Source organism: Pterocles gutturalis, unplaced genomic scaffold (assembly GCF_000699245.1).
Source record: "Pterocles gutturalis isolate BGI_N339 unplaced genomic scaffold, ASM69924v1 scaffold20085, whole genome shotgun sequence".
Taxonomy (NCBI): domain Eukaryota; kingdom Metazoa; phylum Chordata; class Aves; order Pterocliformes; family Pteroclidae; genus Pterocles; species Pterocles gutturalis.
In genome coordinates this window covers 117,385-239,457 of record NW_010141671.1, presented here as the reverse complement: position 1 = coordinate 239,457, position 122,073 = coordinate 117,385, and the positions used below count along the sequence as shown (strand labels likewise).

General features: G+C 45.0%; 1 protein-coding gene across 1 annotated transcript; it reads left to right on the top strand.

Annotated features, from left to right (window-relative positions):
* The first annotated feature begins 23,088 nt into the window (after window positions 1–23,088).
* BRINP1 (bone morphogenetic protein/retinoic acid inducible neural-specific 1) lies at window positions 23,089–82,539 on the top strand. Its single transcript, XM_010084110.1, has 7 exons — window positions 23,089–23,306; window positions 55,278–55,468; window positions 60,382–60,551; window positions 61,850–61,955; window positions 68,712–68,948; window positions 74,332–74,554; window positions 81,315–82,539. The coding sequence occupies exons 1-7, from the start codon at window positions 23,089–23,091 to the stop codon at window positions 82,453–82,455; spliced, it is 2,286 nt and encodes a 761-aa protein (XP_010082412.1). The 3' UTR covers window positions 82,456–82,539.
* The last annotated feature ends 39,534 nt before the right edge of the window (window positions 82,540–122,073 follow it).

Sequence of the window (122,073 nt, the reverse complement as noted above, 5' to 3'; positions counted from 1 at the left end):
AAGAGTGAATAGCTTTTGCTAGACACGCACTGTTGTTGTTGACTGTTTATTTTGATGACAGAAATGCTGGGCAGAGGTAGAAACTCAGGTGCCAGGAGCACGAGCATGGCTTTCAAGCTCTAGAACAGATTCTCTCTGTGTGTTAGCAGTGGGCACTGTTCGATGGAGTATTGCCATCGCAGTGACATCTTTCCTCCCAGGGGTTCACTAATTACAACCAAGCCAGCTCTGGGCTGACACAGAACAAGCAATGACACAAAAGCTTGCAAACCAAGCTACGAGAGGTTCTCACACAGAACAAGCAATGACACAAAAGCTTGCAAACCAAGCTATGAGAGGTTCTCACGCATAAGAGAAGCTCCAGAAAAAAACAATTTTCTCCAATTTCCAACAAGGCTTTTTGTTGGAAATGAAAACAGAGTATAGGAGCAGAAGGAGCTCTCACACTCCCATCCATTCCTCCGTACTGCCCCATTTCCAGCAGAGTAGCTCTGGTTCTTGCAAATGACACAAAAGCTTGCAAACCAAGCTATGAGAGGTTCTCACGCATAAGAGAAGCTCCAGAAAAAAACAATTTTCTCCAATTTCCAACAAGGCTTTTTGTTGGAAATGAAAACAGAGTATAGGAGCAGAAGGAGCTCTCACACTCCCATCCATTCCTCCGTACTGCCCCATTTCCAGCAGAGTAGCTCTGGTTCTTGCAGTCCCTTCATGCTTGGGACCTGTCTCATGGCTATCCTGATAGAAAGTGTGCTCTTTCACCTGGTGTTTGTACAAGATAAAGCCTGGAGCCTTACAATAGGTCTTACTGTAGCTTGGGCTTTTATATCTATGCATATTGCAGCTGAAATACACTGTACAGTGAGTCCCTGTGATAAGTCTGGAACCACTTGTTGTAAATCATCCCAGCCTGTCGAAGCCAGGGGAATTAACTGGCTTCACGGTGAATGAGGATCTCTTTCTTAAGGTTTGATTTAGAGCGTGATTTAGAACCTGGCCTGTGCTCTAGACTCTGCTGCGTCCATCACGATTTTGGAAGCGGTTTTGGCCAGAAGTCCTGAGTCGGCACAACCGATCCCATTTAGCCATCTCTTTACCCTGCCGAAGCTGCGTACGAGGTTGTCAGATACATTGCTAACACTGGAGACCTTTGTGGTAATTTATCCTCGCAGGATGCTGCCTTGCTAAGCGGGGTGGATGATGGGGAGGGCGAGGTTTAAAACCATTGCCTTGTGCAGGCACTGCCTTCCAGGTGTGGCTGCCAGGACTAGAAGAATAAATAAAAAATTTGTTCAATAGTTCAGAGCAATAATTAGAAAAATACAAAAGAACTAAAACTAATGAAGGAAGGATGGAAGGAAATGAACTGTGAACTTAGGGAGGAGGCTGACGGTTCATGGCAGGCAGGAGAATCAGGACGATCAAGTGGGGAATTTTTATCTGGACTTCTGGGATCAGTGGAACGGACAGGACTGTGGCAGGCTATGAGTGCTGGAGCAGCCTGGCTGCGGTCAGCAGGTACAGATGGTGAGCAGGTAAGCGAAGCCCTTGGACATATGCTGGGGTACATATGTGGCTGTGAGTCCCTCCTGGCTCAGACCACCTTCTTGCCTAGAATATGAGGATGCTAGAATTATTCCAGACGTTTCTCGCACTGCTCTGTGCTCAGGGAGATTTGCAGTCAGAATCAAAGGTATGTTTTGAGGGAGCAGGGAAAGCTTAGGAGGTACAAGGTGAGGCTGAGGAATGCTTGAGAAATGCTGAAAAAACCAAAGGAAAGAACTGACAAAGACAGTATGATGTTGGTGCTAAAATTGTGAACAGAGATAAAAAAGCAGCAACAAGGATACATGTAACGTAGCCTTAAGACCAGCAGCTATTTCTAGAATTGCTTATGTCATGTCGTCCAAATTCAGAGTTGCTTCTGCAAAACAACTCCAGGCTTCACTGTTTTATGCCTGAGAATGCTGATAATGTGTTTATCTGCCATTTCCACTCTCCTAAAAGAGAACTATAAAGTATTTGAAAATGATGGTGGGTTGTTGTTCCATATTTTAGGCCAACAAGTAGCTTTTATCTGGTTGATTAGATTTATCTGCCAGTTAGGATTCTCCCACAATATTTATATGGTGCTGGCTTAAAGTAACCTAATAGCAGTAATTTGAGTTCTTATAAGTATTTTGATAAAAAATCTTTTTGTGCATTTAGAGATACACGGGTATCAATCCTCTTATTTGCTTCTTGGGGGAGAAGAGTTAATGATAAATATAGTGATTGGAACTGGATGTGTTGCTCAAGGTATTTGCTAGTGACATGAAGGAAGGAGGGATATGTTTTGGTGATGGAGCTGGATCCAGGAAAAACTGGAAAGTGGTCTAACCAAAACAGTAGGATGCTGAAGGGATCAGAAAGACATGGATGAGTGCTGTCACTTCTGGGATAACCTTTCAGCTGTGTGGGGTCATGCGAAGTCAGCAGTTGTCTCAGGACTGTCATGTGCAGCATCACCAGAAAGTCCAGCTCTGGCGAGTATGGTCACTTCTTTACTGAGTCCTTTCATACTTTTAGTTTTCATAATGTTCTGCAGTAATGGAATTAGTTATGAGTTGTTGTGTCAAAAGTATTTTGTTTGGGATTTTTTAAAATCTGGTACTACATGATTTCCTTGGGCATCTCCAACTTTCTATAGGATGAGGAGGAGTGAATAACCATTTTTCACTGTCTGTCTCTGCCCTGTTTGTGACTGGACAGGCTTAATTCAGCCCCCTTGTCTGAACAGCATGCAGGACTCACCTCTGCAGGATGTATCATTGAGTGCTTAGGTATTGCTCAAGAAATATCAAATACAGCTTTACTTTCAAACACGTGCTCAAGTGCTGCTGATCCATTGCCATCAGGACGTGAAGGGTCTGATCCTGCAAACGGCATCACATAGACACATTTTTAATTACAGTCCCATGGACTTGATGAAACTTATTTCCAGGATCAAAGCCTAAGCAACAGCAAATACCTACACACGCTGAGTGCGGAATGAATCCTGTTTACAACCAGCTGGAGTTCGGATATTTGTTCCAAAATGCTGGTCAGGAAGGCAGAAGAAATATTCCCCGGGATATTATAAAGACGAACACATCATCAGAGGGAGAATCAATGGAGATTGATGGCAAATTAGATAGATACTTGAGACATTAAAAGGAAGGATGGAAAATAGAAGTGATATTATAATTGAACCATATTAATATATTTTAAATTGGTTTACAAATATTACCAAGTTAAATAAGGAAAGCCTGGAAATAATAGTTTGTTTAGTCTGGGAAAGCTAGGAGTAAGAAGGGACATTTGGGCTCCAGTACAAAAGTGTATGAAGGTTAGAATGAAAAGTGATCAGAAACATTTCAATGCTTTGATGCTACAAAAACAAGGAGACACATCAAAATTAAAGGGTGCAACTTTTAAAGCAAATTAAAAGGAAATAGTCCTTTCTTCAGTACATAGTGAAGCTACACAATTCCCTGCTGCAGGATGTCGCTGAGATGAAAGTCTAGATGGATTTGAAGTGTAAAAGGCTACGTAACTTTGTAGCAATTAATAGCCTTTGCAGCTCTGCAATCTAGGACAATGGTAATCAGATTTCGTGCTTCAAAGCAAAAGCTGACCATCTTCTGGGGTCAGGAAGGACATTTTCTGTCTGCATACAAAGAACATAATATGGATGGCCAGGTAAAATGCCTGGATATGGTTGATCCTGCTAGAAACTAAATCAGCAAGAGATTAGCAAATTGCTTCTGTGGGTGCTGGATTAAGGCATTATGAAAAGGTTTTCATCAATGCCAGACAGAATATCAATCCAACAATCTCTTCTTCTGTGTCAACTCCCACAAAAGTAATTTCACTGATTACAGTAGATATTGAAGTAGGACATAAAATGGGGGGTTATAAGCAGTGGAAATGACCCTGAGCTGCACGTTTGAGTTTCCTCCATCACCACTGTTATCTGTAGGATGGTGCAGAGCTCGGGGGAGCCTGGAGTCTCCCAGTGCTGGGTACTGGGCAGAGGTAACCTCCGTGCCCTCCAGGGCTTGCAGTCCAGACAGAGAACGTGGAAAAGAAATGGGAAATACCACCATGTAGCAGAAGGATGCAGCATGAGGCTTGAGGATCAGTTCAAATCCTACGAGAGCCAGTGGAGGCATTTCAGTGTGTGGGAACAGGAGCTCAGGCTTGGCCTTGATGGGTTTTGAAAGCAGTTGGTGGCAAGGTAATGGAATATTTTAGACAACAGAGCCTTAAATGTTGCAGTTGGTTATGCTGAACACTTGGAAAATCAGCCTCCAAGGTGCCTGTAAAATGTCAACTTAAAGAATTTGCCCAAGCTTATGTAGGAAGGGTGCGGCAAGATAAACGTGTGAGTGCCTCTGGAGATGTAATGGGACATGTCTGGCAGGAGTGACAGAGGGGAGGGCTTGGTTAAGGAGCCCGTGAGTGTCCCAACTCCTCTCCCCACGTTTTCTCTCCAGTGCCACAGCGTCATGCACCAGAGGGTCCCAAGCTGCCCCCCACCCAGACGAAGGTTCACCTCATCTGCCGTGTGCTGGGCACAATCCTGCATCCTGCCCACAGTCATCCACCATCACTGGGGCCGTGCTGGTGGGAGGAAGGAGGAACCTGCCTTTCTCCATACTCTTCCCCCATATCAGCCATTTTTCACCTGTTGCTGCAGTCAGACATTCGGGTGGAGAGAGGAGGGGCTGTTGTATCCAGACAGGGGTGTCCAGCTTCAGCAGGTGACACTTGCTGAGGTCACTTGTCCAGTGCTAAAAGCATCACAGGTGAGCAGAGAGGAGGCTGCTCTTCCATGGCCAGCTGCCCTGGGGCAAAGGTAATGAAACCGGGTTTCCTTCAGCAAGGTGGGAAGGATGAAATGCTGATGGCTGTGAGGAAGGAGTATACTCTACATGGAATAAAGCTCAGGGAGAGACGTGTGGGTGGGAGGGAGGGAGAGGAGACCTGGTGGATAGGAGCACGAAGGTCACTCCCAAGAAAATAATGTGAATGCTGAGACAAATCACCACATCGGGAGGAATGATTTCTTTGATTCCTGGATTGCAAACAAGAGAGAGATGTGATGGGCGGGTGCAAACCTACTGATGAGGTGTTGTGCAGATGTAATGATTACTGTGCTTATAGGCTTGGCTGGAAAGGGGAAGGATGGACGAGGGAGCTTTTGTTCTGCAAAATGCATGAGAAGGTTGCAGGCAAAAAAATAGCTGTGAGGTAGGATTGCAGTTTACCTGCATTATTGGGAGATTGATTTCTGATGAAAGGAGCAGAGAAGGGAGGGGAGTAAAATTTCATAGATGGCAAGAATGGGGATCAGAGCTTTAAAATGGCAGTTGTGAGTTAGTATTCGTGAAGGGTTGGTTCAAATATGACTGCAGAGACCAGCACTAGCTTCTGATTTCCAACCATCTGCATTTAAAAAAGAGGGAGAGGAAGAGACCAACAGACTGGCCTCAGTGAAATTCTGTTGGATTTCCCCAGGGAATCAGAATTGTCCCTGCATTTCAAGTACCTGGAAGGCTTAAAGCACTGCCAAGGCTGAAAGGTGAGGTGAGGGTTGAAAAGGAGAAGGGCTGGTAGGAACAGGCAGATTGTAGACTAGGCTGGATAATTCAGGGATCTGTAATAAAACCACATGGTGATGGATAGTGAATAAAAGACTATGGGTATATTATGGTTTACGGAGCACAGGACAGATGTGTCTCTAAGGAGCCTGTGATGAGGAGTGGAAGGCAGCAGCGGACGTGGAGAAGCGGCTGTTCTGGGATGCAGCAGCACTGTGTGAATAAAGCAGCACCGGAGCAGGATAGTTCCATCCTGATGCTCTCACCGATGTGTTATATATGACCTTGGGCAGGTCTCTTAGGCTGATTTCATTCAGAAGAGCTTTTTAAATGCATGTATTTCCATGCAGAGGAGCTGAATTCCTTACAGGCAGCGCTGTGGTTCTGAGCCCTCCAGCTCATGCAGTGGGTGTGAACCACTCAGGGAACTCAGCTCCAAGTTTGGTAGGAGGAGAAATCTGCATTATTTCAAGAATTCAGCAACCTGTGTCCTCAGGAAATGTAGTTCCCCTGAACACTGATATTCAGCAGTACTGAGTCTTTACATTGCCAGTGCTGGGCGAGCAGCACTAGTTTGCATCTAACTCCCCTCCACCCCAGCAAAACACCTCGATGTTTACAAGTCTGGCGTGAATTAATTTCTCTTCTTATAGCCTAAGACCACTAATGAAGTTGGCCTTTTACTGGAATATATATGGGCAGAATATGCTAATTGTATCCCGCTCCCTCCCTTGCACACATGGGACTGTACTGACACAACATGCACAATGAAGTGTGCAAGCGGGCATATGCACACCTGCACACACACATGCTCATTGTACTTTAAGAAGCCCAAATAAAGACTGCTGGTTCAGTGCAGCGTATTAGTCTTTTTACCAACTTCAGCATTTGCAGTAAATAGCAATTAATGATAAAGCTGCTTACATTAACAAGAAGAGCAAAAGAGGCTGATAAGTCCTTCCTGCCAGTGGATTCTCCCGCAGAGCTTCTCATTACTTTGTTTTCAAGTTTGAAGATAGAAATTTTGTCCATGGCATTTTTTTTTTTCCCCCTTACTGCTACTCCTCCAATGGAGCTCTTCTGTGGAGCCTTGCAACTGGTGAAGTACCGTCCCCAAACCCTTCCTGTCTCAGACAACAGGGACACTCTGATGCTGAGGCTGTGACCATCCCCTGGGTGCCATGAGAGAGGTGGGCAGAAGGGCTGGGGACAGACACATGCTCAGCTGCCCTTGCACAGCCTCACTGCTTGTCTGCAGACCTCCATCAATAAGATTTGGAGCTGGGGAAAAAGAAATCAACGGGAGAGCTGAGATACACTCTGTTTTTTATTTTTGTGTGTAATTTTAAAATTCCAGACTCTTGAAAGGTTGTGAGGGCTGGTTTCCAGCTCAATAATGCAGTATTTTTGCAGGATGCTCAGGATGAGTACTGCCGCATGTGCAGAGTGTTGGAGTGTGTGGTGTCTTCTGGGACAGTGCTGAGGGGCTGCAGAAGGTGACAATCAGCCTTTGGGGGGTTTGTGCTTGCTTGTATTTCCCACAACTGATGTTAACAAAGAAAAATATGCCCAGAACTGGGTTTCTTCTTGGTGGAAGCTTGTTTCCTCCTGAAGAATCCCCAAAAGCAAACTAATACAAATGCAGTGTCTATGGCTAAGTCCCCTGACAATGTAGAAACACCCAGAGATAGCTAGACGCCTAACTCCTGTATACGTGTGTGATTTTCTTTAAATCCACTGGATGCAGGAAGCTAAGCAGCTGATGTTTCCCTAAATACCCCTGAGACTGAGACTGTGGGTGGGTGGCTCTGAGCAGGGTCCTGTGCTTGAGAGATGTGACACAGAACCAGCTGGCAGACGATGCCCGAGGAGCAGGATCCCCAGCACAGGCTGTTCCCATCCCTGCGTGTCTGCGTCTCATTCAGAACACACTTTGGTGGTTTGAATCAGGGATGGCTGATTGCAGGCAGCTACGCTTTTTGTTTTTTGTTTTTTTTTTTCTTAATGTCAGATGCACTTGGACATCACGTATTCCAATTTTCTGCAGAGACCTTATGCCTATTTGGTTACGTGTTAGAAATAGTGATGCTTAAGCAAAAAGAAAGAATTCGGAGAAACAGAAGGTAAAAAAGGATGCTCTGACTGTCTTAACATAGAACAGCAGTAGGTGGCAATTTCTAATGGAAAAAGTAAATCCAGTCTAAGATTATTTCCTGAGAACTTTTCTCTCACTTTTGATATGAGGATTTGCTCATTTATTTTTCTGGAAATCTAATTATTTTTCTTTAAGTTCTCTGTTGAATGCAGGTTTAGACTAGAAGAGAGCAAAGGACTATGAAAATCATCAGCTTAAGAGACTCACAGAAACTCAGCGTTGCTGAGATCCCTTATGTTGCTATGAAGATCTGACAGTTATTGTAATTCCTAGTGGGGATAGGTGAATGACGATTTTTTTTTTGTCAGTTTGGTTCTGAAACACAAAATGAAAGGAAAAAATTACTTTTAGCCATTCAAGCATAATTGAGGTGGGGGGAAGAATGAAAAGGCTTTTTTTTTATATGCGAGACGAGAAGGAAAGGAGATGAGAAAATCACTTCAGAACTTTAAATTTTGCAGAAATATATAACTTTTTTTTCCATAACTGGATTATTTCACTTTCGTCTGGGTTTTTTTTCTTCATTTCCTTCCAGATCTGCTTTGTAAACATTTCAATATGAAGCATTCAAGTTAAGAAATAATGCAGTCAGGTACTTTGATTCTTTTAAATTTTCCCCATCCCATTTTTTGACAGTAACTATCTAATGGATTCAACCTGAATTAATAAACATTGTCAGTCAATCCCCAAGCACATGTTGGTGCCTAATTTTAGTATGTGTTAAAAGTAATGTCTCGCATCTCTAGTGCCTATGATTGCAGTTTTCTTTGTGCTACACGCAGTTAAAGACAATTCATACCTCAAACAACATATACTCCAAGGGGACAGAGAAGTGGGAGATAAAAGGAGAAAATAAAAAGATTTGTCTGAAGTCACAGAGTAAATCAGTAGCAGAAGCATATAGAGAAGCCTATGGTCTTGACTTCCCTTCCCCTGCTCTCTCACTAGGCTGCAGATTAATTATAAATCTCTTCTCACTCATTAGATTTTTCTCATACTACTTCTACTCCTGCACTTTCTCATTCACACCTTCAATTCTTTGTTACTCTTCCTTTAATTCGACTTTCCTTCCTCTCCACTTTTGCATGCTTTCCTCTTCTCTCCTCTTCTGCTCCTCCTGTAGAAGATGATTACTAACGAAGTGGCAAGTGTGAATAATGTGTCTGGGCTGTGCCTGCTGCGAGGGATAAAGAAGGAGCAAGGTGGGTGAAGGAGAAGCATGGCAAAGAGGGAGGGAAGGGAGAGATCTGAACTGATTTCAGACTCTGAAGGTGCGTAGAAAGGCAGAGAACCCAGTTGCAAGCTTGGAAACCCTCACTGCAATGGGAGTAGAGTCCAAAATTAATATCTAGGGAGAAGAGCATCAGGGTATCTGAAGGGTGGGACCTGTATCCTCAGGGATACAGCGTCAAAAGGAGAGCAAAGACTCACAGGAGTGGGAGATGCCTGGGCAAAGGGGAACCAGCAGATTTCTCCTCTGTGCTGTGCCAGGACCTCAGACCTGGGCATCTTGCACTTGGTTCATCTGGATGAGTTTGTGCACAGGGACTTCTAGTGCTGGAGCGGAATCAGCTGCAGATATGCACATGCAATCAGACAGGGGTTACGGGTGCGCTCTGTGCACTGGGCATTGCATGCTGGCAGGGATTAGAACATCATCTGCTCGGTACAATGCACATCACAGGGTCGGTACCTGAAGCCAGGATGCTGCTGGAACTCCTGCCGACTTCAAGTCCTGCAGAATAACAGTTTTGTCACTGGAGCCTCTGTTGTGTGGTTAATGGACAAATCTGGACAGAGAGTATGGATTTAGGGAAGAGAGGCATTTGAGGGTCAGGTAGGAGAAGCGGCTGAGAAGTTTGTACTTTGGGCTGATATCTATAGATCCCTGAGGAATCCAGACCAAGGACACAACAGCTGGTGGGGGATAAACTGCGTTGGTGCTGTGGGAAAGAAGGTGTTGCCTAGTCTGCAATCCAGGCAGGAGGAGAGAGAAAACGGAGATGTAAATTAGGAGGAAGCTTCCTTGAGCTGCTTTGGTCCAAGAATATTATACTAAGAATAAAATGTCTAAGAATAGCCATCTGTCACTGTAAATAGTCACATTAGACATGATAGATAAGTTCAGGCTATGTCTTCATGAGCGCAGTAGACTCTAAATACCCTTCTTTCTTTGGAAACTCCTTCCAAACACCTTTGATTTCACAGGGACAAGCCAGCTAGCTGTATTTCTGTTCTGCATTTGATTTACCACTCACAGAAAATTATTTAGCTAGCTAGCTATTTATTATCTAATTCCATGGCTGCAGTGGAAGGAAGTCTGTTTATTCCTTTTCCACAGCAGTGTCTCTTTCTCCAGCAGCTCTGACTAGCTGCTAGCTGCCCTGGGGAATGTCAAAGCAGAATTAATTAATCATGACCAGTGATGGAGGTGTTTTGCAGATTTGGATTTGGCCAGCTGATTGTGCAGGGGTCTTTCTGGGAGTCAGGCTGTTGAAGAAGCAAATGTGACACCTGCTCTGGATTGCTTTCAGACAGAGTCACTTTGGGAGGCTGCAGAAGCATGTAGGATCTGTCAAACACTGGGGAAAAATCTCACAGAAGTCAGCAGTGTGCACGCTGGTGGAGGGGACTGCTGGTTCCCTTTGGCAGGACACCATGCCAATGAAACTGTAAACTCCAGTTTAGCATGTCCTGTCCTGTTCCCAGCCTACAAAGGTGTGAATCTTTCAGCATCCACAAGAAAGTTTTGTGGGCATTCACTGTGAACGTCCCCTTTGGAGCAGGAGGAGTTGTGATGGCACCTGGCACGTGCCAAACTGGAATTCACCCCCTCAGCGTGCCCACGAGTGATGGCAACGCTGGCCAACTGCACAGGTTGTGCTGGAGCGGCAGTGTTTGCTTTACAAACAGCTCTGAATTCTTCCAGACCCTCTTCCCTGTCTTTGTAGAGCCTACGAGAGCATGTGCTGTTCTTCCTGGTCAATGATTTCCTCCTGGCAATGGAGAAAGGTCAAGTGTCCATGCCAATTCTTTTTGATCTGTCAGCAGCCTTCACATCCTCTGGCAATGAAGGGCGAATGAATTGCAGTGTCTGGCACGGATGGGCAATCTCTCCCTGCAGGAGCATTCCTCCTTTCTAAAGAGACTCCGCAGTGTGGCTTGGAATAATGAAGCATTTCCTCAAGGATTCTTCCAGGGGGTAATTCAGTGCTCGGTCGTACTGGTGCTGACAGAGGGATGGGGCTGTGATATTATGGATGTGCTGATGACAAGGGATAAGATCCACCTTCAAGTAAATAATCCACAGTTTTCAAAGTTTATCATCCTCAAACATCACCTTCTGCCTTCAGTTTGTTCCATTGTTGCCTAACACAGAAACAGATGGAGGCACTTTGCTCCTTTCCCACCCCAGAGATGAGGCCACACGTGCAGAGATGTTGGTGGGGATGGAGCTGTTTGAGTGGAGGGGAGGTGGAAACATCAGCCTTTAATGGAAGTCTCAGACTGCAGCAGTGTTCGCTGTTAGCAGGAAGCTGTAATCTCTAGTGACAGGCCAGCTGGAGCAGCCGTAGAGAACCCGGCGGATCTGCCTGCAGAGGTGCACTTCCACCAGCTGCGTGGGGCAATTCTGATTTCAAACCACAGCACGGGAGAGGGATGTCCCTTTGGGAGGAAAAACAGAAAAGCTCCCCACTACTTTAAAAAAACCTCCAAAGATTGGAGATGCTTCTCCTTTTTCTTCCCGTCGCCCAAAACACCGCGCTCACCCCTGCAAAGCCCAGGTGGTGCTGGGGACTAACCCCTCTCTCCGAGGGTGCCGGCAGCCCTGCGATGGCAAGGAGCAGCCCTTCCTCCCTGTTTAAACTTTCTTTTAGCCTGATGGAAGGGAGGAGAAGCAAAATTTGGGTGGTTGTGCATATCTATGCTCTGCCTCCTGCTCCATCCACCATCGCTCCCAGTTTTGTATCACAGCCCTGCCGTTGTGTAGATGGTTCTCTGTACGTACATTTAAAATGGGATCCGTGTCCTCGTGCCATTCAGCCCCACAAACAGGCGCTGGCAGCACGACAGCGTGCAGCCCTCAGTACCGAGACCCGCTGCCCTCAATCTCTTATCGAGCTGCAGCGAATGCATGGGAGCCGTTGGGGACATTCTTATCCATGAAATGAAGAATCAATCGAGTTCCCTCATTACAGGCTCAGCTCCGCCGTGCTCGCCTTGCCCTTGTTTTCAACCTGCTTTTACCACCACCTACGTGGACTTGATGGCACAAATTCGTGGGCAGCAATTCACAGAATCACAAAATGTTAGAGAGTGGAAGGGACCTCGAAAGATCATCTAGTCCAATCCTCCTGCCGGAGCAGGACACCTAGATCAGATCAGATTCCCCTCTGCTACGCGTGGAGGAGCAAAAATACGGCTTAAAAGAAAAAAAAAAATAGCAGGTAGACTTACAAGGAGGAGGTGGAATATATCTGTTAAAAGTATGTAAGTGGTTTGGAAGCCAAAGGCCCCAGGAGGTCAATGGTGTTCAGACTTCTAAGTCCTTGATGCTCGTGAAAACATTACACACAAATTTGACCCTGGCACAAATCTTCTTTTTTTTTTTTTTTTTTTTTTCTTAAAAAGCAGAAAACTTGGTTTTCTGGTGTGCAGAGGGGAGTAGAGCTGTGCTATGTAGTCCCTGAGTTAACAGAGCTGCTTGGAGAATGGACATCCTATTTCCTGGGGAAATTTTTGCCTTTTGATTTGTGGCTGTTTTTTGTTTTTTTTTTTTAACTTCCAGTTTGAATGAGAACCGTGTTCCCACAAAGCTATTGTGGCCTAAAAATTCAAAAGCAATAATAATTTGAGACCTTCAATATCTTCTTTTTCTGTGGTGCTGAGGCATTAAAATGCTATGGGGAAATATTTAGCTTTGTATAATAACACATACAATAAACAAAACAACATCAAGCATTTTATGCAATATCTAGTATATTTTGAACATATATCAATACAACACAGAATATGTAAAAATGTCAAAACAAATTAATTGAAACAACATGAAAATCATGTGTTTATCTCCTCAAAATCTCAGTGTAACTGAAATGAAGAGAGAAAGTCAAAATGATTTGTTTTGACACTTTAAACGTAAAAAAGTTTGTCAAAATTGACACGTTCCCATGCAACAGTTTGATTTCAAGAGAACTGCGTTTTCCTGCGAAAAAATTGTTCTGTCAAAATTTTTTGACCAGCTCTACTTACAGTCTATCTAAACAGAGAAGCATCACAGCCAAGACTCTCAAACGCTCCAGGTGGTCAGAAGATGGATTTAGCGCAGAGTAGAACAGTCTCAAAGAAGGAAATAAATAAAGCTCACAGCTAGAGGTGGCCTTAAACTTGGGTACCAAACTGCTTTCATGTTTGAGATGCTCAGACCTGAGTGGTTTCAGACTTTAATCCTAGCAAGGACTGAGTTCTTTCAGTTTTTAGCAAATCTGTGCTGCGGGAGCAGTGTGCTGATGGAAGAGGCTATTCGTGATGATGAGATGCCAGCGCAGATCCTGAATATCTTCTGGGATTTTTCTGTTCTTAGCATTGGTTGAGGTCTAGCTAATAACAGTCCTCTGTGTTTGACAGATTAGTACTGGTAAGGGTGACGTGGCTTTATTTTCCACACATCCTTCCGTCCCAGTGGCAATCCCAGGTTTAGGGAGTAGGCTGAAATGCAGCCCTGCAGGTAGCCTGGCTCTGGGATTCAGGGCTGGTGAGGATGGCTTTGGCCAGGAGTTCTCTCACTTTCATGATACACAGCTTTTAAATCTTCTCATTACATAAATGCAGTTTCAGGTTAATTTGACCTTCTAATTTAATATGCTCTTCCAAATTAAGAGTTAAAATGATATTTGATTATCTTTTTGCAATGAGATCCAACCCAAGGCTCATTGACTTCAATAGACCTTCCAGCAGAACCTGCGACTGCAGAGCCTGCGTTAGATGTATGCTCAGAGCAGGAGAGCTACGCTCAACGTTTCTGGCTCCTGCTGCAGAAGCTGCCAATAAAATGTTGTTGTTTGGGGCTGTCACACATTCTAGCTCACATTGCTAGCCCAGATTTAAGCTCCTGTGCACCAATGTGCATATAACTGCCCCTATATAGGGAGGCAGGGCAGCAGAAGGAGCCGAACCTGAGTATTTTCCGCCTCAGACCGGTGTCCGAAGCACGAAAGGGTCTAAGGTGGTGGGTGCAGGACCTGGTGTGGCTAACAGAGGGAAATTTTTGTGGCCACAGAAAGTTCTTTATCTGCTCAGTGTGACAAGAGAGGCAGATCTGCCTGTGGACAGAATTTGCAGCTGCCAACAGCTTGGGGTCCCTTTTCCTTCCCCTCTCCAGCTGCCCCCAGTTCCCTTGGCGTCACCCAGTGTGAATGGTGGCTGAGCTGGGTGCCCATGGGAAGCCTGAGTGAAATGGTGCTTTCCACCCTGGCAAGCAGGACTGCCATTATCCAAGCAGCAGGAGCTGTACCAGAAGAAGCGAAGGCCTGTGGATTTTAACCCTTTCTGCTCCTCCCATAAGGGCTGAGGAACTCCAAAGACACGGGTCAAGAGCTAATCTCCTTTCTGAAGGACAAGAAAAACCAGGAGATAAATCATTTGCAGGGATCAATAGGTAACCTCAGGTTCCTGGCATACCAAAATAATCAGTGTTAGCTTGCAATTCCCAGACCCTATGGAGAGGGATCGCTCCGTATGGCTGTGGGGGTCCGTGCCCAGGAGTGGACTTCAGAACAGCAAAAACATCGCAAAGAACGTCAGCTGTGGGGGAACAGTTGACCTTTTGGATTGAACGTTACATTATTGTTCTTCAGGGCTGCTTTGGTATTGATTTTTTTTTTTTCCTTCAGGCTCACTGCTTACAGGTCCAAATTGTTGCAGTGGAATATGTTAGAAAGGGAAGAATGGCGCAGAGAATGGAACAGGCATGAAAGCAAAAAACAGGGTTTCTGGACTCTGACACAGGCCTCTTAGTTTTCAGATTACTCTCTTTCTCAAATTCCCTGTAAATATTGTAGAGAATAGTATGATTTTTGCTCAATTTATTGTGTATGGTTTGCAGGTGTTTCTTGTTCCGAAATGCAAGAAAAGTATCAAATGAATTTGGAGATTTCCTTGTATGCATAAACTACAAAATCTATTTTGGCTCAGTCAAAACATACCGTTTAAGAAAACACTTCATTTTGATTTTTAATGTATATTACTCAACATGTAATAAAAAACAAAGCACAATCTTGAACCGATCCTTTCCAAGCAGAACACTCGACACATTCTGTTCCAAAGAAAAGCTGACTTTATCAAAATGCCTTTTTTTTTTCCCCCCCTTAAATCAACAAATTTCTACAAAGTGTTTTGCCTCTGATGAATTGGCATTTTTCTGACATTAAATGAGCAATCCAAAAAAATTCTAAGCAGCTCTGTGGCAAGTCTTAGCTAATTCTGGAATAGTAGCATGAAGTTGCGTAGGAAGGGTACTGCAAGGAGACGTAGCATTGAGCTGAGACTTAAGAGATTTGGGTTGAATTCCTGGAGCAGTTATAAAATGATCTGGGACAAGCCATTAATCCATCCCGTGTCTCAATTCCCATTCTACAGAATGGGAAAAATGGCATTTCCTGATCTCCTAAAGCTACTGCAAGGATAAAAACCTATTAACACTTATGAGATTACTGGACTTTGATATGAGGTGTATATATACTGAGGAAGACAGAAGGCAGAGCTGCATTTTTGTGTAACTTAGAATGAAATTATGGGGAAGTGGACTAGCTTGGACAATAATTTAATAATAGTAGGAATAATTTCAAGTTCAGGGCAGTGCTTAATAGAAATCACTGCTCACCACCCACCATATTTTTTTTTTAATAAGCAGCTCAGAAAAGTGCAATTTATCATTATTATTATCATCTATATTCGTTCTATCTCTGCACTTCATAAATGAGAGGAGTTCCTCACAAACATCTACAGAGCTAGCTCATTATCCAGCCTCCCTATTTATAACTCTCATTTATGACAATAGCTATCAAAATCTTGCCAACAGTAGGGCTGCTGGTGTGCTGACACCACTGCTCCGCAGCCCGCTGAGCGGTATTATCTCACTGTTCCCTTGCGTTCCCCCATCTGTCCCTGGCCATCTGGTGTCCTTGGTTTTCTAATTAGATTGTAAGCTTTTTGGGGCATGGACCACCTTTCTGGTTGCTGTTTGTACAGCACCTAGCACGGTCCCGTTCCAGTCTCACATTCAGCAGTACTGTCTTCAAAACGTGATACTTCACCACATATCTGCGTACACATGCAGATGATCCTTTTAATTCAGTTCTCAGTCTACTGAGCACTGTTCAATGGATCCTTTGTCTAAACAGACCTCTGAACCAAGTGTTTGTGGATCCTTCATTTCAGAGCCATGGCTTTGGCACCTTGGCTAGTAGATGTATGATGAGGACTAATGGAGTTTAATTCCCTCTGTCCAGCACCACATGATGTTGTGACTTGATGGAGCTTGCACGCCATGGTTCTTTGGTTTCAAGCCACCTCTCATCATAATAACACCAGTAGTTTATAATTAGCTGAAGTGTGGGGACAAACGAGCTTAAAACAGGTACCCAGTTGTTACCAGTGTGATTCTCGCCTCGCTGTAGGCAGGGAGTAATGAGAGTGTCTGCACAAAACCCGCTCCCTTTAGGCTGCTGGTTGAACTGCATTAATAACGGAGGATTTGGAGGGTGTTTTTGGTTCACTGAATATTCTGACAAGTTGTAAGCAAAGTGTTGACAAACTGAAAAGAAAAAGTCCTTTTCTCCTCTAAGTAGTTTGGGGTCAAAAAGAAATATTTTTGTCACTGTTCTCTCTTATGAGGCTGGAAAGACAAAAGGAGAAAAAGAAAAAGCTCTAGTGGTTTCAAACTGAGATTTGGAAATGTTTCCCCTTAGTACTCTCACAACCAAAACACTGACATCTCCCGATCATTATTGTTTTCAGCATGAACAGTTTGGCAAAAGTGAATTCGTGGACTGTGTTGGTATTTTTGGAGAGGTATTTCTCATCCTCTCTCCTTGCCTTTCCTCCTCCCCAAAAATATTTCAGCTGATGAATATCCCTTAGGTTTAACCACTCATGCATATTTTAAACAGAGATGGTTAAAGAATAAGTGCAAATTTAGACGCTGAGCAGTGCAGAATTGCCAAGGTTTGGGGAGGGTTTCATCCATCACTGCCTGAAATGGAGAAATCCCACTTCAAAAATAAATAGCTTTACAATCATTGGGGATTTTATGATGTTGCATTCCATAGTCGCACAGAAAGTTGGAGTGGCTGCTGAATTGCAGCTCTGGCTCTGACTCCAGTCAGGTATCAGCATCTGTAGCTAAAGCTATAAAGACTTGAAGTAGACAATTTTATTTTTTTTTTTACCTAGGGCTCAGGTTTATTCACAGGAGTTCATATGACTTAACAAACCCCGACAGACTGGTTTCCCCATCCCTTTCCATCTCCATTCCCTGTTTTCCCCTGGCCCTGACACAGAAAGACATCCTCAGCTTGGTTGGATCGCTGGCCAGCGTTTCCAAAGGACAGCTAAAGCTGCTTCACGGGCGGTAACTGCCTTCCAGCGCTTTCATGGCCATCTCTGCTTTGGGTTCTGGACATAAATGTTATTGCTCCGGTTGCACCCAGCGTCCTAACACGAGTTAACTCCTAAAGGTGTAGGGCAGTATTACCTGTCTGGCAGGAATAGGAATGTACAGTTAACTTAAAGCAGCGATAATTGAATAAAATCTAGAAGAGTGTCTCTTGTACTTAAAATTAAGGATACACTTAAGCGGTTTCCTGAAATGAGGTCAGACGTTCGACACTTTGCAGGGTCGAGCTCTAAACTAACATAAGCTGTTTCATCTCTCCCTTGACACTTCAGTCTTTTACTAATTTATCTGCATCCTAAAGCAGCGTATGAAGTTGCTGCGGAACAGAAGTGTTTCAGATACAAATAGCAATTGTTAGCCTCTTCCCTCTGGTAAATGGCAGCAGGCAGAAACCTCTCTCAACCTGCCAAGAACCAAATGTGGGACACAAGAAAGAATTATTGGTGCATGAAGCTTAAAGAGATAGGGGACTTATTTCTTTACTGCAAATAATGTGTTCAGTAATTTCTCTTTCCTGAGTCTGCATTTCTGATGGAAATAGTTTACAACAACGCACATGAGAAAACAGAAGGGATGTGTGCAAGATCAATTTGAATCTAATAGAAGGGGTAAATGAAAGGTGCAGAGGTCAGAAAAAGGTGAAAAATCCCAGGAGGCAGAGGAGGAGCGGAGTGTTCACAGCAAGCGATGGAGGGTCAGAGCTCCTGCATTCTGCCTTCCTGTTCATAGCAGCGATCTGGGGCTGCACAGCCTCCCCGGTATGAAACAGACCTTGCAGTATCACCTTGTGCAAAATCTATCATTCTGAGCTATCCCACTGCATAAAAATTACCTTTTAAGTGCCTAAGTAGACACCTAGTTCTATTCCTTTCTTCTTATTTCAAGAAACAATGAGAGTAACAGCACTTGCCTGCCTTATACTAGAGTGCTGAGAGCTTTAATTAATGTCTCTAATTCAATTTGAACTCCTTGGATAAAAGGCACTGCCTTGTGACAGCAAAGGTATTGCCTAAAATAGAATATAATTAACACACAGATATCAATCACGATGAAATTAAGTGTACATTCAAATACAACTTGCACTTTACAGAAAGTACTTGCCTATTTTTCCTCCAAGAATCCTGAAGACTCATAAGACAAGGAACATTTGATGTTCCAGGCTGAATTCAAATTAGAATAAGAGCACCTAACAAAATAAAAGGGGTTGTAACTGAAGTGCCCATTTGCGCTGATGGATGTGCCTTCATGACGGACAATGATGGAAACTGGCTGTAACATAACTCAGAATCAGTACATGGAACACTTTCTTCTCCCAGTATTTATTTACTATGAACCCTAGCTTGTGTCCAAGCTCACCCTCTGATCGTGTTTATTAACAGATGTAAGAATGGCGTGATCGTGTTTGTTGACATGAACCAGAAGGACCCAAATCATTGCATTTCTCCGTAGTTCTCCTGGGTGGAAATGGGCTTTGAACTTGGATGTTTTTAACTGTTGTGTTGCAAAGCTTGCCTAGCTTGTGTCCAAGCTCACCCTCTGATCGTGTTTATTAACAGATGTAAGAATGGCGTGATCGTGTTTGTTGACATGAACCAGAAGGACCCAAATCATTGCATTTCTCCGTAGTTCTCCTGGGTGGAAATGGGCTTTGTAGCTTGGATGTTTTTAACTGTTGTGTTACAAAGCTTGCTGACACCTTGAGATGGTTGTCATTCATTGCTTGTAGGACAGAAACAGCTGGTGAGCCACGTGGGCAGCAGGACAGCGCTTTGCTAGGTGCTATGTGCAGATGACGGCCTCTCCAACGAGTTCATGATCCAAGTAGTCCAACAAATACTATTGTATCTCCAAGCTGATAATTGGGAAGTGGGGAATAAAGATTGTAGAGGGTGTCTAGGGCAGAACTGAGCAGAGTGCTGGATTCCTGGATCAAAACCCAGTGTCTGACTCCCCCAAGCCTCCCCTTCAGTGCAGAGATTGCTTCTGTGCCAGATTTAACTTTTAGTCTGTCTTGAGTCTCCCACCCAAGGGCTATATACTTGGAGACATCATCTCCCTGCCCCTTTTCCCGTCTCCTTTGCTAAACCCCCAGAACATATCTTACATCAGTGGAGCCCCATAATGACCCACAACAAATTAATTTCAGATTCAAACTCGTTAGGAGTTAGATTGAATACACCGCACAATATCGCCTTAGACACAGAATAATCCCACTTTAGTAAGCTTTATAGCTTCCATGGGGACAGCCCCGTGGTGTGTATTAATCTTTAATGTGAAACTACATCTCTACAGCAGCTACAGGGGGGAAAAAGATACTACTAAAAAATTAAAGTTGATGGTGTGATAGTTATCTAGACCCAATTGTGCTCTGCAATCCTCCATCGCCTCTGGCACCATTCCCTGCTCTCAGCACTGATACAGCCACCTTCCAGGCTGGAGATGTGTCCGTTCCTTCCAGTGATCTCAAGGCATGTTCTCCCCATGTCCTAACCCTTGGTAAAGAGCCATCACAACTCTAATCATCCTGACTCTAGCCTTGACTTAAAAGAAAAGGAAGGGAGGATGAAGAGGTGCATGGGGGGGGATTAGTGACTGTCTCCTCCCTTTTATAGGCTGATATTTCCCCAATGTGTGATGCTCGCATGTGGGAGGACACACTGGGATTTCTCTGAAACTGGTTTCGTTTGGCTCTTCTCATATTTCAGTTCACACTTGCACTGTGCTGGGAACTGGAGGTGAGCTATCACTCCGCTTTGGTTTGAAAAAGCTCTCCTCCTCTCTTTGCAATAGAAATTATATAGAAAGTGAAATGTTTAAAGGGAAACTGATCTGGGCTGGCTGATGGAAGAATTAGTTATGGACGAGTTTGGACAATGTGTACAGAACAACTGATAGTTATCAGCAGCAAATCTGCATACCCATCTGATGGCAGATAAGCTGAGCTTGCAGCCACTCACTGTGATGGGGCAGCATTGTGGATCTGCAAAGAGCAGCAAGGCAGAGAAACAGCCTGGATGGAGAAGCAGGAGAAACAAATTCCTGAACTGGAATTTGGAAATGTTGAGTGTAGGATGTAGCTGGGGACATTTCCTAGTAATCAGCTCAGGTTCCTGACCCCTGTGAGTGGGAGTAGAGATGTACTGTAGGACACTTGGAAGATGCTCTGTTCCCTCAGTGTGGGGCTGGAAACTCCCCAGACCCCAGTGCTGTAAGGTAAAGCAGAACCAGTCCTTTCTGAGAGGTGAGGGACTAAAGCACTGAGAACTGCCACATTTATGGGTGAAGTAGGAATCAGCGGTGAAGGCTGATATTAAACATGTGCCTCCAGAACAGGAACAACCCCCTCAGTCAGGACCTGCAGGTACCATCACATTTAATAGCAGTAATATTCCATCCGCAATTGGAAAGAAGTTTACACATGCCTAACAGCAAAAGCAAACATTAACTTTGCCATACTTAATTTTTTTTCATTTCTTCATGTAATGCAACAGCTGACTGTCATTTTTAACCAACCTTACACAACTCCGTTTTGTCAAGTGCTGCTGAGCTTGCTGCAGCTCCATGAACACATGCCGTGCACACATGCACACTCCCACGCGCTCGGGCACACACACACACTCGCCACTCGTGCTCCCCGTCGCACTCTCGGGTTCCATCCACCCGCGCAGCAGACATGCACGCTCGCTGCTATGGGCTGCAGCTCTGCCATGCTCCTGGTGCAAGCTCCTGGAGCAGAGGAGACAGTCATGCCAGCCACAAATGCTGATGCCCTCTGGTCTGTGCTCTGCTGCTCACACCAGCCAAGGGCTCACGTTCACACGCAGTGCTGCAAACACGCGTGGCACCTCTAGCACACCTCGGTTTGGTGTCTCCTACGCTCTTAGCAAAACCTCTTCTCTCTGGGAATTACAGACTTTTCAGAGAGCTTATAGCAGACTCAGACTCAAACCAGAAGAGTTTCTGGTGATGTACAAATAAGCCTGACACTAAATCTCACTGTAGCAGAGCTCTGCATAGCCTAATTTCTCCTGCTTTAAAGAGTGCAGTCTCTCTGCACTATATTGCGCAAAAATAAGTGGGTATCACCTGTCCTGAGGATACCTTTTGGCCAGGTTTGTGCTCCCAGAGCAGGGGGGATGCAGCCTCAAGATCTCTCTGCCTGCATGGGCATGCCCACTGTGTTGGCACATCTTCCCCAAAACTCAGCAAGGCAGCCAGATGGACAGGAGGTGGGCAGGAGGAGGAACACGTCCTGTGTATGGGGAGGACTTTTTCAGAGCAGCATCAGCAATTCCCAGCACCAAGGAGCACAACCCAATGCGCTGGGCTGCCGTTGCCACTGGGTTGTGGTTGGGAAGCAGAAGGGGAGGGGGTCCGCACCAGGAATGGGGTGCCAGCTAAGTAAACCCCTCACCTTCCACCAAGGGTGGAAGCTTTGTTTGGAGAGGGGCATCACGCCAACAGCGCGACTGTGGGGGCGGATGATCTAATGGCTGAAACGCTGCAAATGGGAGTCAGGAGACCAGGGCTCTCTTCCAGCTGTATCCGTGGCTTGCTGCGTAACCTTTGGCAAGGCATCTCACCCCTCTGTTTCCCTTCCCACTCATCATATGTCTTGTCTGTTTAGCTGTTAAACACATCGGGGAGAGGAGCTGGCTCGGAGCGGGGCTGTCCGCAGCCATCGTTCGATGGGGGGGTGCAGCAGGAGAGACACTCTCCCATCACAGGAGTGACAGTGTGCCCTGCACCAGGTGGTGTGGAGCATCCCCTTAAGCTCCCCAGTAAATCTCCCATACTGAATATGCATGTTCAGTATGTCACCCTGCAGAGCCTTGATCTTGGGAAAAGCCTTGAGGTCCTGCTGCTATCAAAACAGGAGCAGACCCTGTCTCCCTCCCCCAGACACACACCTCCCAAACACCCAGGCAGGAAAGCAGGTTGAGGTGATTTTTATCTGTCAAATTTTGGCAGGATTTCATAGTCGTGTGTGTGTGTGTCTGTGTGTCCGCATGTGCTCGTCACAGAAGCCTGGGTAATTATTTTGTTTTATTTCTTTTTTTGGCAACGCTTTAAAGTAAGATCTGGGTCTTTATAGATTGCTCAGGTTGCATGGAGTATGGATTACAGATCATCAGAGAGACATGAAAGCAGAAGACACTTTTCTCTGGCACGGCATTAAAGGGACAATAGAGGGGTAATTGTAGCCTAGGGTGCGGCCACCTTCTGCTCCCAGCCTTCGCTCACGTCTGCAGCACTGCGGAGAACTTTGCGAGGGAAATGATGGAAAAGCTGGGGTGAGGATGTCTCAGGTTGGGACCTGGTTATTTCAAAGGTGATATATGCTCAGGATGTTAAAGGCACCACCTAAGTACATGAATAAAACACTGCTAAATACTGTAAGAGGTAACACAGGCAGTCTGTAGTCTTTTAGAATTTGATTTTTTCATGTCTGTTTTCACCCTGAGAGACGGTTGTCAAAGGATCAAAGCAATTCCCATATTTAAACTCTCTTTTTCTCCCTCCTCCCTCTCCCCCCTTCATTTCTCTCTCTCTTTCCTTCCTCCTCTCCCCTCTGTTTTTCAACAGGACTCCACAGAATGGAGCAAGAATGAGAGGAAAAAGGCAGACAGAAAAGCATGAACTGGAGGCTTGTTGAGTTCCTCTACCTCCTGTTTATATGGGACCATATACTAGTACAGCCCTCCCACCAGGACCCAGCTGCTACCAACCAACATGTCTCCAAGGAGTTTGATTGGCTTATTTCAGACAGGGGGCCTTTCCACCACTCGCGGAACTACTTATCCTTTGTGGAAAGACATCGTCAAGGATTTACAACCAGATATAAAATATACAGGTATGTTGGTTTCCTACAGCACCTGTAGCTTGGCTAAGTTGTTAGGTGGTGGGAACTCAGCCAGTTCCCATGGGCTCAAGGCTCAAAGTCAATGGGAGACGCATCACTGTCCCCGTTCCACCTGGAAACGCTTCTTTGGTTCTCCACGATGCTCAGCTGGCAACGCAAGTCGCTTCAAAGACTCAGCTGTAGTGCTTTGATAGTGAGATGAAGGCACGGCAGTACCATGGCGATGTGCACTGTATAGATCAAGATGGAAAGGGACCGAGGGTCTGGGTCTGCTTTGTTTGTGGGGACAGATAGGTTCACCGGCAGGTTCACAACCATGTTTATCAAATCCGTGTATCTATGGGCAGACCAAGCCTTGCTACCAAACCCATCCAGGTGAACTGCCAATAGTTGGAGGTTCACACGGGCAAGAACAGACATAGAGATGTCAAGACACACATCGGTACAGCAGCTCTCACGCTGCTGTGCATGAGCCGTAGCTGTGTATTGCCTACCACAGACCTTTGCAGTTTGTCTCTGCGTATGAGTTGCACTTGCCCCCGGAACTGTGATCTTGGTTTAAAAGTTTTCCAATTAAAAACCTACAGAGAATAGGCAGAATTTGGCTGTTCCTTTGCCTTCTAGGTTTTGAAGCCTTTGTTGTTGCCTGTTTCAAGCTCTTCTTGCCAGCTGTGCTATCCAGAAACACACTCTTCCTTTTCCATTTTAACATGAAAAGCTGGGGTGGTCAGATGAGCCTCCTGTTAAAGCAGCAAGCACTTTGCAGTGAAGGGGAATAAGCCAGCAAGTGTCGTGAGATTTGTGCTAAAACCTAGAGAGACTGCAAAACTCTTATAGACACGTGCACATTTACATAATTAAATAGTCCTGTTGTGGTTCAGAAAGATATTTGCAAACACAACCATGCAAACTAGTAGGTAGGAAAGTACTAGTGAGTAGCCTGCTGGCAACATAGACACAGATACACATACACGGTGACTGCGGGATGGGGGAGCAGGGAAACCACATGTGTGCAGGCAGCGTTCTCCCATGGGCAGGGAGCCAAAAGCACCTGCAGAGTCATAGTGACGTGCAAGACATCATCTATGTGTGGGGAAGAAAAATGAGTTGTGCCTGTTCCATGGCCCCCAGGGAGAGCAGCATCCCCTCCCCTCGCACCAGCCTGCAGGCTAACATGGGCTGAAGATGTTGTCCTGGCTTGTTGTCTTCATTCAAAACCGCCCAGGGGGGAAGACAGCCCCAAAAACTAGAAATTATGCTGCCACGCTTCCACTAAGGACATCTCACCATCTTTGCTTGCACAGAGGAGCAGAGCAAACATGCCTTTTTCCAAAAGACTTTCTTCCTGGTTGTGGATATCCCCAGCTCTCCTCCTGCCCTGCCTGACAGCACAGACTCTGATCGAGACTGCAGATCCTGCCCCACGCTATGCCCTTGGCAGCGGCTCTGCCCTTTGCTAAAGAGCTCTTCAGCCCTGAATGTTACCGCAGCAGGCTACAGGGGCTGTACGGGAGAGAAACGCATGCGATGTATGTGTTCAGACACATCCAAGAACTGTCACTGCAGGTCAGGCCAGAGATCCATCAAACCTGGGATCCTGTCTCTAAGAATCATGGAGAAACGGGCCTGGAAGGACCTTGAGAGGTCGTTTAATCCATGCCTCTTCCCCAAGGCAGGCTCAGACCTACCTGTGTCACATCTGACAGAGGTTTGTGGGCAACCCCTGCTGAAAGGTTTCCCATGACAGAGAATTCACACCCAGAGCAGGCAGCCTGTGCCACAGCTTTGCTGTCTCGGCTTTTATAGAGGAGATAAAATCTTGTTTGTATGTGAAGCCTGGGATTTCTAGTGTTACCTGCTGTGGGGTGAGGAACAAAGTCCGTTTTGGTTTGTAGGAGACTGGGAAGAATTTGAAGGCTTATCTCTGTTCAAGATGAACTTTAACCATGGGAAGCAGTTCTGTTTTTCTCCATTTCTGATGGATATTACCAAAGCACTTACGAAAGACACGGGTAGCAAGAGGAGGACACAATGTCCTCTCTTCCAACATGGGAGAGAGCGGGCAGCAGCATTCTGCATGCCCGGGGGTGTCTGAGAAGGGTCTTGCAGATGGTTTTGATGCTGGAGAAGTCATAATTCACAAAAGAAACAGGAGATGAGACAAAGTCCAGTGGAAGTAGTTAGGTAAAGAGTTCAGAGGGACATGGGAAGACTGCAAGGACACCTGGGGATGGCTCTCATGGCCAAATACCATGCACTGAGCTGGGGATGGAGCTGAGGGCTTGGGGAACTCCAGCCACGTGTGTCATGGTTTGAGCTGCTGGGAGCTGAGTGCTTTGAAACAGAATCTCTGGGACTATTGCTCCGACTACAGTCAGCTGAGGAGGAGGGAAAACCTCCTGTGCTTCAGCAGAGCAGATGGAGCCATTAGGTAGGAGGCTGGCTAGATGTTGGAGGGTTGTTTGTTTTTAATATCTGGCCCTGTTGGCAAAAGTGGGCACTTAAAAATTGGTCCAATGTGTTTTTTAAGTCAAAATCAGTCTAGCTATGGTGAATTAGCAGATCTGCAGCCAATTCTAGCAGTTAAGAGCTGGACTCTGAGCACCACACCCTCCAGAAGATATCACTCTCCTGAAACCCACAGGGGTAAAATCTCATTTTGTGGGCTCCTCAAATTGACTTCGAGAATCTGTAAAGCTGTTGGGATTTTGTCAACTGTTTAATTCCAACATAGAAGCCTCTTTCCTCCCAAATGATGTCTCTCAATTGCTCTTTGCACTAGACTAGCCCAAGGGAGGCACATATTCTACATTAAGGATATCACTCCTTTCCTTCTAAAAGCAGCTGATTTGGAGCATGGGAATTTTTTCCGTAGTCTTCTCTTTCAGTGTTCCTTTCCTCTCACACTTTTTTTTTGGTTGGCTGGTTTGTTCGTTGGCCCTCAGTCAGACAGTTCCTTGGGGCACTTGTGATTTTGTTGGATGAGGTTTGACCTAACCATCGCTCTCCTCCCAAGGCCAGTAGGAGCAGACCTCAAACCAGCCTCAGAACCGAGGATTTGGAGTGGATGTGAAATCAGGTGCGAGGACCTCACCCGTCCCTAATTGAAACGCTGTCGCCTGTTTAGCGGTGATTTCCCCAGTGTCTTGCTGTGCGGGAGCATGGACACAGCGCATTAGGACCGTGTCATTTACATCGAAAACCCACAGAGATAAAGCCGCTGTCAGTGCTACACAGCAGCAGAAGGCAGAATGCAGCATTTTCTCATTTCTTTACAGGTGACTTTAAAAAGGAAGCAGCACCAAACCAAACCATGCAACACTCCTCCTTCCATCACAGTCCTGAAGTCTGTTGGCAGCAGGCAAAGAGCCTGTTTTAGTTAGTGAGGCTATTTTATATGCTGCATAAGCAGAATTGCTGTCAAACGGCATAGCTGCCAATATCTTTTCATAGGATACTGGGATCCAGCTCTACCATCCCAGCACGGGAAAGCAGTTCGCTGTTACACTCTCCAAAGGCTCATCCCTTCCTTCTGTGCATTGTATTTTCACAGATTTTAGGTCTTTTTTCTCACAAAACTTGGACCACTGATTTTCCTCCTACATTCAGTCAAGGTTTGCATCTTGCATGGGATGTTAGTAGGAAGGCAAGCAAAGGGGGAGATGTTGTATACTAAATCACGGACAGTAGGGGTAGATACAATTGCATTAAGGAAGCACATTAATCTGCATTGATTCATACTAATAAGGCTGGTTTAGGGGGGCCTCTGGCAGGAAAATGCCGCTTTGATCATTATCTGTGCACTCTGATGCTAATGCAGATAGGATGGCAGATGCTGAGAGTGGTTTGTAGGATGTCTGAATATTCATTATCACTCTCCTTGTTGTTGTTCCGAGTCATGAGAGCCTTGGGTACTAGGTACCACATGAAGGCTGGAAACCAGCTGAAGCTCAGCTTGGCTTTGGGACTAGGGCACTGCTCAGACCAGAAAACATTCCTGTTACCGCAACACAGTAGTTAGCAGCTTCAGTCCACTCATTTGAAGTACACTGTTGTATTGTCCTTTTTTCTTCTCCCAGAAACTGATTATTTAGCTGTAAAGCAAAGCAAAAGAAGCAGCAGGCTGAACATTTGAATACACCATGCAAATAGCCAGGCAGAGGCACTGACATGGAGAGATTAGCTAATGATGCTGCTCAGTTGAAACAAGTTCTAGAAAAACAAACCTTTTCTAGAAAAAAAATGAGGCTTTGTAGTTTGATGTCAGAGGTGAGACACAGTAGGCAAAGAAGGAAGCAGTGAGCTGATGCCCCATCCCTGGCGGGGTTCAAGGCCAGGCTGGATGAGGCTTTGGGCAACCTGGGCTGGTGGGAGGGGTCCCTGCCCATGGCAGGGGGTGGCACTGGATGGGCTTTAAGGTCCCTTCCAACCCAAACCATTCTGTGATTCTGTGATCTTGTCCAGGCAGGTGGAGAGGCTCCCACGGCCAGTTTTCCTACAGCAAGGCAGGGATAGGTCCCAGTGCTTTGGTGAGAGGGACCCACAGTTAGGCTGGCAGAGAGGTAACGCAGGCAACATCTGTATTTTTGCCCCAGGCTCACGGTTTGGCTGTGGGTAGGCTCACTCTGTGCCTCGGTTCCCTCCCTGCTCCCCTGAGAATGGGAGATGACAGTGTTTGTCTGCTCAGCGTTGCTGGGCAGACTTAATTAAACGCTGCAAGACATTTGAACGTAAGGGAGGAGAGAAATATAAAGTGGATGATCACACGGGGCTGGAAGGGGAATGTGCATGTGCAAGGAGAAATGTGGGTTTTTCTCCATGTGTGGGAGTTCAATTCCATTTTCTGAAATGACAGGAGGGACAGGGAGATCTGGCTCTCTGTGTAAGAGAGCAGGGAAGCCCTGAGGTATAAAAGGAGATCTGCTCACCTTGCAACTTCTCCTGTAGCGGGACCATTGAGAAGCTGCCTAGTTTCATGAAATCTGCAAATAGAGAATACTTCAGAGACCTTTGCTGAGTCTGGTTAAAATGCACCAACAGATTCTAAACTTAGTGGGAGATGTGACAACAAACCAGCCAGTCCTGTCCCACCCCTCCACCTGCAGAGTGACAGGACAAACCTGATTGCTTAGGGACACTTGTCACAGTAAGGTCCCCGGGTAGATAGAAAGGAAATATAGCTCCTGGTACAGGAAAGGTTGTGGGTACCTATAAATTGGTTGGGATGGTACCCAGGGAAATAAATTATTATTTTTTTTTTCCTCAAAAAATTGTTTCGTCAGGAGGGCAGTGCAGATCTGAGACAAGTTAATGGGGAAGTAAGGGGTATCTCCATCCTTGGTGATTTTCAACACTTGGCTGGACAAAGCCCCATCCTATGTGCTCCAGAGCTGGAGATAGTCCTGCCTCAAGTGGGAGGCTGGCTTAGGGACCCCCAGGGTCCCATCTAACCCACATTTCTGTGATTTCCCTGTTTCTCTGATTCAGAGTGGACACTAAACTGGATGCTCATAAAGGGATTTGCACTACTGAACACGTTCAGCCGCAGTAGAGATTTTTATTTAGTCCTAGAAAACCCACAAATCTGAGCAGCTACGTGCTCTCTAAATGTGCCATTCCCTCGGCAAAGAGGAGGAGAATTATCATGAAGCAAGGGTCTTTGCTGTGCACGTAGCACAGGCTACAATTGACTTAGAAATGCATATGCTGTTCTCCTGCTTAAATTTTCCCTTAGAGGAAAAAAAATATTAAAAAAGGAAAAAAAAATATTTGGTGCCACAAAACTGTCTCACAAAACTTTTGAAGTTTTATGGCACCACAAATTAAAAATAATGAGCCAGATTCTCTGTGGCATAAATACGTGAAGCTGTTGATTTCAAGGAAAATTCACCTATTTATTGGCTGGAGAATGTGTCCCAGCATATCCAGCACTGCCCACTGCCACCTGACCTGCAGACGCAGCACCAGGTCTAGAAGGCTGCTTCCCCTGGGTGGCTGGCTGGGACCATTATGAGCTTTTATTTCTAAGCAAAAGCAGAATGCAGCTCCTACATCCAGGCACTGTACTTGGACAATCTGGCTAGTGAATATGAGGGGTTTATGACTGTTTTTAACAGCTTCTGTTACTGAAGTTTTGCTTTTTGTGACCAGACCTTCCAGGCAGGTTTCATGCAAATCCATGGCTTCCACACCTAAAGAACTGGTCTGGCAGAAAAGTAATCTTGCAATAAAAAAGAAAAAGAAAGAAAAAAGAAAAAAGAAGTTGATTTTCAACCAGATCACTTTTCCGATCTCGTTCATGCGTTCAGGTGATAGTGAAGGGGCAGGACTGTGTGGATAGAGGCAGAAAGGGGACTGGTGAGACTGCTGTTTTCAGCAGCAATGTGGATTAAAGTTGTACTAAAGTAGTTGTGAAAATACATGCTAAGTTTTGGCAGAGGCAAGATCTATTAGAGCTGCTGCCACAATTTTTTTCAGTCCATTCTTCTTCTCTCATCTCTCCACTCCTCATTGACTCCTTTTGCTGTCTCTCTACTGCATTGAATTGAATCTGCTGGTCACTAGAGCTGTACAAATAATTGATTTTGTGGTTCACTGGTTGTACAGAACAGAAATAACATTAAAATTGGGTTGATCTGAAATGGATGTTTGTTCAACTTTTCAGTATAATGAAAAAATCAAAACATTGTGTTTTAGGCTCAGTGAAAGTTTCAAGTTTTACTGTTTGTTTTCATTTCATTAATCCAGTGAAAAATATTTTTTTTTTCCATTTTTAAGGCATAAAAGTTCATCTCAAATCACAAAGTCAGCCAATACCACTTGAAAAATGTCAAAAGGGAAACATTTTGATTTGGAGTGTATTTTGTTTAGCTGTTTGCTCTTCAACTTGCTCATTCAATTTATGTTGAATTTGCAAGTAGTTTTTATGTTCTTGAAACAGGGAGGGGAAAATAAGAAAAAGACTGGCTGTCCTTATTGTTCACTCTGAGACTCTGAAATCTTAAAATTCCCCAGGGTTCAGCTTTGATTTCCCTTGGGTCCAGCTTTTAGCATCTTAGGCTAAAGAAAAAAAAATTAAAAAATTCCCCAGCACTGCTGGGCAAGGGAGGCCCAGCCAAGATGAGCAGCAGGATTGCAGCTTTGCTGGGGGAGGCTCAGGATTGTTCAAAACAAGGCTGGGTGCTGAGACCTGGGTGCTACTGACTGAGACAAACCGTACAACAGGAGTGCAGTCGTAGTTCCTCGCTCACGCACACAACCTGGCAAGTTTCCAGTCCTGTTCCAGTTGTCTGGATGCCTGAAGCATCCCAAAAAGCACCGTGAAGGTTCTCCTCAAAGAGCATTAAGGTGATGCTCCGCACGGGTACAAATTGATAGGCGCTGTTGGGCTTTTTAATCTGTGCTTTGCCTTTTTCAGCCGTGCTGAAGTTCTGCTGACAAGGTTTTCCTATTAGGTTTTTATGCTATCTGTTTAAAGGGGACATCAACTTTTATGTTTCCCAGTCAGAGGCGAGGCTTTTTTTAAGGGAGGCAACGCAGGAATTGAAGGACAGAGGGAGCTGAGATGAAAGGAGGCTCTTGCCTCTGTGTGGAATGAGCAATGGGAATCTGTACAGCATTGCCTGGCAAAAAAATATGAAATCTCCATAGTTTACATTATGCATGTAAACGAGTGATGTACATTGGTTTGTAATCAGTAAATGCCTTGTAAATAAATGTGTATAAACCAAAAATTTAAATCTATTTCCATAGTGCATGTAAACAATGAAGCCTTCTAGTGTTCTCTTCAATGTAAATGTTAATCTAAAAATGACATTACAAGTTTATGCAACTTTACAAGAAAGCCATGATTTAAATTCCTGTCTCACCAGCTCGAACACAGCAGCTTGGCAAACACAAGCCGTTCAGTGACGGGCGTAAACCAGCCAATTCCATCACGTCGCCTCTCCTTTAGCCACAACCTTCATTCTTCATGCAGTTCAGGGACCAGTGTTGTTACGTTCCCTGCATAATGGGTCTCCCTGCATATGGGAAGCTTTTAATATATTTGCATAAGCAGAAGAAAGGCAGGAGTGGGGGGTGGCAGGGAATGGCTCAGGCTGAGCTGTACAGAGCTTAGTCCTGGGATTGTTGGGCTCAGCAGAGATGGAGCTTGGCCCTCGCTGGAGCTGGAGGAGCAGCTGCTCTGGCTGCTTTTGGATTCAGATGGTGAGGGCTTGCGAACATTGCTGGCAGCTGCAGGGCTTGACAGAAGGCCACACCTCTTCTTCCCTTTGATATTCTGGAGAACAGAGGGCAAATGGAAGGATAAATGGCACCAGCCTTTGATATGCTCAGAGCTGCTCAGACATGGGAACAGAACATCTGGCCAACCTTTGGGGAAGGGCAGAACCTCATCTCAACGTGGCAGCACACACCGAGGCCGGAGGGAATGGCGCAGAAGCAATGCAGTAGATGAGTTGGTATTCTGATAGGGGGGTGCTTGTGGTTAGGATGCTCCAGTTCCTCTGGAGAAAAGCACGCAGGGGAGCTGGATGCCTGGAAAGGCGTATCACTAACTGGCTGCCCTGCCTGCTGGCCCGGGTAAGCTCTGAGCTGGATGGGCTGAGCGTTAGCACAGTCCTGCAGAGCTGCATGTTCCAGCACAAAAATCCCCTTTTGGAATCCAGAATGAAATATTTTATACCGTGCTCCCAATGAATCTCGGAAGCAGCACAAATATTTTTAGTCACTGAAGCTTTCTAAAGAGGTCTGCATCCTGCTGGTCTAGGAAGGGGCTGTCTACACAGCCCCCCCTGGGAGCTTCCTTGGCAGGGGGATCTTCTCCCCTCTGCATGAAGAGTGGAGGCTTTGCCCAGCAAGCCTCCCAAGCTGCTCCCCAGCATGCTGCAACAGCGGTGACTCTGCTCGTTCATCTCACGTTTCTTCAGACCAGCAGACTATGGTCCAGTGGCTTGAGAGCATATTTTAAAGGCTAACAAGCCAAAGAGAAGCCTTCACTCTTTCTTTCTTTTTTTTTTCTTTTTGTGAACAGATTCTTAATTCTGCTTTTAAATTGGGCAGATGCTTATTTCAGCAGAGAAGCTGTTACATTGAAAAAAAAAAAAGTCATCCTGTTAGATGCATGGAATAATTTTGTTCTGGCACCAGCAGCACTGGGAGATGGCATGACTGTGTCTATTATAGGGGTTCTTCTATTTCTGGATCCCTCTAATGTTTCCCTTGGGTTCCAGAAAGTTTTTTTTTTTTCCTTTCTTTTTTGCTGATTGCCACCCACCAGCCTCTGTAAATGGAACAAGATGTGTCCCACTGGGGCAGTTGGAGCCATCCGGGCTGGCTTCCCATTTTAAAATACTAAGCTCAGGTACAGAACCCAAGGACGCATCTGAAAAGAAACCCACGAATCAGTTTGCCTGCAGGAAGGAGAAGGGTTTGGGTCAGCCCTTTGTGCCAGGATCTCCTCTCCAGGCAGTGTGAAATCAAACAGACCTGTGCAGAGCCAGTGGGTCCTTCCAGTGCTGAAAGGGGGCTGTAGGAGAGATGGGGGGAATCTTTAACAGGGAGTGTAGCCATAGGACGAGGGGTAATGGTTTTCAGCTGAAAGAGGGGAGATTTAGGTGAGATATTAGGAGGAAGTGGTGAGGGTGACAGTGGTGAGGCAGTGGCCCAGGGTGCCCAGAGAAGCTGTGGATGCCCCATCCCTGGAGGGGTTCAAGGCCAGGCTGGATGAGGCTTTGAGCAACCTGGGCTGGTGGGAGGTGTCTCTGCCCATGGCTGGGGGTGGCACTGGATGGGCTTTATGGTCCCTCCCAACCCAAGCCATTCTGAGATTCTATGATTCCTCTGGGTGCTGCGGCACAGGAGCTGACCCAGTGAGCAGGTGGCTTGGTGCAGCCTCGGCTTCCCTGCAGAGAGCCGTGGGCAGGCGGTATCTGCTCTGCTCCTGGGGAAGGGGGTGGAGGCAGGATTTAGGCAGTGCCCTGCTGACAGGTCTGTGCTCTAGGGATGCAGTTCCCTGGTGACCAAGCCTGGTGGCTCTGTCCCTCAAGCGATCAGACCCGATGTCACACCCGCAGCACTTTGCAGTCTTCCACCACCGACACGGTCACCATGAGGCTGCGGTGAGGTTCCCTTCACCGGGGAGTAATTTTTGCTGGTGAAATACATCCCATCCGGTGAGAAATACCCAGGAGAGGGGTAGGGATGGGAGCTGCAGGAAACACCGAGTTGTCTGGGCTGCTCCTCCCTCCCTGCCAGACTCCTTGCAGCTACCTGCCTCTCAAACCAATCTGTTTCAACAGGACGGAGATCCTCCCCATCGTCCCCATACTCTGCAGCGTGGGAAAGCTCCGGCGCCTGCCCCGAAAGGCAAGCCCTGGGGTCCAGCACCGGCAGCTGTGCGCAGGGCCAGGCTGGGGATGGGATGCTCTCAAGTCTCTGCTATGCTGCTAAATCAAAGTCCCGCTGACAACACAGAGCACTAAACGCCTGCCTGGGGCTCTGCTCCTACAGTCATGTGATGACATCAGAATTGAAGCTTTAATTAAGAAACAAGAGTGGGGAGAGAGAGATGAGTTTCTAGCCCTTACGACTGCAAATGAAAGCTTGGAAACATGACCCGAGTGGAACCAACATCTGCTTTAATGTGCAGACGGCTCCCAGCAGAGGGGTAAGCAGCTGGGAGAAGAAGCCATTACATCCAATTCCCAATCAGGTCAGGCCTGCTCGAGCTTCTGCTTGCAATGAAAGCACTTGCTTGGAGAAAGAAGAGTTTCCATAAGAGCTGTGCTATGGCAAACTTACACCAACGCTCCCTCCCTTGCTGTGCGTGGCTCTCACGCTGCCTCTCAGGGCCAAACTTTACCCTAACACAGCCTCTGCTCCTGCACAGCCCTCGTTCAGAGCTGGCAAGAGCCAGCTGTGCCCCAGTGTTCATGCAGGCTGGATTGTGCCCATGGTGCGTAGCGCTTTTTAAGCAGCACCATGGAAATTCTCTGCTCTGGGATTATGGCAAGAGGTTTTTTTGCCTCCTGGAGTTCCTTAGCCCAATCTGAAGGGGCTCCTTGGCTATCCCTGTACGGCACGCAAGCCTTCAACACCTGCTGGCCTGAAACCCCATGCTGTGCTTTCTCCTACCCTCAGTTTTAGCAAGGGCAGGGAGCAACTAGACATTTTAGAGACCAGTTAAGGAGAAACCTCTGGACTCTCTCCATCTCCCAGTGACACACTTTGGCGAGGTTCACTGAAGAGGAACCTTATTTGATGGCTGTGCTCTCAGCCAGCACCCCAGGGGCTGGAGGCTCATATAAGCCTGATATTGCAGCAGCCTCTCTTTCCCATGAATGGGTATCACAAAAAGCCAGTGAAAGAGCTGTTGCTCTGTAACTTACAGCTGGGACCTGTCTCTGGGCTCTGGTTGAGTTAGTGATAGCTCTTACAATCATCTTGATCCCCCTGCTGACGTGGCTAGAGATCTTGTTGTTTCTGCAGTAGAAGTGCCCCTTTGCAAGCTGCAAGCAAAGGTTTCATGGACTGGCAGGGCTGCTGGAGCACAGGCTGGGTTTGGGCGCTGATTTCATTACTGACCATCGCCGGGCACTCAGGGGTTCAGCCTGGATGAGGATAAGGATGCAAACGCTGATCAGTGCAGGACACTGCGACCCACACCTTCCTGGAGCTGGAGGGAAGGATGAGGTGAAACCCAGCATTTTGTCGGGAGGACAGACGTGTTTTTATCATCCTTGTCCAACCTCATTTTGCTTTTCCTCCCTTTTCTTTCATACTCAGCAAAGGAGTATTTTCATTCCTTTCAGCAAAGGAAAACCTGCCTATTGAGTATTCAGCATTAAATATTTCAGTGTTAGCTTCCAGCTCTTGAGCAAAAACCCAGAAAGAACATTACTTTTCACTCCCCTCCAAATGTCTGGGGCTCTCCCTGGGGAGTGCAGGCGTGCAGCCTGGGTAAGGCTAATAAGAGCTTGGTACACAGGGAGAACTGCATGTTGCATGGTTAAGAGCAAGCAGGAGAGACAGGAATAAGAAAAGAAGTTTGTTAGCTTCATCTCTGGTTAAAGCTAAATGAATAGTCCCCACCAGACTAATATGTTCTCCTTGCATTTTGTCTGCCTTCCCCCTGTTTTCCTCTCCTTATCCTCTATTCATGCACAGACTGTGAAAGTCTCAGATTCCCCCCTCCCACCCATGAAAGACTCCCGACTGTTTCTTGGGAGTATTTGATATTTGACATCTGTGCCGCAGCGATGCAGCAGGCGAGTGTTGCCGACTCACATGATGAACCGTATCTCAAGCCTAGTTGGTGTCTCTTCAAAGCCCACACTTTTAAAGCCCTGTGATTATGTAAGAGTCTCAACTCAATTTTTAAAGTAAGTTTACAGCCCTCATAATTGCAGAGGAAAACTTGATAATGTGACTCCTACATACTCAGAAAGCAGAAGAAAAAAAAAAAAAGAAGAAAAAACCCTGAAGTTTATCAGATTTAAAAAGTCTCATGAATTTTAAAACCAATCTCTTAATTCTTTTTTGGAGCCTGACTCATGATTTTCAAACAGTTAGTAATATGGCTGTAGGGATTGTAAGGCTGGGTTGTTATCTTATTAGATAACTTACATAAAATATCCAAACCCGTGGAGACTCGGAGATTGAGTATTGCACTTCAGTACACAGCTGGAGAGAACAGTGCCTTTTCTTCTGTATGGATGCCGAGGATCTCCTCTTAATCCAGGTCTCTAGTCACTACTGCAGCATAAATATTTCCCAAAATTATATTAGTGCTAATCATATGAATGAGAATAGCCATAATATTGATCTTCATAATACTTGGGTTATTAAATTTGAGTTGGAAGGTTGTTTTGTGGGGCAATTCATAATAGCAAATCTCGTCAGCATGCATAAGCAGGGAGAGCAAGCCACAGAGCAATAGCATTGCAAGCCCAGGGAGAAATATATTCTAGAGTCTTCCATCCTGAGAGAAGATTACACACCGAACAGGCACATGTGAACAAGTTAGAAATGTCAGAACTGATGTTTTGCTAATTGTTTGACAATCTCAGATGAACTTAATTGATCTGAAAGGGGAGGAAAGCCTTCAGATGTTGAAACAACTTGTTCCGATGTTTCCAGGAGGTATATGCAACACCCAGGGGCACTTTATTCCTGGAATATTTGTGCACACACACAGACAGGGATGCTGGTGTGATGAGATGAAGGGGGATTGCCACTGTTACTGTTCAGTGGTGGGCTTGCCTCCCACGTATATCCTTACTCAGGCTGTCCACATTCGGTTCTGAAGAGGTGGAGGGGTAGCAGAGCACAACATGTGTGTAGCTGCTCACAGAGCCTTGCACGTGCCTCTGTGCAAACTAGAGCATTGGCGTTTGAGGTGCACGCAGATTTTGGAGGTGCTGAAGCATCTTGCATGGCTCATGGTGGATTAAAGGAAATCTGAGAATACTTTCCTGTGAAATGTCTCTATAACGGTGGACAGGAAAAGTCCAGTCTGCTCTTCTAGCATACAACAAAGGAGGAACCAAGAGTGTGGAAGAGGCTGAATGCTACTGTATAATAAGCTTACAGGATAATTGCAAACTTTATTTGGACTTAATTTTATTCTGCAGAAGAGTTATAAAAATAAGTTCATTGTTTTCATTCCTGGGGACTGAGATATTTGCATCATGTCTTTTTAAAAAAGGCAGTGCTTTATCTCCCCACCTGAACATACCATCTCCATCGGTGACTGTCTCCTGTACAATTGTGGATGAGCACCCAGAGGTAAAGACTTTCTATGCACGACTGCTGTCTGCTAGCTGGAATAGAAGTAGCTGAGCTCTCTCAGAGTCTGTGTGCCACTGGGGTGGGATTTTCCCTCGTAGTGGTGGGGATCATGCACTGAAAGGGGAGCAGACCTTGGGTAGATCTACAAGGATGGCAGAAGGCAAATGACAGGATGGCAAAGTCTTTGCATTTTAGGCATAATAAAACTGTCTCAGTAAGGTGGAAAAATATTTTCTTCAAAGTAAGGCTTTGTCAAAATGCTCTGTTTTGTTAGTCATATAGTGTTTCAGGCTGATGAATTGGATTCAACCTATTTTGAAGTCCTGGCCTCTCTGGTCACTATGGCAAAAGAGAGAGATCTAAGAAATGAGCTATTTGGACAAAATTGTGTCTAGTGAAAACATTACAAGCTGTTCCAGATTCTTCCAGCATGGAACAAAGCCAGATTCTGCGGCCCTGAGAGTAGCTACAAAAAGGAATAATCTCCTGGACAGCTCCAGCTGCAACTGAAGTCGGAGTTCTCCCAAACGGGAGCGATTTAAGCTTTGTCTGGAGACACAAAACTGAAGCCCTTACCAATTACAGATGAGTTATCATCAGGTGCCACAGGGACAGTGCAAAGGGACTGAGTAGTAAAGGATTAGCCAGTACACACAGAAATATTGAGCAACTCACTACTAACTCCTATTGTGCTCATGCCAGTGGAAATCCTTCTTAGAACGGCATATTTTATTCAATTTTTAAGAGCTCTCAATTTTTCATTTAGGAAAGGAAGTTGGAGCGGTGTCCAATCTGTAATCAATCAGTCCGCCTCTGCAGAGGAGCTCTGAGGAAGCGCTCGTGCTCTTTGGTCCTTTATCTTCTCTGTGAATTCACAGAAATCATATTTCTGAATGGGATTAAGAGCGAGGGAGAGGGAGAACTACAACCAGGGCAATCCTCAACTAAACCTTATAGACCACCGTCCTGTAGTAACCAGCCCTGCCGAAACCATCCCCAACCACAGCGCTTCTGTCTCCAGACAGCAGAAGCAGACAGTGTTTCAGATAAGCTTGGCCCAGACTTAAAGAAGGTATTTAAGCACTTTGTGTGGGTACTTAACCACCTAAGTACCAAATTCCTGTAGAATTCAGTGGGCATTATAAAATCAGGAGCTTTTGAACAGGCTCTGTCACAGTCTTAAATGAGGCTGTCCATAACATAAGCCATGGATTTATTATCCCTGGTAATAAATCACTAGAAATACACAACGATAAAAGGAGGAATAACAGACACAGCTCGCCCAGGGATCTCAAAGCTCTTTGCAACCATTACTCAGGGTTCCTCATGATAGCTGTGGAAAAGGCTGAGTTTTGTTTATTTGTTTCGAATGAATAAATTAATCATTAGTAAAATATTATGCAGTTCATCAAATATATTATTCACTAGCTATTTGTCAAAATAACAGCTCAGCCGTATATTATCAGAACTAAACATTTATAATGTGTGTATATCTAGTCATCAGATGATTTATTCAGGCTTTTGTGGAATGAATTAGTTATTGACCAGTTTAAATCACTGCTCCCTTGGGAGACAGAGACGTATTAGGTTCTGAGCTCTCGGTGAACTCGCACCATCTTTTTTGCTGCTTTGTTGTTCAGCACCTGGCACCACAGGCAGAGTCCTGAGTCTGGGTTTCCTTTTGAAACCTCAATAAAATTAGTTATAATTCTGCTTATCTATAGCCAATGCCAGGTCTGTCTCAGGTTGGAATATTTAACCACTGATTCCAGATCAAACTATGACCTGAATTGTCCATGTTCTCGTAGTACCAGTGCCTGAACCCAACACCAACGTGCTCGTCCCTTCTTAGATATCTCAACTGTTTAGGATCTCTCCACCTCCCAGTTGCAGGAAAAGAGGGTTTAGGAATCCCAGCTCACTGCTCCACGTGATAGATCACACAATTTCGGTAACGCTGGGAAAGCACAGAGGAGCCCTTTACCAGCTCCCCCCCAGCTCCCTCTCCCAGGCCAGCACGCTGGCCTCCTTCCAGAAGTGCCTCAGCAGAGTGGAGCTACGTGACCGACACTCACCAACTCCCCTTGTCATTCGTGACCAGCATCCCAGAAGGCTGCAACTTCTTCCATGCCTTTATTGGTGTCAAACATCACAGCCTCTCCCCTGGGTTTTATTAGGGAAGCTGATGCCAAATCACCCAGCTTCCTCCTACTCGATAAAAAATGTTTATAACCCAGTAAATTCTAACATATCAGCAGCTTGTTATGGAGGGAAAAGGTCACTGGGAGAGAAAGAAAAAAAAGAAAAAAAAAACGGTGGCCTTCCATCGGAAATTCTGGCTGGGTATATACGAAGGAGTCGGCGCCAGGAAAATATCTTTTGATATGATAAAGTCTCATAATAGAAAATGTTGCTGCAATACAGGCCTCGTTTCTTCAGATAAATATTTAATATAGATCACTAAAGATTAATCGAGTACAGAAAAGAGTCTCTCCTATGGTTGGTGTAAAGAAAACATCTTCTTGTTAATTTATTATGGAGCCTGAAATGAGAAAAATCCTATAGAGAGAAATGCAGGGTACGGTTTCCATAGAGAAGCAGCGCACCGCACCAGAATTTATTTAGTGTGTGGGCAGAGGCCTTCCCAGAACCAGCTGCACCGTGGCATTCGCGTGATAAAAAATCCCAATGTAGGAAGGAGCCTCACAGACTCCTCGTGTTTTGCTGATCTGACTCCTGCAGCTCCCAGCGTTTCCAGCAATGGTGAGACCATAGGACCCATGGGCTTCTGAGAACATGCTCCACCCTGGATGAAGACTGTACCGTGGCATGTGTGGCATCCCAAGCTGCTCCTCCAGGAAAGGGCACGGGGTCCTTCTGGAGTAAGAAGATGCAGGAAAGATGGGGAGGGACTATTTATCAGGGAGTGTAGTGACAGGACAAGGGATAACAGTTTTAAGCTGAAAGAGGGGAGATTGATATGATAGTTAGAAGAAATGTTGCCCTGTGCGGGGGGTGAGGCAGTGGCCCAGGTTGCCCAGAGAAGCTGTGGATGCCCCATCCCTGGAGGGGTTCAAGGCCAGGCTGGATGAGGCTTTGGGCATCCTGGGCTAGTGGGAGGTGTCCCTGCCCATGGCAGGGGGGGTGGAACTTGGTGATCTTTAAGGTCCCTCCCGACCCAAACCATTCTATGATTCTGTGATTCTACGATGCCCTGAGCTCACTGCAAGGAGGGGAGCCCCCAGTCTGACCCTGAAGGTTGCTTGCTTTAGCCAGAAGTCCCCATAAGCATCTCCCTGACAGTTTCTCCAAGGCATTGTGGCCATTTCACACTGTGCTTCTGGCTGTATTGGGCAGCAAAGGATCCAGGGTGCTGGTGCAAGGTTTTTGTCTCCCATGATGCTGGGACGTGTTTAGTCAGCTCCATCGTGATGGGTAAATGAGAGGACCCCTTTGCTTTCTGCAGCATCATCCACAGATACCATCTATCTCCCCAGCCATTTTGAGGCACTAAAGAGGACAGTTACAGAGAAGAGATCATAAATAGCAGCAGAGACAGTATGAGGGAGAAAATAAGAGAGTCACAGGCAAGGGAGGAGAGAAAAAAGATACAATTTCAGCTGAGACTGAAGTGGAACAAAGAGTCAATGAGAGGGAGAGATACCTGAAGGTTGTTCCAGATGGCCAGCCCCATTGACGTGAAGCCTCCTCTTGCACCACCAACATCCACAGCACGTGCACAACGTGGGACCACTTGCTCTTGGACGAGCAGTGGACGTGGGCAGGAGAATCCTGCAGTTCTGTCTGTGCTCAGGGATGGGGGAAAGAGAGGACCCCTTTCTGAAATGCATGTTTTGAAGACCAGAAAGAACTCTGGAGAGAGCGAGGCAGTAACATTTTCCCACCTCTTCAACAAGCCATGTCTGTTTATTTCTCCGGAGGTGATGTTTTCTTTCTTTTCCTACTTGACCTTTTCTTGTGGACACCTTTCCTGTTTTGGGAATATTTGTGTCAAGCAGTTGACAAAACGCTAGCCCACATGTTTAGTGCTCCCCAGGAGAAAGGCCAAGGGAAGGAAGGTTGGATGCCACCGGTCCGATCCCAGTCACACTGCTCTGTGCGTTGCTGGGAGGTATTCGGGAAAAGTAGCTGGGAGGAAGACGGGAAAAGCATGGTTAGAAAAGGATGGTTGCCTTTATTTTTGTGACATATGCAACTCAGAGTGTCTCTTTGCTGCCATGGCTAGCTGATCTCATAGGACATTTTTTTTGGCTCACCTGGAAGATGGTGGAAGGACAGAGAGGCTTTAGCATCTGTTGTCACAACCCAAGAAACATGGGACTAAAAGGACCCTCCAGGGTCACAGCTTCCCACCTCCTGCTCTGCCAGGCACAGTGTTTTGCAATTTGAAGAATTAGCATCCTGAACCTCTAGGACAGTTTGGGGGCTCTCTTTGCAGCCTGCATCTCCCAGGCTTCAGCTGCTCCAGAACCCAAGTAACAACTGAAAACCTAAATAATCATTCTCTCTGGTTCTGCCACAGGCTGTTGGACTTGATGTAGGTGAGACTGGATGGCAGGCACTAGCCTGGGGCTATCTGGAGGAAAGCCTAACAGATTTTTAATAGCAGCAGGGACAGTTGCAGTCATCTAACACAAAACTAATCTGTGTTTAGAACATTTATTTGTGGCGTGTGGCACAGATCTAGTCAGGAGAATTGCAACAGCTAAACTGCCCCGAGGATAACCTGAGGCTGATGAAGGGGCTCCTATTTTCATCTCCACAAATACTGTTCCTGCACTGCAGTTTGGCCCCTGTCACCTTGGCAGGGACTGGCAGCAGCCGTCCCCCTCTGACTCTGTCTGTCATGCTTCGTACTCCCGCCGCAGTGAGCCACAGATATAATCTATGGAACACAAACATGATTTTATAATAAGTTTTCTATGCAGCCAGGATAAAATGCCAAACAGAATCAGAAAACAATCAGTCAGTGAAACCCGGCGCTGCTGATGAGTGCGCTGCTTGTAACGGTTGGGTGCCCAGGAAGATTGAGGCTTTAAATACAGCCACCACCTGCCCTTCCGAACACGGAGATACGCGGGGCAAGGAGAGATGGGCAGGCAGAGGGACCAGGCTCAGGGAGGTGGGAATACCCGGTACATCTTCCGTTGGGAGTGAGTTAAAACAGGGGTGATATCAGACCTGCGAAAAGACACCTTAGCATGGAGTCACTGCCCCTTCTATCCGGTGATCAGCAAATTCGGCAGCAGCTGGGCTGTGCCAGTGACAGTACGTGGAGCGGGGACAACCAGGGCTGCTGCAGAGACGATGTTTGGGTGAGATAAAGGTGCACTGATTGCGGAGGCCTCTGGGTGATGCTCTTGCACAGGCCCGTGTAACCGATTCCTCCCACCGTCGGCAGTTTTAGGATGCCTCTTTCCCCCCCCATCAGGCTCGCAGCAGCCCCTGCCCTGAACAAGGTGAAGTTTTTACCCGAGGTTCTATGTCCCACCACCTGTAGGACCCCAAATCTGTACTGCTCAATGTGCCCAAATGAAAAGCAAAAGAGGGGAGGAGGAAAAAAAAAAAAAAAAAAAAAAAAAAAAAAGGCTGGGAAGCTTGAAGAGGGAATACAACTCCCGCAAAGAGCAGGAGAAAAAAGAAAATGTGAGCATGGAGGGGAGTGCTAAAAAGCACATCGCTGGGCTGAGCAGCAGCTCAGCTCATCTGGCAGCTTACCCCAGCCCAGGCAGGGCTGTACCTGGCCAATGGCAAGGAAGAGGTCTTTAACCTGTCCCCCTTCTTCCTGACACTTGCTCGGGCACTGGGAGTTGAGAGGTTTCTAGTCAGTAGCAGGAAACATTAGGACCAGCTCTTTACCAGACTGCGCAGATAATTTTTTTTTCCCTCGAGTATTTGTAAGAGTTGGGGGATTCAGATTAGCTTTTTTCCCGTCTTCTTTAAGTACTCGAGGCTTGAGTCATATTATTGTATAACTCTCAACTTCCATTTAAAAAACCAGAATAGGCGGTCTTTTAGGATTGCAAAGAAAAGCCAGAAAACACGAGGCTTTAAATCTCAAAACCCAGAAGGCATATAAAAAGCATTGCAGATATTGTTGTTTTGTTCAGTAGATAAATACATACATATGCATGTGCTTCAAGATGCTGGGGTCCGGTTCACTATTTCTGAGCAGAGGCTCAGATGAGCAATAGCACATAATCCTCTATTCAGCCACGTGCATGGGGTTAGCTAGCAGGGGAGCTGGTGCTTGTGCTGTGCCCAGTCTTCACCCCATGAAACAGCCACAGGTCTTCTCCTGATCTTTTCCGCAGCATCTGATCCCCTCAGACTGAGTTTCCAGTACCTTGCCTCAGAGAGATCCTGACTTTAACTTAGCACAAACAAAGCCTGTCATGAAAGAAAGCAGTGCAGGCAAAAGTGGAAGAACCAACCCTGTAGCAGCTCCCACCTAGACCCAGCAAAGGATTCCTGAGCCGTGATAAAAGCACAAAGCAAACACTTGCCAAGCCAAAATGAACATCTGAGACATAAGAGCCCTTACTAGAGAACAACCCCCTTCACCCTCTATTTGACTCCCTATTAAACTTTTAAAAAACACTAAAAATTTTTTAAAAACTCTTACCCCACCCCCCCCCCCCCCCCAAAAAAAAAAAAAGAAGAAAGAAACAAACAAGCAAAACACCAACCCTCCCCACACAGCTGAATTCTTTTTTCCCCCTAAACAGACCTTGAAGGGTGAGGCTATAAATCTTTGCAGCTGGCCTTACCCTGCTCTACAGCAGAGAGCCCTGTATTCAGAAAGGCGATGGTGCAGGGCTCAGCTCCAACCTTCTCTTCCAAACCCTGAATTTTGATGCTCAGAGACCTGCTGAGCCTTCAGGCTGCCTTTGCACGTGGGGCTGAAGGGTGCCTGTGCTGAAATTGAGAAGGTTTTTGCTCTTAACTTCTCCAAGACCTGAATGTGACCTGAGCATGAGTGGATTTTGCTTTGTAGCTGAACTAGGTGATTTGCACACACAGGTGTTTATGTGTCTCTGCGTGCATCCCAGGGCAGTTAGTGGTTTGCATGTACCACCCTTTCACTGAGCTCTCTCCCTCTACTGTGCTGCAGACTTTATGCCCACAGCATGGGTGTAACAACCCCTTTCAGCTGTTTTAGGTGTGCTTGAAGCTCAGGGAGCAAAGGAAGCACTCTGATGGTCCTTTTTATACTAAAACAGTCTTTTGTATCATCTGGCTACAGTATATTCATAAAATTGCAGGAATTCAGGCAGGCACAACCTCAAGTGATGGAAACTAGCATTGGAGGAGGCCCTGGATATCCTCCACCTTCTCTCCCAGTCCATCCGGCACATTCTTCTTTGTTGATTTGAACACAACAGTCAGCAATCGACAAAACCTCCCTGAAGGAAGTGGTTTGCATTTCATGAGATTGATTTCACAGCCTTTGGGGTCCTATTTGTGGAAGATAAATGCTCTGGGTGTGCGTTTGATGCCTCTCGCTATAGAATGGGTCCAACACCCTCCTTGTGGGGTGACTCCAGCTCACTCCACCTCCTGTTTACAAGCGCATGGCTCCTGTGTCTTCCCCAAAGGGGAATTTATGTTCAACGGTGGTTCTAAAGGACATGTACTGCTGCCCTTGCTTCTCTTCTCTGTGGCCAATGTGGGGTTGTGTTTGCATGTTGCCACTGCTGCATTTAGCCCTGCTAAGTGGGATGTGGGAAGCAGTGCACCCTGCCGAACCAAGCCCTGAGCAGGCAGTGCCATGACCCCCTCATCTGACAGTGTCAATGGTTGGACTTGATGTTCTTAAGGGTCTTTTCCAACCTAAATGATTCTATGATTCTGTCTACTTTGGTCCTTGCTGGTGAAGGGCTTTGTCCTGGCTCCAGGTCTGGGTTAATTTTGTTCATGGCTGTGCTGTGTGCTACATCTCTCTCTTGGAAAAGTTTGTTCATCTATTGCTGCCTTACCTTCTCTGTCTACAATGACAGATTTGTTTAAAAGTGCTTTGAGATCCATGCATCGGTCACGAATAACAGCTAAAGGAAACATGATTGGGAAATTGCTAAGCACATCCCTGAGTAACCAAGTGCCTCAAAGCTTCACAAACAGATCTCAGAAAACAAAGGCATTTGCCTTCACTAGTCTCTGCTCCTTGAATAGGACAGGACAAAAATAAAGCTTTTCCTTTGACGTGTTGCACAAAAAGCGTGGTTGTCTTTTTATTGCAGGCCACACTTCGCAGCATGCAAAAAGATTGCTTTTTTCAAGAGTTTGTGAATTTTTATTTTATTATAGTCTTTTTATTTCCTCCATCAAAACATGTCTGAGTTTGAAATGGCATGACTAGGAATGAAAATTAAATACATCAAAACTGATTTTTGTTAAAATGAGATTTTGGAGCAACCAGGGAATGTTCAAGGCTTTCTTACTGCTTGTGTTCGGTTTCTTTTTTTTTTTTTTTTTGTTAAAGAGGGATATAGCATGAGGAAATGGGTCACCTTTTTCCTAGAGAAAATTTCTTCAATTTTCCTATAATTCAGAAATGTCACAGGCTTTTTGGGACAATTTTTTTTTTAATTTTGAACAAAGCACAGAGGTGTCTGATTATGGACGGCTTGAATTTTGCTGCAGCTGTGTATTTGTAGCCCTTTACCCGTTGCCTTATGCCTTTTACTAGTCATTTCAGTAATCCTGGTTACCATCTGCATCCTATGCTGAGAGGGGATGGTCTCTGCATACAGCCACTTTTTTTGCTAATGGATGTCACCGTTGAAGCAACAAGCCTTGGCGAGTGACCTGAAAGAAACAGCACAGCTTGAAGACCAAGGGGATGTTGAGCCACATCCTGTGGCTGTGAGGAGGATCCCCTGTTTTCTCCTAAAGCAACAGAGAGGAAATAACGTCACAATACTACAGGAATAAAGTAGCAAGGATCAGCATGGGAGGGGAGGGTGGCTTTATTTTATGATGTCAAACCAGTTTTTGTTCACGTGCACTCTCATACCTCCTCCATGTACTCATGAATGCTTTCTGCAAGATTCCTTGCCATGGCATGGGTGATGAAGGATGCCAGTCCTCGTCACATCTCCTGGGTTATTCCGAGGGTGGTGGTCATGTGCTGGATCTGGCTGTGCCTTTAGGAGCAGACAGCGATTGCTCCCTCCGTCCTGTTGCATCTCCACAAGCCATGGTTTCCGTATGTCATCTCTACACAAGCCCAAGTAAATCTTCCTGCGGGGAGCCCCTGGTGCATGCCCTTCCATCTGAAGGATTTTCCCTGGCAGGGAGGGGTACAGACCCCCCTCACTTCACTTACCCTGGACAAAAGCCCCTCAACTGGCCTGCAGCAGAAGATCCCTGATGTAAACAGGTGGCTTTGCCAACTGGCTGTCTTCAGGCATCCGAGCCACCCACCAGCGCCCGCCTTATGTGATCACCGGTGTCTCCATCAGCTGAGAATGACTCAGGGACGAGTGAGTGGGCGAAGGGACAGCTTCCCCATCACCGTCTGCTCTTGCTGAGCCCACAAGCGTGGTGGCTGTGACCAGGTGGCTCTGCCAGGACAGCCTGGAGGACACAGCTGGGTGTAGGAGGCAGGAGGGTCTTTGTATTTAAACATAATTTTTTTTTTTTCCTCCTGACATGGTGAATTTGAGCCTTTGCCAAGTGAGTAGCACAACTGACCGGAGGGGGGTGATGACTCCATTTTCTAACAACAGTTCAAGTTTTGAAACATGGTTGCATGCTGCGCTGGAGAAAATTTTGTGCTTTTTGAGAAAAAGGGCAATCAAGGCTAAATTTCCAATACTTATTCTCCCAGTATTGACAAATGCTGTGCTTCAAGTTGCCAGGAGTGCAGTACCCAGGTTCCCTAGCCTGTAGCATGAGAAATTAAGGTTCAAGTCCACATTTTTCAGTTTTTTCATCTAAGTTAACTGTGAATCATGATAAGCAAAGAGCAAAGCTTGGGGCTGTGGTGTCACAGGCTGAGGTTATCAGCTTCCTACAGCTAGAATTAGGAAAAAAGGCCTGTGGTCCGCACACCTGTATCTTCAGGAAATGAAGTAAGTGCAATTTAATGAAATGACTTGTTCCAAACTATGTTCTTGTTACAGCCTTTGATTCAAGCTGTTGTGGTCATATGAGCACTGCCAGGAAATTGTCACCCTCTCTAGATAGTGAATTTTGGGGCAGGCCCAGCTTGCTGAAGGGCTCCGTGGGGTAAAGAGTGTTTGCTGTGACTTAGCAAGGGCCACTCTTCCCCTGGGTGTTTTATCTGCTCTCTAAATTAAAATCTGTCTATGTGTCTTCCATTCAAATGTGCTTTCAAAAGTAACAGATTCAAATATTTTTGCATACTTTCTAATGGGCTGATACATGCCATCAGCTCTCTGGTCAAGCAACATGTTTTGAGTGAACGAGAGTGCAAGAAGGCAATTGTAAGTGTGGAGTAGAGGAGCTAAAATTGTACTGATTATCCCAGATTTCCTCAAAACTATCCAAAATTCCTTCAATGACTCAGATGTTTCCATCTGTGCTTCAAAAGTGCTGTTCTTTGAAAGCATCTTCTTGACAGCTCCTTGACTTCCCAGGATCTTCTTGATCCTGAGTTCTGGGTCAAACTCATAGAAGCATAAATCCAGGAGACCATGCTACGAAAAATCAGTGTTGTTGTAATCATAACTGTAGAACTCAGAATGCCTGTTTCATAGACCAGTTTCTCTAGGCTACCTCGGGTATCTTAGTGGAGAATTGTTCTGGCTGCATCTCTTGTGATTTTACCATAATTCACAGTGAAGGAGTGGGTGTTCCTGTATTGTCCATTTCAGTGCTTGGAGCACAGGACCCTGAAGCCTGTTAGAATAGCTTTCTCAGTAGCTTAATAAACTGTGTCTGGTTTAGGTAAGCTTTCAGGAAGAAAACAGCAACAGAACAGAGCATTTCCTATTGTTGATAATGTTTGTTAAGCTGCAGCAGTGCTAACAGTGCTGGGAGCTCTTGTAGAGTTGTCACTCCGGCTTCTAGCAGCTAGTATCAAGCACTACGTAAATTGTAGTGGCTTAGAAGTGCCGTCAGCCCAATGCTGCAAACAGCTGAAATGGTGTTAACAGTAATGGGAACTACTTAGGAGCAAGTCTCCAGGGTGGACAAGGCTTAAGCAGGCTGGTGTTGGTAAGGGTAACTCTAGTGCCTGAGGTGTGTGCTGTTTACGATGAAATCTGCACAAAGAACATTAACAGGGAAAGTTGAGTGGAATAAAAGTCCCACAAGCAGTTTGCACTGTAACCTGCTGGGTGTGATGGAAAGGAATTGTAGCAGCTGACTTGGATGAAATATGGGAACAGATTGATGGATGACAGATGAAGGTAGGTGGTGAGTTGACTCCACTGAAGTGTAGAAGTTGCTATGTGTTAGCTGAGGATGCATAAACATGTGACTTGGAGGTGACCCCACTCAGTGGAAGGGGTGGTGACCTACCCTGCCGTGTTTGCTTGTGATTGTCTTATTGTAATGGTGGCTAGGTTTTGATTTGAAATCTGAGCTAAGGATCACAGCCATGTCCCAGCTATGATCAAATTTAGTAATAAGAAAACTTAAGTCAGGCCATTAGATTTGGTCATTATTAACTTGTATCTACCTATGTTGAATCACTCTACTTTGACTCTTTAGTAATAAATTTATTCCAGCTTCATCTTTTTTTAAACAAATCAATCTTTTCAGCACCCAACAATTGCGTGTTGCCTCCTGAGACCCAAGTATAGTCCCATCCTAACAGAGAGCACAAGACTCAGAGTCATGTCTATCTAATTGGTTTCTAGCTCAGTGCTGGAGCCATCTGTTTACCAAGACACTGTTGAAGTAACAAGAAATCTTCCTAACTTTGAAGTCATCTTCTTTCTTTTTGCTTCTTGCAAACTTCATGTAATTCTAGACCTATTATTTATCTCCCTCTCCTTCTACACCCCTCCCCCCCCCCCCCCCCCCCCCGGAACAATTTAATATTTTTAAGAAAAACGTCAGGGAAATGAAAACCAAACTGTTTGCAACAGGAAAATCCAACAAGCTGAAATGATTGCCCAGGAAGGGCGGAGCAGTTGAGGTTTCAGACACCTCAGCCAACACCAAGCACATGGCCAATGTATAGACCCAAAACAACAGAAGATTGTCCTGTGGAGACAGGTGAAGGAGTAAGCAGTCCAACAGCATGGTTTTATTTCTGAAATATGGTTCTGTTGAATGATCCAAACATTGATGGTGTTCTTGGGTTTGGTCCTATCCAGGTAAATGCCCCTATAGGAATAAAGCTGCTGCAGACAGCGCAGCATTTATCAATAGATCAATAGTCAATGTATTTATCTAATTCATTTACCAGCTGTCATACGTCAGCCTGTGTTTGCCTGGTGGTTATGCAAAGTGCTGACAGACTCTCAGATTATGTGATTTTTTTTTTATTTTCATATTTCTCTGGAATTAGATTTTTGGGGTTTTTTTTCTTTACTGCAGCAGAGCTTCATCCTCTGTCTAATTTGGAACTAGTTTGAATCTACAGACTGGGGTTTTCTTAAATAGATTAGGGGGGATGAGTGCCAAACCCTCACAGGAAACTAATTCTTGTCGGTCCTTTGAAAAGCTCAGCTTTGAAGACTGACTTCTTCATGCTGGCCTAGATAGAGGAGAGCCACAGTGCAGAGGAAGCTGCTAAAGGAATATTGTGCTGCTGAGCCTGGGGCTGTCTGGCATTTGGAGGGCACAGACTAGACATCAAACATCACTGACCCCACCACAGCCACAGATACCCTGTACAGACTCGCATTGAGCCAGATCTGGCTGTAAAAGATAAGCGTTAGAGTGCTGTTGTCATGCTGGTGTCCTGCCCCCGTGGCATTGTTTGTGGAGTGAAGGGCTCACGATGTTGTGGAAGAGCTGTCACCCTGAGGATGGGAGATAACTATTACTTTGTGCAGCCCATGACTGGGACAATGAGGCAGAGAAAAGGAAAGACAAAACAAACCCCAAACCAACAGCTCTGTGGTAGGAACGTCTGGGAGGATTCTGGAGGACTTTGGACCAAGTTTCTCATGATAACATGAAACTTGTTTTTTTTCCTGGAGTGTCCAAAAATACAGCTTAATGTTTGTGAGGTGCTTGGATGGAAACAAGGGGCAGAGGCGCGTCTAGGCAGATGCCATTGCGTATACACCAAAACCCAAGAAAGGAAGAAGGCTCTAGGAGATCTCTGTCTCTGACCAGGGATCCTACTGACATAAAGAGTCAATGTGTGCAACATGCCAGGGAGAGGACATCAAGCAATGTTTGTATCTTGCTATTATTGAAGAGGGTGTTGCCTTTGGAAGAGCTCTTGTCGCCCGTGGGAGCAGTTGATGGCTTTTGGTCTATGATCTATAAAAAAGATGAAGAACTGCTGAACAGAGAAGCTCGTTCCTTCTTGCCCAGTTCCCAGGGAGCATGGGGCTGGTCCTGTTTGAGGGTGCACTGGGAGTGGGGTGCACCAGCTGCTCTGCAGACCTTGCAGGCAATATATCCAGCAATGGGAGGCGTTGGGGTGTTCCAGTTAGCATGGCAGTTATAGGCTTTGTTCAGTGTCTTCCTGCTCTGCTTTTTTGCTTTTTTTTTTTTTTTTTCCCTTTTTCAAACAGACTGTCTCCATCGTTGTTTAATGCATTTAATTTCTTTTAGTTTCAAGCGCTGGCCCCTGAGGTCTGTACTGAACTTGTTTCTTCCTTTACATCCTTTGGTCTGCTTGGCCATTTGAAGATGGGGAATTTAATTTGCTCCGACGGCCTCTCTCTTTCAGACTCCTCTCCCTGGGTAGAGATGCTCGTGCCCTTGGACTCTCCTAGCCTCTCTGCTGGTACAGCAGGGGGTCTGGGTGATGTACCCATTCTGGTCTTTTGACTTTTCCTTCTTCTTCAGCATTTTTTCCTCCTTTCTTCTGTTTCCCTGGAGGGGTCACAGTGCTAATGAGCGCCGAGACATCCCTTGTGGCTCCCTCCGTCTCTGACATGCATGGCCTTGATGGCAAGCTCATTAATGCAAACTCTGAAGGGGCAAGTATTTTCTCAGATATTGCTGTATACAAATGAAATACATCCCCTTACTGTGACACGGAGGAAGGCCTGAAATGTGTATCTGCCTCCCTGAGGCAGTCCTTCACCCCTCTACTTCTTCTCACCTCTTTTTGCCCTTTAAACATTAGCACTTCCTACCCCTCCCAGCCATCAGGAGAGGGGGCTCTCCAGTGCTTTCACTGGGCATTAGAGAGCAGACTCCCTCCCTGACCTGGCAGGCATTTTCCTGCCCATGTTCCACATCAGCATGGGCTGTCTACACTGGCGAGACACTAGAGCACAAACAAGAGCCTCTCCCCCACTACACAGACATTAGGTCATAGTTCCTCCTTATCCCATCTCTGCATCAGGGAAACAGACTCTTCTTCCTCCCTGCTAAGAGGTTTAGCATCTTCCCCAAGCCCTTAAAAGCTTCCCCACGGACAGAAGTTCAGGCTCTCGCCAGGGATCTCCCCCGAGGGTCAGAAAACAGTGTTCTAATCCTGATTGTATCACGGGGTGCCATAATAATCCTGGTCAAGTCTTTGCACCTTTTTTACCTGGGAAATGAGCAAGCAATGCTGCAATATTTCTCTTTTGTGAAGTGCCTTGAGACCTGTTGAGACCTCACCTGTGCTTTCCAGGTAGTGGCACTGAGATACTGGTGTCACTGGTGGTCCTGAGAAGCAATGATCAGTGAAACAGCATCTGAGAACAATTGCTGTGAGCAAAGATTTCAGTGCCCTTTTACACAATCATCCATGAACCCAGGGCCTTGGTAGATCCTCCAAAGGTTCACAGATTCAAGGTTTCAGTGGTGACAGAAGGAAGAGTATGCTTACCTAGCCCAGTGCCATGGGCTCGGTTTTGGCCAACAGCAAGCAGCTGCTTCTGCACAAAATGCAATTAAGTTTAGCATTGAAAGCTAATAGAAAATCTGGTTTTGGAAGTGTTTCTTCACAGACTTCAGGAGTTACAGGTTGGAGCTATACTGTTCCCTGCAAATGCATCTTTTCTGGGTGTTTTTTTTTAGTCACCTCAATAATTCTAAGTGATTTCTTTAGCCATATCCATTAATGTTAAGTCTATTTTCCAAAATTGTACAATAGTCTTGGCCTCCGGTGCATTTTACAGCAGAGTTCTATAGGTTGCACGGAAGATTGCTAGTATTTAGAGGGTTGCTTTCAATGTAAAATATTCTGGAACTGGGGAAGCCAAGTTTAAAATGTATTTGTGGTCATTAATCAGGAAGCTTAACAATACCATATAATTTGCTTAACCAATCAACAGCACACAGAGAGGATACAGCCAAATACTATGCAAAACCTTAAAAAAAAGCTTGAAAAATGTCTCTAAGTAAATTCAAATAATGCATAAATTAGAGAGAATTGCAACTGGTTCATGGATATTCTATGAGCAGAAGATAAACATCTAAGTTAGTTGCATAAATTATTCAACATAAGTATTTGCTCAGCTTTTCTCATCAGCTATGAAAGGCACACATCCAAGCATTTGGAGAGTATAACAGAACTGGGCTTTCACCTTGGTGATGTGCCCTAGGAGTAGGAAGCCCCGGGGAAGGATGGCATGCATGGAACTGAGTGGACAAAGCCTCCTCCACTATGATATTGTAGGTGCAGGTTCTGCTAAAGTCTTGTCTACTGCACAAATGTGACTGGCACTGGCTCTTGGCAGCAGGCAAGGTTGAAGACATGGCAATGATTTCTTTTAAATTCCTCCTTTATGGAAGAGTCATGAGATTATGTTGGACCTGGTGTAAAAAATGAACCCACTTTCTTTTTGAACACTGTTTACCAAATTTTCATTCTCTATTGCCATCTTCCCCCATCTTTATTGTGCACTGCTTTCCAGTCCGTGGTACTAATTGTTTGCCCTGTCCATCTCCACACACTGACTGGAGATACTCCCGGGGTTTGGGTGTTGCTATATCAAGGGTCCTACGTGATCAGCTGCATGTTTCAACTCTATGGTCTTTGCTTTGGAATAGATAAATTGACAGTAACAAAAGCAAACACTGTCCTTTGTCAGGGAACATGAAGCATTCCCCCAGCCCCTTCTGGAACCGTGCTGGCTCTGGAGGGCTCTAGCCCCTCCTGACTTTATTGATAATGCTTGCAGGAAGCAGCAATCTGAGAGCAAAAGTGTGCTCGAGCTTTACAGGAAATAATAATTCTCTTTGGAGAGGAAGCACAGATGGCATTTTTCCTATGCTGGCTAGTTAGAAACGTGGGAATATCCAGTTTGTCAGAGAGAAGCTATTTGTCCTTTAAAGTTTTTATCTATCACTAAAATCAACTGTGGGACCCCCAAACATATCTCTTCCACAGCTACTAAGTACTGGACTTTTTCTCTGCTGTCCCAGAATAGTGTAAAAACCCAATATTCTACTCCATGCAGTGAATACATGGGCATTGGTCACGTACTCATTGTCTGCAGACATTTAAGAGACAATGGTCTGTGTTCTCTCCACTCCTTGTATTAAAATCCTGACGTATGGGTTTGGGTTTTTTTCTAGCATTTTGATAGAGGATTTTTTAGGAAAGACCAGTGGTTTTTGCAGTTTTCAACATCTGACACTAATGGCTCTTGGGATATGGGAAGAGGGGTGTTTTGTTTTGGCAGTTTTACTTGGCTTGTGTAAGCCTGGGAGATACAGAAGGGGCATTAGCTCAGGTGTAAGTAGACATTTTGAAGTAAAAAGTGGCATTTTGCTATTTTAATGAATGCAACTGCTGTTAGGCAGCCTGGGGTGTTGTGATGGGGTGCAATCAAAATAAATACATGCATAATTGCATTAAATAAAATAACCTAACACACATCAAGTGGACTGGGTGTAGACTCAACCTGGGGAATAAAAGATCTGGTTTGTGATCCTGGCTTGGCAACTGACTTACAGCATCTCCTAAATGTGCCTATATGTCAGGTTCTCTACCAGCAAAGTGGGTTTGCCAGTGCTGGTTGACACACATTGACAGTAAGTGCCAGGTATTGTCATTCCTATTATTTAAATTAAAATTTTGTCTTAAACCTGAGTTACAGGAATAACTGAATGAAAAGCGTCAGAAGTTTGTGTCTTTATTATCTTGGAGATAGATTAAGATGATGCAGATGTGTTGTAGGACAGTAGTTATAAATAGTATCTTTTCCTTTTAAGAAGGCCTTGCTCAATGTTTTTTAAAGGACATTAATAGGTTTCTCATTTTTTAGGTGCTCAGCTGGTGATGTATTTCAGAGGCCCAATATTTAGATTGCAAGCGTGCAAGGTTTTCTCTAGGCATTTCTCTCTGTGTCATTTCAAAATGGATACCTGCAATAAAGAGCTGCTTTTGCAAACATTAACTTTATTTTTTCCCAGTTGCTATCAGTTTAAAAGAAGGGATTTGAAAACCACTTTATAGGTTTTTAAGAAAGAAGAAAGAAAAACAAACAAAACGTTCATCTTCATCCTGGCCTCTGCTTATGTCTGAATTGATCCTTTTAGATGGTTTATCAAGCGTATTGTTTTTTCAAAACGATTTTTTGCTGTACTCTTGGTGTTGAAAGACTAAGATGTTTGGATAAAAGGTGTTTCCTTCAGCCTCGCTTTGCAAAAGCATGCCAGGAAGGCTTGTGGACATGGGGATATAGTAACGATCAAACTGATCTAGATCTACAGTCTGTCTAACTGATGAGCTCTTTTGCTGACAGAAAGCAGAATTTGCTGCTTTATGAAGGGGTTTAAGAGCTCCAAGTGTGTGAGGGTGAAAGGACAAGCTTGCTTTCTTTGTAGGGAGATGCAGCCCTCCGCCAGACATCTCTGGAGACTCAGACTGCTCATCAGCCCAGCCCCTGATCATCAGAGTGTGTTGTTACTGTGCAGTAACGTCTCACTTTTCCTCTTCTCCTCTTCCTCCCCTTCTGTCTAGCTTGTGGCCTCCCATGTGTACCCATGTGGGGGTGTCCAGCAGGATTGTCCCCTTCACCATCCCCCTTCCCTGCCCTCGGCGGCTCTCCCTGACCCTCTGGACTCAAAGCCTCACCCCTGTTGTGTTCCTGTGTTGTCACGTAGGGAGTTTGCCCGTTGGAAGGTGAGGAACACAGCCATCGAGCGGAGGGACCTGCTCCACAACCCACTGCCCCTGATGCCTGAGTTTCAGAGGAGCATCCGCCTCCTGGGCAGGAGACCCACCACGCAGCAGTTCATTGATACCATCATCAAAAAGTACGGCACCCACATCCTCATCTCTGCCACCCTGGGAGGTAGGTGGCAACCTGGGCTGTTTTCTTACGCGGGTGTCGGTGGTGGGGTGGTGAAAGCACTGGCCAGTACCTGCAAACCTTGGCCATGCTGTAGGGTGGCTGGTAGCTTAAGGCCAGGCTGCAGCTCCCCCAGCCAAAGCCTGTCCCATCCTCAGATGGTGTCAGAGGTTTATACACACAGCTGCTTGCTCAGCCTTACCCCTCCCTGGGAGGAGGGAGAGAATTAAAGGGGTGAAGGAAAAAAAGCCACTTGTGGGTTGAGAAAAGAACAATTTAATAGCTAAACTACAATAATATTGGAAATAATAATAATAATGATGATAATAGTAGTAATACATACAAAGGAGTGACACACAGTGGTACTGCTCACCACCCAATGACCAACTAACCCATGAGCATGCACTGCTGTTGGTGCTGCAGGAACACTTCAAGTACTGAGTACTGAAAGCAGGAGGGCTGAATATCATCAGGTCCTCTTGATATTTGCTGCCAATTGTTTTTACCCTTCTTTACCGTGTGCACTTCAATGCCCTTCTTCTGAGAACTACTATTTGTAAGCGAGGTTCTGCAGTGGTAAAAGTCTTAATTTCAGAACAGAGTTTGTTGCTTTTTCTTCTTCTAATATATCTGACCTCCAGCCTTGCCACATGGTGAAGCTGGTAGTGAACTTTGAGGAATTTCTGGCCATCTGTTTGTTCCCAAAGCATTCTGCAGGCACTGGGATGAGACGTAGATGAGATGAGATGTGTGCATATGATTCATGCACGAATCAGGTGATAGGTAAATTGGAGCGGTTCCACTGAAGTCAAATGGCCTCTCCTGTGGCAAATGTCCTTCAAAGCACCTTGGGCTGCTCTTCCAGTCCAGGCACTCAAACCATCCACACCATCAGCAAGAAATGTGAGAAATGTGAGAGAGCAGGCATCAGGCCTTAACAAAGCCTGCATAAACTTCTTTTTATTGAGGAAATCACTTTTCAGCTCCATATTTTACAGAGCCCAAGCCAGCCAAGTAAGCATCCAGTAAAGTGCTGAGAAATTTTTTTTATAGGTTTACTTTTCTTTCCATTGACACGACTTTTTCTTCTTGCCACTCAGATCTGTGGAAATTCAAAATAAGACCGACTTTTGATGGTAATATATATTTTTAATTTTGCCTGGGTGAGGTTGTGAATTATTCACAGGGGCTTGTTTCTTCTCCTGATTTTACAACACAACAATTTTAAATATGCAGAGGCTTGTAACGAGAACTGGTGTTGGAGAGGAGTGCTAAATGCTCCATCAGCCCAGAGCATGTGAGCAATGGGAGGGGAGAAAAGGATTTATCTTGGCAATGGCAGGCCCAGGGAAAATGCAGATGAAGCTGAGCATGCATTATGCAAGGAGGACACACTCTAATCACAGTCTGTGGGCTAAACAAGACCGCTGGGATATAAAACCAGACTTGTCCTGGCACCCTGGCTCTCACAAGACCTCAGAAAAGTTGCAGGAATTCTGCCTGGGGTTGCAGTGGTTTGTAAGGTAGCCTGATGTCTTATTAGGTTGCGAACGAGTGACAAACACACGGGAGATTGTTTTGCTTTTCAGTGCTGGCTGGTGGATGGACCCCAGGAGGCTGGCTGATGGATCAGAGCAGCCCCCCTGAATACAACAGCTATTTTCACACCTGGCCACTTGAGGAACATCTCTGATGCCCTTCAACCTACAGAGCAGCTGAGTGCCCCTGGAGCCTAATAAAAACCCAGCTCTGCTCCAGTTTAGTTCTGCCAGAGGGATTGGTGAAGGGTCATTTTGAGGGCATCCTTGCTCTGGGATGGAGCACACAAAGCTGCGAGCCAATTTGCAGGGAAAGCCCTGAAGGAAAGACAGCTTTGAACATAACATCTGCTTAATAAATGAGAAATTAAGACTTAATAACACAGCAAAAGTCTATTAACCTCTCTTGATCTAAGGGTTTGTTGTGGTTTAACTCCCATTGACAATAAGCCCCACACAGCCACTTGCTCACTCCTCCACCGGTGGGACGGGGGAGAGAATCAGAAGGGTAAAAGTGAGAAAACTCAGTGGTTGAGATAAAGACAGTTTAATAGGTAAAGCAAAAGCCATGCACACAAGCAAAGCAGGAGAATTCTTTTCCAGGTCTGCACACATGTACACAGAATAGGTTTCCAACAACATTATTTAGCACTGTTCAGTCCTAGGGACAGCATGTGCCGCTCCAGAGAAGCATCAATTATGTTGGGCTTTACTTCCTCCCCCTCCCAACGAAGGGGGTCCAAACACTTTAGGGAGGAATAATGACAGGTTTTGTGGGGAAATCACTGCTCTCCACTGTCCTGGAGCACAGGTTTCTCCTGCCTGATGTCTAGCTACTGTCTCAGCTGCTCATTGCCTGCTTTGTGTTGTCTGGGAACTGAAAGCTGGTGGTAGATCTCCTGGTGATCTGAAGCCAGTGTTATTGCTTGACACAATTCAGCCCACGCTTCCCAGTTCCTCTCTGTCCAAGGGATCTTCAGTTTCACTATTCCTCTACTAAGATGAACAGGTCTGAACTGGAAAAGTCCTGATTTTCACTCCTTAAGTCCTTTTGCCCCTTGGCTATTAAAAGAAGACATGATATTTTTCCAGAAAAGTAATTTTTTTCCCACTACTAGTGGAATTGAAGGAGAGTTGATACCTGGATCCTGCAGGTTTCTCCGAGAATCCTAGCGAAGGCGAGAATTATTCTAGGTCTTCCCTGTGAAATAGAGGCAAAGCTTCATTTACTGATGCTGCATCTCCATGCAGGTAAATACTTCCATTACGTGAGAGATAGAAAACTTTTGGCTCAAAACACAACAGTTTCATGCTGATCCAGCCTGGCTTCCCCCAAGCTTCTTGGCTAACTCCCATGCAGACATCCTTTCCGTGGCAAAGGAGTTGCCTCCTGAAAATTCCCAGTCTGACCTTCTTTCAAATCCCCCTGTAAAACTCACCTCAAAGATGAAACCTGAAAATACATTGACAGCAGACAGGCATCTGGTGTGCAGTGACCACTGTTTCTCACACTAATCACAATCATTTTATTAGCTGGTGCTTTGCTGGCCATTTGTTGTATACACCTGTGGGGTCTCATCAGATGTATGTGGGTCTTAAACCCTCTGGTCCAGGAACCGTCTCTCTGCTGTTTGTGTGGATAGAGCCTGATGGGACAGAGCCTTCATCCCTGCTGAGGTCTCCTCACACCGCTCAACATGTAACGATGTTAATGGTGACAAAGGAAATCAAAGCTCGTCATTTTCCAGGGAAAGTGTTTTTGTGAGAAGTAACAATGATGATACTGTTACTGCTCCAACTTTGATTGTGGTCAAAGGGTAGTATGTTATTTTTAACAAAATATTAAAAAGAGGAAGTTTTACATGCTGGGCTTCTCGACTTTGTTCCTGTGAAGCCAATTAAAAGTTTTCAACCGATCAATTTTTTTTTATGAAAAGTATGTTCTTTCCACCCAAAATTTCTATTTTTTTCCTCGTGAAGCCAAATGCTCAATCCTCAACGTATCAATTACTTGAAAAACTGAAATCCAATAAAAATAATCTGATTTTCAGCCAAATATTTTTTGTTTGTTTTCAGGCTTCCAGATAAAAGCTGGAAAATTTCCAGGGAAAGGAAGGGGGAGGGCTTACTGTGGGGTTTTCTGCATGTGTACAATAGAAGAAATTATTTGGACAAATCAGACTGTTTCAGCTAACACAAATTTTCAAGGAAAGTAAATGCTTGTTCTTTTTTTTTTTTTTTTTTTTTAAAAAAAAGGCAAAAATGCTGAAGAGCAAAATATTTCTTGGCCTGAAAAGTGATGTTGCGCTTTTTTGACCATGCTATCACTGCCAGAGGCAATGTATTCATCAGTGGTTCATTTATCAAATCAGAACAAGCACCGTTCTTCTCATTAAGAGAGCTATGCAGAAATTGCACATTCCTACCCTAGGTGTCTATTCTCTTCACTTATTAAAATCAGAACTTCAGATGTTAAGAATGCAGGATGGCTTCTACTCGTATAATGTTAGCCTTATGTTCAGAATGAACTGAATTTTAATCTGGCTCATACATCACAAATTGAACTTTTGGGTAAATATTTCTCATCTTCACGTCCTTTTCATATCGTTTATTCGATTCAGGTTTCTGCTAATGTTTAGGATGTTTGGTGCTATCAGGTCTTAACTGCTTCACTCCCAGGTTCTCTGATTACTGGCTCAAAATCACCTGTTGTCCCCTGCACAATACTTTTTGCTCTTCCTCTAAGTTCACTGAGTGAGACTCTAGGAGAGGAAAAAAAAATGCAGAAAGGATGGTTGGTTTAACTTAACATTCTCATTTGCTATATCCTCTGATTGCACTCCCTCACCCAGCCCCAGACCCTTATCCTTTTTCATGGTCACTGGAAGCTAAAGAGGTCCGACTAACATTTGTTTGTCCTCTGGACCCACCTACATCCTATTTGCAACTTAAATCATCATTTGTCCTTCCTGAAATCAGCTCAGAAAGAACTGCATAGAAGTTCTGCCTTCTCCGGTCACCTGTGCCTCGCTCTGAGGCACTGCCCACAGAGAAAAGGGTGCCTGGAGTGGGACAAATCCTCTGAGTCCTTCCCAACTGTTGTGGTGAAGCCATGCTGGCTAATAAATGTCCGAAGTGTTTTCTGCTCAATTCAGAGGAGCTGAGTGAGAAGAGTGGACCTGGCCTTTCTGGCTGAACAGAGGGGGCTCATATGTACCACCGGGGTTCTGGTACTGGTGAGGAAGGGTGGGCTCATTTGAGAGTGCTTTAAGTGCTGGGCTTTTCTTTCTTTAGGTACAACATGTGACTTCACGTTAAAATGGCCCTCTACAGCAGCTTCCTGGACCTTGCTGAAATCTCCTTTTCTTTCTGCTGCAGGAGAGGAGGCCTTGACCATGTACATGGACAAAAGCCGCCTCGACAGAAAGTCGGGAAACGCCACCCAGAGCGTTGAAGCATTGCACCAGCTCGCTTCCTCCTACTTTGTAGACCGTGATGGCACCATGAGGAGACTCCACGAGATCCAGATCTCTACTGGAGCAATCAAGGTACTGTATCTTGCCTTGGGAAGAGAAAGAAGATTACGTATCTATACCGGTACTGTAGGGACTTGGGACAGGACTTTGCTGGTCCAGTGTGATGTCTTTTTTTGGTTACAAGTTGTTTTGTTCCTGTACTGATTTCCCAGGGTAAAATTGTTCTCTTATGGACCTTACCAAAGAGTTTATTTCCCCAGGGCCAGTAATATCTGGAAGGAGGTGGGCATTCAGTTGATGGTTATGTAGGATAGGAGACTTCCACTATGTGTGGCAGTGACCTCTGGGAGAGAGGGAAGAGATAATCCAGATCAGCACAGGAGGCTGGAAGGGAAAGGCAGGTCTGTGAAATGGGCAACCCCAGAAGTATTTTCCTCTTGTGGGTGTAAGGCTGCTAAACATCTCTCAGATGAATTTCCTACAAGAAAAGGTGAAAAACTCAGTGTGGCATTACTGAGGCATCTGGAATGAAGCGGACTGAGAGACAGCTTGGGGGCTGCAGCAGGAAAGAAGGAGAGCTGCTCAGAGCACACAAAATAGGGAAAATGGCTCTGCAGACAAAGGCTGCCTTCTCTGAAAGCAATCATCCTATGCTGGGGAGGGATTTTATTGTTGCAGAGTTCACTCCAGGGAAGGTGATGTAGATGGAGTTGTCATTGTTAGCCATTTCTGAAAGGTTTCAGGTCTTGTTATTGTTCTGTGGTGTCTCATGGCTGAGTCTGTTCCCTCCTGGATGGGAAATCGAATTGAGATACTGCAACAGTGACAGCAGATAATCACCCTTTGTGAATTCAGGAAGGGCAGCTCTCCTCCATGGCTGGAAACCAACAGCAACCACCACAGCAACAGCTCTGCAGGTCATCTGTGCCTCCTTCTATCCTCAGCACAAGCACAGTGTGCACATATGCTGTGGGAGCACTAGGCACCATGGTGGGCTGGCAATCCATCTCTGCATCTTGCTTTCCAGTAAGAGAAGCCAGGGAATAATTCCTCTACTGGCTTCTGATGTTCTCCAATGGAGATCCTCTATGAGAAACATCAATCTGCAGGACCTCATTGCCAAGCCCAGAATAACAGGCAGTACCATAAAGAAAGCAGATACAGTTCACTCTGGTTTTTCAGCTTGTGAGTGTGCCAAGCATTAGCCGTGTCTATCCAGTGCGGGGCATGTTTTCCCAGTTAGGGAAGATGCATTTTGGATTGTATCAGCTGGTGTAAGGGGTCATTATATTACAAGGTCTGAACCTGCCTGGGGAAGATGTGATGCTGCAATCAAAGGGAACACTTTCTCTTTTCTACATCCTCCACAGGTAACAGAAACTCGGACTGGCCCCTTGGGCTGTAACAGCTACGACAATCTGGACTCTGTGAGTTCTGTCCTTCTGCAAAGCACTGAGAGCAAACTCCACCTGCAAGGTAGGGCAAGGGAATGGGGGAGATGGTCATACAGGGCATGGAGTGGGTGGATGAAATGAGAGACTGGTGGCCTTTTTTCTAGCCTTTTCCCTTCCTCTATTTGCTGTGATCATCTTCTTTGCTGTAATATCCCTGAAGCGGGACCAATGGCTTCTGGTGGCTTCGTGTGATGCTCAGCACAGCAGAGACAGGGCTTGACAGGGACTGAACTAAAGGCACGAGGAACTGCAGACTGGAAGACTGGACCCACGTAAAGTGTCTGGGTGCCCCCATCATTGAATTTTGATGGACTTCTGTGTATGATACATACATTGATGTAAATAAATGTGACCTTTTCTGTTAACATTGATGGGGCATTCTGTCCACGTCTCTGTGCCTCCCAAATTGCTGATTTGTGTAAGATTTGCAGATCAGCTTCTGGGACTCTCTAATGACCGTAATCTTTGGGAAAAGTCATAGAGGTTGTATTTGGATGCTAGAAGCCATGGCTTCAATCCCAGTTGAGAAACTAGCTCAGAAGTCAACAGATAAGAGGTAATGACTGAATTAATAAATAAATACATGCTGGTTAGCAAGAAGTCAACTTCAGTAGAAGGAGAAAATTCACTGGGCGTGTAATTTACTAGGGTTATTCCCAAGTTTTTGAGAATATAAGGAAATGTGGGATTTAATTGCTCATTTGCCCAGATGGTTTTATTTCTGGAAACCTTGTACTTGCACAAATTTTAATTTTTCAGATGAATGGGCTACATTACATCTTCCACTTTGAGTATAATTTGGCAAGGGCTGTTTTAATCTTGGTTTCACAGAAAGTGGGTTTCATTTACTGAGTCACGTTGCAGATATATTATTATTATTGTTGTTATTATTTGCCTTTAAAAATAATAGGCAGGTTGTTCTCACTATTCCGGTGATTATCCAAATCACTGAGTTCTGGTTCTTACCTAATTAACAATAAACAATTTGAGGCTTTTTATATACTGTGATGATGGCGGCTGGTAATGAAAACCCAAGGATGACACATCAGATAACTAGGTAAGCAGCTAAATAAGCAGACAGCTCGGTTTATAGGCAAAGTGCTAAGTAGGTAAATCGATAGATCTCCTGGTTATCTGATCCTGCGAGAGAAGAGAAAAAGCAAGATGCCTGGGAGGGGGAAAGAGGCGGAAGAAGAGGGAAAATTTAGGAGAGAGAAGGGCTGTAAGGTGGATGAGGCTGTGATTTCTGATGGGAGCAGACAGAGGACCTCAGGGGTCAGCCAGACATGGGTTTCATGGAGCTTTGTGGCATAACCCAGTGCAGAGAGAAGCCAGGGTCAAGCCAAGGGAGACAGGGAGGGAAGGGAGGAAGGGAAGAGTTCTTCCTAATAGGACAAAATGACCTTTAAAGCTACACCTCAGTGTTTTCTGCCAAATCTGGAGTGCGGTTCTTCGGATAATTACCCAGGATCCTTCCTCTGCTCTGAGAGGCCTCATTAGGAATTAGTCACAGGGCTGCAGGTAATGGATCGTGACCGAGTCTTCTCTGATCTGATTAGCAGCCGAGCATGAGCTGTTGACAGAAATCCATGTTACTACCTTCATGTCACTCCGGCTCCGAGGCTGGCTCAATAAAAGAGCAGCATCTTCGTGACAGGGAGAATGTCTGTTTCTGAACTCGCTTGCTGCCGCCCAGCCCTGAGAGTGGTGGTTTCAAAGACGTGCCCTAGAGGAAAGGCAATGGCCAGACCCAGAGCTAAGCTCCCTTCACGCCTGTGTGCAGGGTTCGGGAAGGTCAGCCAGCCTGGAGATCTGGGGGAGGACCTGGATGCCTGCGCAGTGCAGAGTGTCTGGTTCTGCACCTATGGTTGCACAGACAGAAAAGGATCATTAACTTACACACCAGCATCCATGTGGACCCAGCATGCACGTACATCTGTGTCAGATGCCTGCACTGGGGAAGACATACAGGTACATTTATCCCATAGCTTCGAAGGTTTCCCTTTTCTCTAGCACTACCTGGGGGCAGGTTCCCTGTCCTGTGCATGGGGAGGGCTGTGTGGTGACACAGTTTCCCCCTCATGGGACCGGGGGAATCCTGTTGTGGGAAAGGATCCCAAAGGTGACTGCACTTATTTGCACTTCATATCGTCCTGTCCCTGCCACCAGCACAAAACCGTCCCTTCACCTGCCTCCGCCTCCCATGTGGCTGATGCACAAGCTGCCTGGAAAAGGGGTAAACCAGAGCATGGGAGGGGAAGATGCTGACAGCTCTACAGCTGTCTGGTGGGAAACAGGAATTTGTGTTCCCTGGAAAAGCGTTCTAGGCTGAAATTTGAAAATTTGAGTGGAAAAAAAGCAACATTTTTAAAAGTTTTGGGAAATTAAAATTCCAGAGACACATCCTCCGGGACAGCGTGACAATATGTGTCAATATTGCAACATGGCACTCTTTCAATAAGGTAAAATCCTTCTGTGCTGTTCTAAACATTGCAAAATTAAACATGAAACATTGTGTATTAGGTAGCTTGTTACGTCAAATACAGTAATAGAATATTAAAATTTACATTACAATAATATTAAAGTCTTTGCCAAGATGGGCAGAACATTAATGACAACGCAAAACATTTCAGCTCTTCAGCGAACCAAAATGAGGAAGTATGAAAAATACATTTAGACCTTTCCCTGTCAAAAGTGCTTTTGGAGTCAACATGCTCTCACAAAATGCTTCAATGAAACTGCATTTTCAACAGAGAACTCTTCTGTGGAAAATGTTTCAAATAGCTCTAATTTAGAGCTAGGGAAATTTACCTCTTTTAATGCAGGAAGCCTTTTATATACAGTCCAAAGCCAAACATCTCTCTAATAGTTTTTCTAGGTGAATTAAGGACACGTTCCTGTGTCAGACATTTCATATTCTGCCTGTAGTTATCTAAGACAAACCTACACCGAATCTATGCTGCTCTTAATTTTTAAAGAGGAACTTCATTCTTTGCAGAGTGGCAGAATTCCTCCTTCTCATCAATAAGTTACCTTCAAAAATAAGACACTCTCCCTAACACTCGTCACCAGCAAACTTACCTCCTGCATGTGTTGTCAGCTACCGAGGCTGCTGTGGAGGGTGAACCCATTCCTTGCACAGCCTGGCTTCAGTTGAGGTGTTCACCCATGACAATGGCCAGTATCGCAGTCTTTAAGACCAGGTTGCCCCCCCTGCTTGGCTGCTAACATTAGGTTGCCTTATCAGTAGACAACACTGAAAGATTTAAAAAAAAAAAAAAAATTTGTGTTTGCAATATTCAGAGCAAATTCTTAGAGAATCAAACAGCATCTTGGGATGTTTTCTGAAGGCTGTGGCTGGCAGCAGGGCTTTCCCAGCTGGCACGGCCAGCTGCAAGCTGCTCTGTGGGGCTGCTGTGCTGTTTCAGTCCTCGGGACTTAAAGCTTTCCTGCTTTAAAGGTGGCAACAGAAGCACCCAGAGCAGTGGTCTCAACCAGTTTGGCCTTCTTACCATCTCATGTTTGTAAAGATTACCTTAAAAATTATTAATCACACCTGTGCTTTACTGACAGCCTCAACTCAATTTCAGCAATATTTAGTCACAGGGCATGGTACGGAACTACACAAGGATGATGGAGGAGGGTACCAGGACTGAGTGAGATGCTACTAGCTTAGTGCTTGTGAAATATTTTTATAAGATCTGGTCACAAGGATGCTCAATACAAAAGCCAAAAATATTTATATGAACTGCCCCTTGTCTGGGTATGATGTCAAATGTGTGGATATTTATACGTATGAATATATATACACACACGTATCTGTATGTCTCGAAGTACAAATGTGAAAGCAGACATAGTTGTATTTCAGTAGCCCTAAAACTCATTTTTCTTCCACAAGGAAATTCCTGGCAGGAAGATCTGAGTGACACATGATCCCTAGAGCATGTTTGCAGTTTTGAAGCTGGGGCTTTGCTTTTGGTGTATGCACACTCGCGTGTCGATGAGTAGCTGGATTTGTGTGTCACTTGTGTTCCTGGTCTAAGCACACATTTGAATACATGCTGCTTGTTAAATGCTACAATTAACTGCATGGATTCCAGCAGAACTGCTTACCTGATTAAAGTGAAGTGTTTATGTAAGTGTTTTGTTGAATTGGTGCTAAGTGTACAGGGAATCTGATTGCCTCTTAAACATGAGACTATTTCTTACAAGAGAAGCTTATCCTGGAAATGTGTTTTTAGAATCTGTGAGTTTTATGGACAAAAAGCAAGTACCCACATGAGGCACTCTGCAGGATGGGACCATGTTCTATTTTGGAGATTAGGGGGTACCCATGTTTCTGCATGTGCTGAGATACACAATTGACATCCCTTGCAATGGGAAGGGCTTTCTCTAAACTTTAGTTGCTTTTTTTTCACTCCTTTTCCTTCCAGAAAAAAAAAAATCTCCAAAGCCAGTATCATTTGTTGCTGGGACCAGAGAGCATGTCGGTGCTGTTATGCAAGTTAAAATTCAAAAAGAAAAATATGTTGAGCTGAAGAGCCTGTGGGCATTTGGGCCTCATATTCAAAGGCTGGAGGAGCAACCAGGGCAGGTTGCTCCTCCATGAAGCAAAGAGTGGAAAGATTTGTTCATGGGACTTGGACCATGAACAAACAGGGTCAATGCCCATCAAGAAACCCAGCTCCCCTCTCCTGGGAGCCTGCAGGCTTGGTGAGTGCAGCAGCCTTCAGGGGCTCCAGGCTTCTTTTGTAGTTCTCAGTTCTCCAACAGCTCTTCATTTTCTTTCCATCCTCAAAGGAAGTCTTGGAGCCAGGCAGGTGAGACCATCCCTAACGTCAGTGTGAAGGTCTGAAAAGGGACCATTTCTCTGTGGTGTTGCTTCAGATAAATTCCTAAAAGAGACTGAACTTCAGTCTTTCCTGAAGACAACAGGAAGAAAGCTGCTTATTGAGAAACATCTCAGGAACGACCAAAGGGACCTTACAGTGCTGATCCCCGTTAGACTAGTTGTGAGGAGCTCGCAGGGACGCTGCAGACTGTGCTCGGCTCTTTGTGTGTTCCCTCCCTTCCCTGCAACAGCACTGGGGAAAAGGCAGCAGGATCTATGCAGACACAGTGCCTCCAAATGCAGAGTCTGAAATCCTTCCCTGTGTGAGTGGCACTAATGTCTTCTCCAGCTGAAGGTTGCTCTGTGTCCATCCTGCCCAGCAGCTGCCGCTGCTCCACGCTCGGCTGCAAATTCGGTCAGACAAGGGGGCAGCTCATTGCCACCAGGCATGGTGCCCTGGTGATAGCAGGAGGGGAGAGGAGACAGGGTTCCTGTGCCTCCAACACCCTCCTGACACCCCCAGACGTGGTCTACCCAAGGGACATTGTCAAGGCTGAGGTGTCTCTGTGGAACCAAAAGCAAAAGGGTCCTGGGGGTCCCTGGGGCACTGGCCACCACTTTTCTCTTGTCTGAGGTGAACATGACCCATCACAGAGATGGGCCTGAACTCCTGAAAGGAGTCACAGCCCTTCCTGCCCTTCCTGGGTGCTCTCATCCTCTGAATTATTGTCTTATTTTCATTCCACTCCAATGAGCTGTCAGCTGCGGATATAGTAATTCAGTGCAACAGAAACACAAACAGATGGGTAATTGACCCGCGTGCCTTCATTACACTGGAGTTCAGTGCTGCTGTTCCAGCCATAAAATCCTTTATCTGCTGCTCTGCCATCCCCGAGCCTTTTACAAGGAAAGCGAAGCCGTCCAGGCTTCCCGTGAAACCCTCGCTCAGAGTTACTGTCGGCTCTGCCTCCTGCACCGCAGATGTTGACCGAGTCTGACAAGCAGGACTCACCAGGTAGAAAGAAACAGCTGTGAATCCTCAGGGACATCTGTAGGGAGCCCAGAGATGGGGCTGGAGAAGAAGAGGATGGAAAAACACGTATGCTGTACACCAGGCAAACACTTAAACCGTTATCGTGTCCTCTGGAACCTGAGCAAGCGCACACCTACGCTGCTGCCTGCACAGACGGATGGGCACGCAAGCACTCGCGATGGAGGAGGGGACATGGGGATAGATCTCTTGGCTAATGCAAATCTTCAGAGCACCGCTGAAATCATTGGCACTAAATCCATTTGCACTTTTATAGGATTTGGCAAGTTGCCTTCCTAGCAGGGAGCGAGCTGAAAAGGCTCAGGTACCCTGCTCCTGTATTTATCCTGCTGGAGCTGGGCACTTAACTCTGCAAGGGTCCCTTATAAATCCCCACTTGTATTATTTTCCTTTCTTCTGTTTTCCTTCCTTTTTTCTTTTCTCTTTCAGTGTGTGGTTTCCTTGCTTCTGTGGTACCAAACCTATTTAGTCTCTCTGAAAACAGGTCAGAACAGTACAATGCTCATCGCTTCTGAACTACCACTTGCTTGCAAAGTACAGAAAAAAATCCCACACCTGAGAACAGGGGGGCTTTGCATTCAGATGCTTTGTACTGGACTGGGATCCAGGACTGGGATGAAGGGGGTACGCTGGGTGTTGGGGAGGGGGAAGTTACTTGTCAGCCTTCTCTTGTAGAGCAGATGGGCTCTTCTCTCAGCTAACTCACTGCTTGCACTGGAGGCAATTTGTACCCCACCTTACTCACGACAGCTCCGAGAGAAACGTCCCAGCAGCTTTTAATTCCTCAGCATCACTTTCCTAAGCTGTTAATGAAACAGGTTTTGAAAAGATGAACAGGTACCTGAAATGACTGTTTATTTATTTTTTCATATCCGTGCCTCTTGTTTTTCTGCCAGGTCTCCAGATCATCTTCCCGCAGTATTTACAGGAGAAGTTTGTCCAATCTGCCTTGAGTTACATCATGTGCAATGGCGAGGGGGAGTACATCTGCCGGAACAGCCAGTGTGGCTGCCAGTGTGCCGAGGAGTTCCCGCAGTGCAACTGCCCCATCACCGACATCCAGATCATGGAGTACACGCTAGCCAACATGGCCAAGACCTGGACAGAAGCCTATAAAGATCTGGAGAATTCAGGTAACTGAGCAAAACACATTTTCTGATGGGTTTCTTTCAAACAATACATGTCAGACTATACTAGTTAAGAATCCTTTTTTTCCCTTAATATAACGTTCCATTTTGGATTAAGAAAAATAGAGGATATTGAACCCAAACCCATGATCTTAGTTTTGAGGGAGTGCCTTTTTTTTTCTCTACACACGTACAGACAAAATCACACACCACACGTAATTATATACATAAGGGGATATTTTCTGTGGAAGAGTTTGTTTGATTAAAAATCTGATTTTTCATACTAAACCAGCTCCAAATCTCTCTTTAATAGTTCTACAGAAAAATTTCCACAATATGAATGATGCAGAAATTGCTTTTCAGGTTTGCATGAACGATTTATTCTGCTTTGGTGAAAGGCAATTCACAGAGAGCGAGCACAGGCCAGATGACACCTCATTTGAGATAGAGAGGAGAAGGGAAAATGACTTCTCTCTCCTATAGTGCCGATGTCTGCTGGTGTGAACGTTTCTCTTCTCCCTTCCCTTTCTCCCAGTGTGACTCTGGGGCTGTCAGGGGAGTTTGTTCCACATTGATGCTGGCAACCCCCATAGTAGGTGTGCAACATCACTCTCAAGGGCTCAAGGTAGGAAGGAGCAATATTATCAGTGCAATCCCATCCTTTCCTTTAGCAAGTGTTCTGCCCACCCTGCAGCCACACAGGCACCAAGGAGAACTCAATCGAGAACTTCTTATCCCAGTGCTACCTCTCATCTCTTAGTGTTAACTGGTTATTTTCCAACACATTTTCTTTAAGGATTATTGTCATAACTGCCCAAGTCTCCATGTTAGGAAAGAAAGCTATTGGGATGGCAGCATCTAGGTCCATTCAAGGCATTGGAGAATTCTTCTTCAGAACTCTTCCCAGCAGCAGCTTCTTTCCTCAAGTTGAAAGTCACCTTAATCCATTTAATGGCTGAAACAAAGCAGCCTATGATGTTTCCTCAACGGGCTGTTGAGGACTGCTTCATCCTTCAATATGTGGATCGTGCTGGTGTGTCTGCTGTTGCACAGATTCCTATGTCCAACTCCCACTGCTCAGCAAAGTCAGAGCAGTCGTTAATGGCCAAGGCTGATATAGCCATCTTGACAAGAGTCCCCCGTATACTATGGGGAGGCACAAGGCTGGGGCAGTTCCAGACATAGGTCACTAGCAGAAGATGTCAGTGGCTTTCTAGGAGTTCCTCTAGATTCATGGATGGGGGTGGGTGCACCAGGGCAAACCTGAAATGTAGATTTCAGAACCTTCTGACAGCTCAGTACTACACAAATTGGGATTACCGGCAGTGCCTGCCAGCGCAGCTCTGCCACTAGTTAAGTATTACTAGTGGCTAGTTCTGGCATAGGGTCTTCATAAAAGTTATTGAAGAGCCACATGTTGGCCACCACTCATCAAACCCCTTTGCATACCCAGGGGATCTAACCCAGACGTTAAGAAGGTCAGAGCCCTCTAGAGAGAGAAGGATTGCCGTCCCACGGTGATTGTTTTACTGCTACATTCTGTACTTGTTGCACTTGATCTAAGCAAAGACAGTGGTAGACAATTATATTCAGTCTTCCTTCTCTCGAGACTTCAACAGGGGAAGGTGTTTTTTCATTTGCCATGTTAAAGTGTCACATTGCAGTGCAATTCTCTGCTATGCTGAAGCCATATTCCGTCCAGGGCTGGAGGTTTTCAGGGCTAGATGGAGTGATTAACTTTATGTTTAAAGCTGCTGCGTCTCATTCATCATTTTGTTGCATCATGCGTGAACTTATCCTTTGAGATGGAAGTTGCTATCACAAAAGAATGTAATATTAGTATTTTGCTTCTTTGTTTTAATAAATATTCCCAATAACTGCAGGATTGTCTTCATAATGAACAGCAGCAAAGAAATCTCTAATGACATCTGAAGGCTTTTCCAATAAAGTGGGCTGAAAGGCAGATGAGTGCTCTGAAAGCAAATGCCATTTGCACAGGAAGCTGCTGATAGCCTAGAAGATCTATATTCTGTTTCTGATCTGTGTTGGATTCCTATGTCAATTGGAAAAAAAATCATGCAGGGCACATCAAGAGCTGGTCTGATTTGGGATAGCATCTTCAAAGGCAAGGAGGCTGCAGGGAACTGATGCTGCTTTAAATCAGCTCAGGACATCTGTGTTAGTTCTGTGCTTCCTTGCTCATGTTTAATTTGAGAAAAATAACACTGTTTTATTCTTGGCATTTTTGTACATCTGGCCAAAAAATTCTGTGTCAGGACTGTGATTCTGGATTTTAAAACCGCCTTTTGATTAAAAGTCATGAGGAGGTTTTTTGCAGCACTATTGCTTTCTGATTAAAATGTGAAATTTTTTTTAACTGAAAAGACAAGCACTGGAAAATGAAAGTTTAATCTTTGAAAGAGATGTTTGATGTGGCCATGTCACTGTGATGCCACTATTCTTCTCCCAAGGCTGGACCCTCTGCCCCGTACCACCTGCGATGGATGATGAGTCACCGCCAGGGTACTGCCTGCAGGGACTGGGTGACTCTGCAGAAAGAGGGGCCATGCTGCACTATGAGAGAGGTAGTCCTAGCCTTCATCTGCATTTTCTATGCAGATAAATAAAATAAAAGCAAAAGCAAACAGCCTTAGTAGTGAATTGGAAATTCTCAGGGCTAAGAATAAACTGTTCCCAGAAAGGTACAAGGCTTAGCACGATGCAGCCATAGTCTTGGTTGGGGCCTCCAGGGATAGTTAGAAATAAATAGAAACAAATAATGAAGAAACTATTCTTCCTATTCTTTTTTGAAATAAATTTTTTTTCACCCCCTTTTTTTTAAAAAAAAAAACCCAACCCCATCCAGCTTTTATTTTGCTGGTTTGTTTTTCCCCTACCATCGCACTGCAGTATCAGAATGTGCGCACTGCACTGAAATTTCTCCCGTACCTGTCTCTATGAAAAATGTAGCACATTCATCATCGGAGGGAAAAGAGCTTGGTCTTTTGCACAAACAGGCTTTTGAGGAAATTGATTTATAAGGGGCGGGAAGCAAACGCAAGGCTTTTACTGCTGAAAGGTACCAGGAGTAATCAGCATGGTCAACAGAAGCAATTATAGATGATGATAGTTTCAGAGGACCACTGAACAGAAGAGAATAATTTTTGGGGAGGAGAAGGGCACTGAAAGCAGCACTACAAATAGAGTGAAAACTTGAGAGATGATTTTTAAAAAATGTCTCTCGGTTATCTTTGGGGAAGAAAGGAGACAAGCAGACATCCTGTGGATCTTGATAGTGCAATGATGATAATTATTTTTATTAGGTGCTCGGTTTCACCGTGTGATGAGTAGGACATAGAATAGATATTCTTTGTTAGGCAGTTAAGCGTGAACTGCAAGTTGCTGAATAATAGGAAATCTGTTATGCAAATATATATAAGGCTGGTAGAATAGGTTGTAAATTATCTGGTCTGATTTTCTTCAATAATTCTGTGGATTATTTATTTTTTTGAAAAGAGCAGCCTTTAAAAGCTTTCATTTTTTGCCTTTTTTTGGGGGGTGGCTATTGTCCTCTTTTTCTTCTGAGAATGGGATGAAGGAATTTAAAAAAAAAAAGATAGGAGAGGAAGAAAAATAATGTAGATAACTTACAGGAAAAGATGTCTCCATTTCTAGTTGGACACTTTGTGGGGTTTATGGCAGGGCTCTAGTCCATCTCCCTCTAGAAGCAGGGCTACCACCAGCACTAGGTCAGGCCAGCCATGGTTCTGTCTAGCAGAGTCTAAAATGAGAGATTCTTCTACATCTCTGGGTACCATGTTCCAGTGCTGCATTACCTCCAGGTGAAGAAGTTTTTCAATAAATCATTTGAACTTCTCAAGCTGTAAACTGACTATTGCTCCTTGTTATATCATCTGTCTCTAATAAGAAGAGTTTTTCCCCTTCGTATTTGTAAGTACATTCTAAGCAGTTGTAGGCTGTAATTAGATTGCCCCTTGGCCTCTTCTTCACTGGATTAAACAAGTGCAGCTCCCTCCACCTGACCTTGGAGGACTTGTGCTCCAATCCCTTGACCATCTCGGCAGCCCTCAGCTCTGCCCTCCCCAGTTTCTCAAAGCCTGTCTTTAACTGGGTGTCCCCAAAGCTGGGCACAGAAATGCAGATGCAGCCTCAGGAGAGCCAAGAAGAGGAGAATATTAACTCCTGGGTTTAGCCCAGTGTGCACTTTGTGATTTCCAGTGTGAACACAGTGTTGACCCACCTGCAGTATGGTGCCCACCACAATGCCCAGGACCTTTCTAGTGGCTGTTATTCATCTGGTTGTTTCCAAGCCTGTACGGACGCGTGGGGTTCTTCTATCCTGGTACAGAACTTTGTTCTTTATTGCACTTTATGGATTTTTGTTGGCCTGCTCCTCATGTTTCTCGAGGTCTCAGTGTGTCAAACATAGTTTTCTGGTATCAAAAATTGGGTTATTTTCTACTGAGAAAGTTGGAACCATCTGTTTTTTCCATAGGAGGATGTCCCAGCCTGGTAATCAGAGTCTAAGCAAGCTATACTTCTCAGTTAGGAACAAAGGGCTGGTCATAAACAGAAACAGTATCAGATTTTGTTTTATGATGAAAAAACTCAAACCCTACATAATGGTTTTTTCATTATCAAACAAAATCAAACGGAAATAAAATGATCACAAAACAACATTTAACAACATATATTTGGATCAATTAGATTTTTTCCTTTGGCTAAAATTAACACATTTTGTTCTGACTTTAGCCCTGCAAACTATTTTATTTTATTTTCATTGTTACATAAAGCAATTCATTTAACTTCATTTGAAGTTAAATGAGAAAAAAAAAGAATCACAATGCTCTTTTTAAAAAATGAGAAAGCAGGATATTTTAACACAATCCAAACCTTCCTCTGGGGACTTTTTTAAAGCTTTTTTTTCCTCTTTTTTAACAACACAACCAAAGTGATTTGACTTCAACAACAAACGGCATTTTAGGAGCAGACGAAAACCAATTTCAATGAGAACTCTTTAACTGACAATTATTACAACTCCCTGCTTTCTGTTCATAACCCCTAGACTATAATCCCATGCTCCAGGGAATTTGCTCTCTTTTTTTCTCTCTGTACACATTAACTGTGTCGTTTCACCCTAATACTCTCCACGTTTCATTTCCCATATGGGAGCAGCAACAGCCGTGGAACTAGTGGGCTTCCTGGGGCAGAATGACAGACCAGTGAGTTAATGGACATCACCTTCCTTTAGCAGAGCACTGATGGTCTCATACATCATCACTGTTTCTCCATCCCGCTAATGAAAAGCTTTGTAACTTTGTTAGAGTTCAGAAACCTCTGTATTTCTCCCCATTTTTCTGTGTTCCAGATGAGTTTAAATCCTTCATGAAAAGGCTACCTAGCAACCACTTCCTGACCATTGGGAGCATCCACCAGCACTGGGGGAATGACTGGGATCTGCAGAACCGCTACAAGCTGCTGCAGAGCTCCCTGGAAGCCCAGCGCCAGAAGATCCAGCGCACTGCCCGCAAACTCTTTGGCCTCAGTGTCCGATGTCGGCACAACCCTAACCACCAGCTGCCTAGAGAAAGGTACCTTCATCCTTCAGCGGGGAGGGATGTGGTGTGATGGGTGACTGGTGGAGCTGAGCCTGGGCTTGGACCTAAACCCAACAGCCTAAGTGTTTGGATACAGAGCATGTAGTGACAGGACAAGAGGTAATGGATTTAAACTGGAAGATGGCAGATTTAGATAAGATATTAGAAATAAATTTTTACTGTGAGGGTGGTGACAGGCTGGAACAGGTTGCCCAGAGAAGCTGTGGATGACCCATCCCTGGAGGGGTTCAAGGCCAGGCTGGATGAGGCTTTGAGCAACCTGGGCTGGTGGGAGGTGTCCCTGCCCATGGCAGGGGGATGGAACTCGATGATCTTTAAGGTCCCTTCCAACCCAAACCATTCTGGGATTCTATGACATGGAGGTTTGGAGGAACATGGTAAAGCCTGGGAGTGGGTTGAAATTTCTGGAGGTGTAAGTGCCTTTATCCCATACCTAAGCTTATTCATGTCACTTCTGTGTAGTCTTACCTACCCAAGTGAAGGGCACCCACTCACTCTGCAGTGTTCTGCAAGAATATTACAGGCTGACAGCAGACAACTAAGCAGACTAAGCGGCTTTTTAAGCAGTCTTGCATCATGTACCACAGACAAACTTTAAGTCTCCGTTTGCTGTTAAAGTGGACATATGGAGCACAAGATGCTTCAGCCCATTCTTGAGTTGTGCTTCTCAATGAATCTAGCCAGAGTGAACGAGAAGCTTTAGTTTCACTTGGAACAGATCACATCTCTTCTACAAAATTCAGAGTGAACCTGCAAACCTGCACTGACCAGAAATCTGGTGATGTTATTACAGATGGAGAGAGTAGACTTTCCATTACAGCTACAGCAACTATTGATGTCCAATAGTCACCCCTGCTGGCTTCTTTCAGCCCTGACCTACGGCTGAGTTTAGGTTAGCTTCCAATCATTTTTGGAGACTTGCATCTGTGGATTTTAATAAGCATTTCTTGATATTTCTTTCTATGTTGTCTGAAGTGAAGTAAAACTGAAAATATAGGAAAAAATGAGTCCCAGTGCTTTTTCTTCCATGCTTCTCTTGGAAGGGTCAGGCCAAGTTAATATTTGTAGAGAAACTGTAGAGAAACTGTTCGGTTTTTTTTTTCTCCTTCATTACCTAAATATTCAGTCTCAAGAGAAAATAAACTGATTGACGACTATCTTTTGTTATCACCCAGCCCAATGGCCACTAAACACTCTGAGTTTTCAATGCACCACTGTGCAGCTTGGGAAACTCTTCCAGGGTTTAACATCTCCTTAATTACCAAGAAATCTCATGTTTCTGGACAAAAACTTGATGGACTTACTGGAGATGAGGAGAAATATTTATTATGTTTAAGAGTTTTTGAAGAACTTCCTAAAAGTGGCCCATTCCTGCCAGCTGTCTGAGCTGCTATGAAGGAGCCAACTGGTGGAGAAGGCACCAGCATGGCCAGGCTTTTTTCTGAGTTGTGCCACAACAACAAAGTGAAGCAGCAGCAAGCACATATCCAGCCAACCGTGTTGCTGCAAAACATTCAGACAAATATGTCTTTAGCATTTCTCTTCTATTTTAAAAAGTCAGTCACGCAGAAAAGGAGCCTCCAACTACTAATACTATAAAATGTGGGGGAAGGAGGACGAAATGGATGATGGCAGCTGGGTTTTTAACTGACTGATGTGCTTGATTTGTTTAAGTCAACACCACCAGGCATATTATAATTTCTTTTCTTATTTGTCATTCTGCATTTGTAGCTAGGCAGGGGAGGGGCTCGGTAGACAGATATGTAGAGGAAGAGGTATGCATTTCATCACTCTTTTCACAGGGCTTGGAAATCCTCCGATTTTCTAATTGTTACTGTACAGAACGACAGACGCTTATCAAGCATTCCAGTGGAATGGAAAGGTTCTATTAAGAGCAAGCCTCTCTCTTTAATAGACATAATAGTAAACCGACATTATATATTCAAAAGCAATGTGAAAAGTAAATAGGACTGCTGCTGATTGTCCTCAGGGAAGGGAAGAGGTGGTGTTTCTGAAAGAAAGAGTGGGGATTTTGGCAACGAGGCTGATTCCCCATGACCTTTTGCAACAGCTAAGAAAGAAATATGTATATATATGTATTTGCTGTGCACCACTTTTACTGAAAAAAACACCTCTTTACGGACAAGTTTGTTGGTTTAAAAAAGAAACCAGTCCTTAGCTGTTAAAGCTTCAATGTTGAATGAGTACCTATAGTTGCATTTTAAAACTCTGGATGCAAAATAAAAATAACATCCAAAGGAGGTGGGGGGTTGGTACATGTTCTGGGCTCCAGCCAAATTGTCATTAGTTAAGAATACATCTCACAGCTGCTGAGAATAAAAATAGCATTTTTTTAATTCAATGTTCCATACAGAAAGCCCAAAAGTACCTCCACAGCAGCTAGTGCTGGTTGGAAAGTGAGGTGAGTTTGCAAAAGAAAACTTGTTAAATCTCTACCTTTTCTCTTGCAATTATTAAAAAAAAAAAAAAAAATCTGTGCTGCTGGATTGGGTTTTTGGTTGGGGTTTTTTGTGGTTTTTTGTTTGGTTCGATTTGTTTTTGTTGTGGTTTCAGTACAGTTTGGTTTTCTAATCATCTCAGACACCATCTATAACAAAGCTGCATCTTTGTCTCAAGGGACACTCATCAGCCCCTTCCCCTCCCCAGACCTGATTAATCCTGAAGGATGACAAGTCAGGAGGAAAGAAAATTATTCCTCACCTTTCTGTATAACTTGACCTCCGCTTCTGATCTGAAAGCCCAACACTGGCCTGCAAAACATATTTTTTTTTCTCATGACAGATAGGTTTTAAATAGTGAAACAGCTCTGCCTGATTACCTGGCTCCCAGTTCCCAGCATTGCCAGGGTCTGAATGGCCCCAGTGAACAACAGCGAGTAAACTCTGCAAAAAAAACCTCTCATCCCAGCCTTGCTTGGACGTCTTTTTTTTTTTATTATTGTCATTTTAATTTGGAATATAAGACATTAAAGTTGAATGTAAAACTGCTTGACAGTGACCTTCGAAGACATAGTTTTCCCTGTTTTAATTTCACATGCACTAGTACTTTATACTCCAGAAAAATATTCTTTTATATGATTATATAAATATTATTCAGATAAATATTATTCAGATCAACTGGCAGAGGTAGCAAACATGAGGCAAAATAACTTTTGCAGTGATATTAAGATGGCAAAAGATAAACTGATGACTTCTTAATGAAAGAGAAAATAATTTAAATGAATTTTCTGCTACTGGCTTCTAGCTTTTAGACAGTGGCTCTTTTCAGCATCCTTCTGCCCTGACATCTCTTGGTTGTACTCACATGAGCCTCAGCCATTACGGCTGTGCGTTTTGAGAAGTTACCTCCTGTCAGCTGAAGGGCTGGGACTGGTCCTGCGTATATTCTTATCCTGTCCCAGTTGCAAGACAAAAGGGGGTAATTTATGCCACTTTTCCTCTCTATCACACTTCCCATTGTAATGTTCCTAATCGATGCCCGGCTCTGCCCTGGATTCTGCGTTTTCATTTAATTACATCCGCTACTGCTGCCATCAGCAGATGGTGGGTAATCTTCCGTGGGTTGGTTTTTTTTTTGGTTCGACTTGTGTCTTTGCTGAATGCTAAAACATACACACACACACGAAAAAACCCCACACCTCTCTTTCTCCTGATGTCCTTCCATCCTTCCTCTACAAAACTGACCTGGGGAACAGGAAAATTACTAGTTTCTATCACAAGATACCAGCCGAGACTCCTCGTTTCGCTCTGCTGAGTGTTAGTATAAGAGAAGGATGTAAAGATAACTTTTTTTTTCCCTAAGACAGAACACACCTAAACCAGCCAGGATGTAGTCATCTGACCCTAATTTTTATTGTGACCCCTGCTGTATAGCCTGGTGCTCCTTGTCCCATCAGCTCAGTGGCACTATCAACATGTAAAACCTGTGTAAAGCATCAAGCCGGCACTGTGCACATAAGATGGGAATCCTGGGCATGCGCAAGTGGACGAGGAAACCAGGACAGTCATGGTCATTGCACAGAGCTGGAATTGAGATCTGTGTGTGGTAGTTGCTGAGCGTGTCTTTGGCTGTTGTTTGCATGTGCAGCTGTACGAGGCTATTGCCAGCTGTATGGAAGTGGTGCCTGCAAACAGGCACGCCTCTGACGGTGCCGAACACCTCACCAAACCCACCTCACAAACCACCTTTAGCCCTGTGAGCGACCATTACCACCTGCACTGGCAGCCCAGTCTGGCAAGAACCACCAAATGTGACCATAGAGCTGTGGAAATCGGGGAGATGCTGTCCTCGCCTCACATACAGGGGTAGGGATGCTGAGAGGGTATGTGATGGGGCTGGATGTTTATCATCTATCTGCTACCAGCCTGTGGCCTCAGCCCTTCATTTTCTGGGTACCACTGGCCTTCTCCCTGTCCTTGTCTTGGTAGAAATTACCAAGATTGGTAATTGGGAGATAGGGAAGCAGCTTGGGGCTGCAGGAGATACTCCCTTCAAAGCAACCTCCGATTTTCATCGTCATCAAGCCCAACCATGGGAAAGAGGCAGCAGGCAGGAACCTTCTGCTTCCCTTAAGCAATTCCCCAGCGAACCCAGGCAGCCAGTGTGTGTATATCGAAAGGCTGGTTTGGTTTTAGTTTGTCCTCCACTTGCTCATCATCCCTCAGCTTCCTGCTTAGGTTAGTGGTTAGAAGCAGAGAACTAAGCTCTCAAAGAGGTGCATGAAGGAATCAAGGTGAGCTCCCAGCACCTTAGGGAGATTGAAACCTGGAATCTGGGTGCCTTGCTAAATTCAAACACCTCTGGCTGGCTCTCGAAACAGGAACTGAAAGGCTTCAGATGGGGTGAAAAATACTAGTGCTAAAAAAGCAAGCAAAAATTCACCTATGAGCAGGAGGCAGGCTCAGTCCCCAGGGGATGGCTTTGAGACTGCTTGTTGCTGTCAGCAACATGTTTTGCAGTCACACTGTGCTATGCTGTTGCCTCCTCTCTGAAACAGAGCTGTCCTAGAAATCAGGAGGAGCCCCGTGCACTTTTTCTAGGGACCAAGGCTGTCACCTTCTCCCTGTACAGCAGGTATTTATAAAGGTCACTGCTGTGCTCCCGAGCTCCCCAGCCGACCTTGGCTTTTCCACTTGCAGGAGAGCTCCTGTTGGCTCTGAATAGGGGAAAGAGACCTTGGCAGCCCTGTAGCACAGGAGGATGTGAAAATTGTCTCTTCCCACATCTCAGACTTCAGAATTTTCCTGCCAACACACTTCCTTTTTCCACACTCCATCTCATTTTCTTTTCCTTTTGCTCAGTTTCTTCCTGCTTCTTTTCATTCCTGCCTGTCCTCCATCATTCAGTTGTGGCTGTTTTTTTCCCTTTTCTCTCTTCTCCATCCCTATTCCTCCTGCCCACTGCATTTCCCTCTCATTTTCCCTTTTACCTGCACGTTTTCCCCCTTCTTTCTTCCCCTACTCTCTGTGTCTGCTCCTTGATTATTTCTTTCCTTCCAGCACTTTCCTCTGTTTTATACTCTCATCCCTCCGCTCGCTCCCTCCCCCTAATCATCTTGCTGTTCTTTGCTGCTGTATCATTTAATGCCTTCTTTGATACAGCCTACAGCTTAATGATTATTCGGAGGTCAGGCGATGCAGGTGCCATGAATTTCACTAATCCAGCTCTGAGAGCCTCTGTCCATAATCACTCCTCCTGTTCTACAGGGACTGAATCCTAATTTGTCATTAGCCAGTCCTCTCACTGCAGCGCTAACCAAGAACTTTTTGCCCAGAGGAGACAATGAAGTATTCATTAGCTGGGGGGAAGGCGGAGGGGAGGCGGCTGAACGAGGCATTCTGCTGAAGGCTGCGGAGAAAGGAGTCGCTGTGCTATTTCCCTGGGCTTTGGGGAGGGGGGGGGAAGGGGGCAGCAAGGCAACACTGCAAGTTGGGTTATACGAAAAGCAAACGGGAGTTACGGTGTCGTGCATTAGGAGTCGTTCTAGGGCTGCGGGATGGGGAGGTGAGGATGCTGATATAGCAATAATGGGAGTGGTGGGGACTGGGAATGGGCAGTGTGGCTGCTCCATAGGGGACAGGCTGTTGAGGAGGTTAATTAGCAGCAGATTTTTTTAAAGGAGAAGCTGCTTTAGCAGCTTTGTCTCTATGCACACTGGTTTTTACTCTCTTTTCTGCTATTACTACGTTCTGCACCATAAGCAGAGGTTACTGCTAGCTTGGCTGCATCCCACTACAGGTCTGGTTTTGGAGAGTATGGGGGATTGCAAATGACAAGAAGAGGAGTTTTCTCCTGCTAGCCTAGGAGTCGTGGCCTGTGATATCTGATAGCACCTCAGCCTCTGGCACAGCTTTATCAGCTCCATTCCCATGGCTGAACCTTTTCCCTGTGGCACTGATGGGATCCTTGGCAGGAGACTGTGCCAGTCTCAGTTCTTAGAGCAGTGTGAAGAGAGAGACTTCAGTTGATCAAACCTAACTTAGAGCCATTTCTTGGAGGGCTTTTGTTCTCCACTGAAGGAGTAAACAGTAGGTGAAAGATTCAGCCTAGAAATAGACTGGAAGAGCTCCCGAATGCCACGGCAGGGCATCAATGTTCTTAGAGTGCTCTATATATAGATATATCCCAAAACCACTGTGTGTCCAGTAAGATGACAACACCAAGGACTCTGTGAAGCTCCACGATGTTAATGCTTTCTTCTTCCTACCTGCAGGACAATACAGGAATGGCTTACCCGTGTCCAGTCCCTGCTCTACTGCAATGAGAACGGGTTCTGGGGGACCTTTCTGGAAAGCCAGCGGAGCTGTGTCTGCCATGGTGGCACCAGCCTGTGCCAGCGCCCCATCCCCTGCATCATCGGGGGCAACAACAGCTGTGCCATGTGCAGCCTTGCCAACATCTCTCTCTGCGGCTCGTGCAACAAGGGCTATAAGCTTTACCGGGGTCGCTGTGAGCCTCAGAACGTAGACTCAGAGCGGAGTGAGCAGTTCATCAGCTTTGAGACAGACTTGGACTTCCAGGACCTAGAGTTGAAGTACCTGCTACAGAAAATGGACTCTCGCCTGTATGTGCACACCACCTTCATCAGCAACGAGATCCGCCTGGACACCTTCTTCGACCCCCGGTGGCGCAAACGCATGTCCCTCACCTTGAAGAGCAACAAGAACAGGATGGACTTCATCCACATGGTGATCGGGATCTCCATGCGAATCTGCCAGATGCGCAACAGCAGCCTGGACCCTATGTTCTTTGTCTACGTCAACCCCTTCAGTGGGAGTCACTCCGAGGGCTGGAACATGCCCTTTGGGGAGTACGGCTACCCGCGCTGGGAGAAAATCCGCCTCCAAAACAGCCAGTGCTACAACTGGACCCTGCTACTGGGAAACCGGTGGAAAACCTTTTTCGAGACCGTCCACATCTACCTACGCAGCCGGACTCGGCTGCCCTCCCTGCTGCGTAATGAGACTGGCCAAGGGCCCGTGGACCTTTCTGACCCCACCAAGCGTCAGTTCTACATCAAGATCTCGGATGTGCAGGTGTACGGCTACAGCCTGCGTTTTAACGCTGACTTACTGCGCAGCGCCGTGCAGCAGGTCAACCAGTCATACACGCAAGGTGGGCAGTTCTATTCTTCCTCCTCCGTTATGCTCTTGCTGCTGGATATTCGGGACCGAATCAATAGACTGGCGCCTCCCGTAGCCCCAGGGAAGCCCCAGCTGGATCTGTTCTCTTGTATGCTCAAGCACCGCCTGAAACTCACCAACAGCGAGATCATCCGCGTGAACCACGCTCTAGACCTTTACAACACCGAGATCCTCAAACAGTCGGACCAGATGACAGCCAAACTCTGCTAACCCGGACTTTTCAGTGGACATGTTGGTGATTGGTTGATCCTTTTGCTGTAAAAAAAATAAAAGAGAAAAGAAAAAAAAGAGAAAAAAGTAAAAAGAAAGCAAGAAAAGTGGGGGGAAAGTAAAGAAAGGGGGGAGAAACAAGATTTGTAAAATGTAATTAATATACAAAAGAGAAAAAAAAGAGGAAATTCTTCATTTGTTGAAAACTAAACCCGTTCTAGCAGCTGTATAAAACTGTCAGGCATGTTTGTTATTTCTATAATCCGTCATAAAAGGGTAACACCTTATTCTCTCTTGACCTTGGGGGTGTTGCTTGCTAGTCCTCGGGGCAGCAGAGTAAATAAAGGGAGGAGCAGAGAGAGGGGCAAACTTCTGTAATGAACTGTAAAGTTTTCTGCTATGCAGGTGCCAAGATAAGAGAAAAAAAAAAAAAAGCAAAGCAAAGCAAACAAACAAGAGTTATATGTAAATGTAGAACTGCCATTATTCCTATAGTGGGAGTAAATGGTTAAAGATAAAAGATATTTCTTCTGTTGAGATTTATGCCAGCTTTACGTTGAGTTATTCACGCAGCCTGTGCTGAGCTTTGCTGGAGGACAGAAGCTTAATGCCTCATGGGTGAGAAGCCACGTAAGAGGTGGAGGGTGGGTGCAGGTCTCAGGTGTTTTCACTCTGGGATTTCCATCTTGGGAGACTTCACCAGAGGCAGAGTCTCAGCACGTGCTGAAGGATGGGATATGTCAGGTCCCTTCTGCTGCTCTGGAGTTCAAGCTCTGCATCAGGCTGCTGCTGCCTTTGGTGCTGTCAGAGCTCAGCCCCCTGAGGACCAGCACCTGGACATCTTCAGAGTCACTCATCTTTAAGGTATTTCATCAGAGTTCCTAGAACAGAGAAAACCAAAATCATGCACCACTTTGATAAACCTAGACTTAAAAGCAAACCTGAGTTTGGCTTTTTGCCTCAGGTTCTGGGTTTTTCAGTAATGTTGGGAAGCCCTCCTCACCACAAAAACCAAAGCACAAGGCAAGAAAATACATTTCCAAGGAAACCTGGAGACACTGAAAGGTACACGTGTCATTTTTGTTCTTTGGGGAAGCAAAGATCCCTTTTACTTTCTTATGTTTCCATGGATGTGAATAATATCCTTGTTTCACTTACACTTTCTTTGTCCACAAAAAAAAATACAGAAAACAGATGAGAAAATTTTATTTAAAAATCTGCACAAGTATTAAAGGGAGGGGTGGAAGGGAAGAGCACAACAACCAAATCTACTAAGAAGTTTCAAGGATAAAGCAAAAGGGTTGAGTTAACAAAAAAAATAACTAGAATAACTAAAAGGTGGGTAAAAGTTTGTGGAGTGTGTGTTTGGATTTTTTTTTTTTTAATAATATATTGAGTGGAGTGTATGAATGTAGGATGGGCTGAGCTGGGTGATGAAGCCTGAACACACTGGGAGGTGAGAAATGGGGTGTTTCTCTTAATCTTACTGGTTTTTAGTTAAAGTTGATTGTGAGAAGGGTGTGAGAGTCTAGAATTGCTGCCCTCCTAAAAGAGAGAAATAAATCTCTGATCCTGCTGGCTTCTAGAGCTGGAGGAGTACCCTGGGGAAAAAAAGAGGTCTGAGCAGGAGGGACAGTCCTGATCTAAAGTCCAAGATTCATATCTGGATCGAGATTTAATGTGTTGATTCAATCGAGTTCAAAACAGTCTTGTAGAAACGTTGACCTTCTTCTTTGGAGCCTGGCTCAGGTTCTGAGAATAACATCAGTTCTTCTGGAAAGAGCTGAACGTGTTGCGGTGTTATTCATGTGACACCAGGGACTCAGACAAATATGTTTGGCTTCAGGTTTAGTTTAATTTGTGTGGTTTTGGTTGATGCTCATCCAAACTGAGAAGGAATTAGATACCTTAAGGAAAATATATGTTCACTGAACTCTCCTGTTGAGGGCATAAGAGAAACTGTCTGGATAGTTAGAATAAAACAGAAAGGAGTTCTAGTCACAAAAGCACACATCAGTCCCTATCAGTCTCCCAAAAGGTGGGGAAGTGCATGTTTAAGAAGAAGAGCTGGGTGAATTAAACAACAAAGATGTTTCTAGGGACATCCATCAATACCTGCTGGTAATAATTTTGTGTTTTCTCTAACTTGCATTGAGATCTCCTTCTATCTCTACTAGTCAGTCCATGCAAGAAGTTGCAATGGTGCCTACTTTTCCCAGTTTGTTCATTTGTTTGTTTTCATTTGGTTGGTCTTTGTGTAGTAGAGGTTTGTACTTACAGACCCCACCACTCAGAGAGGTTTCTTTATAGTTGTCACATTTCTGCGTCAGCTTTCTGATAAGAGGAAAATTCACCAGCAATAGTATGCATGGGAGCTAGCTTTAAGCAAATAGTAGAGAGCATTCATGGGAAATGAATGTCAAATTTGTAATTACGGGGGGAAATAATGTTCTTGACAGCTACATCCATCCAAGCAGGGAATAGAAATGTACTATTTAATTTACATGTATGACCCAAAGAGCTGACACTGCAAAGAGCTACAGTCATTGCTCAAAAATACTGAATACTGCTCATGAGCAACCTATAGCCTGAGATGCAGTCTATATTCAATGATGGGATCTGTTCATGACTGGGAATAATGAACGTGCTAACACAAAGTCAAATTAATTTGACAAATTGCTTTCCTACAAGACAAGTCTCCAGCTCTAGTGACTAGAAGCCAGAGAAGTTGCAATTACATCTCAGATCTCATGGGTAACTAGCAACACATTAGCTAAACCTTGCCCCGTGTTTGTGGGACTGTTAGAGATCAAATCAATTTATCTCCTGTATTTTTAATGATGCCTTGGGATCATCAGCCCCCTAGTTATACTGGGCTTCAGCAAGGATGGTAACACTGCAAACCTTAAAGAGGGCATTGGGAGCCAACAGAACTTGAAATCACTGCTCTCTGGCTCAGACCCAAGCAATGGTAGCACAGCAGTGGAGCTAAAGAGGTGCTGTCCAGCCCTAGCTAGCATTTCCGTCACGGCTGGGAACGGTGAAGCTGGAGTGTAGAAAACCAGTGTGAGGAGATGGAAGGCAGTTTGGCACAGATACGCCATCAGCCTATGAAACCTACCTTGGGAGCAGCTGACGGTGCAGCATGGCACCAGGGTATGACGGCACATCAGCACTGCGATCTGGAGAAATGTTGCAACACGGCTAGGTGAAATTTTGTGGTGGGATGAAGCCAACATTTCAAGAATAAATTCCCTTCAGGGTAGGGGAAAAAAGCTATCAGGCAGCTCAGACAATATATTGGGCTCAAAGTTTATGTCAGAGAGAAAAAGGAAAAACCAAAGCAAACAACCCAGTCAGATGTGGCCTGGCCCATGCTACACTCTGCTTTCGATGCTAGGAAAGGAATGTCTGCCACAAACAGGGCACATGCTCTGCTTCCACTGCCCAGTCCCATCAGCCCTTCCCCAGGTAAGGGGACAGCCTGTGACAGCCAGATCCAGAACAGGCTTGTTTCAGGGCGTTTGTTCTGCAGGCAATAGAAGATGGGGAGGCACCTCGCACACTTCTGTCTCAGTAAGAGAAAGCAGTTCAGATCCCCCTTGAGTGGCCACACCTGTGGTGTTAATGGGCCTTTGAGGAAACTGTGTTCAAGTCCTCCACTTGCTCAGACAAAGATGTTTTACAAGACAATGACTAGAAAGGAGGGTAACTAATAAAGGAGAATTAAGTGGGGGCCAGAGAATCCTTTCACCTGTAAAACTAAATTCACTAGACTGCATGATCAGGCGGTATTGTTATAGAGTTTAATGACAAAAAGGGACATCCATACTTTGAAATATGAGTAAACATTCTTGGACTGTATGAGAATGCAACTCCTCTTCCTTCCCATGTACAAGAAGGAGTCAGGAAGCCATCATAAGATTGTCCAGCTCAGCTGATACAGGGATGGTCCTACCAAATCACAGCAGACACTTGTCCCTTGCTGCAATTAAATTAGTGAATTTAGTGCGTGAAAGCCAGAGCTTCCAGACAACCCAGAGAAAAAAAGAAAAGGCAGATGCCAGGTGTCCCAAAGGCAAAGCATGGCAAAAAGCAGCAGGTGAAGCAGAATCTACCTGCTTCTTCCCTTCAAATGCAGGAGACTTCTGGGATCAGTTGTTTCAAGTCACATGAGGGAATGCACTGGGAGCTTACTATGAAATGTGCTTTTTTTGAGTTATTCAAATTTAGACTTACCAGCCGATGTGGCAGAAAGCAAAGGACGTCAGCAAGTCTTATTAATATGCTGATGCTACAGCTCCAGAAGTCTACAGAATGCCCATTTGGATCAGGGCTAAGAGCACAGCATGGAGTTGCCATGGAAACATGGTGAGGCCATTAATTAGCTATCACATGAAATCATCAGGAAGAATCTGGACCTCAGCAGCTTTGCCCTCCTCAGAGGCAAAGGGCAAAGCCCCAGTGACCCCTCCACAGCTCCAACAGCAGCAACGTCCTGGAGCAGCAATGGCTTGTTGGAGGCATGAGAAGTGGGTGGACAAATAAGGGGGAGGGGGATGACAAGGGCAGAAGGCAGGGACCTAAATAAAGGATGTAGACGATTTCCCCTCTTATTTCCCCCTTCCCAGGAAGCCTGTTTGCTGTTGCATAAAAGATCACAGCAGATCTGCTCCCCATCCCTGGAGGGGTTCAAGGCCAAGCTGGAGGAGGCTTTGAGCAACCCAAGAGGTGTCCCTGCCCATGGCAGGGGGTTGGAAGTAGACAATCTTTAAGGTCCCTTCCAACTCAAACCATTCTATGATTCTATGATTTTTGAGCTGATGGGACATATGCCAGTGACCTCAAAGAAAGCAAGGCCATGGTGAATTCAGTTAACAGAGTTAGGATCTTCCTAGGTGAGCTGCACCCAGGATGGGTGGATGCCAATGCTCCCTGGAGCCGTCTCTGGCCATGCTAAGCCAGGAATCCCTTTCTCCAAAGGGAAACATGGGCAAGCACGAGAGGCTTACTGGCCACTTGCCCAGTCTCCCTCCAGAGCCAGCATCCACCTCCAGCCCAGGCTGTGTGCATATGTTCCTGTGACAGCTGTGATGGACTTCAGCTGCCATGTACAGGATGTTCTTTTTAGCCCACTTGCTACAACACCGCTCAGGAAGGACATTTGGCAGATGGCATCTCCTGCACCAGGGTGTAGCAAGATCCCCAGCCTGGCTGCTCAGTTCCCAGTGCTGGAGGAGAAATGCTGAGTGGCAATCCAAACTGCATGTTCCCGTCTCCAGCTAAAGTGCTTTCCTTGATGAATCTGCTCCAGTGCTTATTGAAAGGAAAAAAAAAAAAATGGCACAAGGACTAGATGCTGCAGTTTCTTGTCTGAAAGCAGAGATGGAGGGTGGTCAGGGGTGTGTGTTACAGGAGAGACAGAAGGCAGACAAGGCATAAGGAGGTTACAAGGGAGAAAATTCCATGTTCTTTCTACCCTGGAAAGTTTGAAACAGTCCATTAGACCTTCTGGAGCCAGTCAGATTACAGACCTTGTCCAAGATAGTTTTTCTAATCCACGTATCAATTAACACCCTCTCACACTTTCTTTGTAACTCTTCCAATAATATTTTTTTCCATATTCCAAAACTACCTTCTCTCAATGTCATCAGGATTATTATTCTTCTGTGAATTAAATAAATATGGAAAACAGTGAAGACTGGAAGCTATCTAAAAACCTTGTTGGAAATTTCAGTTCTTCTGAATTTTCAACTGACAAAAGATGAGTGCTTTCTACAACTACATTGTTCAACCAAAAACAATTTTCCTTTTGTGTAATAAGGAAAAAAACCATTGTACCAGTCTATGCCCCTTGCATATGCAAAACAGACCTTCTCATGTACAAGGCTGTCCGTATGAATCCTGACCACAAGCAAGAGGTGAGCAGTGGTACTCCCCAGTCTACCAACAGTGCAGCTTCTCAGATAAATACAACAAAGATACCACCAGACGCTGTGGGAGCGGGTCTCATAAAGGGAGCATCTTTCCAGTCTGAGCTAGGTTTAGCAGAACACATGAAGTGGGATGTAGCTGTTGCAGATATTCTCATAAAATAATCAAAAGTTAATAATATATAATCAATTAGTTTTTCAGCAACACAGCCAGCTAAACATCTTAATGGCATTTAGCGCTATGAAAGACATCTACAGGAAGAGTCCCAGGTACCCCATTTTTTGTCCCTGTCTTTAGCATTTATCTGTACAGCAGTGCAGTCACTGGGTGGTTTCTGCTGGCCTCCAGTACTTGTTTTTCACACAAAGAGGAAATTTGACATTGTGTAGAGACCTAGAAAAAAACAGGCCATGGGTCCCTCCCCAGGAGATCTACAAAAGGTATTGCTGGAAAAAAATAATCACAGCAGCAGAACCTGTGGAGGAGTGAGATCTGGTTAGGTGACCCTGAACAGATACAGACAGGCACAGAAGAAATTGGATTACTGACCTCGCTGCTCAGGGAGGACTCCTTTCACTCCCCAAACCCATCCTGTCTCTCATCATCTCCTCTTTTCAGTGTTGTCTCAGTAATGAACAAAACCAGCCCATTAGATATTATATATAACACACAGCAGGTAAGTGCAGCTTAAAATAATATTTTAATGCCACCAAAAAAGTCAACCAAATTGAACTGAACAAAGAAGCAAAATGAAACAGGAAAAGCACACAGACTCATTCCATTTATTAGGAATGCTTTTGCCAGTGATAAATTGCTGTGAGGTGCCTTAGCTTTTAACAACACAATATCTTCCAGTAGAAAATGTCCAACTGAATTATTTTGACTAAAATTTTAAAGGAGGTCTAAAAAAGATAAATGTGAAGTCAAGATTTCCTGCTTGAAACCCGTGGGATGGATACTACTTTTTGAGTAGCTGAGCTAGCCCTGTTTTTAATGCTGTCGATCATGTTGTCTAGAACATATGTTTCTCTAAATAGGAAAACGAAGTTCAACTGGGATGATTTTCCAAGGTGCTCACAGATCTCCTCGAACAAGGTGTGCCAAGGGGAGCTGAAGGTCACGAGTTCTCAAAGATGCTGCCAGGAACAAAGGAAAGAGCACCTGGATTCTAGTGCTGCTAAATTGAAGTGAGGAAGCCGAGAGACTTGATGTGACATTATGAAGACAGAAACATGACTTACACCTCTTGCATTTCTATAAAGAGGTAAATATTTGGTTAGGTTTTGATACATCTATATTAGATATCTTTTAACTTATTAATAGATATCTATTGATTTATCTATTAATCTATATTTTGAGGTCTTGATTACAATCCAAATGCCATCGTGTTTGGTCATGGATATGCACAGAATTAATAGAACTTTGTCACTTAAACAGACATGACCAGTTTAGGGCTAGCCTCATTTCTATAGGTGGGAAAAGGAAGCCCATGATGGACAGAGACTGGCTTGCTATGGCAAAACCTGCACAGAACTGGGATCAGAGTCTGTCTTGAGTCTCAGTCTTAGGACTGAGAGGAGGCGAGAGGACAGGGCAAGGTTGGTTATTCCAGGTGTGCTTTTATTGCTACCGCCAGTTCGTGGTGTCTGAGCATCCCGGTCTCATGTGCTTTGACAGTGACCTTGAGAAAGATGTATAATGATGTGCTACAGGATGTGGATTTTATTTCAGACTTGTGACATCCCAAATGCTTAGGGTCAAGCCTGAAAGAACAACCTTTGCCTACTTTTGGTGCAAAGAGAAACCCTTAACAGAAATTTTCTAGAGATGAAGCAATCCTTACTTCAGTCTGTTTTCTGGGGCAGGCTTCCTGACACCATGCAGCATCTGCCTCTGCGTTGGGCTGTGGTGTTATTTAGGACTGAATCATGTTCTGCAATGTGATGACAGGATCATATTATACAAATGTCATGCATCTAACTACTGACATCTGGTTTTCAAACTTCCCTAAGACATTTAGACTCAGGGTTCTGTTAAGATTCATTCCAGAATGAGAAAGCAAAACCTGGATATTGGCTGGTTTGGATTTAGGCACTAATTCAGATCTTTTAGTGGTTTTATAAGCTACTCAATGCAGGGAGTTCACTCCTGACTTACTCCAGGGTACTTGGGAACTATCTCCATACTTTCAGTCTCTCTTGATATGAAAATCTAATCATGTTCATTGCTCAGAACCAACTCTGGTTGAAGACTAATGCAAAAAGGCTCAGCCTAAGCAAGCAGCTTGTTCGGGAAATGTAGATAAGAAACCCTCGCGGGCTGCTTTGAAAGTCAATAGACTTGGGTTTAGAAGGATTAGTGAAGGGCTCAGTTCTGCAAGGTGCTGAGCAGGATGGATTGCAATACTGAGTGTGTGTGTGTGCGGGCAGATGCATGAAAGTCAAGGGGACTTTTCAAAACCATATGAGTAAAGATCATGCCCATATATTTTTCTGGCTTGAATTCAGAGAGTTCTCAATAGCTGGTAATGCGTATTGAGCTCTGGGGGAATCCCACATCTCAGGGCTGTAAAGACCCAGGAGTCCCAAGATCAAAAAAACAACTTGCTGGCCTGAATTACATTTTTAATCTCAGTGGCTGGGTTGGGTTCAGCCAGCCGGTGCAGCTGTGATGCAGCTTTTAAAATCGAGATGAACACTTACGTTGCACCCTGGAGCAGCCAGTGAAATGCAAAATGTGTGTCCAAATGAACACCAATTGCACCACTTCTTAATGAGAATTAATATCTCTGCTGTAGCACTGGGGGACCTCAGTCACACACTGAGACCCCAGAGTGGCTGGTGTTTTACTGAAACACAAGACAAAGGAGATCTGGTTTGAAGAAGCTTCTCAGAAGAGCACCAATTAAGAGGAGGATGCACGGGGCACCAGCTGAAGTTCACACTGGGCTTTCAAGGGTCAGTCTCGTAAAGGTGGGCCAGACCTTCATCTGTTTTTAGGGTGGTTTTCTGCTGTCCTCCCTTCCCAGGAAATATTGAACAGGAGCCATTGCTTTTGCCACTCTGCATATATTCCCATTCACAAAGTGTTTTTTTACCTCTCTTTATAGGGTGAGCAGCATTTACTGCAGCTCAGCATTACTTGTGCATTTATTATAGGATTCAGTTAATGAAAATAAAGACCAGGAAATTTAGAACAAGAAATAGAATAAAAGCCTATTAAAAGATGGCATGGACATGAGAAACTTGTGCTCCAAAAAGTATTTGTTTAGAACAAGAAAGAGGGCAGAAGTGGATGTTAAGAGAATTGCCTATGGTCGTATAGTCGGTGGCAGAGGTTGATGTTAAGAGAGTTGCCCATGGTCACATAGTTGGTCAGTGGCAGAAGCAACGGAAGAAAAAAAAAATTATGTCTCTTGCAGCACTGCTCATCTGTGTCAGTGGTCTTCCAAGTCTGTACCTACAGCAGCAAGTGTAAACTTGGAAATTTAGGGTTTGCTGCTGGGGTGAAGGAAGCTAAGGAGCCAACTACATGTCTGCCATTCACCAGTTGTAGAATAGCTCATATTTCTCTGAAATACCAGGTATTGGCCAGAGGCAAAATATTAAACTCCAGGGTACCCAGTTGTTCTAATGGACCTGGCATATCCTACCTTTCTGCACTCTCCTGTAAAACAATAATGCCATTTCTCCCATCGTTATGCATCACCCATCAATCTGGCTCTTCATTAACAGCTCTGACCTGAATCTGTCACTTTCCAACAAACTCCTGTAGGATTCCAGGTTTACTGCCATATAACTGCTTTACTATACATGGAAGGCTGCAATAACCTTCTCTTTTTTTTAAGACTTAATATATACTTTTCTGACATCAGATAAGTACAAAATAAACCCCAGGCTTCACCCAAAATGCATTATGCAAAGCAATCTGTCGCTATAAAAGGCCTGAACCATGCAAGGCTCCCTGTACCAACTCCTCTCTGCTCCACCTTGGCTGCATAACAAGCAAGTCCTGTTGCAGCAACTGTTAATTCTTTAAAGCCTTGAGTCAAACCATCCTTTCTATGATTCAGCTGGTGCAAGAAACCCTTCCTCCCTAGAAATGCAGCTTTCTGGAACAGTGTTTTCATTCTGAGGAGAAAAGTTCTAAACTTCAATAGAAAGTGCCATTCTCAAAGTTCACGGTGAAAAACCACATCCCATCGCATTTCAGCTCAGGACAGCCTTCTTGAAGGGAAACTGATAAATGATTGAAAGAGGCAAGGGCTTCTCTGCTAGATTTTGATTACTTCATGCCAGATGAGACAGAACTGGCCAAATGTTAAAATGGAAATGAAGTGTTTCAATAATTTCCCATTAAAAATGTCGACAAAAGTGATATTTTGCTGAATTTGCATTTCTGTAAGAGAAAACTGTTCATCTGGGGAAAAAAAAATTGGTCAACTCTATCAGAAGAGCTAGTTATGGGAAGTGAAGTTCATCCCATCTGGGCTAATGGGGTGTGAAAAGTTGGCCTTGCTGAGTAGATGTAGACCTTTCTTACTGCTCCTGGGAGGCCTCGGAGGAAGGAGTCATCCCTGATTACACCGTCTCCTGTCTCTACAGCTGTGATGTGCTGATCCAGACAGGGCTGGGGTGGCGCAAGCCCAGGGGTTTGCTCCGTGTGCTTACATAGACTCACAGCACAGTTTGGGTTGGAAAGGACCTCAAAGACCATCGAGTTCCAGCCCCCTGCCATGGGCAGGGACACCTCCCACCAGCCCAGGTTGCTCAAAGCCTCATCCAGCCTGGCCTTGAACCCCTCCAGGGATGGGGCACCCACAGCTTTTCCGTCACACTTTTCATGGCTAATGCTCCACAGAGGAATCAGTTGTGATGGTAAGACACCACACAGCACCCAGATTGGCTCTTGCCCTTGTGTGGCTTCCCATCGCCCCAGAATATTATTTTATGTGTGTATTTTTTCACCTCAAATTGCCAGAGGTAGCAAAGGAGTTGTGTTGAAGCTCTGCTGGCATGACACAGAGAACATGGTGCTCGCTGAAGGACGTGCCTCAAGGATGGCTGGAATTGATGCAAAGACTGGTATTGATGTGGTATACACGTGGATGTCTAAAATAGACCTAGGAGCAAAATATTCTGTAAACTGTGCTAATGCTGGACTTACAGGGAACAAGGTGATTGCTCCAAAAGGAGTCAGCGATCGTGTGGGATGTGACTGCCCTGGCTTTAGGACCTTGGAGCAAGACAGTGGCACATACGGCCAAGTAGAAAAGAGTTTTTGCAAAACAGAAGGCAGAACTACAATGGCAATCTGCAATATTTTAAAGCACGACTTTACAAGTTAGAGCCCAACTTAAAAGCGAGAGAAGGTATTTTGAGTCATACATCTAAGCCATTGATAGTGGCAGGGCTTTACAGTGTGTGCTCTACAATCAGTGAACAAAAGCCCCGGATATTTCTGTTAATCAAAGCCCATCTTTTGAATTAGTTATTGTGTTTCTTTCCTCTTGTTGCAATCACTGGCCAGCACAAGCTGAACTACAGTGTTCTTTATTAACTAGCGCCGCTTGCTCCACCTTAATTAGTGCAGACCAGTGGAGTTCAGGTGAATGAGGTGAACATTAGATGCAATTTTATCATTGATGTTGAAAAGGCAACGAGACCTCAACTTTTCTCTGTAAGTACATGCCTTCCCTTTGTGAGATGATCAATAATGTTTCCACTGGAGGAGGTGGGCAAAGCACCTTTCAGAACTGATAATTGTGCAGGATCCAAATCTTTTCTAATAAAATCTTTCAAAACCTTTACAAAATTTCTACTGAAGTCCAGTGTTCCTGGGAGACCTATAATCATTGAGAGCAAAAGAGAGAAGAGATGAGAGTTATCAACCTGTTTCACACAAATAGGACCAATTCAAACAAGGGAGCTGAAAGACAGGGATATGGACAAGAGTGGAAAAAAATTTAAAAAAAAAAAAAAAGGATCAATATCTCTAAGAAAAAAAGATCATTTAATTTTATACAAACTATAAAGTGTACACACATTCTGTAATTTCCCAGAGGTCTCCTGGCTGATTCTATTTTCTTGTAAAACCCACATCTTTACACACAGCTCCTATCTTAGCAATACAAACTGTACATTCAGACTGCAGGACATCCCTGGAGATTTATTCCCTTGATGCTGCTCTTCCTCTTCTTTTTTATGTTTCAAAGTCAAATATTTATCATTTGGCATCTTCTGTATTTTGCTTTGATCCTCGAAAGAAAGCAAAATCCCTTCTCATTGCCCTCACCCTGGAAAACCATGACAGCACTCACTATCGTCTCCGATGGAGTGGCCAGGAAGGTACAGTAAGATGATCAGTTTGAGATAGGAGATAGGAAGATGGCTCCAAACCAGTTGTTTTCCCCAAACTGTAGTAATATGTCAACATATTGATGTGTTCAAAAGCTTGGCATCCAGGAGGTAAAAATACTAATTCAGCTTGAGAAAGAATCTCAGGCATCTTTTCTTACCTTTGAAAACATCTGTTTTAAATTCACAGCTTACACGTTATGGCACAGCCTGATTTATGCTACATTTCCTTGAAGATCTGGCCCTTTATAAGAAGAGGAGAGATCAAAAAAAAAAAAAAGGGGGGCTTTTGTCTGCAGTTAATGAGGAATGACTGCGGGAGGCATGCTCTAGGTTCATCCTGATCCAAAGGTGTTTTCCTTCACCGAAATTTGCCTGGACCATTGTCCAAACTGTGAAGGTGTTGATCCTGTCTCCTTGCTGACAAAATGTGACACAGATATTTGGTGAAATTGTGCGAGACAGTGTGCGAAAGGGGCCAAGAGTGAAATTAAAACCCCAGTGATGTCCCTCCTCCCAGCACAAACACACACAGACCCCTCAGGCAGCGCTGCCGGTTCTGCTGCCTCCAGCCTGGAGATCTGTTCACAGGGCTCTGATGGATGGGGCAGCGGTCCCCTGGCCACAGCCCTGTCCCCGGCCACCCGTGTGGCACCCCCGCAGTGATGTTTCAGCCAGCCCTTGGGGAAGCCAGGTTTCTTTTCACACCCGCTTGCCTGCAGAGAGGCTCGGATCTTCATCTCTTCCACTTAGTGCGGAGGTGAGAGGAGAGCAGTCAGAAGAACAGGATGAAAAACAAACCAAAGAGAGGTAAAAATCCCCACTTAGCAACCACTGAAAACCTCCTCAACTATCCATATGAGAGCCAGACTCTCTGAGGTACCCACAGCGATAGCAGTGAGGACAGGAGGTGGGAGAAAAGAGAAAAGAAAAGAAAGAAAAAAATCATTACACTTACTTAAAACTCACTTGAAAGAGGCAAGGGAACATGGGTCCGAGCCAGGCTGCAGCTCAGCTCCCGTTGCTGCTGCTGCGTTGAGCGGTGCTTATCGTTCTGTGTGGTTCAGGGAATCTTCAGGTGATTGCTCTAAAAATACCTTATCTGCAATGGTTAAAAATAATTTCTTCCTTCTTATTTACTGACCTCCCTCTTTACCTTTATGACCTCCCATTCCCACACATCTCCCAAGTATTTAAAAATAACAATCTGTCTTTCTTCCTGCCCAGCCTAATTTGATTAGTTTAGCTCTGTTTAATTGGGTGCACGTGGAAAACAAAGACCTAAAAGAGGAGCTTTGCCTTTTTTGTTTCGTGTGACACCAGGTTGGATCTCTCACAGGAATGAACAGCGCTCCTCACATGCTCTTCTTGAATATGTTCTGGATTATTTAAATTATGAACTGCTCCCTTTTGAGCTACTGCTTTGTTGTCCTGGTGGTCCGTTCTGAGGAAGAATTGCGCTCAGGGAAAAAGAAACACTCCAGATTGAGGGGAAAACTGTAGACAGAGCAGCAAACCACAATAGCTCGCATTGTCCATGGATTAACGGCTGTGTCTTATTCCAGTTCCAGCTTTTCCTCGCTGTGCCGTCTCTTGCTGTGTGTGTGAGCCAGCACTGCAAGGTGCTTGGGCAGCGTAGCTGGCCCGATGGCTTCTCGGACGTTGTTTAATTGTTGCCTCTCATGGTTTGAAGTGGGCATTTATTTCTTCATTTCGGATCTTCTGACAGCAAAAGGAAGCAATCTCAAACTCATCGAACTCTATAACACTGCCACTTCAGACTGGATTGCCTCTTTAAGGCACCAGATATTTTATTTAAACATTAACTTACACCGGGGAGAAGGCTGTGCTTGTGGGAGGCATGGAAGGAAAGGCTGTGCAGGACGGCTGTCCGGGTTTGATTTGGAAGGATGATTTAGAATTACATTGCTCATCCTCTGCTAGAGATGGGGTAATATTTAGGAAGCAATAGTAGCAAACGCAGGGGGAAAAAACGTCCAACAGAATGGATACAGATGCACATCATTTAATTTAGTACTTTCATACTCCTCATGCTCCTTCGTGATCGGGGACAAGGAGAACAGCAGCCACTTTGTGCTGCAAGCACAGCTTTTTACAAGGACTTTGCAGTACCTTCTGCCCTATTAACGCTTGCCGTATTCTACTCCCAAGCTTAATTATTCATCTTATACCCAAAAGCGCAGCAATGATTAAACTGAAGAGCAGTTAGGTGTTTTCAAATGGAAGCGATGCTGCAATGTTGGAGATGCGCATTTCAAGGGTATGAGTTTGTCCCTCTCTCCCTGCCCGGATCTCCTCTCCACTGAGCATTGCCTCGGTGTTCCTCCACTGCTCAATCTTTAAAGCACCTCTCTTTGTTTCCCTCTCTCCCCCTCCACAATTGTCTTTTAGCTCTCTCATGTCATTACCCTTCCTCTCTCTTGATTTGCCTCTGCAACTGAATTTTCTCTGTTTCTCTCTCTGCAGCCTTGGATGAAAGCCCATTGAAGACAACTGGAATTTTCTTACTGACTGTAGGAAGATATCGTTGAAAGGAGGAAACACTAAGGATAACGAAACTTAACCGCAGCTTTCTGCCTGTGGGTTGGGAATGGGTCAAGGTTCTTCTCTTTATGTTTCCAACAGGCTTTGGTTTATCTAGTGCCATGAAACTTAAGCCAACAATTTCAGCACCATTTTTGAAGGACAAAGCTGCGCAGATCCTGGGAGAAAGCGCAAAATGGTCCTTTGAAGGGGCCATCTCCAGAGAACTGAGCCTTCTCAGCTCGCTCAGAATTTTGAAAATAACTTGAGATAAATGCAGGTAACAGTTAAGATGGTTAATTTCTGCCACCCAAAAGTTAGGCTTGTAGTTGAAACTAGTCATTTAAGCCATAGAAAGAGAGACTGTTACCTTTGGAGGATGAGTCATCCCACCCACTTTAGACACTGTACATGGGAAGAGGTGACTCATTCTCTGGAGATGCCACTCGTTCTCTTCACGTCCTGTAGAGGAGGGCTAGATCACTGGCTTAGACATCTAAACTTTTACATGGCTACAACTGGGTAACACTGATCCTCACTTTGCTGAAGAAGACACAGCTAATACCATGCTTCACAACAAAGCACTGTGATGGACACTGAACCACTGTTGCTCTGTGATCCTGCAAGAGGAGCTGCAGGATGGACCTCCTGTCTTGTCCTAAAGAGGTCTGAACTAATTGCTGCCCATCGGTGGGTCAGCTCCTTAGCTGAATTCTCCTGGGAGACAGCAGGGACTCTTTCTGTGTTCCCCACTACTAAGTAGAGAGTGGGCACCCAGAGTCCAGCTTGATTTCAGAAACCTCTTCCCTCTCCTTTGCCTCTCCACTTGGACATTACACCCCAAGGGCTGTGCTGCCTTCCTTGCACTGAACTTCTCCTCCTTAGTCCCCTGATTCTATTTCGATATCTCTTAACAGGTGTGGCGTACTGTCCCTGGCACCACTAGGACATCCCAAGATCCTGGGGCAGGTGGGAGCTGAGGACAAGACCTGGTTTCATTGTCCAGCTGTACCTCCAGCTATGGCCGTGCTCGCTGTGTCGGGGTGGAAGTGCCCAGTCCAGCACTTCTGTGATTGTTGGAGCACAGCCAGTTCTCTGGTGAGACAGCATGAGAGCAGCATTCAGATTTTTCATTTCCAGAAAACTGCATGTTGGGAAAGAAGTTAGGACTTGATCTTGCTCATAGTAACTCCCTTGCATTTCTGTTGAGGGCTGCATCAGTACATTCATTTATAAAACTGACCTGAAGACAAATGCGCACAAGCTTTTCTTGCCTTCCCACCGCTATCTTGGAGGCAAGGCTCCAGTTTTTAACCATATGACACGGCGAGATAAGCCTTACAATAAAAAGCAAACAATGCAAGGCCAGCCCCGGGCCTCCGAGCCGTGATCTCCGTTTGTTCAGCATTTTCCCAGGAGGTTGTAGGAGATACCTGTGAATAAGGCTGAATGCAGAGAGTCAACTTCGCAGAAGCAAAGAGCACAGCATTCTGGGTTATTAAACCATTTGTCTTACAGCCCCGAGGAAAAGGAGTTTGCGACAGAAAGTCACAAATGGACTGAGTTTGCTTGTCTCGAGCCTGCTTCTCTCCATTTTGCTGCATTCCCAGCTTGGCACCGTTGTAGCATGAGCACCAACTTCTGGTGAGAAGAGAGCGAAGACTGAGAAATGCAGGAAAAAAAAAAAGGATGTGTCGGTAAAGCTATTTTTGAAACTGTCTCTGGCTCTTGTCTGCATTATCTCCAGATCTCCCCTCAACAGTGTATTTTCACTGTTCATGGTAGGTTGAGGGTTTTTTTCAACATAGTGTTATGGGATCATTGCAAATTCATCAAGAATTTACCTAAAAATTAACAAAACAAAAACAAAACCAGAGCTGATACTGTAAAAAAATTCACTCAGAGTAAACTGTGTTCTCTGTGACATAGTAATGTAATATGCTGTTAAATTCTTTCACTCAGGAGGGAATAAAGGATATCTGAGCATAAATGCATTATCCACAATCCACAATAGCACAGCCTATCCCCCTGTGGATAATGCTATTAGTGCTACATTTCAAATTAAAAAGCATATGCTCTTCTTCTTTCAAAAACAAGGGAGTGCTGCCCACTTCCTTCACTTGACTAACAACAAAAGCTTTTAAAGTGATAAAACAACATTCATTTGATAAAAACAACCATCTGCACCTGATTTAGCTAAGTGTTGGCATTTAAAGACAAATTGCTGGTTGGGGAAAAATTAAATACAAGCGTGAAGGTTGACTTGACGTGACCACAAATTGATATCTACCATCCCCACCAACACTAACCCTAATTTTGACACTAAATCCCGACCTTGAATAGCAAAACCTGACCAAGGGCTCTTTAAATCATTTTACTTACAATCCCTCAAATAAACATGTTCCCAAACTCACCCCCTCCCTTCTCAACCTATTAGTCTGTATTAGTTAAAGGGGGTTGCTTATTTTTTTTTTATATCTTCAGAATAATTTGGAAAGACACCAAGGTCTTAATGTACCAGATTTTCATAACGCAACGTGATATTAACAAACATCAAACTCCATCAATGATCTGTGCAGCAGGCATCCTTAAAGCATGTAATTAAGAGAACGCAAGATAACATCAGCCACAAAAAAGAAAGCGGAGGAGGGAACACAAACGCAGTTTTCTGAGGAGGCCGCATGGAGATCAGGACATAGCAGCAACACGGGAACAGTGCAAATGCTATTCTGATAGAGCGCTAAACTGGGATGAACAGGAGGTTGCACGGATCATCTTCAGAACAACGGCAACTAGCACAGCCAGAATGGAAAATAAATAGTCGAATATAGCAGTGTCCCTTTAGAAATGGTTATGCAGACTCCTATGAAAAACTCCTCAAGGGTTATAAACTTTCCTTAGAGGTTTTAAATCAATAAGGAATATAATGAAGGCAATAATGTTTTGCATCAGAAGATCTTATAGGCTTTGCAAAAAAGTATTTTGAATTCCCCACAAGTTACCGCCATTGCTTTAGTGCTTCTGCCATTCTGCTGGGCACCCCCAAAGGTGGATGTGCCCATGGGGGTGTGTGTGCTGGGGGCAGGAGGGGTGCTAACCAAACACACAATAGTGACAACAAATTCATCTCTATTATCGCTTTGCACTTTTGAGAATCACCCAGAGTCCCCCATCTGCTGGGCTATTTCTGCTCAACTTAGGAAGAGCAAAGTGGGGAAAAGTACCTTCTTTGCAAAATGTTCCCATAGGCTTTGAGAAGTGTCTGTGGCTGAGCACACCTCCTAATCTCTCTTCACTGCTATATGGCTGGATATTTTTGTGCTGGGAAGCGTGGCTGTGGATGTGTCTGCTGTTCCTTTTCCTAGCAGAGCTGAATACATCCATACACAACTGAACATGTATATTTAGCTCTTAAAAAAAAAAATAAAATCCCAGCATATCGTGATAACAAGTTGATTTCCCACCAGAAAGTTCCATCCATTCGAACAAAACTTTCTGCATTCCCCGACAGCCATAGGCAAGCCCAAATATGTATTATAAATAACATCAGAGAGTAGAGATTACAAAGCATATTTCAGATGCACAAGTTAAGTCCAGGCTAATAAAACCCCCTTTCCCTATTCACACCCCCCAGTGTCAGGCAGAAAAGTAAACCAATTTGTCACTGCTGCTGCCTGGTGCCAGGATAAAAGTGTGTGCTATTCCCATTCCTTTGCCAGAGGTCACTGGATGCAGTGGCTCAAAGACTGTCTGAAGGAAAACAAATGAGTGCAAGGATAATAAATTGCAAGGAAAAAGCTCTGTCGTGACTAGTAGGAAGGCAGGATGACATCTTTTGTGGGGGGAGAGCAGGAGACAAAAAAAACATGCAAGGTTCATCCAGCACAAGACTACTTTAATCGCTTTGTGAGGGGATGGCTGGTTTCAAGGGCAAATGGATAATACACGTTTCGCCAGGGCCGACAGCGAGATAGCGAGAATCTTTGAATGTACTGATACAGCAATTAAGCAAACCAGTGTCCTTGGGCAGCTGCTGAGGTTTCTTAAAAGTGGAGGTTTCGACAGCACTTCGAGTCTTTCCTCACTAGCATTGGGGATGCACAGAAAAGATGTTGCTGTGCCTGCTGGCAAGAGCAAGACATCCGTCTGGGAACATCATTCCCTACTCCACAGCTATGGTTTGGGGCCACAGAGTCCTGACCTGGTGTGTTTCCTATTCCAACCTGCCCCTTCCCAGGGGCAGATGGAGGGACCTCTAGATGCCGTTCCCATGTCAAATGGAGAGGTGCTTCTCAGTAATATGGGACAGTGAGAGAAACCATGAGCTCTTGTGCCCTTGAGCGGTTGCCCATAGGATCAATTGATGAAAAAAAAAAAAAAAAAAAAAAAAAAAGTGCAGCTGGGCTTGCTTTCCTGTGCAGCCAGGACAAATTCATTTTATGGGGTTACAAAACTAGATCCTTCTTTTGGTAGTCTTGAATGCACAGGGCTGGGTCCAGCACTGCCAGTTTACACCAGCAGTGCCTGCACAGCAGATCTCTGAAGACCTCTAGAGAAAGAACAGCACAACAGATGGAATTTTGGCTGACCACAGAAACTGGAAAAAAAAAGCCCTACAAAGCTGCAAGTCCTACAAAGCTTAACAGCTAGATCTACAGCCTGGTGTCAGCCTCCTGTCAGGAATGGACTGTGTACACAGTGAGACATCTGTTATCTGATGAGCAATGGGTTGCAAGAGGTTCATAAAGGGGTGAAACAAACCCTTGGTTCCCACTGGTCTCCCTAGCTCTGACATGTCCAGACGGGTACACCCACGCTGGGTCACTCTCCGTGAGCGGGGTCACCCAGAGGGAAGTTACATTGTGCCTGTGCACTGTGATGATTAACTTCTACCAAAGGTTTATTAGGCTAATTTGCCTTCTTTCTAATTTATTAGACTCATTTTGCCTTTCTGTGAGTTATCCTCCTACAACTGAGATCATTAATTCTTTGGATTTATTTGCCAAATATTTTTTCCTGGAATTATTTTTCAGTGTCATAACTGACTTGAATTGTAGGCTTCTGCAGGTTGTCTTTTTTGTTCTGTGGTTGTAGCCCATCTAGCACTTTGATTAGGGGCACACCGTCCCTCTGTGACACATATATAAATAGGCAGTACATTGTTAGTACCCTGCATCCCATGCTCACGTTGCGCTGGTTAGTTCTGACACAACCCAGAGTTCACATGCTGGGTATCTGTCCCCCCTATTTCATACACATTTCTCTATCAAAGCAGGTTGTCAGGGATAAAGCTTAGAAACAAAGTCAAGTTCCCTATAATATTCCCCAGTAGTCATTCCCAAGCATGGGAAAAGGAGGTCCAGCCACTGAGCAAACAAAAGCTGCATTAATTAGGCTGTGATTTCTGGAAAGTGTTTTGAGGTATTTTCTCATTGTTATTTTGTTCCCTTTTGTGGAAGGCCCGTGCCTTGTGACCCCACCTGACACTCTCACCACCATCCTTGCTCTTTCAAGATATCTTTTATTGCCAGACAAAGGGAAAAATATATATTTGAATGTGGCCAGCAGACAGGCCATTGCTAACATCTCCACAATAGAAAAAGACATTGCAGAATAAAGACATCGTTGGTATTATCAGGAAGCCAGGTGTGGGCAGAGAGGACTGAAGTGTTACACACATTACAAGGATTAAAGGTTGCCAAAGTTGACTTTGGCCACACTAGGGCAGATTCTCAGCTGGTGTAAATTAAAGTAGCTTCCATGAAAAAAAATAAACTATGGCTGTTGTATCTCAGGACTTCATTAAAGCTGAAGAACACGTGATGGAAAGAGATCTCAAAGGTCACTGCATCCAGTCCCCTGCTGTCCCAGGTAACTGCACCACATAATCCCACTCGCAAACTGATGAAGCTTCATCATAAAACTAGTCAGGCTGCTGTTTTTTTTCTATTCCAGAGCTTCCCTCCTCTGCTGGCTGCAAACCTCCTTCCAGCTTTCAAACAGAATGTATTAAACAGAATCCATTTGGCCTTGCTTTCTGAATGCACAGTTTTAATCCAGCTGGAGGAGGAAGCAGAGGATGGTGAGACTTCTCTGCATTTCTTTTGTCTCACAAATCTGGGATAACCTTACCCAGATGTAGGAAGCACATCGCATGGATGAAAGGTAGGGATCAGCTTTCAATCCAAACCTCTCCTTCTCGTGCATGGCACGCAGGGAACGTCACTGCAGCTGCTGAGTTCCTGCTATTTCATTTCATTTTTCTCGAAAGACCACCTTCTCCTAGGCAGAGCTGTTTCCTCATGGTGCGACTTACCCCAGGACAATTAACAACAAGGAGAAAATATCTATACCGGTGGTTTGTCCACAATCCCAGGTGAACCACAATGAAACAAGAGGCAGCTCGCTCAGAAGGGGTGCACAGGATCCCAAGGCCAAATGTGAACACAATTAAATCCCCTGAGCTTCACAGAGAGTAGAAAGACGGGTTGCTTCTGTTCCCTGGCCCCTGAATGTGTTAGAAGACTTTAACACGGAGAGCAGACTAGACCTTATCCACGCAGGTTCACCTAACTGTGATACTGCATATTGGGTGCACCACAATTCTGACCAGCTGGAAGCTGGGGGTAACACGTCATCATGAGTATGGCTGCGTCAGTAATGAACTGGAAAGGTGAGTCTGCACTGCTCTTCGGTCTTAGTACGCACCTACTGCTGGGGAGAGGCAAAACCCCTCAGTTTTAGCCCAACCTGATAGCAGGTTACAGCCAGGTCTATCAAGACATGTCCTGGGCTTGGATCCTCCTGAGCACGTTGTGGGTATGTTTAGTTAGGAAGGTTTCAAAGCCTGGTATACACACTATTCTTCTCTCTGCACAGAAATAAAACATTTTTGACTAGCATTTTCACCTTGCTGAATATGAAAAATATCAAAGGAGATATGCTTTATAAAAAAAAATATAATCAGCTCAACAAGAAAGATTTCTCAAGAGGGATGTGATCAGTTGAAGGGAGAATTCGCTTCTGGACTTCCATTTGTCTGCAAAAAATATACCATTGTTTTGGCTGGGCTTTTAGGACTAAAATGACAGTGATTAAGAGATTCATTTAGTAAGCTTACGTTCCTTCTTTCCAGGCACACTGTCCCTGGAGGAGTTAAATTGGAAATCCAAAGAGGTTCCTGACAATGGGGAGCTCAGAGGAGATGTGGAGAGCAGATTTCAGCAGTTTCCGAGGGTGGTGGGGAATGATTTCAAGGAAGGAAGCAGAAGGAGGTTGTAGTCTCTGCCCAGCCCTAGCTGGCTTCCAGCTCTCAAGAATGAGATGAGTCTGAATGACACGTATCAGGATACAGCTGTAGTGTCCTCTTACCAGGCCACCATCAATAGGGACAACCCAAAAGGCTGACACTCACATATGGAGTAAGAAAAGCCTCTAAAACACAGTCCCAGAGTGCTTATCCACAAACTGGACCCAGCAGCTCCAGGAGGAATAAGTACAAACTCTGCTATACTTCTTTCCTTGTTTTCCTCAGACTCATTTTCCAATTATTTTCTTTCTGTCTTCTCTCTTTTCTCCTCCTGTTCTTCTACCTTACTTTCCCAGCAGCTCCAGGAGGAATAAGTACAAACACACTTTTCCTTCTTTCCTTGTTTTCCTCAGACTCATTTTCCAATTATTTTCTTTCTGTCCTCTCTCTTTTCTCCTTTCTTCCCACAAACCTTTGCTCTTCCACCTCCCTCTCCTCCTCCTGCCCCTTGTTAACACCACCCTCTCCTCCTGTTCTTCTGCCTTACTTTTTTTCATCCTGATCTGTCATGGCAAATCCCATTCTCCTGCTATTCTCTTATTTTTATTCCTTTTTCTGGAGTCTGTTCCAGTCCTTCCCCCTCCTCTCTGCCTCTCACAGCTTTTTTGCTGCCTGGCTCCAGGGCTGTCCCACTCCCGGGCTCCAGGGAAGAGGACCGCAGCAGGACTCTGAGCCCTGGACACAAAGCGATGCTGCTCGCTTGTGCTCTCTGGGATCTCCGAAGAGTGTGGCCATTTGACAAGGACATGGGAGCACACCTGCCCCTAACAGGCTTTGAAAATTGGCTTCAGAAGCACAAAATGGGTCAATAAAAACAAGAAATTAAATTGATGTCAGAGGTTGTATATATATGACAATAAATAGCTTCATAGGCTTGAATTCCTCCCTCAGTTAGGAGGCTCCCAGCCAAGTATACAGGTGCTGCAGCAGATAGAAATGAGGGGACAGAGTCAGAGCAGGGGACAAGAGCAGTTGTCGAAGGCAACAGGGAGACCAGCTGCTTATATCTTGTGGGTAAACCTACCCAAGGTATCCATCATTAAGCCAGGCAAAGAGGTAATAATATATTTGTATTTAATTTTTTTTTTTTTTTTTGCTGTGTGGAAGTATTTTAGATTATAAAATAATGTCAGAGCAGGGGGTGTATATAATAACTTGCAATAAAAAGCAAAACTGCTGGAAGATTTTCCCTTATAGGCTTATTTTGTCAAGTATTGTTCCACATTTACTTTTTTCCCTCTTAAACTAAGAAATAGATCCTCCCTCTGCATTGTGAGAAGCACCTTTTGAAGACAAGAAAGAAAGAATGGGAATAAAGTAGTAAAACATAAAATAAACCCTGGAGCCCATGCCTCTACTCCCACGTGAAGGGAGATTTCAAAGGGAAGCATTTGTAATTTAGATTTCTGAGCAGCAGCGAGGAGCAGCCCCACTACTGACTGCTTCCCACCGAAGATGCCGAGGCTGTATTCCTCTGTGATGGAGGATGATGGGGAGAGGAGATTTGGGAATAAGCCTGAGAACAACCACCCAAACCCCTTCAGCTATTTAGTCAGATGAATTCTGCAAGTTGCTCAAACAACTCAGACCAGTCGCCAGCCTGGCTCCCCCCTGCATCCCCTCATACGGCGTGGAGAGGCCACATCCTGCTACCGTGAAGAAACTGCGGTAGGTTGCCACCGTCATCAGCTAAAAGGGACCCGTGGCTGTGGCAGACATTTGGATGTTGTTACTGCTTCTCATACTGTACAGTGGAGTCCAAAGGGAGACTTGGAGCAGATCCAGGTCTCAGAGGATGGTTGTCACCAGAAGAAAAGCGGTTTGACCAACATCTCCGGGGCTCAGCCTGGCTGTGGCACTCAGGTGGCTGCACCTATTGCCAGCCGACATAGGACCAGTATTTTTTTCTGCTTCAGCCTTCTCCAGGTGGAGATGACACTTGCTACCACACATCCTCAGAAGCCCGTGGCCTGAAGGCAATCTTCTTGCTTTCCAAGCTTGACTATTGACTTCAGTGGAAACAGGAGAGGGAAGTTTGGGCTAGATTTAATTTTGCAATAGCTCAGTGATCCTTTATGCTCTCAGGTAGTGAGTCTGCGGTGTCCACCTCCCATCTTTGTCACTGCCAAGGTCCACTGGTCTTCCTCTGCCCCAGCAAAACCACTCAGTCAGCGCTGCCAGGTGAGCTGAATGCGCTGATTTTAATTTGGATGAGAAATGAATTGCAATAAGATCCCCATCATCACCAGCAGCCCCCTACGGCTCAGAGATATTTGAGTGAGAGCAGCACTGAACAAGGGGAAAATATAATAAGAGGGCCTTGCTGGATGCTCTCCACTCCCTCGCCCCACGACTGTTTAATAAAAAGGTGAATTCCTGAGGGTGTTGGGAGTCTACCTCTGACTAGCAGAGATAATAACATTGAAACCTTTGATGAGACAAGCCTGAGCTTCCAAATTTCTGAGTCTATATGAGTTTTTGAACTCCTGAGGGGTTAGTATATCCAGAAGAGAGAGTGGACAACTAACCTGCATCTATCAACCACTCAGATCACCACAGTCAGAGCTCCAGGAGATGATGCTGATGACAGGACAAGCCCTGGCACCCTCCTTAGGCTCCTTCCAGCCCTCTGTGCAGACCTGCAGTCCAACTTCCAAGGTGGAAATAGCAGCAGCAGAGTGGGGTGTGCTGTAGAACGAGTGTGCCCTCCTCTAACGTCTCCCCCTGCCTCCAGGGTACCAGGGCTGGTGCCTCTCTCATCCTGCTGTTGCTACAGCACATTGTCCAGCACTCAGTGTTTTGGAAACCAGTTGATTTCTGCAATACCAGTAAAGAGGTTTGACCCACACCATCAGTGGAAAGCTTAAAGACACATCAGCTGAAACTGGGGATCATTGAAAGTGGTTCATCTCACAAAAGGACACCTCCATGGTTCTAAGAGCCCCTGTAATTCGAAGAATACAGGGGCCATGAAAACATCCAAGCAGAAGAGATGCCTTATTTTTTTTTCTTGGCAGCATTTATGGTTTGAGATGGAAATGAATTGTTTCACAGCTCAATAAGAACTGGTGCCTGGACACAGAAAGACAAGACAATGACCAGCATCCAACTTCTGGGACCTCCTGAGTATGATCTGGGTCACCTTTAAGACTCTGAGACAAATAGTCAATTAATAAATCTGTCCAGAACCTGGGACTGAATTCCTGAGGAGAAGAGAACCAAACCAGCTCATGCAGAAACAGGACAGAAGGAGGGACCTTGCCAGCTGTTCCCAACATGAACCTTGTGTAACAAACAGACACCGTAAATGAAGCAAAGCCAACATGACAGTCACAGCTGGATTGTCTTCTTTGCTGAGCTTTGTCTCCTGACCAAGTGCAGACATCAGCATCCCTTCCCTTTCTGGGTGCCAGATGCATCTTTCAAAGCCCTTGACTAGCCCAGATTAAGCTTGGTTTCTTTTCCATGCTAAACAGCCTTTTGCAAAACAGACCCTGCCCACTTGTGGTGACCTTTGCTGAGCCACCCTGGCACTGAGCAGCCAAAGGCTTCTGCGGACCTTGGGGGACTGCTTCTTCTTTACAATCCTGTTACAGCTGTCTGATGGATTTCCTGCTGCTGCAGAGCTCCCCTAATGTCAGGCAGAAAAAGTGGATCGGGTGGAAAAGGAGGGAAATAAATTCACAGGCTATTATGGTGGAAATAATTTAGCTGCAGTCAACTTTACCATTAAGCGTGTAACAGAAGTCTGTGCCAAAGGTGCCTTCCCCCTGCTCCTCCTGACACAGAGCTGAGAACCGAGAGCTCTGCACACCCTCTGCTCACATGGCCAGCTCACAGTCCACCCAGCAAAAAGCTTGGTGAGCAGAAAAGCCGAGCTTTGACTGCTGAGTTCTCCTTTCTGGATGCCTGCAGAGTGTTAACAACCGTTCCAGTAGCATGATGTATCTCCCCATTCCTCCCACCCCTCCTCCATACTCCTTCCTTTGTCCCAAAACCTTTCTACATCTCTCCTTGTGCCAAGCATTCCTGATTTTAGCTCTCCTCTACACAACTTTCTGTTCCCTGCCAAACTGCTTGTACAGGGACTTCAAACCATTCCCTGTATGAAACCATTCCAACGTGGAGGTCTCCTTGCTCCAATCTGCAGACCTGCCAGTCTCAGGATGTCAACAGTCCTTTTCAACAACTTTTTTCCTCCATCCTCACCTGCTGTAGTCCAGTGGCTCTCCTTCCCTTTGTTGGAGCTGGTGGTGCCTGGAGCTGTCTCGGGGAAGTGGAGGGATGAGATGTGTTCCTCAATATGACCCATATCCAAGAATGAAGCTCTGCAGAAACACACTGGGTGCACAGCCCTGGAGAGGGAAAGCATAAAACCAAAGTGAAAAACTGCATTTGGGGCAATTGCAGGAATTGCTCAGAGTTAGCTAGTGATGGCAATAATTGGAGCTCAGGATCCTCAGTACAGCCCCCATCTGTGCTGATTTCTTCCCTTCATTGCAATGCTCTCTGGCTTCACACTTGATCTATACTATGAAGTCTGTGTGTGCACGTGTGCGTCCTTTGAGTTGCCAGCCTGACAGCCCCTGATGATGGGTTGCTGATCCCATGAATCACAGAGCTCTTAAGCCCTTTCTCATCCCTTCCAAACACATCCCTTCACTCTGGATGATGCAGTGAGCTTCTTACATATCTTTCAGTTGCCTGGTTACCAGGTTAACGCTGATGACAAATGCTGGGTGACAGTTTGTTTAACACCGCTTCCTCCCTGATCTGGGCTCCAGCTTTCTCCGTTCCCCACCTCCTGCAGTGTCAAGCCTTCAGATGCTTTGGTTCACAGCGTCTCTTTCCAGTAACTAGTCTCCTGCATTCTACGTTCAGTCTGGTCTATCCTGTCATCTCCAATGGTCTCTGATTGAATTACCTTGTCACATTGTCACAGAACAGCTTCCCCAGCATCCCTCAAAAAGATTTCCATAATGCCTCCATTCTCAAGAAGGTTGTTACAGGAAAGATCAATGCTTTTCCTCTCCCCCTGCACTAGAAAGAGGATATATCCATATATCATTGATCCCTTACCTTCCAGGCTCTCAGTCTTGAGGAGAGGTGTCTATCTTTATGTGCTCTCATACGACCTCATATAACAGGATATATTCTTACTGTTGCAACTGTATTATAAAGGAGTAATATTAGTAATAATGTGCATACCTGCCAAACATCTCCTGCCATCACTCATATGCAGATGATGCCCTTTAAAACATAGGCCACCTCTTTCATATATTTATAGCGCTGAGCACAATGTAGCTCCTACGTGTCCCCATAATGCAAATAAAAAATTAAACCTAGATTTCCTTCTATCTCAAAAATGAGGAAAGGCTTTCATATTCCTTAGTTTTATCTTCTTCCTGGGTTCCCATCCTTAATGGCATCATCAGAGCTGTGGAGTGAACGCATCTGATTTTCTAACCCCAGAACTCCTTCTTAGAGAAGACAACTCTAGTCACTGAGGTCTTCCCTAGCCTGGCCCAATGTGATCCTGTTGCATCTCCAACATTTCAGAGCATCTTCTTCCTCTAAGCTAAAGTTGGACATTAGTCAACTCAGAGCCAAAAGCACTCTACAAACTGAGCAGGCTTTTGGAGAGAGGTGCCTCAGAGGCTGTACGAGAGGCATTTGTCCAGCTGGCAAACAGACTGACCAAAATATATTTTATTCTTCCAGTGCTGAAGCCCAGAGCTTTTGGATGAATATGTGCTTAACTATTTATAATTGACCTTTGCACAAAAGAACATGAAATTTTTATAGCCTAAAGCCTCATTTATTAACTTTACTGGAGTGTAAAATATTGCTGTTTGCTATAAATTTGTACCAGGACAAACAATATATATGCTAATCAGGGGCTGTGCAGCCATTCGGGGGCGTGTGTGCTCACCAGTCGTTTCCAACAGGCAACAGAGAAGAATGGAATAGACAAATGACAATTGAGTGGTTTGATACTCTCCGTTCAAACAGTGAAGTCTGAAGAGGTGAATTAATGGTGTTCATTATAACAAGTCCATTTCCTTTTCATTTCCTTTATAAATTAGTCCGGGTAACATGCTGTGTCCCTGAGAGAGCCGATCAGAGGCAACCTGCTGAGATGCACCTGCAAAACCCATCACTGTGGAGCTCCTTCATCACTCCTCACTCAGCTTTCCCCTTCTTTTGCCTTCCTTCAGCCCACCCATTCGTCTTCTCCATTTTGTCTCCTCCATCTACACTTTTTCCTTTTTTCCTTTCCCCTATTTTTGTTTTTGCATTACTTTCATTTTTTTCCTTTTTGCTCCTGTCCCTCTTTCTTTTTCCTTTTTTCTTTCCTCACCTTTTCTTCATATTGTCTGTTACTTCTTTTTTCTCCCTTTTTCTCACCATACATTATCCTATTAGTACTTTGGGGATCTCATTGTTATTTTATTAACTGTGGATCATACAAAGCCACATATTCCCGAGGCTCATCAAAACTCAGTATGAAGTATAACCAAAGAGGGGGGGGAAAGAGAGTGGGATGTGTTTAGTTTCATGAACTGGCTGAACCAGCTGTTTCATGGTTGGTTGGCTTTTGGTAGCACAGAAGTAAGGCTGTAAAGATAATAAAAGGAGCCTGTTGGAAACATCTCAAATGGTCCAGGATCTGCAGCTGCATCTGAAGATCTCCTGTGTTTGTCACAGGTGTATCAGTACAAACAGGTTGGAAAGATGAGTAGCCACCCACTAGCAATGAAGGAAGGAAGATCCAAACATAATACACCCACTAAAAAATACATATATATTTCCCTTGGACACAGATTCAAGATGCTGTTTTCTATGGAATTTAGATCGCTGAAGGAATCCAATTGAGTTCATTGAAATGTGGGAAATTGTTAGGGATTTTCCATCAAAATATTTGCAAAGGAGTATATGGCTTCTATCAAAATAATAAAAAAAATCATCTCAAAATATCAAGATCACAGAAATTGCTTCAAATTTTCCTTTGCAGTAGACAGTTATAAGCCCTACTCTGAAGCCCGTGGGAGAGAATAATGTGCCCCAAAATATCATTACCATGAGGCAAATTGACATATCTGGAGGATTTTAACTTAAAATAAAATTTTTAGCATTTTCAAACTATCCTTTAACTATTTTGCAACAAAATTACATTTATGTTTAACTTTTTCTGCTATCAATCCTATTGATATATTGAAAGATCTTAGTGGGACAAAATTCTGCATGTGACTCAGATCTGTGTTCTGTTATAAATGTTAAATAAAAATGTTTCCCTAAACCCACAAACTTTCTGCTTCCTGGGGAATAACATAAACCCTGCTGGGAAGCTGTCCTTGGATATTTGTAAAGGTAAATAAACAACAAAATGCTTCATTAACAAAACAGCTGTGTAGAAAAAAAAATCAGTTCACCAATCTCTTTGAGTTTATAAATAAGAAAAAGCTTCCTTTAATTAGTTTTTTTTCTTATTTTTCCCCATTAATTTTGAGAAATATTAAATGAACACAATAATGTACCAAAAGCTCCAGGGTTTTCTGGTTCTAACAGAAACACTTCACTGATAAAACAGGTTTTGCTCTCTTCTCATTTAAAGACAGGCTTTCAGTTAAAGTGTGAGATTGGGTTTAAGAACAAAATCACCCCAAAGAGCAGGATATGTGGTTTGGACTTGAAATCTCTATTGCTATTATAGATCTTTTTTTTTTTTTTTTCTGGACAGCAAAATAGGTATCCCTTCCATACCTCAGTTTCTCCATAGAAGAGGGCAGGACCTGACCTTGCTGTGACATTCCTGAAGTAGAGGCAACTTCGGATGAATTTTCTTTCAAATGTCAGTTTTTTGGGGGAAGTGAGAGGAAAGGCTTGAACGGGTTTATTCTTATTGTAGTCTAGTCTCAGCCTAGCTGAGCAGAAGCGTGGTCTGGGTGGCTCGACAAGGTGGAGAGCCACTCCATCTCCAGGCTGCACTATTGCCAAGGCTTCAAGCAGCAACACACGGTTTGGTTGAGGATGGAGCGGCAAGGGAAAATGTCAGCGTGAGCAGAGATAACAGTGTTCAAACACCCACCGCCTTCAGAGATTATTTTTTAAATTGCTGATCGTGAGAAAAATTATGGGCCAAATTGTCTGCTTATGTAGCTCATCTCGACTCCAACAGAGTTATAGTAGGAGACACATTGACTGTATCCAGAGTGTGCCCAGCTTTCCGTGTTCAAACAGCAGGGGAATAGCTGAAAAAATGCATGAGGTTTTTATAAGCACGTTTTGAATTCTTGTTTCTGTGGCTTCTCTATTAGAAATCTGTAGGATATGCCGGGATCATGGTGGAGGGAATTGTGTTTTGGGTTGTTTTTTTTTTTTTCCAACTGCATCTACAGAAAAAAAGCACTGCATGTTTTCTTACACATAAATAGGAGTATTTCTTAATAATTGTCTCCAAGGAGTGGGGATTTGCCTGAAAGACTAAAGAAAACTGGGAGCATTGGACAGTGGGGTGAAGGAGGAGATGTCTGGGATTTTTGTATACAGGGCAGTGATATGTAAGGACATTCCTAATCCTCAGTATCATGGATGCTTTCACCAGCTTCCTCCCACTGGCACTCCATTTTACACAAAAGTAAACAAGAGATCTACCTGATCTTATTGGCACTTCTCTTTTCACAGCCTCAGAAGGGAGATGAATAGTTAACAACCCAAATTCTTGCTTTCATCAACCATTGGACTGGCCCAAATCTGAGGCGTGGACCTGGCAAACCCAGGCCCTTCATCACGTCATCAACTTGGTCTTGTCCACTACATTAAATTCGTCAATAAAGAATTTAAAAGATCTTCCTCCAATTCTTTTTACTGTCATATAGGAACTGCATCATTCACATGTCCATACATTTAAGCATAAACTGAGCTTTATGATCACTTTCATTCCATTTTTTAGGCAAACAGTATATCAGTGAAGGCATCATCATAAAAATATTGACCCGGTTGATACGTGGCATAAAATGCTGCTGATTTCAGTGGGGCTGTGGAATTTTTCTCACTGCTATAAACACTTCCCATGAAATCCTATTTAACAAAGAATCTGGAAAACCTCCTTACTCACACCTTACATCATCAAGTTGCAGCGGTAAAACCATGAGGACATTTTCCCTGTGGTGGCGAAGCTGCCGATCCAAACCTTTCTCCAGCCTTACTCAACCCTCCTGCTTCACCTCTTCCTGAGACAACGTGGCTGGAATTAGTGCAGGGAGGGTGCGATGAACTCGGCATGCAGACACAGTGTTCCTCCAGCACAGCTCCCCTAATTCTCCTCCCGCACCAGGACCGCCTCCATCACTCCCAGCTGAACGTAATGCCAAATGCTTTGTCACTCGCTTTTGTTTGCAGAAAGTGGCCTTTATGTGTAGTTTTATCCCCAATCAAATTAATAATGACTAAGATTGGAGCGGCTCAGCCAGCTTCAGAGCTGGATGGCTTTTCTGGATGCTGTTCAGCGCCTAACATGCCTGGCAGCAGCATCCAGGTTTTAACTGTTGCGAGTGAAGGGACTGCTTGCCTCGCCTAGTGCCGCACAATGGTTTTGCTGCCACTGCTAATATTTGAACAATGTGTTTGCCAATTACGTTAATACAAACAAGGCCCCTGGATCCCCAGGAAAAGGCTGTGCAAAGCCGCAGTGAAAGAGATGCTGGCGGTCTGGCTGCTCCGCAGAGACTCACGCTACAAGGCAGGCGGAGGGAAGACAGGGACAAGACAGAGCAGCGAGTTTTCTGCCAGAAGGGACAGCGCGGCTGAGCCAGGCTTAGATTGGCTCAGTGATGGGTGGCTCCCAAAACTCAGGCTGGGAGGCAGATAGATGGAGGGGTGTAAGAGATGCTGGGCTTGTGAAGTGCCTCCCAGGAGTCAAACATCAACTGCGTTCTTTTGATTTCTCCAGATATATCCTTTCTCAAATGTAGTTTGTCCCGGTGAAACATGAAGGTATTCCACCCTTATTTTCCACCTTTAACTGATCTGCTCTAGGGTCAAAGGTTGACGTCCTCTTGCCTCTCTTAGCTGCTTTCGCGATAATCCTGTCCTCACCACCACCCATCAGTGCCTGGTTTCCCCCACTGCAACCTGCCGTAAGCCCCTGCTGAGCTGCTGAAATGCTGACTTCTAGTTTGAAAAACCAGAAACTCCTGATCCAGGAGGAAAATATCACCCATGAGTGCTGATAGTGTGAGCTCAGAGAAAAAAAAAAAAATTCCTCTAGGACATGGGGAAGCAGTTGGAGTGTCTGAGAGTGAGAGATGGGAGCATGAACCAGGGAAGGAGGCTGTGCACGGCAAGCTGGCAGATGGCAACAGCTGACTTTTTTAGCTCCAGGTCCCCATCTCTATGGACAAGGCCAGCAGGAGTTCTGCTCCTCTTTCAAAGGACATTTTGCTTCCAGCCCCCTTCCTCCTCAGATCAGCCCTGAAACCAGAAAGCAGCCTTGGGAAGCAGAGAGCGCTTTGGTGCACTGCAATCATGCCAGGTTTTGCGCACACCCGTGCCATGCCCACATGCACATCCATCCTCACACCCAAAATTGGCACAGACCTTACCACTGCTGTTCTAGTGAAACAGAAAATACTACACAGCTGGTTTAATAGCCTTTAACAGTCCCATTTGGAGCTGTTCAGGAGCTAAGCCTCAGTGTTACAGCTACGTTCATAAAGCTGTCATCATTAATTGCGACCTACTGCCACCACGGTGCTGAGGTCACCTCCCTGGGAAGGGGAAAGCCAGTTTCACCTGGGCTCCATCCCGCAGCTGGAGGTGTTGTTAGCCCTGAGACAGCACTTTCAGCTTCTCTGAACTAGCAGAAAATCCTCCTGCTGCCCCAAAGTTCATGGTCTCCCTGTTCTTGTTTCAGCTCCAAAGCCCATCTGTCTCCAGCCATTCCCTAAGTTCTGCCCGAGCAGCCTCCGTTTGTTTCCTTCTGAACCTGCTCCAATATTGTGCGTCTGAAAGTTCACCTCCAACCTGGCCATTATTGGCTTTGCCTTCCACTTAGGAGCAACTGTGAAAAACAGGAGCAGAGAGAGGCAAACGAGAGTCCTGAGAAAGAATAAACAAATTAAATGCCAGCTGAGCTCTGAAAGGTATTTTCTAGCCCAGAGAGAAAACACAGCTTGCCCTTTCATTTCAGATCTGAAATAGGTGGCTGTTGCTTTTCTTTGGGTTTTTTTTTTTTCCCCTTTCATTTTTCTTTTTTTCATTTTAATGAGTCATCCTTAAGAAACTCAGCAAGGTGGTTGCAGAAGGGATAGATGGAGGTGAAATTACAGCAAAGTGACAAACTCCAGTGAACAGAGCACCAAGACCTGGCAGGCTGTCCCTGTCCATGGCACTACTCCTCGCTCAAGTGAATTCTTCTTGCCAGAGCTTCCCCTTGGCTGTCCTCCTCTCCCAGGCTCTCCTCTCTCCATAAATCAATCTCACATCTCTGTGCTTCGGTCCTACATCCTTTATCCCTCTTCTCTGCCCCAGGCCAATGCATCTGGTTTTCTCCAGCATCTCTGTGCAGCTTTTCTTTCTTCAGAATCCTCAGTTCCAGTCCCTCTCCCAGTCCCCAGGATGCCCCATTCCTTCCCTATGCTGTTCATGTTTATCTGCAACATCACAGATCTGGCAGTTTTGCCTTTGCATTAAGGTCCTTCAGACATTACCTCTGATTGCTCATTTAATCAACCCCCTAATTCTCTTTTCTCTCGTTATAATGGTTTCTTCCCCATTGCCATCCCACTCAGGCTCCCCTTCATCTTTAGCTCACGCTCCTCCCTCCACGAGCTGCCCCTTGCCACAGCTTTCCCCCTTTTAGCCATTCACTCTCAGTCTTTTCTATATTCCAGAGTAACACTCTCCTGCTTCAAGGTCCACTTGTTTGCTGGTATTACATGCACCATCACGCCACGCTTTTCTCTCTGGAACTCACTAAAGGCATCTCCTGAGTGACCTCCAGCCAGCTTTGCTCTCCAGTGCACCACCCAGCCTGTATTTTGAAATCCCAGCACATACATAAGGGAGTCTCTTCCCTCTGTCTCCTGTGGCCAGCTCCTGAAGTATGAGATTAGAGGAAATGAAAGTTATAAAAACTCCCTGGAAGGAGAAACACAAGCAAAACCCAGCCCAGGTCAGGACATGTCTGGCTTCACCCGGCTGTTGTATGAACGAGCACCAGGAGGGTGAGCGCTTCTCTGCTGCTGAAGGACAGAAGTCAGACAAGTGTCCAGAGGAGGACTGCAAGGAAATGCACTGATAGTGAGACAGCTAGGCAGGCAGATCTGGATATATAGGTGTTTTGATAGATACAGATATATAAAAACTATTTATAGATTCTCTTCGTTTCTCTCACGCTTTTACATCAATACCATTTTTTTGTCGGGGTCCAAAAACAGCAGCTCGCCTGCAAACAGATCTGTAACCAGATCTCAACAGCCCAAGTGATAGGGGTCTCTGGGGACTTAAAAATTTGCTTGTGCCTCAGGAGACCTTATTTCCAGTCTTATTTCCTATAAGTCTTTAAACTCCCACATGCAATGGGATGCTATACAGAAGGGTGCTTCTGCAGACCTTGCTTAAAGATACATTAAAAGCCAATAACAAGACCCTCACGGAAGTCTACAGTGAGAGCAATTCATTCACACCAATATGATACTGGGAGCAGCTTGTTTGAGAGCAGTATAAAGAGAAGAGTATCAGGCTTTCCTGTAGGTCTAACTAGGAAATCTAAATAAACCTTGATTTATGTTTCTTCAACAGGTCATTTCATCAAGGGGTCAATAACTTACCATGATTTCTTCACTTTGAGTTTACTCATAGCCATTGGCGACCCATGGGAGAAAGGTGTATATCCCCTCTCCCCACTTAAGGCTCGAGAACAGGGAAAGACAGTAAAGAAAACTATAAAACGAGCTGATTCCCATGTCCAGCTTTGCAGCCACAGGACACCCTGCACTCTCTTGCTGCTGGTAGGAGCCCGGCTGGGCAGCACCATGAATTAGTAGGGCTCATTTCTGCATCCTTTAGCATTCAGAGCTTTGCAGGCGTCTGCGAACCTCCTCAAGAGCCCAGTGGAACATTTAAAAGAGAAGCTGCTGCATTTTCTGTTAAAGAGCTGCTGTTCTGTCTCCAGCTAAAGTGCTGTTGTAGCTCACTTCGGGGAGGCAGAAGCTTTCTACGGCTGTGTGACTACGCTGCTTCAGACGGGAGTCCTCGGGGAACCATCATAACCGCGCCGTTGAGACAGCCTAACAACCCAGGCAGCGTTTCAGCAGAATCCTGCTGCAGGGGAAGGGGACGGTCCTGGCACAGCCAGGACACAGCCCACCACCTCCCATCCACCCTGCCCCAAGGGATGGTCACTTCGTGTCTTCCCCTTCAGGCAATCTCTGAACTGGACACCAGCAGAAAGTTATTTCTCTTCCCCCAAAGCGTCACATTACTGAGCACTCGAGCAGAGCCAGCTTACAGATATTTTTCATTCAAGCAGCAGCTAAGGGAGCTTCGCTGCCCTGTGCTGCTATTTGGCTCGATGGCATCTGAAGAGGCTCCCGTCGCTCTGGCTCCTCAGCTTTTCATTCACTCCCCACAGTCCCTTTACGCTCCCTGCAGACCCCTCTGGCCGGCTCCTCCCATGCATGCGATGGCTCTGCCCGCTCTCAGCAGCGGTAGAGAAGCCACCTGAAAAAACAGTCTGAGTGTCTCTCTAGGTATTTTAGATGCCTACCGTTAAAAACATCCACTCATTAAATTTTGCCTGGATTTATTATCTACCATATGACAGTCATCTTCAGCAGCCCACTTCCGAACTCCTCCAGGTTGATAACCAACACAGATGTCTTTCTTACGGGGACTGGAATCCTGGGTTTCCTTTCTCAGGAACACTAGCACATAGACAGAACGGGAGGGAGAAGAGAAGAAAAAAGTTAAAATTAAAAAAAAAAGTAATCCTGAAATCTTGCACACTACCAACCATAGCAACAGCATGATTTTAACACTGCAATCTCTGTCCTCCCGGTGCTTTCTCTCCAGGGGAGCAGATCCCTCCTGGTGTTGTGTGTTAACTCAAGGGAGCAAGAATGTGCCAGTTCATTATGGTGCCTGCTTCTAACTTTGGAGGGACTTTCATGATATTTCTTGGTATTCTGAAAAATCCCAGTCCTTAGAGTCATAATATTTTGTATGAATCAAATCAAGATTTCTAGTTCTTGCTTTTAAATATATTGATATTTTATATCTTCTACAGATGATTCTTATAGGTCTGCCACTTTCAAAAATTAGGAAATTTAAAAAGCCAAAGAGACAGAGCAGAAAAGTATACAAACACTCATTATTTTCTAATCTTTCCCATAAAATACAATCCTTATAAAGAGCTCTTGATGTTTTGTGTATCTGCCACCTTACTGTTGGGATTGGAACTGCAACAACCTGTTGTGAACAGTCCAGCTTAGTCACAACAGTGAACACTAGCTGTAGTAACAGAGATTAATTGGCAGGATGGTATCATAGCCCACACAATGGGCTTGTTCAAGATACCATCCAGAGCCTCTAAATGTCTGTGGGTCTGGCAATGGACCCGAGGACCAGGGGAGCACCAGGCAGGGAACCCTCTTAAGAGCATCATCTGCAGACAGGGCTGTTGAGGCATGGCAGGTTCATTAGCCAGTAGCCCTTGAGAGAGCAATAGACATCACTATATCAAGCCACCTTTCACTCTTTGGTGATGATCAATTATTCACTTAAAACTAGGTTTCATCTCCCAGCTTTGTGTCCATAGGAAGCCCTACTTCTGTGCTCATTGTCTCACTCGAATCCTAAACAAACATGCAGATAAATGATAACATCCATCAAATAACCACACAATGTGAAAATCCATTGCAGGGTGTATTTTTTTTTTTAACAGCGCTATTGAATAAATTAGACAGGTAGCAGAGCAGTAACCTTGAGATAAATGATAAGGTGGTTTTATTTTTTATTTGGGAAAAAAAAAAAGATGACACAGTTTTATCATATTTATAATGAAAGTCATTGACATAATAAAACACTCCCATCACATCAGTATTCATTTCTGCAAATAGAGTGCTGACGTTTTATAATATTAACATGTGTTATAAATGTCACTGATATATTAAGATTTTCAGTCTCTCTAACCAAAAATACAGAGAGATGACTGAGGAAGAGATGACTAATTCTAAGAGATTAAAGAGAACATTTTCTCATGCAATTAAATAATCTTCTGCTGATTGTGAGCTGAGGGAAACATATGAAAGTCCAGTTCTATGATTGCAATTTTTACCAGCAGCACAGAACGACCCTGGGGCACTGAGTAACTGGGATATTAGGAAAACTTGGGCATGTTGGGAAATGCATGAGGTGGTGAGCTACTGGGGAGACCGTGTATTGCCTGGTGGTATGGCTACACCTACTGGGGCAGTTCAGACTGCTCAGAACCTTGAAAAGTGCTTTGGGCATCTCCTTGCACTGACATACATGGCTTGGACCAGGGCTGGAGATCTTCCTCCCATGCTCTGGGATGTAGGGTCACCACTCAAGAAAAGATCCCTGGGCTTCCTCCTTGACTGCAGGAATATGAACAGCTGCAGGGAGCTGAGTCCTGAAGGGGACATTTGCTGGCCATGCCCTGTTCCTGGCAATGCCAGCCTGGTGGCACAAGCTGCTCCTCCAGCTGTGTGGAAGAGCCAGCTCACAAACAGGAGTATGACTAGAGCATGACAGGGAGATCCAGGGCCAGGACATGACCTGTATTGCAACAAAAGCCCAAGGGATGAGTTGTCAACAGGGTTAGATCCAGCAATGCGGGTTTTAGCTAATGACTAAGTGATAAACAATGAGCAAGGATGAAGGAGTCCCTTGACACCATGTCTAATTCTTTCTAGGAAAACCTCGCTAAAGTTCCTGGATCCCATCAAGCTTTCACTGAACTTACAGATCCTGTCGGACATCAGGCTTACAACAAAGCTCTGTGCTAACCAACAAGTAAGTTTATATTTCAAACCCAGCAGCCTCTGGGAGGAAATCTGGAATGAAAGACACTTACGAGCTCTTTTGGTCTGTATATTTGAACTTCCAGTGTAATCCAGCCTGAGAATTTCATCCCATGATTTCTGTATTACATCTGTAGTTTCTGTCTCACCATTTTTATCAGAAGGCGTTCTTATTAGCGATTTGTACAAGGTCAATACAGAATTTTTACACCAGCACAGTTTGTCAGTCAGTTATGGGGACTTTTCTTCTTTTAACCGACAGTTAAAACAGTGCAGCACCTGAAATGTGTTCCCTCTCAGCTGTTTAAATGACACATTGGTATTAATTATTTTTCCACCTACATGGAAACAACATCTATTTATGCCATAGCTTGTATCCCTAAAGAGCTCATAATCTGATCAGGAAAAAGAAAAAATAAAAAAAACCAAAACAAAACCAGGAGCAAGCAGTTAAGGGGCTGGCCCAGAGTCACACAGGTTGGCATCACAAGGATGACAGCAAATAAAGGGTCCTGAGGCACAGGCTGAATTTAAAGATCACTGTTGCTTTGGCTGTCAAGATCTGATTACAGCAAGGCACTGCGGTTCCCCCAACCAAAGAAAAGTACTGACCACAAAAGGGTGGGAAAAAGGAAGCAAACTATAAATAATTTTGATATATCTATGGATATATCTGTATAACCATATCTATCTGCCTGCCTATGAATCTTCCTTAACCTCCTCTTTCCCACTGAGCTACAGACATCTTCACAATGTTTTCATCAGCTCCCCAAGGAAATGTCACAGACATTGACAAATTTCAGTTCACAGGAGAGAACATGTGTGTACTTCCTATTATTCGTTTATAATCAGGGAAACAGTTCTGGTGTAATTATGCCTGAATAGCTACAGGGGTAGGGAAGGCTTAAATAAATGTATTCCTACACAATTGGACTAACAAGTTTTAATTAAGTTTGTGGCTTCTTCCAGTTCCATTTTGCCAGTGTTGCAACTCAGGGTCTTGGAACGGGAGCAGGCGATGGGAAATAAACCTGGTAAACACGTTCTGCAAAAACACCTCGTTGACCTCCAGCAGTTACATCCCTGGTTACTGCAGAAGCATTTGTTTAAGGGTAATTTGATCATGGGAATCCTCCTGGGGTTACTGCTGCTCCAGGGCTTGAAAAGGGTCTGGCAGGGTTTATTTGTGTCACTTGTCAGGGTTTCCTCTCCTGGGAGTCCCAATTACAGCAGTGTCAGGGAGGTATAAATTTAAATCTCCAGGCTCCGCGCGTCTCTGCTGATGAACTCATTGGTGACTACAAGAACCGTTCCCATTATAAAATATCACGTAAAAAGGCAGAGACCTTGGAGTGCTGAGAGCAGGAAAAACAATAAACTTCCCACAGAGAGGAAATGAATTTTCCTCCCCAATCCGCCTTTCCTT

Excerpts from the sequence above, each read along its gene's own strand:
- BRINP1 (XM_010084110.1), top strand. The coding sequence starts at position 23,089 with ATGAACTGGAGGCTTGTTGAGTTCCTCTACCTCCTGTTTATATGGGAC. Across the intron at positions 55,469-60,381 it reads CATCTCTGCCACCCTGGGAG|GAGAGGAGGCCTTGACCATG; the intron begins GTAGGTGGCAAC and ends TTTCTGCTGCAG. Across the intron at positions 61,956-68,711 it reads GAGCAAACTCCACCTGCAAG|GTCTCCAGATCATCTTCCCG; the intron begins GTAGGGCAAGGG and ends TTTTTCTGCCAG.